The 144,179-nt window shown below is 45.4% G+C and overlaps 2 protein-coding genes across 4 annotated transcripts in view; both read left to right on the top strand.

Annotated features, from left to right (window-relative positions):
* The window catches only part of LOC137524122 (uncharacterized), an 88,375-nt gene extending 70,229 nt beyond the window's left edge, over positions 1–18,146 (top strand). Inside the window, exons 16-17 of one of the 2 annotated variants that reach the window (XR_011022635.1) lie at positions 4,081–4,394; positions 14,150–14,229. Coding sequence is in view for 1 of the 2 variants with exons in the window: in XM_068243657.1 (XP_068099758.1) it covers positions 14,150–14,908; positions 17,997–18,079 (842 nt within the window). In the remaining variant the exon portion in view is untranslated. Of the gene's footprint in view, positions 1–4,080; positions 4,395–14,149; positions 14,909–17,996 lie in introns of those variants that run through there. The other variant, XM_068243657.1, reaches the window with a different exon arrangement.
* Positions 18,147–52,987: 34,841 nt separating this feature from the next.
* On the top strand, positions 52,988–137,360 carry LOC137525408 (uncharacterized). 2 transcript variants are annotated; one of them, XM_068246484.1, is made up of 10 exons: positions 52,988–53,071; positions 86,906–87,238; positions 88,637–88,939; positions 89,050–89,160; positions 94,043–94,402; positions 99,730–100,041; positions 118,303–118,815; positions 124,541–124,846; positions 131,640–131,980; positions 136,684–137,360. In XM_068246484.1, the coding sequence occupies exons 1-10, from the start codon at positions 53,026–53,028 to the stop codon at positions 137,071–137,073; spliced, it is 3,015 nt and encodes a 1,004-aa protein (XP_068102585.1). In that variant the 5' UTR covers positions 52,988–53,025; the 3' UTR covers positions 137,074–137,360. The 2 variants fall into 2 exon arrangements, with proteins under 2 accessions (XP_068102585.1, XP_068102586.1); XM_068246485.1 differs by lacking the exon at positions 52,988–53,071 and adding an exon at positions 67,539–67,604.
* The last annotated feature ends 6,819 nt before the right edge of the window (positions 137,361–144,179 follow it).

Here is a 144,179-nt window from a genome sequence, read left to right as displayed (position 1 = left end):
TGTGTGTGCCTCAGATCGGACCAAAGCCATCTGTTCGCTCTGCCAACAAAAATTGAGCCGTGGAAAGGCCAACACTCACGTAGGGACAAGTGCCTTACGAAGGCACCTGGAGAAAAGGCACAAACAGCAATGGGATGGCCACCTGAGCAAAAGCAGCAGCAGCACACAAAAGAAAAGTCACCCTCCTTCTCCTCTTCCTCCTTCAGGTGCATCATCTGCTTCTGCCGCTTTCTCCCTTGCACCTTCACAGGCACCCTCCTCCACTCCGCCTCTGCCCTTGAGCGGTTCCTGCTCCTCTGCCCACAGCAGCAGTCAGGTGTCCGTGAAGGAAATGTTTGAGCGGAAGAAGCCACTTTTGGCCAGTCACCCCCTTGCCCGGCGTCTGACAGCTGGCGTGGCGGAACTGTTAGCTCGCCAGCTGTTACCATACCGGCTGGTGGACTCTGAGGCCTTCCGTAAATTTGTGGCCATCGGAACACCGCAGTGGAAGATGCCAGGCCGCACTTATTTTTCGAGAAAGGCCATACCCCAACTGCACCGTGAAGTTGAGAGGCAAGTGGTGTCATCTCTTGCGAAGAGCGTTGGGTCAAGGGTACACCTGACCACGGATGGCTGGTCTGCCAAGCATGGGCAGGGCCGCTACATTACCTACACAGCCCATTGGGTGAACCTGGTGGTGAACGATGGCAAGCAGAAAGCGGCGGACCAAATTGTGACACCTCCACGGCTTGCAGGCAGGCCTCCTGCCACCTCCTCTCCTCCTGCTACATGCTCTTCGCTGTCCTCCTCCTCCTCCTTGGCTGAGTGGCAGTTCTCCTCTCCAGCTACACAGCCCCAGCTCCGCAGGGCCTATGCTGCATGCCAGGTACGACGGTGTCACGCCATCTTAGACATGGCTTGTCTCAAAGCGGAGAGTCACACTGGAGCAGCTCTCCTGGCTGCTCTTAAGAAACAGGTGGATGAGTGGCTGACCCCGCACCACCTGGAGATAGGCAACGTGGTGTGCGACAACGGCAGCAATCTGCTTGCCGCTTTGCATATGGGGAAGCTGACACACATACCCTGCATGGCACATGTCATGAATCTAGTGGTTCAAAGATTTGTGGCAAAGTACCCTGGCTTAGCGGATGTCCTGAAGCAGGCCAGGAAGTTCTGTGGGCATTTGAGGCGCTCTTACACAGCCATGGCACGATTTGCAGAAATTCAGCGTAAAAACAACATGCCGGTGAGACGCCTCATTTGCGATAGCCCCACTCGCTGGAACTCGACCCTGCTCATGTTCTCCCGCCTGCTAGAACAGAAGAAAGCCGTCACCCAGTACCTCTACAACTGGAGTAGAACGAAACAGTCTGGGAAGATGGGGATGTTCTGGCCCGACAACTGGACACTGATGAAAAATGCATGCAGGCTCATGCGGCCGTTTGAGGAGGTGACCAACCTGGTGAGCCGCAGTGAGGGCACCATCAGCGACTTAATTCCCTACGCGTACTTCTTGGAGCGTGCTGTGCGTAGAGTGGCGGATGAAGCTGCGAATGAGCGTGACCAGGAACCGTTACGGCAGGAACAGGCATGGGACCAATTTTCATCAGACCCAGCTGTTTCCTCAACACCTGCGGCAGCACAGAGGGGGGAGGAGGAGGAAGAAGAGAGGTCGTGTGCAGAAGACGAGTCAGACTCAGAGGATGATGAGCAAGGTGTTTCTTTGGGGGAGGAGGAGGAGGAGGAGGAGGGGACAGTGGCAGGAGAACAACCGCAGCAGGCGTCGCAGGGGGCTTGTGCTGCTCAACCTTCCCGTGGTATTGTTCGCGGCTGGGGGGAGGAGGTTGACTTACCTGACGTCACTGAGGAAGAGCAAGAGGAGATGGAGGGTACTGGATCCGACTTTGTGCAGATGTCGTCTTTTATGCTGTCCTGCCTGTTGAGGGACCCCCGTATAAAAAATCTCAAGGGGAATGAGCTGTACTGGGTGGCCACACTACTAGACCCTCGGTACAGGCACAAAGTGGCGGACCTGTTACCAACTCACCGGAAGGTGGAAAGGATGCAGCACATGCAGAACCAGCTGTCAACTATGCTTTACAATGCCTTTAAGGGTGATGTGACAGCACAACGCCAGCAAGGTACCACTGCCACTAATCCTCCTCCCGTGTCCACGCAGTCAAAGACAGGACGCTCCAGCGATCTCATGGTGATGTCGGACATGCGGACGTTCTTTAGTCCAACGCCTCGCCGTAGCCCTTCCGGATCCACCCTCCACCAACGCCTCGACCGGCAGGTAGCCGACTACCTGGCCTTAAGTGTGGATGTAGACACTGCTGTGAACAGCGATGAGGAACCCTTGAACTACTGGGTGCGCAGGCTTGACCTGTGGCCAGAGCTGTCCCAATTTGCCATCCAACTTCTCTCCTGCCCTGCCGCAAGCGTCCTCTCAGAAAGGACCTTCAGCGCAGCTGGAGGCATTGTCACAGAGAAGAGAAGTCGCCTAAGTCACAAAAGTGTTAAGTACCTCACCTTTATCAAAATGAATGAGGCATGGATCCCGGAGGGCTGCTGCCCGCCCCAAGACTAAGTCAGTCCCCGCACACACAGCATCTCTGCCTGCACGCCGTGTGACTGGCTGCCTGGCCTGCCCTAAAAAGACTAAGTCGCTCCCAGTCCCTCCACACAGCATGTCTGCCTGCAGGCCGCTTCACTACCTTCTCCGCCACCACCAACAGGGTCCGGGACTCCAGGCGGATTGCTGAATTTTTTAGGCCGCTGCTAGCAGCGGCCGCTGTAATAATTTTTATGGTGCGTGTACATGACTGCCTAATTTTTCTGGCTGCACTGAGGGCAGCTGCAACAACAAAAGAAAAGGCATGTACATGCGCCCATTCCCCTTCGTGATCATTACCTTGCCGTGGTGAAGGGGCTTGCGTATCACAATGAAGCAATGACCGGCGCCTAGACGAGTGTCTCGGGGGGCACACAAAAGATAATAAGGTCGTTGCTTCATTGTGGTCAGACCAAATTTGATCAGCTGGACAGTCACTGTTCTGTCATTCAGCTACATCAGCCAGGCCGACCATATGGGCTGTAAAGCCACCAAAACCTGCACTCTCGCCATGGTGCGCACCAGTCCAGCACGGCCGTCACTAGTACAAACAGCTGTTTGCGGTGCGTTACACGGTGAGTTTGGTGTGTCAGTGTGAAGCAGTACCTTAATTACACTCCCTGTTTGATGTATACACATGCAAGATGTTTTAAAGCACTTTAGGCCTGTCATTTAGCATTCAATGTGATTTCTGCCCTTAAAACGCTGCTTTGCGTCAAATCCAGATTTTTCCCGGGGACTTTTGGCGTGTATCCCACTCCGCCATGCCCCCCTCCAGGTGTTAGACCCCTTGAAACAACCCGGTTCGCGAACCTAAAATCGGAGGTTCGGCCCAACTCTAATGGCTACAAATGCTCCCTTTTACTCTCTCATCATCATATGAAGGTCATCTTGCTGTGACAGGCAGCTCATATTAGGCCTTATTTACTAAGGACACCAATGCATTTCTTTAGTTTACGGATATCTGATCGGTTCGATCGAATCTGGCTCAGATGGATGCCGCAATAAGTCTGATGGTAGCGGCACTCAATTTTAAAACTATCGATATACCCTGGGCCAATCCCCCCCCCCCCACCCCCCACAAAAATGTGCACTCCTTCTCCCCAAACCTTTGATGTATGTTTCAGGCTCACCAGTCTACTAGTGCTCCTCCTCCTGTGTCCTGTGTCTCTCTAAGGCCACCAGGACAGCTGTACCAGTTGACCCAGCTGCATGTACTGGCAGCCATGAAAAGAAACTCAAGACACAGGAGGAGGTGCACCAGTGAGCAGGTGAGCCTACAAATACTCTGCACAGACTGGGGGCTACACATAGACACATACAAACATCTTTAGTTCTAGTTTAAAATGTAAAGGGCTGAAAAAATGATCCCACATCATGTCCACCCGGAGTTCCCATCGCAAACGCCATAAGCTGCTGTGACTCCTATAGCAACAGAGATAAGACACAAAACAAATAAAAACCTTTCTTTACACCCCTGTTTAAAGTGTACCCGAGGTGAACCTATCTGAGAGTCAAAAAGTGTCTACTTACCTAAAAAGAAGAAAGGAAGCCTGTGGATTCTGTAGAAGAAGAGCTTGTTGGATCTCAGATCCGGGCCATGGTATTCTTCAGTAAGAAAGAGGCTCTCATGCATGAGCGGCTCCGTGCTGCTGCGTAGGTGCAGCCATGGTTGTATGGCTTCAGCGTGGCCACACTCGTACAAGAAGAGAATCTTCCAGAGGGTCCCAGTGAGTGTCAGTAGAGGCAAGGTCAGTAGAGGCAAGAAGGACAGTGGAAGCCTCAGGAGGATCCCTCTTAGGTAAGTATGTGATTTTTGACCTGAGGTACACCTCGGATTCACTATATGGTTCTTATTCACAATCTGTCCTTTAATGTAATCCATTAGGTCTCTTTGCAAAGTCTTGATTGCTCATCACCCATTTGTTTACATCCAATGTCAGTTTCGGCCTGCCACCATTTCCCCATGGTTGTTAACAATGCACAAATGAGCAAAAATGAGCTGACATGTATATAAGAAATCACAAAGGAACTTAAAGTATACCTGTATGGAAAAAAGTAAGTACACATTAAAGTGATCCTTAAAGGGACACTTAAGTCAAACAAAAAAAATGAGTTTTACTCACCTAGGGCTTCCAATAGCCCCCTGCAGCTGTCCGGTGCCCTCGCCGTCTCCCTCCGATCCTCCTGGCCCCACCAGCAGCCACTTCCTGTTTCGGTGACAGGAGCTGACAGGCTGGGGGCGCGAGTGAATCTTCGCGTTCCCAGACAAATTAGCACCCTCTATGCTGCTATATGGTATATGATATATGCTATAGCAGCATAGATGGCGCTATTGTGGCCAGGAACGTGAAGAATCACTCGCGTCCCCAGCCTGTCAGCTCCCGTCACCGAAACAGGAAGTGGCTGCTGGTGGGGCCAGGAGGATCGGAGGGAGATGGCGAGGACACCGGACAGCTGCAGGGGGCTATTGGAAGCCCCGGGTGAGTAAAACTCATTTTTTTTGTTTGACTTAAGTGTCCCTTTAAGTCTCTAAAAAAAAAAAGAGATTTACTCACCTGGGGCTTCCCTCAGCCCCCTGCAGCCGATCGGTGCCCTCGCAGCCCCGCTCAGATGCTCCTGCACCCGCCGGCGAACACTTCTGGTTTGGCCGACAGGCATGGGGAACGCGAGTGATTCTCCGCGTTCCCAGCCATAATATCGCCCCCTATGCTGCTATTGCGGCCAAGAGGGCCATGTGACACATCAAACTTATTGGGAATTTCACAAGAAAAACAATGGTTTCTCGCCACCAGCCCAATCCAACATTGGCAGCCTGGAGCAGAAGCTGACATTAATTTTTACATCTGTCTGCCTGCGCAGTAACGTCACTCCTTTTGGGCTCCCGGTGAAAAAGTTGAGCCCAATGGTTCCACTCTACTGGGTAGGCACAGATGCTTTGCATCTGTGCAATAGAGAGGTCAACCGGTCGTGCTTGGCGATTTCCATCGGAGCCTGACCGGAGAACCGCTACTGCACATGTACAAGGAGATCTTTGGGGTGTCCCAGTGCTAGATCCCCTCTGCTGCAGAGGATGGTGAAGCCTCTTTAGGACCCTCCCGAGGTAAGTATCCCACAGGGGCACTTTTTCCCCCCCTACAGGTACCAGTGCCAGATTTACCATAAGGCATGTGCCTACAGGCACCTGATGATGGAAAGGCGGCTCACTCCCCTCCTATAGTGCCTCCCTCCTTTCCTATGCATAGACCCAAGCAGAGTGTAAATGAGAGGTTACTTACCCAGCTCTCAGCATTCCACTGACGAGATCCCCCTTCAGTTGTTGGCATCACTAGCTACTTAAAGTGAGCCTTAAGCCAGAAAAAAAAAAGAGTTTTACTCATCCGGGGCTTCTACCAGCCCCCTGCAGCAGTCCTGTGCCCTCACAGCCACTCACTAATCCTCTGGTCCCCCGCTGTCAGCTAGTTTCGTTTTTGCCAACAGGCCCATCAGGACTGGCGCCGCGTAGCTTTTTCCGCATTCCCGACTGTAATTAGCGTAGCGCTATTGCGGGCTGCAACGCATACAAAATACGCGTTGCCGCATATCTATGCGTTCGTAATACGGCAACGCGTATTTTTGTACACGCAATAGCGCTAATTACAGTCGGGAATGCGGAAAAAGCTACGCGTGGCCAGTCCTGACGGGCCTGTCGGCAAAAACGAAACTAGCTGGCAGCGGGGGACCAGAGGATTAGTGAGTGGCTGTGAGGGCACAGGACTGCTGCAGGGGGCTGGTAGAAGCCCCAGATGAGTAAAACTCATGTTTTTTTTCTGGCTTAAGTGTCCCTTTAATACTGAGGGTACCTCTGTGTAATGAATAGCGGAGATACCGCCGCACGGGCAACCGGCGGGGCGGCTATCTCCGCGTTCCAGCCGGCGGCCTCTTCCGCGCAGCAACATGTCACTGGTTCACCTGGTCCTTCTAGTGCACACAGATGGAGAGCTATGCGCGCGCCAGGCGACAGGACCTTTATGCCAGCAGAAGGGGAATCAGCTGATCAGGCCGATCAGCTGATCCCAGCTGGACTCCGGATTGGCTGAGTGGCTGGGGCGGCGCTGCGGAGCGCTGCAAGTATATATAGGACTTGCTTGTCAGTTGCAGGTTGTCTGCCGTTGCGAATACTCACGTGTGAGTCAGATCTTACAGTGTGTTAGAACCAGCTGGAGCTGGGAATTCACACTTAGTCAGATTCCGCTTTAGCCTCTATTGTATTATTGCTGTGTTACTACTGTTATACTCTAGACTAGTTCCCAGGTGCTGAGACCAAGGACCTCACACCTAAGACTAGGATATTGCTGTGTTACTACTGTTATACTCTAGACTAGTTCCCAGGTGTTGAGACCAAGGACCTCACACCTAAGACTAGGATATTGCTGTGTTGCTACTGTTATACTCTAGAATAGTTCCCAGGTGTTGAGACCAAGGACCTCACACCTAAGACTAGGATATTGCTGTGTTACTACTGTTATACTCTAGACTAGTTCCCAGGTGTTAAGACCAAGGACCTCACACCTAAGACTAGGATATTGCTGTGTTACTACTGTTATACTCTAGACTAGTTCCCAGGTGTTGAGACCACGGACCTCACACCTCAGACTAGGATTGTGCTATACTATTACCTGTTATGATCTCTGCCTTTCCTGACCACTCTCCTGCTTACTGATTCGGTACCTTGCCTATCTGTCTACCCGTTGCCAACCTTGCCTGTACCCGGATACCGTATCAGTCTTCTGTCTCTGTACTTTATCTACTCGTGTGTTGCCGACCTGGCCTGTCTGACCCTTCTGGCTGTCACTCATCCCTTGGGTGAGCAGCCTCACTGTACTCCTTGCGACACCAGCTCTCTAGGTGTCCATTAGCTGTAAAGGCTACCTGCTCCACAGGAAGACCTCCCTACAGTCCAGTCAGTGGACTCTACCCCATAGGAGTCCACGGGCTGCAGTACAGTCTGATTCCCAGCCCATCAGGGAATCCTTGGCTGCAGTACAGTCTGATTCCCAATCCTTCAGGGAATCCCTGGCTGCAGTACAGTCTTCATCTCTTCCTCTTAAAGAGGTTAGTTTCTACACAGTCAGAGGCTACCTGCACCTTAGGGGTCCACTGGCTGCAGTGCAGTCCAATTCCCTGCTCTTCAGGGAATCCTTGGCTGCAGTAATGTCCTGAGGGGGCTGAGCTGAGGGGGCTGTCAGCTCTGTGTGGGGCTGAGGGGGCTGTCAGCTCTGTGTGGGGCTGAGGGGGATGTCAGCTCTGTGTGGGGCTGAGGAGGCTGTCAGCTCTGTGTGGGGCTGAGGGGGCTGTCAGCTCTGTGTGGGGCTGAGGGGGCTGTCAGCTCTGTGTGGGGCTGAGGGGGCTGTCAGCTCTGTGTGGGGCTGTGGGAACTGTCAGCTCTGTGTGGGGCTGAGGGGGCTGTCAGCTCTGTGTGAGGCTGAGGGGGCTGTCAGCTCTGTGTGGGGCTGGAGGGGGCTGCCTGCTCTGTGTGGGGCTGAGGAGGCTGCCCGCGGTGTCCTGCGGAGGAGGAGAGGATCGGGTGGTATTGCGTAGTTATAGTATCGGCTTAGTCCCGTGCATACACCAGCGTGTGCTCCGTATTCATTGGTTACTGCAGGAACCTTCCTTCAATAGGAATCAGGTTGATTCCTATTGGAGGAAGGCTCCTGCAGTAACCAATGAGCGAGGCTTTCTAACTATCCCAGCGCTACCCGGGGCTGAACACGGAGCACACGCTGGTGTATGCTAGGGACTACGCCGATACTATAACTACGCAATACCACCCGATCCTCTCCCCCTCCGCAGGACACCGCCGCGCGGGCCACAGAAACTGGCCTCACGGGCCACAAATGGCCTGCGGACCGTAGGCTGGGCACAGCTGCTCTAGACTAGTTGCCAGGTGTTGAGACCACGGACCTCACACCTCAGACTAGGATTGTGCTATACTATTACCTGTTATGATCTTTGGCTTTCCTGACCACTCTCCTGCTTACTGATTCGGTACCTTGCCTATCTGTCTACCGGTTGCTAACCTTGAGTGTACCCGGATACCGTATCAGTCTTCTGTCCAGTGGCGTAGCTAAGGAGCTGTGGGCCCCGATGCAAGTTTTACAATGGGGCCCCCCAAACACTCTATACATAACAATTGATATGGCGCATCAAGACCTGCTAAGGACAACTACAGTGTCAGAGGTACAAGAAGGGGATGGGGAGCAGCTTGTTAATGATTACCACTATTCAAAGTATCTATAGAAGTGATTATTATGAGCACAGGACCAATAGAAAGCTAATACTGTGGTTGAGGGAGGGCCCTTCGGGGCCCCTCTAGCCCAAGGGCCCCGATGCGGTCGCAACCTCTGCAACCCCTATTGCTACGCCCCTGCTTCTGTCTCTGTACTTTATCTACTTGTGTGTTGCTGACCTGGCCTGTCTGACCCTTCTGACTATATGTATATATTTAATGGGATACTGTCCTTTTTAAAGTGAAGGGTCAGAAAAACACAGTCCTCTTAAATGGCAATCCACCTTGCCCACATAGACCTTAATAACTTTACGGAAAAGGACTTAAGTACAAAAAGACGAGGAACTAGAGTACTGTAGTATCAAAATTTTGTAGAAAAACTTTATTAACACATGTTGCAAAGACCTTAAAAAATGGGTTTCTTCAATTCCACATCACTGGTTTCCATACAGTAAATGGTACATCAAAATGCATCCAGAGAGCTGAATCTGATGGAACTGATAAGAATTGTATTCTGGCTTGGCTTAGTTGTAACCTTAAATGAGCATTGTGTCTATAAAGGCAACGACACATGTTCGTTTCGGGCTTTTAATATGAAATCTATGCCCTTCATCAGGCCGTAACACATAATTCTGTATTGCTCAGTCAGAAGGTATAAACACCAGAAACAAATGGAAGAGGCATCTGACACACTAGATGCACAGTATGGCTTTCCAAGGCGTAATATACAAAGAACGCTGCTATAATGGGCTTCCATTATAGCAGCGTTCTTTGTATATTACGCCTTGGAAAGCCAGTTCCATCAGATTCAGCTCTCTGGATGTATTTTGATGTACCATTTACTGTATGGAAACCAGTGATGTGGAATTGAAGAAACCCCCTTTTTAATGTTTTTGCAACATGTGTTAATAAAGTTTTTCTACGAAATTTTGATACTACAGTACTCTAGTTCCTCGTCTTTTTGGCCCTTCTGGCTGTCACTCGTCCCTTGGGTGAGCAGCCTCACTGTACTCCTTGCGACACCAGCTCTCTAGGTGTCCATTAGCTGTAAAGGCTACCTGCTCCGCAGGAAGACCTCCCTACAGTCCAGTCAGTGGACTCTACCCCATAGGAGTCCACTGGCTGCAGTACAGTCTGATTCCCAGCCCATCAGGGAATACCTGGCTGCAGTACAGTCTTCATCTCCTGCTCTTAAAAAGGTTAGTTTCTACAGAGTCAGCGGCCACCTGCACCTCAGGGGTCCACTGGCTGCGGTGCAGTCCAATTCCCTGCTCTTCAGGGAATCCTTGGCTGCAGTAGTGTCTGTATCTCCCGCTCCTCGGGAGATAACCGTTCTTACTGTTGCACCAAACACTCACACTACATTAGGTGTCCTGTGTCAAGCTATACTTGTATTATTGGTGATTCTGCAGATCACCATATAATCAGGTATAACATCTGTATTATTGGTGATACTGCAGATCATCAATAATCAGATATACTCTGTGTGCTGACACCATTCGTTGCACTCTGGCTACCTAATACTAAGGGGCACCTGTAGCTACCTATGCCGAACAAGGGAAGTAAGGGGGTTTGTAGGTTCATGAGGTTGTCTAGTCTAGTGTGCCAGGACATCTGTGCCTATAGTTTCCTGTGATGTAAAACCGGGCCTGAAAAGTACACTTTAAAACCCTATAGAGTTGCAGATCTATTAGACAGCAATGCAGCACTGGTACCTGACAACATAGGATTGCTCATGAGATGCTTTGTTCCATGCTTAAAGTGTACCCGAGGTGAAAAATATAAAAAAAACAAATACTTACCTAGGAAGAGGGAAGCCTCTGGATCCTTCACATATCCTCCTCACCCCTACTGTTTCTGTTCTTAGACCCCCGAAACAAGAGCTTATCAGATATATAACATGCCCTTGCTCCTCTTCATGCACAAGTACGGCTGTACTGCGCCTGCATGAGTTAGGCCACGCCTGCGTAATAAGTTGTAACAGCTCGTCCATAAGCAACTCTGCGCTGCAGCGCAAGTGTGGCTATACTCATGTGGTTGCAGCATGGCCACATTCATGCATGAAATGGAACATGTTCGCTATCTTCAAATGGGTCCCAGGGATCGGAGATGGCATCCAGGAGGACATGAGAAGCGTCTGGATGATCCAGAGGCTTTCTAATTAATAGGTAATTACCTATTTTTTCCTCTGCTTACCTCTATTTTTCCTCTAAGGTGCACCTCTGGTTTTCTTTAAAGTTGAGTATCTGAAATCTAACCAAACAAAAGGGAAGGTGAGGGTGTGATGTTAAAGGGTCAATTTGTGCTTTGCCCTCATGGACTTCTATGAACATGGGAAGTTCTTAATGAAAATGTGGGTACAAATAACTTGTCATCTCTTTGATATACAAGGTTAATATAAGCGCACGTGTTTTCCTCTCCGGGAGCATCTATAGAATCCCCCCCCCCCCCCCCCGGCAAATAGAGAGACCACTTATCTTGTCAACAGATGGACTTTATATCATGTAAAATAACAAAAAAATAGTTGAGAAAGGTAGATTTTTGTTGTGGCAGAAGGCAGAGAGGTGCAAAAAACTGTACAGAAATCATCTTAAAGGGTCTTCAAGAAATAGAAGCCAAATGTGAGAAGGTTGTAGCATTAACCCAGACAGATAAGACAGAAATATTTTAGTGATGTGAAACAATAGCCGGGCATAATTTTAAAATAACTATGAAGACTGTTGTGTACAGTATGTCCCATTCAGATATAAGGAAAAAAATAAATACGTCATACAAGATGGTAATGAGCCATGTCAAGGCAGAATATTTCAGCTGCTGCACAGATACGGGCCTAATCCAGTTCAGCTTTTCTCCTAGGTAACACTTCACCAGCAAGCAAGAAAATACTCAGAATAATTTTGGCAGTACTTTTTACCTACTTGTTGGTCCTTTTTCAATTGCAGAGTGCTAAAAAGTTATTTTAACCGTTTAAGCCTCCTGGACGTAGAAGCTACGTCCAGAAGGCCATGTGCGCTCCCGCGGCCGATTGCGCACGTGCACGCGCACTTCTGGCCATGGATCGTTAGCCCAGGAATCAATCAATCGGGACATGGTGCCCGATGATTGATTCCTCTCCCCTGCAGAAAAAGCAACCGCTTCTTTCGGAAGCCTCGCTTTTTCTGCCACTTGCGTCCCCCTACATCCCTCTAAGCGTACATGTTACGCTTAGAGTGACGTCATGTAAAGAAACTCATGGCTGCCATCTTGTGGCCAAGAAGTAAAACTACATCTACATGTAAAAAATAATAAAAATACACACATATTTACATAAAAAAAATTACTATTTACATCCCACCCTCCCAAAAATACCCGAATAAAATGTTTAATAAAAAAAACAAAAAACATTAAAATAAAAAAAAAACCACAAATATTTACCTAAGGGTCTAAACTTTTTAAATATCAATGTAAAGATAAAATATTTCTATTTTTTTGAATTATAAGCATGTAAATAGTGATGGATGCAAAATGGAAAAAATGCACTTGTATTTCTAAATAAAATATTGTTGCCATACATTGCAATAGGGACATAATTTAAACGATGTAATACCCGGGACTATTAGGCAAATACAATACGTGAGTTTTAATTATGTAGGCATGTATTATTTTGAAACTATAACGGCCGAAAACTGAGAAATAATGAATTTTTTCAGTTTTTTTTCTTATTCTTCCTGTTAAAATGCAATTACAGTAAAGTTGCTCTTAGCAAAATGTACCACCCAAAGAAAGCCTAATTGGTGGCGGAAAAAACAAGATATAGATCAGTTCATTGTGATAAGTAGTGATAAAGTTATAGGCTAATGAATGGGAGGTGAACATTGCTCGGATGCATATGTAACGATTGCTGAATTATTTCCGTGGTTAGCGCACAAGATGTGTTATGCACCTGTAGAGGGAAATTCCCACCGGCAGATGGAGCTGTGGAGTGCAGAGGAACACAGCCTCTGCCCTGCCACAGTTGCCAGAAAGGAATTGCACGAGTCGAAGCAATGCAGGGCAAGATAGCCCTTAAAAAGAGAGAGCACAGAAACAGAATGTATGTGTGTCCACCAATCTAGTCGCCACCCAGCGATGGTGAACACACAACAGCGGAAATAAAGTGGGAACGCAGTCGCAGGAGTGGCGATTGCCAATAGTGACACAAGACCGAATCAGACAGAGCACATGTGTAGCAAGAAAGACATAGCAAATAACAATGATCAGAACATCAAAGAAAATAACAAACGCTAGCTAAACTCGAACTCCGCACTCATTCGCAACAGCGAACGCGTTAAAGACACAATCACCGCGCGTTCAGCACCCAGTGATAAGCGTGCCACCCTAACTAACCAATGTAACACAAACACGAAAATAGAGAACGCGAACGCTTGCTAAACAGTTTCCACACCGAGCCTACAGCAAGCGTTCATACCAGACAAGACAGAGAGAAGGAGTAGCCAGCAGCAACCGCAGCTCTGGCCTACACTCCCAGACAGAGTACAGAAGGAACCACCGCCACTACCGCTAGGGCGAATGCGATCCAGACAGACAGAGGGGGCTACCAGTAGCAACCGCTGCTCTGGTTAGCACCCCTAAGGCAGAATACAGAAGGAACCACCGCCACTACCGCTAGGGGGAATACGATCGCAACAGACAGAACGATTTCCTGTCGACCGCCGCTGGTGACAAGACAATCGCAACAGATAGACAGTAGAAGGCAAACAGATAATACAACCTGACTACGCTAGAAGGAATGCCTAGTGCACTCCCAAAGAGTTACTCTAAGATAATCTTAACAAACGATTAGCAAAGGCTGAGACTCCAGGTAAGTCAGCAGGAACAAACCATCATGACCAGCAAGGAATTCTGGGAAGAAATGTTTTTTATACTGCATGCCATCAGAGGAAGCAGCTAAGCAATTTGCATGACAAGTGGATGCAAATTGCTCCCCAGAACAGCAACTCTGCAGCTTGCAGAGTGGAGACAGGTCTCTTTTCCAGGGACCTGCCGCACTCAGATTTACAAAATGGTCAAACAGCTGTCTGCCTGTGTAGACAGCAGAGCCAATCATTACAGCATAAAGTGAAAATGACTGAAGGCAGGAGTGGTTAAACAAAAGGTGAAAAATGATCTCCCAGGGGATAACTTTGGAGAAAAAAGTGAATTGCATATGGGCGATAGTGTTTATAATGCACACCTATGCACACTGTAGGTAACTTGCCCACAGTTTTTCAGATAACTTTCATTGATATGTGGTTGTGTTGTTATTTCAGCATCAGAGCAGCATCCTCCAGCTGTACAGAATGAGTATTATGCGATGAATTGCCAAGATTTGCCAGTTATTCAGGCCCCAGAATCTCACCATTATCGTCCACAAGATATACATAATGTGATGGGTCATCAGCATCCTTCTGATACAGCACCAGAGCATTTCCATCTACCTTCTCAAGAGGTGAATAACATGGTAGATCTCCAACAACATTGTACCAATGTTCCAGCACCTGAGTTTCACCATTTATCTCCACAAGTGGTGGTTAACCTGGAAGATCTCCAACAACATCATCCCAGTGTTCCAGCACCAGAGTTTCACCATCCATCTCCACAAGTGGTGGTTAACCTGGAAGATCTCCAACAACATCGTCCTAGTGTTCCAGCACCAGAGTTTCACCATCCATCTCCACAAGTGGTGGTTAACCTGGAAGATCTCCAACAACATCGTCCTAGTGTTCCAGCACCAGAGTTTCACCATCCATCTCCACAAGTGGGATTTAACCTGGAAGATGTCCAACTTCATAATTCCAGTGTCCCAGCACCAGAGTTTCCCCATCTGCATCCACATGGTATACAACCTCATTATGAAGTTCCAGAACCACAGCTTCACCACCCCACTCCCCAATATATCCCTAATTGCATGAATCATCAACAGCACCCAACACAAGAGACTCTCCATTTGTTACAACAATATATTATGGAGCAGCACCCACATCACTTCAATAATCCAGCAGAGGAGTCTCCTCATTCCTCTCCACAAGGTATGTACATTATAGTGGCAGTGCAGCATTATGCTATATATTCTGGTGTAGATGATAAGACTGGAGAGTATGGTAAGGGTTGTGATGAGGTTGTGATGAGGGATTGTCCATATATTCTGCTTAGCCCATATTAATAAAGCTATACGGGTCTGGACTTTTCCCTGATTTTAGTTGATCCAGAAATGTTTTTATTTCTTTGTCAAAGGTCCCTTAAGTTCCATAACTACTGTATCTATCCTACATATTGATTGTTGGGACATTTGACTTAAATACTGTATTAGTTTATTTTTGTTGCTGGAAAAATTAGCTTGTTCTGAACTGGTAGTTTTGAGGCCATAGAGCTACCTATAGCATTTCTTAAATTGTGGTACTTACAGTAGTGGAACTCTGGATGACGCAGACAGTTAGTAAACCACTATATGATACAAGTACTAAATGGACGACTACAGGGTTGGACAAAAAAATGGAAACACCTCATTTTTTGACATCATAATCTTTGAACATGTTTTAAGCAATCAAAACTTGACATAATATGCTGCAAATACTTGTCAAGCATTGCATAAAAACCAATACTTATTCAACCATTGAAGGAGACAGATATTTTGTAGACCAGAGCATGATGCAGATACTTAGTGGAGACTAAAGTGAAGGTAGATCCGCAAAATGTCAAATGGAAATATCTTGGTCTTTATTAAATCCAGCAAAAGTCAAAACATAAAAACTCTAAACACCATCATGCTGACATGTTTTTCGGACAAGAATTGTCCTTATGCTGTCTAGCATAGGTGTGGTCCTTAAATGGTAAGTAACCACACCCCATGATAGAAAGCTCATGGTTCCACCCACAAAAGAGGGAGTGAACCTAAAAAGAGAACAGGCTTATAGATAAAATCAACATATGGAAATCGCATATGAAAATAGAAATCAGTAAATTACGCAGCAGTACATACAAGAATAGCAGCAAAATAGGTAGACTGTAGTGTATTATATACAAGAAGAGAAAAGAAGAAAAACAAAGGGACACAATGACACAAAAAAAGGCACTGAAAATACAAAGAAAGGATATTGTACCAATGGCATACTATTTAACCTTATTTAGGCCCCATCTGGCATTAAGGCCAGTGGTAGGTTGTGTCCCCAATTGAAAGATCTAATAGGCCTCACGGGTGAGAAGACATTTGTACATGTCTCCTACCCTTGTAGGCCTAAGGACGCGCTCAATACCTTGAAATGAAAATGCAGACATGTCCATGCATGAGTATAGCAGAAGTGCTTGGACACATTAGAGATCTCTTTAGTAAACCAACCTGCTCCTCTCTAATGTTCTCCTATACGTTGCCTAAGTTTACGAGTGGTGGGTCCAACATACTGCAGACAGAGCATGAAATTAACTAGACAAAAAAACTTAGTGGGACAATTAAGGTACTGTTTAAAAACTGAGATGATATGTCATGTGAGGTGATATGTCATGTCTGCCGATGTACAGCTCAATACTTACAAGTTGGAAAACCACATCTATAGGATCCTATAGAAGAAAGCCAAAATGGCTGATATACACGTGTAGAAAACAGGCTAGGAGACAGGAGGCTACCCAAAGTGGGAGCCTTCCTGGTGGGAAATGTAACCCCTTGTTTAAGAAGTTTACTGTCAAGATGTTCATCTGTCTGTAAAATGGGTAAAAACCACTTAACAATTTGAACTATATGACCATATTCCTGGCTATATGGTATGACAAAAGTCACAAGACAAAAGTCACAACTGTATGCTGCAGATATTTAGTGACCACTGTGTGATGCAGCGGATACTCGGTGGACCAATGTGTAATGCAGGCAGTTATTGAACCACTTCATAGAGCAGATTCTTATTGGACAAATGTGTGAAGTGCATACTTCCTGGCCAAGTGCATGCAATACTACAGGACAACCGAGGTGACATGTGACATGATGACATAGACATATGTATGTACAGTGCCAAGCACACAAATAACTAGGCCGTGTTCCATTTTTTTCTTTCTCTGCCTGAAAGAGTTAAACATCACTTATGCAAGTGCCTGGGTCAGGACTGGGTCGGACTGGGTCAGACTATAGCATAACTATCACTGATAAGTAATTACAGCCATAAAATACTTTCCTTTCAGTAAATGGCTTCTGAGAGCAGGAAAGAGTTAAAAGGGGTCAATAATTCATAGATTTGAGCTCTGGTATATTTCAGTGAAGGTGTCACTGAGAAGAGACAATGAAACAGTAAAAACTTAAGGGTCATTGGAGAACTGGGGGGGGGGGGGGGGGGGGGCAACCTGGTGTATACCAAGCTTCCAGATGTAGGTAGGGCAGGTTTTGTGCACAGATTTATAGGCCAGGCATAGAATCCTGACTTGGATAGAGAGACGAAAGGAGTCTTGCAGCTGCGTTCATAACTGATTGAAGGGGGGCAATGTGTTTCAAGGGCAGGCCAGACAGAAGGGAGTTGTAGTAATCAAAGCAGGAGATGGTGATAGCATGGATGAGCAGCTTGGTAGTGTCCGGGGTCAAGAAGGGGCAGATCTTGTAGATATTACTGAGGTGGAAATTGCAGACTCTGGTGAGGTTTTGGATGTGGGGGATGAAAGAGAGGGCAGACTCCAGGGTGACGCCCAGACAACGGGCCTGGGAGGTAAGGAGAATGGTTGTGTTGTTGATTGTGAGGTGGAAGTTTGGGAGGGGTTCAACAGCATGGGGTGGAAAGCTCAGGAGCTCAGATTTGTCTAGGTTAAGATTCAGGAACCTAGCTGACATTCAGGAGGAAAGAGTTGAAAGACAAGAGGAGATCTTGTCCATGGTGGTAGAGGAGAGATCAGGGGTATGGAGGTAAATCTGAGTGTGGTTGGCATAAACGTGGTATTTGAAGCCCAGGGAGAAGATGAGTTTGCCAATTGAGGAACTGAATACTGAGAACAGATAGGGCACCCAGAACAGAGCCCTGGGGGACCCCGACGGAGAGGGGTGTTATATTGTTGTTGTTTACTATTTATATGAATGTATGCTGTTTGCAACTCTCTTATCTTGTGTAATTTGTAATTTGTGTTATCTTGTGTAATTTGTTTTTGCAGATCACGAAATGATAGATTGTTCTGAGGCTCCGCAGACTCACTTTGTGGATTCAGCTGATGGTGATTCGATGGATACTTCGTAATCATTCTCGTGAAAATAGCACAAAAAGCCTGGATGTTACGTCATTTAGTAAAACATAGATGCAAAAAGATGGACGGAAGATTTATTCCTGTTTTAAGAGAGGGCAGAACACTTAAGAAGCGATGGTGAAGACTATCGAGTAGCATGTAGATAACACACACCTCCAATGCCTGAAATGGTGTATGAAATCAAGGCATCAACCCTCAAACTATGATTCTTCCATGGTATGGAATGGGTTTTAGAATTACCCAACCTCACTCCATTATGCTTTGGATTCTTGTTACTGATCTCAGCCTTAAGATTAGCTTCTCTCAAGTCTGTCACCAACCAGTAGACACGCCTTCTACAATGCCAGCCAAAATCTATGCAGAATGTTCCAGGCATGTGTGTAAGGTTTTGCAGGAAGTGCATGTATGAATGTAATGTGATGTGGCACACATATGAAGTTCTTGTGGCAGAGGGAAAAACTTCACGAAGGAAACGTTGAGATGTGAATAAGGGAGGGCATTTCAAGCAATGGCTCACTTCCCATATCTTAGACTAAAGTGAAGCCTAGAAAAAGTATGTTTAATAAGACACATTTAAACTGTGAACAGTAGATTAAGAAATACACATTTTACCAAGTCATAATAATAACATAAAGATTTCAGGGAATTAGAAGGCAGACCAAGGGCCTCGGAGATCATGAACTTGGAGGCCCTTGATCATCTACTTTCTAATTCCCCCAAAATAGTTTTTTTGTTATTATTATGACTTGGTAAAATGTGTAATTTTTTGGGTGCTCCAGAAGCACTGCCAATACCACCTTCTTCAGATGTAGGGCAGAGGTAGTTTAGGGAGCAGAATAAGTGGCTGAAAAGTCAGCCAAAGCTAGCCATACACTTAAAGGATACCCGAGGGGACATGTGACATGATGAGATAGGCATGTGTATGTACAGTGCCTAGCACACAAATAACTATCCTGTGTTCCTTTTTTTCTTTCTCTGCCTGAAATAGTTAAATATCAGGTATGTAAGTGGCTGACTCAGTCCTGACAGGAAGTGACTACAGTGTGACCCTTACTCCCCTTTTTACCTCTTTCTTGGTTTTAGAAGCCATTTTCTGCAAGGTAAGTGTTTTCTAGTTGGAATTTCTTATCAGTGAGGGTCACACTGTAGTCACTTCCTGTCTGAGTCAGGACTGAGTCAGTCCCTTACATACCTGATATTTAACTCTTTCAGGCAGAGAAAGAAAAGAAGGAACACCGCATTGTGTGCTAGGCACTGTACATACACATGTCTATATCATCATGTCACATGTCACTTCAGGTATCCTTTAACAATTTTCTTGTTCCATAGGCCTTTAGATTCAATTCGTATATCAAATTGAGACTAAATCAAATACACATTTTGACTGTTTGATAAATGAAAATTTATAAATATCTACCGGGTAGCTGAAAATTAAAATGTTGTTGATCTAGCACTTTATTATTAGGTTATTTTATTTGGCTGCTAAGGGGTTGAAAGGTTGAAAAATTTCAAGCCCTTAAAGTTTTGACTGCCTAAGGTGGATAATAAAGTTTAACTTTTCCCATACAGACAAATTTTGGCCTATTGAACCATTTATGTGTTTCCTGCACTCAAAAATGTTGTCTCAGCCACCCAGGACCTCCTATTAATTATCAGTGAGAGTTACACAGTTCTGATTGTATTCGACTGCAAAGAAACTGTAATTTAGTGTCCTGAATTCTTAACCCTTACAGTGAGAAATAAGAAAGACAACACAGGCTAGGTCTGTATAGGATTGGGACTCTACATACACATGTTTATCTTATCATATTATATGTCACTTCAGGTGCCTTTTTTAAATTGGTTTCCCAAAACCTTATCAAACTGAGCCGGGCGAGTACACAGAGTATGTACTATATTATTTTTTAACCTGATACTATATCATATATTCATCTCTCTCTTTCCCGCCCACCTTCTTATCTTGGAGTCTTACCTTTGGAGCACCTACAGTAAGTTATGGAAGGGCTGAAGCTCCTTATATAGGGTCTGATCCAATTCTCTTTTTCTTCTAAATGTTCTCCCACAAGATTATTTTTCATCTTCTGTTTAAAATAACTTTTCAGCACTCTGCAATTAAAAAAGTACCAAACAGTAGGTGAAAAAGTAATGTTACGATTATTCAGAATATTTTCTCACTTGCTGGTGGCTTAAAATGTATTTTATTGGTAAGATGTGAAAATATCACCTAGGTGAAAACTTGGAGAAATTGGGTCAGGCCCATAGTGTTTTCCTAGTAATGTCGAGTCTCACCTTTGGATCATCCTATAGTAAGATATGGAGGTTCTAAAGCTCCACATAAAGGACAGTATTTTCTCAGTATTGTGGAGTCTTACCCTCGGGATCATCCTGTAGTAAGATATGGAGGGTGTGAAGCTCTTCGTATTGCATTTTCCCAGTAACGTCGAGTCTTACCTTTGGATCATCCTGTAGTAAGATATGGAGGGTATGAAGCTTCTCATGTAGCATTTTCCCAGTAATGTCAAGTCTTACCTTTGGATCATCCTGTAGTAAGATATGGAGGGTATGAAACTTCACACGTAGCATTTTCCTAGTAATGTCGAGTCTTACCTTTGGATCATCCTTTAGTAAGATATGGAGGTTGTGAAGCTTCTCGTGTAGCGTTTTCCCAGTAACGTCGAGTCTTACCTTTGGATCATCCTGTAGTAAGATATGGAGGGTGTTCCTGTAGTAAGATATGGAGGGTGTGAACCTCCTTATGTAACATTTTCCCAGTAATGTCAAGTCTTACCTTTGGATCATCCTGTAGTAAGATATGGAGGGTATGAAGCTTCTCACGTAGCATTTTCCTAGTAATGTCGAGTCTTACCTTTGGATCATCCTTTAGTAAGATATGGAGGTTGTGAAGCTTCTCGTGTAGCGTTTTCCCAGTAACGTCGAGTCTTACCTTTGGATCATCCTGTAGTAAGATATGGAGGGTGTTCCTGTAGTAAGATATGGAGGGTGTGAACCTCCTTATGTAACATTTTCCCAGTAATGTTGAGTCTTACCTTTGGATCATCCTGTAGTACGTTATAAAGGTTTTAAAGTTCCTCAAAAAGTACAGTATTTTCCCAGTAATGTGAAGTTATGGTCTGTGAAGGATACCCAGGGTACTATAAATGCCACAAAATAAATCTTTCTAAGGCGTACGTATGAATTCGCCACCGGGAGACTTGGGCGCAGGATACAGCCGGTATATGGCTTATCCTGCTGCTGCACAAGTCCTGGCGGCGTTATTACTATTCCCCCTCCAGGTCCAAGTGGATGGTGGGGAACGATGTAATTTGACTTCCAGCTTTTGCTGGCGGCCGAATTATAGTTTCTTAAAATTAACTTCAGCTCATTGTGCGCCGCTATAGCTGTAATTCCTATTACGGTCTATGGTGGCGCCAAATCTCCTGCGCTGGATACAATGTGTTCGCTTTCTAAATGCTGTTTGGTACAATATTTACTATTCTTACAACTATGTGTACCCTTATATAGCAATGTATGTATTCCAGATATACCTTTTATTATTCAGCATAACAGTCCTTCTAGAATATTGTTAATTTTGTTTATGATACATTTATGGAGTATATATCAAAAACTAAACTATTTATCAAGACACTCACCAGTAAAATGAGCAAATGCAGTCATCAGAACAATTGTGCAAAGAACAGAAAGTTTCTTCTCTCCTTGCCCATGGTTGTCAGTCTATCAGGATGGGCCCCCTGTGACTTTTGGGCCCCCCTGCAGCTGCATCCCTTGCAGGGTCTATTGTTACGCCACCTGGATTGTACGGTTCTGATCCAGTTCTGTGTAATGCTAGAAGAAGAAACTTAACATTTCAAAAGCTTGCAATAAACTAGTTAGTCAACGTTTGTTGGTTAGATGTCTGCATTTCTGCTCTATTTCAGTAGCTGAGTCCTGATTGGTTCCTTGAACTTGTGGGGAAATAGTTCCTTCAGTTTTTGGACATATACCAGTTTTTAGTTTTTGTACTTTAGTTTTTGCTGTGAAAAACAAAACAAAACGCAGTACATGCAGTTCAGCTCTATAGATATTGTAGATATTAACTGCAAACATCACTTCAATGTGCTAACTTTGTTCTCATGTATTATTATTAATGAATTGTATTTATAAAGAGCATATTATACATCCTTTGAGAGACATTACAGCATTAAACAACGATGCACAGGGGCATTCATCTCAAATCACAATCATTCCACAGTATTTCTGAAAGAGTCTGGCAGGTTGGAGTGTCGAAGTCTGGTGGGCGGAGCCACATACTTCTGTCAGGTGCAGCTGGCGACACTGTCATAGGAGAGGAGGGGAGGCGCGCGGAATATGCATTGTGGTGAGATCCATCTGAATTATTTCCTTATTGGATTGCAAAAGTCCTATGCCTTTATATGGAACATTCCTTCTGCTTGCTAATTGATCGGAACGGATTGGAACCATCCATTTGGAGTTCCCTTTGATATCATTCAAATCAATGCAGGACTTCTTAAAGGGGCCCCCAGGAGAAGGAGGAGTCGCAACATTCAGTGGAATAGATATAAGCTGGTGTACTTTAGTGGAAAACCACATACAACGACATGAAAAAAACACAGGAACAACTGACGCGTGTCGGGCTCAGAATTCACCCTTAGTCATAGTTATATTGGACCTGTAGAGAGGTAGGATCTTTATAGCTGGAAGGGGGAAAAGACTCCGCCCTTGCTACCCAGCAAAGAACCCACCCCTCTTACAGGGGCCCCCATTGTGTTATAACATTTACTATGACACCGGTGTGACTATGCGGATGTGTGTTGATGTAAGGTATAGTGCGATCTCTCAACACAGGTTAATGCTCCATAATTATGAGACAACTGTCTTTTATGGCTAAATTATCCGCTTTCATGTGTCATTTTTAATGTGTGAATTAATGTTGTAATGTCCCATTAACATTGATTGTACTGATATTATTGTGTCTAACTTTTGTATTAATAAAGTACTATCTTTCTGTATACTAAGGCAGCTGGTAACCCATGTATATTTGGCCCCCTTTTTTGATGGCGTGTCGAAGTCTGCCGCCAAACAGCAGATCAATGCAGGCGGGTGAAAAGGAACAAATAAGGTGCCGCTGATTATTTGTGATGCAAAGTGGTGTTCCCTGGATTCTTTGCACTCCAAACACCGCACTGTTGCCATGGTTTCAAAAGAAGTGCAGTTTGAGTTTATTGCCAATTCTTAGAACTAAGAATTTTGTCTGTTTTTGCTTAAAGGATAACTGAAGTGACATGTGACATGATGAGATAGACATATGTATGCACAGTGCCTAGCACACAAATAACTAGGCTGTGTTCCTTTTTTATTTCTCTTCCTTTCAATGCCTGAAAGAGTTAAATATCAGGTATGTAAGTGGCTGACTCAGTCCTGACTCAGACAGGAAGAAACTACAGTGTGACCCTCACTGATAAGAAATTCCCCTTTTTACCTCTTCCTTGAAGCCATTTTCTGCTAGGAAAGTGTTTTATAGTTGGAATTTCTTATCAGTGAGGGTCACACTGTAGTCACTTCCTGTCTGAGTCAGGACTGAGTCAGCCACTTACATACCTGATATTTAACTCTTTCAGGCAGAGAAAGAAAAAAAGGAACACAGCATAGTTATTAGTGTGCTAGGCACTGTACATACACATGTCTATCTCATAATGTCACATGTCACTTCGGGTATCCGTTAAAAAAATAAAAATACACAAATGTTCCTCAGTCCCTCTCCTGTGAACTTCTAACCTTACTGGTCTTTTTATAGCTTCACCCAGGCAGAGTAAGTTATTTGCTTTGGTGCTCTCTCTCAGCCTCCATCTATGTGAAGGACAAGCAAAGCCCTCACTTCTGCCCTCTCTGGGTTGCACACTTCTCTTCTCAATCATTTCTGTTTTGGCCCTGCATAGGTGTACGCATGGCAGCTCACCCTGCTGCCGCTGAAATTCTAGGTGTTGTAAAAAAATATTCCCCCTCTGAGTCGTAGCAACTCGGAGGAAAAAGTCATTTAGGTTCCGCCAATCCCCGGAACCCTGAATTACCGGTGCGTGGGCAGCAGACTATAGCAGTAGTGCTTTAGCACCACCCAACTTATGCGCTACATGGCTGGCGCTGAATGAACATGCTTTCGCTGCATAGAACTGTAAATCCCACAATGCTGTGGGCCGCATCTCTTCCGGTGCAATGGCAACAGCAGTGCTCTGCAGTGCAAAGAACCAGGGATCTCATATGGAAAGAAAGACATCCAAAACTACCTACCAAAGATGTCTGTAAACAGAGCTCTTGCCACTAAGGTCTAATGTCTCCTTCCCACCTTCCCCAACAGTTAAAAATAATAGCGATGTAATCTCCTGCCTACCCAAAAAAAGCTAAGGAGCTGGGGGGAAGGGGGTGGGGGGGATTTGTCAAATCAGGGAGGGGCATCCAACAACACACCCATACACTGCCATCACCTTGCCATTATGTGCCCCACCCCTTTTGCCATACAGCTTCTTCAGACAGGAAGTGACATCACTATAGTTTTAAACTGCTAGTGTGGATTTAAGTGGCAGTAGGCTGCAGTGGCTGGCCAGATCTCTGTATTCAGTCATCACAAATGGGAGATCTAGTTTGGGGATATGCAGATAACTGTACATATGTATCAAGTTACACTTTAACTGTAAGCCTGTTATGTTATGTATCAGTCAGTAGACATCTTTACACCAAAATCACTTTTTGTAGTACATGTGTTTCTACTATGTTTTATTGGAAGTGTAACTTGATATTTTGTATTTTTTTGTCAAAATAACTTTTTATTTTAATGCTGTATTTAAAAATAAAGAATGTGATCCATAAAAATAAATATTTCACTTCAAAAATATGTTCCAAAACATGAATTTTGTTGGAAGATGGTTGGAGGAACAGTGTCCTGGGCACTGAGCGAATGGCGGCCATCTGTTAGATCTTTCAAACCATTCATCTAACTATTCAATGAAAACGAAAAGTTTGATGTAAAGCATATAAAATCACAAGTCAAACAATTGTTTGAGTGTTTGTAAAGGACCATTAACAACAAAAACTGAAACATTTAACCACTTCACCTCCAAGGGGTTTTCCCCTTAAAAAAACGGAGCAATTTTCACCTGTCAGCGCTCCTATTATCCATTCGCCTATAACTTTATTACTACTTATCACCAGAGATGGGCTTTCGAGTAGAAATCCGCTTGAATTCAAAATTGTAATGAAGGTTGATTAAGGCAGGTGTGAGAATGGGAGAGGAGGGGTTACTTACCCAGAAGTCTGTCGGCTCCTATGCTTATCACTCCACCTATGGGACGCGTCCCATGACTCACCACCGCGCTTCCTCCTTCCAGCTTGAGTGTGCCAAGCACAGGACCACTTGACTGCTCAAGGGTGTGCTCGCACGTGCGTGCGTTCCCTGCAGTACACAGAGTGGGCCGCTGCGATCAGCCTGCCAGCCGTGATCCGAGCTGGCAGGCTAAAATAAAAATAAAAAAAGCAAATAAACATGTGTACAGCACTGCAATCTAGAGCAGGGCTGTACAGGGGACAGCCTTGCCACTTATCTGTCCCTAGCAATGGCTCACAATCTAATCCCACACATAGGCTGATGCTTATGTATGGTAATGTAGTGTATATATCGCAGTCTGGGGCTAAAATGGGAGGGGGGAGGCAATGAAATACAGATTTTTTTATTGAAAAAAAAATCATCTTTTCTTAATACAAAAAATAATAAAGATTGCAGAAGCAATCAGAGACCACCAAAAGAAAGCCCTATTAGTGGCAAGAAATGGAGGTAAAATTCATTTGGGTGCTAAGTTGTATGGCCGAGCAATAAAGCTGGAGGGTGCTGAATTGTAAAAAAAAATGGCTTGGTCACTAGGGAGGTGTAAGCCTGTGGCCCTCAAGAGGTTAAATCAATTTAATTTAATTTGCTTTCTAAATATATGAACTAAATTGTGGGTCTGGCATGCTAGAAAACTATGGTTGGGTAGGTATATAACAAATAATGACAAAACTATACATAATTGAAATAGATTTTTAGAAGTGCAAATGCCTAGCGTGATATAGAAAAAAGTGGTGGATAAACTCCATAGAGTAAATACTAAGCATCCCCAAGCAAAGGTATTATTATTACTATTTATTGTTTTTATAAAGCACCAACATATAACGCAATGTTGTATATTAGTTAAAGTGGATCCGAGGTGAACTTTTACTCATTGCATAATTGTGTTCCTTTCCTATTGCTTATAGGGCATTCCTCAAGCCAAATACTTTTTTGTTTTTGTTTTAACACTCTAATTCTCTATAAACGAAATAAACCACGCCCACAGGTTTTCAGAGAGCCTTGGCAGTAGCAAGGGCTCATGGGAGCTCATTCTGGGCAGGAGGAGGGGGAGGTGTTAATAGCCATTGATTTCAGAGGCAGAGGGGAGGAGGAGGGGGATTAGGTTTTTTTTCACAGGCTGAGTGCTCAAGATACAGATAAGCCTGCCTCTGTGTAATGTTTACAAACAACATGGCTGCTGTCATTGTGTCACAGGAAGACACAATCATATTCTATTAAAGCTGTTTGTAGATAAATTTGCTGTGTAAACTATCTAAACTTTAGATAAGATCAGGGGCGTCGCTAGCCCTGTTTTAGGGGGGCACGTGCCCCCAATCTTTCCTGGGGTGCCACGGATCTCCGCCCGGCCACCCCCTCTGTCAAGACTCAGCGGCTCCCTCCAGCCGCCGCGTCACTGACAGTCTCAGACCTCAGGATCAGGCGGCGAGCCGGCGACCAATCGTGCGGGCGCTAGGACCCAGCGCCCGCACTGATATGCGGAAGTGACATCTGGTCGGGTCGCCGCTGATCCTGAGGTCTGCTGAGAGGTAGGGGGGGAGCGGCGGCGGCGGCTAGAGGGGGGGGCCTCCCTGTCACTCACTCACTCACTCACTCACTCACTCACCAAAGGGGCTCCCTGGCACACACTCACTCACCAAAGGGGCTCCCTGGCACGCACTCACTCCCTAAAGGGGCTCCCTGGCACGCACTCACTCCCTAAAGGGGCTCCCTGTCACTCACTCACTGCCTAAAGGGGCTCCCTGTCACTCACTCACTGCCTAAAGGGGCTCCCTGTCACTCACTCACTCCCTAAAGGGGCCCCCTGTCACTCACTCACTCCCTAAAGGGGCTCCCTGTCACTCACTCACTACCTAAAGGGGCTCCCTGTCACTCACTCACTCCCTAAAGGGGCTCCCCTGGCACTCACTCCCTAAAGGGGCTCCCTGGCACTCACTCCCTAAAGGGGCTCCCTGGCACGCACTCACTCCCTAAAGGGGCTCCCTGTCACTCACTCACTCCCTAAAGGGGCTCCCTGGCACGCACCCACTCCCTTAATGGGCTCCCTGGCACGCACCCACTCCCTAAAGGGGCTCTCTGGCACGCACCCACTCCCTAAAGGGGCTCCCTGTCACTCACTCCCTAAAGGGGCTCCCTGGCACGCACTCACTCCCTAAAGGGGCTCCCTGGCACGCACTCACTCCCTAAAGGGGCTCCCTGGCACGCACTCACTTCCTAAAGGGGCTCCCTGGCACTCACTCACTTCCTAAAGGGGCTCCCTGGCACTCACTCACTCCCTAAAGGGCCTCCCTGTCACTCACTCACTCCCTAAAGGGCCTTCCTGTCACTCACTCACTCCCTAAAGGGCCTTCCTGTCACTCACTCACTCCCTAAAGGGGCTCCCTGTCACTCACTCACTGCCTAAAGGGGCTCCCTGTCACTCACTCACTGCCTAAAGGGGCTTCCTGTCACTCACTCACTGCCTAAAGGGGCTCCCTGGCACTCACTCACTGCCTAAAGGGGCTTCCTGTCACTCACCCACTGCCTAAAGGGGCTCCCTGGCACGCACTCACTCCCTAAAGGGGCTCCCTGGCACGCACCCACTCCCTAAAGGGGCTCCCTGGCACGCACCCACTCCCTAAAGGGGCTCCCTGGCACGCACCCACTCCCTAAAGGGGCTCTCTGGCACGCACCCACTCCCTAAAGGGGCTCCCTGTCACTCACTCCCTAAAGGGGCTCCCTGGCACGCACTCACTCCCTAAAGGGGCTCCCTGGCACGCACTCACTCCCTAAAGGGGCTCCCTGGCACGCACTCACTCCCTAAAGGGGCTCCCTGGCACGCACTCACTTCCTAAAGGGGCTCCCTGGCACTCACTCACTTCCTAAAGGGGCTCCCTGGCACTCACTCCCTAAAGGGCCTCCCTGTCACTCACTCACTCCCTAAAGGGCCTTCCTGTCACTCACTCACTCACTCCCTAAAGGGGCTCCCTGTCACTCACTCACTGCCTAAAGGGGCTCCCTGTCACTCACTCACTGCCTAAAGGGGCTTCCTGTCACTCACTCACTCCCTAAAGGGCCTCCCTGTCACTCACTCACTCCCTAAAGGGCCTTCCTGTCACTCACTCACTCCCTAAAGGGGCTCCCTGTCACTCACTCACTGCCTAAAGGGGCTCCCTGTCACTCACACACTGCCTAAAGGGGCTTCCTGTCACTCACTCACTCCCTAAAGGGCCTCCCTGTCACTCACTCACTCCCTAAAGGGCCTTCCTGTCACTCACTCACTCCCTAAAGGGGCTCCCTGGCACTCACTCACTACCTAAAGGTGCTCCCTGTCACTCACTATCGGGGTCCCTGTCACTCACTACCTAACTGGAGGCGCCTGTCACTCACTAGCTAACCTGGGGGTCCCTGTCACTCACTACCTAACTTGGGGGGGCTACCATATTAAGGGGGCATTCTGCCTATTTATGTGAAATGCTGTCTATTTATGTGCCTCATGACTGCTGAATGTGTCTTGTTGGGAGCCTTATGATTTGTTGGGGGCCTCATGATTGCTGAATTTGTCTTGTTGGGGGCCTCATGATTTGTTGGGGGCCTCATCAATGCGGAATTTGTCTTGTTGGGGGCCTCATGATTGCTGAATTTGTCTTGTTGGGGGCCTCATGATTTGTTGGAGGCCTCATGATTGCTGAATTTGTCTTGTTGGGGGCCTCCTGATTTGTTGGGGGCCTCATGATTGCTGAATATGTCTTGTTGGGGGCCTCATGATTTGTTGGAGGCCTCATGATTGCTGAATTTGTCTTGTTGGGGGCCTCCTGATTTGTTGGGGGCCTCATGATTGCTGAATATGTCTTGTTGGGGGTCACATGATTGCTTACTGCGAGACTATGGGAAAAGCTGAATCCTTATCATATGAGACAATAGCATTAAACCTACTTTTTTAGCGTTTTAAAACAGAAAATAAAACTGGGAGGTTCTAAAAAATTGAATACATTTTTCAGGAGTAGGATGGATGAAATTGTTTATCTTCACAGTTTATTTTCAACTTGGAATTTCCATAATGTTCATGTATGAGTTAAAACGTTTGTACAGTATTTAGTTTAAATTGCTGTTGCCACTTTGCGATAGATAAGTGACTTTTGGGTTGCAGTTTGGGCCCTCGGCCTCCAAAAGGTTCGCCACCACTGTCCTAATCTGATGTCCCACCATTGCTAGGTTCATGTAAATTTGTCTCCACCCGTTACCACACCTATATTCTGGTCCATGGCCCACCCATTTTTTGGTGCGGAGCGATAAGCACGCCGCACAACGTGATCGTCATATTTTTGGCACGCTAGCTGCAGTGTGCTGAATTCTGCTGCCTACAGTATGTACAGTATACGCTGTTCTCTAGTGCCTGCACTGTGTGCTGATTTACCTCCAGTGTGTACAGTGCAAGGTGTTACTCTGTGCCTTTATTGATTGTAAACCAGCTGTATTGTATGCTGATCCCTGCTACTTTCAGTATGTACAGTATTAGCTGTAAAGCCTGGTACACACATACAATTTTGATTAGCCAATTTTAGCTCTGTTCATAAAATTCATTGTCTGTTGGCCCACTTACTGCACGGGGGTGGGAAATTGGGGGTCAGTGATTGACCAATCAAAATTGTATGTGCGTATACATCTTTGATCTATGCCTATACTGATTGTAAATGATCGAAATAAAGGACAGGGGGCTCCGTCCAATATTTTGATGGGCAGGCCCGTTATCCGTAGCTTACACCGCTGCTAAGTTCATGTACATTTGGCCCCACCCATGGCCACGCCCACTCACCACATGGCCACGCCCGCATGTACCTCCCCGCCTGGTGCCCACAGGTGCCACTGATCTCTAAGGACCCTAGAAACGCCCCTGGATAAGATATATAGACAAGTTACTTGTTATAGTTAGGTTTTCATCTCGGATCCGCTTTAAGGTTACAGACAATATTTAGGGGTGACATACAGCAATAAGAGAATACAGAAAAACAAGAAAGACCAGATCACACAGCATAGTATGAGTGCAAGGTAATGCTTAGTCAGTCACTGGATGGAGCATGGAGATTAGGCAAGTTAGGTTCACTCAGATCGATAGGATGTGTGCACAGTAATGGAGGTGCATGATCAGGTAGGACACAAAAGGAGGAGGACTCTGCCCAAAGGCTTACAATCTAGAGGGAGAGGTGGGGACACGAAAGGTAGGGGACCCGAGTTCAACTGTGGGTTTAGAGCACTAGTAGCAGAAAGGTATCAGAAAGGTAGAAAAACTGGTTTTGTGCATTTGTCTTTCGCATGCCGCAAGCAATCCTAATTCTTCTGCAATTTATGAAATAGCATGAAATCCTGTTTCTAACAGTAAAAAATCGATTGCAGAGAACATTAACTAAACAATCCCAGTGAGGCGCAAAAAGAAAAAAAAAAAAAGATAAGAAAAATGGCTGTGATATCAGAATCAAAATCAGCATTATTTCACCAAGCATGACTAGGATGTGCTCAGAATTGGTTTTGGCGACAGCAGAGCAAAACGACAAAGAAACAAAAAGTTACAGCAGATTTGCAGACAGACAGACAACAGTTGCAATAAACAAAACAGAACAGTAGTTACAGATACAATTACAGCAGTAGCAGTGGCCCGGAGGAAAAGGAGCAGGGATGACTACAGAGGAGAGGGGGACATGGAGTTCAAGAGTTTTACAGCTGAGGGGAAGAAGGTGTTCCTATGCCTGAAGTACTGGTGGAGATGGCCCGGAACCTCTGGCCTGATGAAAGCTGACTGAAGAAACAATATCTTAGGTGTGAGGAATCGTTGGCAATCCTCGTTGTTCTGAAGCGCAGTCTGGCATCATGAATGAGGTCTGGTGGGATAGGGGTTTCCCAATTATACTTTCCGCTGATCTGATGACCCTTTGAATTTTTTTTGTTTCTCTCACTGGCAGAGGAGACAGCGTACCAGACCAGGATGGATGAACAGAGGACAGATTTGATGGTTGCAGAGTATAATGATCTTAAGAGTCCCTGTGCCATTGCCAAATGTCTTAAAGTGGTCTGAAACTCTGACATAACAGTCAATAAAAATGTGTTTTCCTACTTTGTATTACTCATACAGTTATCATATTTGCTTTTGTGTACAAGTAATATCGTCTGTCAACAAATTACAAGTTTCCAAAGTGTAGTTATTCTTGCCCTGAAAGCTGGCATTGCATTTTATTATTTTTCTATTATAACTGCTTTTTATTATATATTAAAATCTTCTAATGAGCTATTCTGAACACTGTGTGTGCCTGAAGCAGAACCAGTTTCTCGGAGAGTGTTTGTTTACATTCCAGTGTTGATACATTTGTGTTCAACAAGTGAAAAAGATACTGTTATCTCCAGTTTGGATGCAGATTTGAAGCTGAATAGCAGGAGAAAGTGCTTTGTTTAACCATTTCAATGATGTTTTACTAGCATTTCTTTTTCTGGGATAGTAGCTTTCAAGCTGTGAGGAATCTTTTAGAGCAAAGTAGAAATGCTGGCTTTCAGACCACTTTAAAGGGAAGGTTCAGGGTAGCTGTTAAAAAAATAAAAATGCCCATCCACTTACCTGGGGCTTCCTCCAGCCCGTGGCAGCCAGGACGTGCCCTCGGCGCCGCTCCGCAGGCTCCCGGTCCCCTCCGGTGGCCGACCCGACCTGGCCAGGCCTGCTGCCAGGTCGGGCTCTTCTGCGCTCCAAATCCCGGCACTTCTGCGTCCCACGCGGGCGCGCTGACGTCATCGGACGTCCGCCGGGCTGTACTGCGCAGGCGCAGTAGTTCTTGTGTAGGCTTGTGTAGTTTACAGGGAATTAGATTATTAAAACAAAAACAAAAAAGTATTTGGCTTGAGGAATGCCCTATAAACAATAGGAAAAGAACACAATTATGCAATGAGTAAAACTTCATCTCGGATCCACTTTAATTACCGATGCGAATTTTGCTGCTACAACACGAATTCGTAATTTCGTAATTGCCATAAAAACTGTAATTTGGAATTCCGTAAGATAAATTTCAGTTTCGTAATTTCGCGTTTCACTGCAAATTTGTGTTTAACGCGAAATTTCGTAATTTCATGTTTTCTATAGTAACAAAGTTATTTTAGTTATGAAAATGAACGTAATTTTGTTTCTAATAGTAATTATGCACATTTAGGTAATTACTAAACTCAGGAAAGGTTGAAAACTCATTGATTGCAATTACTGATTGCAATTACTGATAATGCAAAGGCCCCTGCACACGCTGTCGGAGGCTCTATCTGCTCCCAGTGCCAAAACCACTGGTAAATGGTTTACTGACCATGGTATTACTGTGCTCAATTGGCCTGCCAACTCTCCTGACCTGAACCCCATAGAGAATCTGTGGGATATTGTAAAGAGAAAGTTGAGAGATGCAAGACCCAACACTCTGGATGAGGTTAAGGCCGCTATCGAAGCATCCTGGGCCTCCATAACACCTGATCAGTGCCACAGGCTGATTGCCTCCATGCCACGCCGCATTGAAGCAGTCATTTCTGCAAAAGGATTCCCGACCAAGTATTGAGTGCATAACTGAACATAATTATTTGAAGGTTGACTTTTTTTTTGTTTTAAAAACACTTTTCTTTTATTGGTCGGATGAAATATGCTATTTTTTTGAGATAGGAAATTTGGGTTTTCATGAGCTGTATGCCAAAATCATCAATAAGAAAAACAATAAAAGGCTTGAACTACTTCAGTTGTGTGTAATGATTCTAAAATATATGAAAGTCTAATGTTTATCAGTACATTACAGAAAATAATGAACTTTATCACAATATGCTCATTTTTTGAGAAGATCCTGTAGATAAAACCGTTGGATCCGAGATGAACTTTTACTCATTGCATAATTGTGTTCCTTTCCTATTGTTTATAGGGCATTCCTCAAGCCAAATACTTTTTTCTTTTTGTTTTAATACTGTAATTCCCTATAAACGAAACAAGCCACGCCCACAGGTTTTCAGAGAGCCAAGGCACTTTCAGACAGTAGCAAGGGCTCATGGGAGCTCAGTCTGGGCAGGAGGAGGGGGAGGTTTTGTTCAGAGGCAGAGGGGAGGAGGGAGGAGGAGGGGGGATTAGGTTTTTTTGCTCAAGATGCAGATAAGCCTGCCTCTGTGTAATTTTTACAAACAACATGGCTGCTGTCATTGTATCACAGGAAGAAATAATCATATTCTATTGAAGCTGTTTGCAGCTAGATTTGCTGTGTAAACTATCTAAACTTTAGATAAGATATATAGACAAGTTACTTGTTATAGTTAGTTTTTCATCTCGGATCCGCTTTAACGCCTACATAGACTCAGGCTGAAGTTGAGAGTTTTGTTTACAGACCCTATCCTGTTCACTGTATGCTGATAGAGCCTGGAAACATTTAACTATATGTTACTGAGCAGGGGGGCACTCGGGGGGGGGGGGGGGGGGGATGATTCCCAGGGGGGAGGGAATGCCCCAGCATGCCCCAGTCGCCCATGCCAAATAGTGTAGTATGGGAGAATATAGTCAGCAGGCAACTGGTAATGCTTAAAAGGAAATAAATATGGCAGCCTCCATGTCCTTCTCACTTCAAGTGCCCTTTAAAGAGCAACTCTAGTGAAAATAATGTAATAATTCAATTGCTTATTTTTGTTCTTTTACAATATTAATTTATAGATTATTTTGTCAGTGTTTGCCCATTGAAATATCTTTTTGCTCCCTGATTTACATTCTGAAATTCATTACAGGCAGCAACAGCTTTAGTCCTGCCAGGTGATCTCTGCGGATTGTTCGGTTATTGAGAGTCCCATACGTAAAGGGAGATATTACCTGCTTGACAGTTGGAAAAAGTTGTTATTTCCCACAATGCAACGAGGTTCACAGACAGGAAACTGTCAGAGCCATTGCCCTGACATCACACTGTGGGAGGGGTTTCACCACAATATCAGCCATACAGAAGTCCCTGATGATCTATATGAGATCTATATGAGAAAAGGTAAAGATTTCTTGAAGGAAAGGGGGTATCAGCTACTGATTGGGATGGAATTCAATCCTGGTTTAAAGTTCCTCCTTAAAGGACAACTACTGTATCAATAAAACAACTTTTTAAACACTGTATATTAGGGCACACATTACCACTAGGGACACTTACAATTCATTTATTCACACAGTTCTCCCCATCTGCTTTCCACGCCAATGGGTGTGACCGCGGCGGCAGCCCCAGGACCGCCTAACGCCAATTGGCGTCAAGTCCTGGAGCCGGCTACTGAAGGAGATCGTGTGCAGGCTGCGCGCGCATCTCCTTCTCGGGGGGCGGAGCTCCGCCCCGCCTTCAGTCTCCGGCGGCAATCACTGCTCGGGAGACTGTTAGACGGCGTAATCGCCGTCTTTTTCCATGTACAGCGCTGCGCTCGGCAGCAGCGCTGTACTGGGGACAGCCGTGTGGCATGGCTGTCTCCTCCATAGGTTGGGTAGTGATCGGTTGTCATAGGCTGAAGCCCTTGACAGCTGATCACCATGATTGGCTGGCGGGGGGAGGGAGGGAGAGAGGGAGCAGGGGAACAAAAATAAAAAGAAATGTAATTTTTATTCAAAAATGAATGCAATAAATATTTATATATGAAAAAAAAAAATCAACATTGGAGCGATTAGACCCCAACAACAGAGAGCTCTGTTGGTGGGGGGAAAAGGGGGGGGGGGGTCACTTGTGTGCTGAGTTGTGCAGCCCTGCAGCTTGGCCTTAAAGCTGCAGTGGCCAATTAGAGAAAAAAATAGCCTAGTCTTTAGGGGGGTTTAACACTGCGGTCCTCAAGTGGTTAAAATAATCTGTCACTCCTCACACAGCTGACAGAGGCCCTTTATCAGTGTGACAGAACTATTTCCTGCACGGGGTGGGGGGTGAAATACTATAAATATTTTGGCAGAACTGAAATATATCATTTGCTACCAGTTATATATCAGTTGCTGTCAGTTATATATCAGTTGCTGTCAATTGTAACTGAAAGGACAACCGATGGGCAAGGTAATGCCCATGTTTCCCTATGGCTCAAGTGGGCGATGTTACAGTTTATCAGTGTGCTGACCAGGAAGCTGTTATGGGGTAGTGGCCATTTTCAAAATGGAGGACGGAGAAATCCATTGATTACAGTGAACAAACAGGATGCAGGAGAGGGGAAAGAGATTGATCAATAGACTATGTATGGTGTATGTATGTTTATTTTTAATTTTCTGTTCAGTTTGCTTTAAGGTGACTATACAATAATAGATTGCCAACATATTGGACCACCTGATAGATTCCTGTCAGATCAAATTTGGTAGGAATCTATCTGATGTGTACCACACACTAGGAACAGATTTTCAATAGACTTCAGTATTAAAACTCTTAAAAATCTATCGATCTTCAGTATTGCAGTGTTGGATGCAGTGAAACCCTATGGGCTGTCAATCTGCTGCCGCTCTCGCCCCACTCTCGATTGAGCTATTCAACCAATTTTGGCCAGGAATTAATTGATTGGTCAATCGGTTACGCTGCTTGCTGAATCGATTTCTGATCGATTTAAATCAGAGCGAGTGAATTGCAACCTTAAAGGACACCCGAAGCGAAAATAAACTAATTAAATAAATGATTGTATCTATCTTCCTTCTCCTAAAAATGACTTTTTAAGATATTCCACAATTTTATTTTATATTTAAATCTACTTTTTAAGTTTTAACAGTTTTATTGTTTTCACTCAATGACACATTCATTGAATTATGCCTGAGCTAAAATCTTTGAACTATTGACCCATTTTTATCTCTTTCCTGCTCTCAAAAGCCATTTTTTGGTAGGAAAGTGTTTTATAGTTGGAATTTCTTATCAGTGAGGGTCACATTGTAGTCACTTCCTGTCTGAGTCAGGACTGAGTCAGCCACTTACATACCTGATATTTAACCACCTGAGCGGTTTGGACGTGCTCAGCTCGTCCATGACCGCCGCGGTGGATTGCTCAGCCCCTGGTGGGTCTTTTTTTATAATTTTTTTAAAAAACACGCAGCTAGCACTTTACTAGCTGCGTGTTTTGTTCGTTCGCCGCCGATCCGCCGCTACCCGCCGCAAAAGAGGGCCCCCCCCCCCCGACCCTCTGCGCAGCCTGGCCAAACACTGCCAGGCTGCGCTATGGGGTGGATCAAGACTCCCCCTGACGTCATGACGTTGATGACGTCAATCCGATCGAAGCCCTAACAGGAAATCCCGTTCAGAGCGAGATTTCCTGTTGGGTATGAACGCCTGCGGCGATCAGAGGGGTGGGAGGGATGCTGCAGGGAGGGGGAATCGTGCAGCCAGCCACTATCCCCCGCTACGCCGTGCTAACAGCCTTGTATCTACAGGGATCTGGCAAAGGGGGCCCCCAATGAACTTAACCTACACTCCCCCTCAACTCACCAGTATCTATAGGCAGCGCTGCGGAATTCTGAAGTCATATTGGTGAGATCTATCTAATGTTATTGTGCTGTGCATGCTTGTATGGTGATTGCTGAAATTTGCTATCAGCTGAAGTCTGCTTCATGAACTTTCGTATGGATGATGACTAACCATCTATGACCTACTAATAGTGAATATATACCAGAAGTTCAATGGACTCTGCTTTATGCTATCTTGTGAAATCTATCTCAGCGCTGAATCCTGCTAGGCTGTATGGGGGGAAATCTGTATGCTTGGAGTAAGTGGACTGATGTGATTTGATTGTCGGCCATTTATGTTACATATGTTGACTCCGCAACATCCCTTCCTAAGTTTTTAAATTGACCCTTATATTTTATTCCCATTTTTGATATAATAAAGTATTTGCATTTTGATTACACTTGATACCAAATCTTTCGTATTTATGAGGGGGGAATCATGTAGCTAGCGCTAGGCTGACACATAGGTCAGATGTCAGTCGTATTGTAAGGATTAGGCAATAAAGAAGTCAGGGACAGGCTGAGTCAGTAACGAGTATCAGATGGCAGCGGTACAGAAGGACTAGACAGGAGCGAGGTCAAAAGGCAGGCAAAAGGTCGGTACACAGATAATATACAATAGATGTTACTTCAATAATTTTACAAGAATATTACGAATAAATTACAAGTATAACTACAAGAACAATACTGACTGACTAGATTACATATATAATTTGTGTCTACACAATATATTAATGTAGCTCAAAATACTGCTTGCTAGGCCAAGAACCAGCGAACTGATTAGTATCAAGGCCAGTGAGTGACTGAGAGCTCTGGCCTTAAAGCAGTAGGATCAGCCATACTATTTTAGGGAAAAAAAACACATATATAAGTAGATAAATACTTGATCTACTTACATAACACATGTATTATACTGTCCACGTTTTGATTTCAGTGAATGTTATATAGTAAATGACGAGAATTCTGTTCCTGGTGGGGGCCATGTCTTTTGCCCACAGTTAAGGCTAACTCGTGATGTCATTTGTGCCCTTTACTTTTTTTCTTGTCTCCTCCAATCGCCTTGCTTGTAAGTGATTAGGGGATCAGGTTTCAGATAAGCAGCAGGCAGGGAAATAAAGGGAAGAGGAGGAATAGATTATAGATAAAAAGAACCCCCAGCATGCAATTCTTTGGCACGACTACTAAAGAGCCAGTGCTCCTAAGGTATGTGATAACTCCAAATCATAACAGCAGAAAACGTTTTGAAAGTTTTGAATGCAGGATTAGCATCTTTATCACTTAATACACTCAGACCAGTTGCTGTTGAAATTTGATTTTTATGGTGACGATATCGCTTTAAGTACAGACCGCAATTCCCCAGAAACCACTCCCATAGTGATGTCAGTTCAGTGACATCACTGCTGACCTCAGCTAGATCCTCCTCCTAAGCCTATAAGGCTTATCGGTAGTTGCGCGCGTGCGTTTGTTCGCACTGCGCCCGCCGGAGCTCACTGCCAGAGGGAAGCTGGGGAAGCCGCCAGAGGATGTCGGCAGCGAAGTCCCGCCGCTCGCCCGGACCACGCCGGAGATGTCGCGGGACCTGCCGCTGGAAGGCAAGGATGTTACAAACAAAGAAAAAACCGGCACCAGCTGGAGAAGTGGATGGTCGAATAAACCCTTTCTCTAGGTTTTCTTTAATGTATTCCTTCATTGACAGTTTTTCAGGCCCAGTGAGGTTGTAGAGGTGACCTTGCGGGGGCATGATACCAGGCAATAAATCAATGGGACAATCCTACGATCTGTGTGGTGGTAATTTGTCAGATGATTTGGAAGAAAACACATCCGCGTAATCCTAAGGTGATGGTAATGTTACTGGTTTGACCTCTAGACTGAGGAGAGGGATACTCCTTAAACATACATCCTGACAATGTTGTGACCAACCCGTAAGTTGTCCAGAACACCAGTCAATATCGGGATTATAACTCTGCAACCACGGCAAGCCCAACACGAGTGGACTAGAAGGCATTCTGAACACATACAACTGGATTTATCTCATAATGTAAGGAGCAGAGCTCCGACATTTAAGTGGAGATGTGCGCGCATCGGCTCGTGCAAACTCCTGTAAAACCCCGTGTCAGGACTTTATGTCAATTGGCATTGAGGGGCCCCGGGGCTATCGCCGCGTTTACGCCAATTGGCATGGAGCGGTTGGCAAATGGCTAAGCCACGCCCCTTTCAGGTCTCATGATGTCCCAACACAACCTAATGCTGGATACACACAATGCCATTTTTGTGTCAGACAGACTGATCGTTGGATAATTGGATAAATTCTAGCATATCCTGTCTGTTTCCAATCGAGAATATGGATTGATTTTCCTTTTCTCGACTGGAAGCAGATCAGAAATGCATGAAATTATCGAGCAATCAGTTTCTCTGATGTAAAAATTGCATACTGACATCGCGTGTACCTGCCCGCAGGAAGATGGATCGGGGAACGCTCGTCATCGGGGATTGCTTGTCGTCGAGGAACGCAGCTCAGATCCATTTTCCTGGGTCCTCAGGTGAGTACTAAGCTTAAGACACACACACAATTAGGCACTGTCATTAAGCCTCAACGCGCATTATTAGGTCTGTAAGTTACCCTCAAACAAGGAGTTCTGAGTCACCATGAGCTTGCTGGGTAATCTGTAACTCTGGGTGTTTCAAGTCCTACCCCATAGAGCCAAATTAATCCATGCCATGCACTGATGAGGAGAAAACAATCTGAAACAGTCTGTATGTATGTTGGATTATTATGGCTCAGTACTAATTAACAAGCTGACACATCATTGCATTCCAGCGGATCTGGAGGTGTGGCTAGCTTCAAGGGACAACAATGCATAATTTGCATATTTCAGCAGTGATGCATTGTGGGAGACATCTCGGCGCTCACTCCAACCTGAATTATTGCAAATACCTTATGTTTGAAGAAAGCAAACTTTTGTTTTCCATAGCATTTTAGTAAGAGGGCTTTTTGGTCCTTTGTTGCCCCTTACATACTCCTAGGAGTTCTGATTCACCATGAACTTGCTGGGTAATCTGTAACTCAAACAAGTACACAACGCACACACAAACATCAGTATAGTAGCCTTTGTAATACAGTGCACACACTATTACAGCAGGCTGCAGCTGGCTGGACAGCACACGGTTAACAGCTCTGCACTGTGTCACATGTCACACATGCCTCCCAGCTGCTGCTCCCTCACTGATTAACTGGCTCAATGTCCATCCTAGCATGGGCCTCATTTCCTGCAGGCTGGACGCATTCCTTAGTGCCGAGATTTCAACAGTGTTCTTTAATCTTATCCCATAAAAGTGCCATAATTCTGGCTCCATAAACATTCACATTAAAATCACCATTATGCAATAGGGACTCAATTAAAACTTAACTTTTTGTAAGTAGACACATGAAATAGTTGGCAGCGGAGAGGTGGCAGTGCTTCCTCCAGACAGGCTGCCTCTGAGTGGCTACCTGCATAGGTGGGCAGAGCCTAATTATAGGCAGGATACACATCTTGCATTCAAAACAGATGCACCAAATCAACATTAATGGAGGATGTTAGCTTCCACGGACAGTTTCCACGCAGAGTGTTCCGTACTGGACCCTTCCACCGCAATGAGGCCATCCTTCTGGAAGGGACCCTAACCTCTAACTAATTACTAAATAAGCATAGTGTGAACCTGGGAGTGGCTGGTCATAAAAAAGGATTAATACATTTCTTTTAAACAACAGAGGAAAGATGGCAGCGCATCCTAAAACCAGGCAGCATCTGAAATGACTACCAACAGAGATGCGCAGAGTGTCTCCCCCCCCCCCCCCTACTCCTCAGAGGGAGCCCCCCAAATAAAATAGTTGGATTCTAAGTGCTAAAGCTGTAGAGCGACGAACTACAAAACAACTAACAGAGGGGAAGGGGTACAAATGACTAATGGAGGGGTCCTTTGAGTTTTGGGTGGTAATGCAACAGAAACAGGCTGCTAGGGACCCCTTTATTTGGCACTTCTTCACCTCTGCTATTTATTTATTTATTTTTTTGGCCAGTAGTACTTTACAGCTTTAGCACTTTCCTAGAAGCCAAGTATTTTATTAATCTGTTTATTGAAACTTAAAGTTTAAAGTGAACATAAACGTTTGAGATAATGAATTGTATGTGCAGTATGATTGATAAATAGAACATTGTTAGCAAATCAGAATCTCTTACTTGTTGTGTGTGAATTTGTCATTTATTTTTTTTCATCTGTATTTGTTTACGTTTGTTTGCATGTGTTTTTGGTAACGTGTGTAAAGGAGCTTTCGACTGAGTGCGCAATAATGGGCTGAGTGCAAAACAAGCAAAAATGTCAGTCTTATCTTTGTTATCCTTCCGTGCAGTGGCGTAACAGTAGGGGCTGCAGCCACGGGGGAAGGGGAGAGGGGTCCCACTGGGGCACACCATTTTGGGTGGTAGGAGGGGTAGGAGGGGGCACAGTGCATGAGGGGAGAGCATTGGCCACCCACATCTGCAGGGGGGGGGGGGGGGGGTAGGGACAGGCACTCACTCACCTCGGGCTCACCTCTCAGCGGTCCCCCCACCAGCATTGATCGGCAATGGTTGAAGGAGGATGTTCCGCTGCACTACATGGCTGGGTTGCAATAAAAAACTTTATTCAGACACAGGTAAAAGCTGATAAGCAGGAAGTAGCATCAGGCGCTTAGAGGTTCAAAGTTTGAACCCAGATGGTAGATTATACAGTTTACAGGGTTATTGACTTTATCTTTGGAGGTGAGGCATTCATGACTAAATTGTTTTCCCTACATATGTGTTGTGGAGGTTGTTTGTGTTCTATGCGTGCTGTTTTAAATGTTTTTAATATTGTGTCATAACATCCAATACACTTTTGTATTGATTCATATTGGTAGTGCAGCTCATACTTTGACAGGATTTCTGTTTTTCCATTGTTGTGAGCCGGAGTAATGTGGGCATGCGTGTGATGTCACACACGTGGCGTAACTAGAAATCACTGGCCCCCCCTGCAAAACTTTGGATGGGGCCCCCTCCCCTCGCTTTCTGCACAGGTGAACTGAGAATGAATGTTATTCTCAATTGGCTAGTGCACACTTGAATGTGTTTTACCCATGCAGTTAAAACAGACAGTAGTGAAGCACTGCACACATTTTTTCTATCAATTACTTTAGCTTCTGTGATAAAACGTGCATGTTTTCACGCATACAGACACACATGGTGTGCAGAAAACGCATACAGAAAACCGAAAGACGAGTGTGCTCCCAGCCTCAGCTTATTACACTCACTCTGTCCATCTCTGATAGAGTAGAACTGGCTCTGCAGACTTCTCCAGTATCACTAGTACACAGCACTTGGGGAGGGGGTGCAGAGGCTGGGGGCAGGACGATGTACACAAGACCATGCTGCACACTGAATAGGGACTGTCTACAAATCTTTGTCAACAAATCTTTGTATGATTCCTTATCAGTGGCTGAGCAGATGCAGTCATTAGAACAATTATGCAGAGAGCAGAAAGTTTTTCTCTCCGTGCCCTTAGTTGTCAGTCTCTCAGGACAGGGAAAAGAAACTACTCCACCCACAGGGCCCTCTGCGGCTCCTGGGCCCCCCTGTGACTGCATCCCTTGCAGGGTCTATTGTTACGCCCCTACCCACATGCATGGCAGCAACCACGTGGGGCGTGTGTATGAATGAAGAATGGATCACGGACCCAGCGGCAGATAAGCAACATGTGCAGAAAGCTAATGTATAGTGCACTGGGAAGGGGGAGGGGCAAATTGACCATTAGGAGGGGCAGCGTTGGGACAGCGAGGAAGCGGATGCGGCATCACAAGGCCGATTCCGGATCAATTTCAGCGTGAAATTATTCGGGTTTCGACCTTTGGTGTATGGGTAAGCAACAGATTTCTCTCTGATCAGATGACAGCGCAGGCACTGCCTGGTGACGAGCATCCTTGATCGCGCGTCCGTGGCTAGGAGTACTCTGTGCAAGCGCATTACATTGTTGTGACGTAGTGTCCCTGGCCACGGGATCAAGGACGAGCGTACCGGCAGCACCTGTGCAGTCCACACCAACCATACCGACCAGAGAGTGAGTTCGGGGGGTTGGTATAGAGTAACGGAGGGGGATGGAGGAGAACAGTGGGGGTGGGGCAGGGGGGAGGCTACTACACATGCCTGCTCCCCCTGTTTTTAAATGCATATTTGCACTGAGTTATCCTTTAATTGAAACCCCTCGCCAAATACAGTTGGGGGTCTAGTTTTGAAGATGGGGTCATTCTGGAGATATCCAGGGCTCTTGGTCCCTGAAGCTTAGTGAAAAAATTCTGCTTCAGATTTTCAGTCCATGGAAATGCAATGTCAAATTGTGGGCCCCCCAGTTCTCTAACAATGCGAATGAAGCATTGGTATTTGGAATCCCCATTCACGGGATTCGTCAAGTTGACGAATAGGTTTTAGGGTGTATTTTGTGGCATCCAAACAGTATGTGTATGCCATGTGCTTTCAAATTAGCATGTTTGCCCTCCAAAAATGAAATTTTACATTTTACCCCATTTTTCTAAGATTTGAGAATTCATTGAAAATTGAGAAAAGACTAGAGGGTTAAATCTCTAATCATACCCCTTCTAGTTCTAGGGTCTAGTTTTCTAGGTGGGGTCATTTTGGGGGATATTCTGGGAAATTGATCCTTCTGCACCGCTATAAATGAAGCATGGTGCTAAAAATTATGCTTTGAATTTTCAGTCCATAAAAATGCAAAATGCACTCATTTGATTCTGGGCCCCCCAGTTCTCTAACAATATGGCCACGGCATAGGTATTTGGTATCCCCATGCACAGGAGAAGTAGATGCATATGATTTAGGATGTACTTTGTGGCCTGGAATTAGCATGTGGGCATTATGTGCTTTCAAATAAGCATATTTGCTGGAAAACATTTTTTTTTATCCCATTCTTATGATCAAAATTTAAAAAAGATCAGACGGTCAAATCCCTAATTTTACCATTTAACGGATACATTAGGGGGTCTAGTTTTCTAGATGGGGTAATTTTTGGGGGTATTCAGGGGTCTTGGTTCTTTTGCACCGCTATAAATGAAGAATGATGCTAAAAAATTCTGCTTTGGATTTTAAGTTCTTAGAAATGCAAAATGCATTCAGTTGATTCGGTTTCCCCCAGTTCTCTAGCAGTGTGACTGAGGCATTAGTATTTGGTATCTCCATGCATGGCAGAAGTTGAGGAGTAGGTTTTAGGATGTCTTTTGTGGTTACCATTTTGTGTGTGCATTATGTGCTTTCAAAGTAGCATGTTTGAAGAAAAAAATGAATTTTTAAATTTTACTCAATTTTTCAAATCAAAATTGAGAAAAGACTAGAGGGTAAAATCCTTAATTATACTCCTTGTCGAATACGTTGGGGGGTGTAGTTTTCTATATGGGGTCATTTTGGGGGATATTTGCTGGTCTTGTACCTCTAGCCCTGCTATAAATGAAGTATGGTGTTGAAAGAAACTTGCTTTACATTGTTAGTCTTCCGAAAGCCAAACACATACGATTTTTCCTGTGACATCCAATAATACCAAATTAGAACTAAATACACAAATTGTGTGTCTCTACACTAGTGTTGGGCGAACAGTGTTCGCCACTGTTCGGGTTCTGCAGAACATCACCCTGTTCGGGTGATGTTCGAGTTCGGCCGAACACCTAATGGTGTTCGGCCAAACTGTTCGGGTTCGCCTGAACTGCTCAATGGCCGGCCGAACAGGGCCCTTGTTCGGCCGAACAGGGCCCTGTTCGGCCGAATACGGCCCCCCTAAGGGGTCGCAGGCATAAGGGGGGAGCATGCCCCCCCACCCCCTCCGCTAGTGCTCCCCCCTCTGCCCGCTTCCCCATAAAAAAAGTTTAATGCAAGTTAAATAGTACCGGTGGCTGGCAGTGGAGTGAGGAGGAGGAGTCCGAGTAGGAGAGTGACGCGTTGAGGCCGGGCAGCGGGCGGTTCAGCGGTAGTACCCTTGTGGTACTTCCGCCCTTTCTCTGACCTCACATCCTCTACGTGATGACGCATACGAGGGTACGCGTGACGCGTACCCTCGTATGCAGAGGACGTGAGGTCAGAGAAAGGGTGGAAGTACCACAAGGGAACTACCGCTGAACCGCCCGCTGCCCGGCCTCAACGCGTCACTCTCCTACTCGGACTCCTCCTCCTCGGCCCGAACCCGAACATCCAGGTGTTCGCCCAACACTACTCTACACTCAAGAGACATTGAAAAAATAGTTTTACGGGAAAAAAAAATTCCATTTTAACTCCAGTTTTAAAATATATTTTTGTTGCGTCAAAGTGAAAAAAAACATTTTGTTTTCAAAATTTGGTGTGGTTTTTATGAATTTATTGTTTGTTTTTTTTCACTATTAAATTTTTATTAGCAGAACCAAGCTAATATACAAACGTTTAAGACAATGCATAGGATATCTGAGAATGTAAAGTATACAAGGTAGGATAAAGTTTAGCACTCTAGTACACTTTTATAGTCCATTGAAACAAGGCAAGAAGGTGACAATAGAACACTATACCATCAAAATTTCAGCTCACAATGGAGCTATAACAGGAATAAAAGTATACCAAAATCCTTGCTATGCTGAAAATACCTAAGTAGTATACAGTGCTCTGTTTATCTATGCATTTGTCTCCCATGTGCCATCATGCAAGCTAGGGGATAAGGAGTAAAGATGGGGGAACGAAAAGAAGGAGAAAGGAACAGGAGTGAGGGATAGGATCGAAGAAAGTTATTAAGCTATCAGCTTCTTGTAGTCATCTGAGCATTGGAACTCTGTCCACACCGACCAAGTAATAGCATATTGATCTGACCGATCTGTTGAGAGAAGGATCAATCTTTCCATGATCTCAGTTGTGTCAACCTTCTGTAACCATGCTTTAATTGATGGGGGGTTTTGGGATTTCCAATGTAGAGGGATGAGGGCTCTCGCTGCATTTACCAGGTGTATCGTCAGGGATTTCTTATATCTTTTTACTGGGGTATGTGTATCATGCAGAAGAAAGAAGCTTGGACTAAAGACCAGAGTCGAGCAAGTGATCTTTTCTATTAGTTTATGGACAGATTTCCAGAAGTCGATCAAGGAGGGACAGGACCAGAACACATGGAGTATATCTGCATTTTGATTTCCACATCTCCAGCACAAATCTGAAACAGATGGAAAGAACCTGTGCAGGAGATTAGGGGTCCTGTACCACCTGGTCAAAATCTTGTATCCTGTCTCTTGTGTCGAGACATTCAGGGACCATTTGTGATTGAGGATAAGGATGTTTTGCCATTGTTTCTTGCCAAGGTTTAGACCTAAGTCCCTCTCCCACTTCTCTTGAAAGCTCAACTGCTCAGGACAGGATGACATCAGCAAAATTTGGTATAATCGTGAAATCAGATGGTTATGTGGGGCTGAAGATAAAATCAAGTTTTCGAAGGGCGTTAAGGATTTTACCCAATCAAACCTACCCTTTATCGAATTAATGTATGAACGTATATGAAAGAACTGCCAAAAGGTAAGTTTCTTGTCTTCCCTAAGGGTTTGCATTTCAGCCATGTTTTTCACCTGTCCGTTTACGATAAAGTCTAGAACCCTCGGGCAACTGTCTTTCGGCCATCTCTGTAAAAATGGTATATCAGCTTCTGATAGAAAATTAGGATTAGCTAAGAGTGGAGTTAGTTTGCTAGGGAAGGCCGACAGCCCCAGCGCTGGAAGGTACTTCCGCATACTTTTAATTGTAGTGGAAAGCAAAGGATTGTTCCACGATTTAATCATCTGGCTTGGGGTGTCAGCCCACCCCAGAGTGGAGGCCGAGCAGCTAGCAATTTCCTGTTCAATGAGGACCCATTTTTTAGGGGACGTAGCGTTTGCCCATTCAACCACTCTTGACAGTATAGAGGCGAGATGATACTTAAATAAATCTGGGATACCCATTCCACCTGAGTCTTTGGGGAGAGACAAGGTAGTGCGCTTGATGCGGGGTGGTTTGTGGCCCCAAATGAATCTGTCAATTTGGGTTTGTAGCGTGCGCAAGAAAAAAGCGGGGAGCGTAATTGGTAAACACTGGCTGATGTATAGGAACCGGGGTAGTATATTCATCTTGACTGATGCCATCCTGCCAAACCAAGACAGATGAGGCTTCTGGCCCCAAGACAGAATATCTGCCCTAAGAACCTCTCCAATCCGTGTGAAGTTCGCTTCAAATAGTTTGTGGAGGTCATTTGTAATGTCTATCCCTAAATATCGTAATGATTTCTCGGCCCAGAGGAAGGCAAATGAGGAACGGCATTTTTGGACTATCCCGGTATCTAAGGATACATTGAGGGCCTGGGATTTATGAAAGTTTATACGTAAGTTAGAGATTGCCCCAAATTCTTCAAATCTCGTGATCAAACGAGGCAAAGAGATAAGCGGGTCCTTAAGATAGAAAAGTAAGTCATCCGCAAAAGCTGCTACGACATGGTAAGTATTACCAATCCACAGCCCATTAATTGTCTTATCCTCTATGATTGCATTCAGGAAGGGCTCTAAGGTGAGTATATAAATCAAGGGGGAGAGGGGGCACCCCTGTCTAGTACCATTGGTGATCGTTAGTGGAGCGGATAGTACCCCATTTACCTTCACTCTGGCCAAGGGATTTGAATACAGTAGGCCAATCCAACCCTCCATTGCCGAACCTATGTTAAGGCGTGACAGGGTGGCGTGGATATAATCCCATGCCACCCTGTCAAAGGCCTTCTCTGCGTCTGTGGACAATATGAAGGTCCCTTTGACTGATTTTTTAGCATGTGAAATAACATCTATTGTCCTCATGACGTTGTCTTTGGATTCTCGGCCTGGGACGAAGCCAGCTTGATCTAGGTTAATGTGCTTAGGAATGTGTGGTAGTAATCTATTCGCCAAGATCTTTGCTAAGAGTTTGGCGTCTAGATTTAAGAGTGAGATCGGGCGATAATTAGAGCAATTTTGAATGTCTTTACCTTGTTTGGGAATCACGGCAATGTGAGCTTCCAGGAATTGTCTGGACGGATGCATACCTGGCGAGAGATTGTTAAAGGCTGCAACAAAAGCAGGGGCGAGGAGGATGCTACTAAAAGACTTGTAATATTGGGAAGTGAAGCCGTCCGGCCCGGGGGCCTTCCCTGGTTTGAGGGCTTTAATTGCAACCAGGAATTCGTCTGTTGATAATGGCGCTTCTAGGTCTTCTCTGTCTGAATTTGTTAGTTCTAAAGGTTTGGAGTATTTAGTAAGAAACTCTAAAATTAAATTTTGCCTTCTGGTTTGTTGGTTTGGATCTGGTTCCCCAGAATGCAGGTTATATAAAGAATTGTAGTAAAGACGAAACTCTTCAGCTATCTCATCAGATCTTACCAACTTGCGTTGTTGTTTATTGATAACTGATGGAATTTGGGAAGAAATCAGTTGCTTTCTCAGAGCTCTCGCCAGGTATTTTCCAGATTTATTGCCGGATTCGTAAAATATGCGTCTACCATTCAATATCTTTCTCCTGGCTTCGGAGAATAGTAGATGGTGGAGTTTAGTCCTAGTAGAGTTGAGTTCCTCAAGGGTCTGAACAGCTAGTGATCGTTTGTGTAATGACTCTAGTCTCGTTACCTCAGATGTTAATTGGAGGATACCCTCTTCTCGTTCTCTTTTTAGCTTTGCGCCCAGTCTAATTAGATTCCCCCTCACCACGGCCTTATGGGCCTCCCAGACCGTGAGGGGCGACACCTCAGGACCCGAGTTGGTAGAAAAATAATTGGAGAGCGTGTTGGAGATTGCTTCTTTTCTGCCGCTATCAGAGAGCAGATTTGGATTCAGCCTCCAACACCAGGTTTTGGATGTTTTGTTAGGGAAGCGGAGATTAAGAAATACTGGAGCATGATCCAAAATAATTTTGGTGCCTATGGAGGCGTCAGATATCATAGGTAAGTCTCTCTGTGACATAAAGATGTAATCAATTCTGGTATGTTTGTTATGTAGAGGGGAGAAGCAAGTGAAGTCTTTCTCTGTTGGATGTGAGATCCTCCACGTGTCCTGAAGAGTCAGCCCCCGTAAGATCGCCCTGATGGCATTCAAGGCTCTGTAGGAGATGGAGGAAGAGCCATTAGAACAATCGAGCAGAGGATTAAGTGGGACATTCAGGTCTCCACCTAGAATCAAAATGCCTCCATAAAAAGTTAAAAGTTCTGAAAGCACTGACTTCATAAACTTAGGTTGGTGTTGATTAGGGGCATAAAGAGCCACAAAAGTGAACTGTCTCTCTCCGATCATGCCCTTAACAAATAAATATCTACCCTCTGGATCCCGTCTGACATCTTGCATCACAAACGGGATACGCTTGTGTATGAGGATGGAGACTCCTTTTGTTTTTGTAGTAGGAGAGGTGGAGTGGAATGCTATAGGAAAGGTAGCATGAAGTTTTGTGGGAATATGATGTGCTCTCAGATGAGTCTCCTGGAGGAGTACAACATCTACTTTTTCTTTTTTTAAGTAATTAAACACCACCGTCCTTTTTTCAGGTGTATTGATCCCATTTACGTTAATGGAAGCAAGTTTTAGGAGTTCCCACCCTGAGTTGTGGGTGTCATTATGCGATTGTCTTGCCATTTCTGGCAGACAGCTAATACTGTCAGACAGGATCCAATGGGGACCAATTGAAGATGTTCTGGGACAGTAAAGGTTAAAGAGAGTATAGAAAAGAAAAGGAAGTATGAGAAAGGCAAGGATCGTCTGGCACATGGGAGAGTTTGAGTATTTTACTGGAAGAAACAGCAAAACTGAAAATTAACCCGCTCAGGAACGATTTGGGGGGTCGCTCCTGGACTTCAATGGGAGATCAAAAGGTCAGCGTGCAAATCAATACACACTGGGCGGGAGGGTGACACTTGACGGTCTATAAGCAGAAAAACAGCAATTTAACCAAGTAACCCGCATAACCCGTCTATATAAACAGAAGGTGATCGTTAGGCCCTGATAATACTAATGTTAAATATATCATAACCTGTATATTTTAGCTATAGTTGTCATGTTAATAACCAAACCAGATTTCAAATTTAGCTAGACACATTGCTATGCTATTGCATTAAATCTAACAAGTAACATACTGAGAAGGTATTCTAGTAGCAGGTAAGAAGCGTCACACACAGGCCTGAGTAAAATGGGGAGCTGTGAAATTACTGTGTATTAAACAGAGGAGACATTATCAAAACTTTTGGCAGAGGGTGTACCCAAGTTACTACCTAGTGCCGACCCGGGTAAAAAATGTGGGTCGTCAAGAGGATTGTGCTGGGTGATGACCCATGATGGTTTAATACAGTTCAGTCCTCATCAGATTGGTCCTGACTCTGCTCACTGGCTGGAGTTTGTTCGGGCCTGGAGTCCTCCTCCTGGCCTGTTTGGGATTGCGTCATCTCGGAACTGTAACTCTGGGTGGTGGTAATTGAATCCAGTCCCGGGATCAGGCAAATACTCTCCCATGGAGGGATCTTTAGAGTAGGTAGGCCCAGATCTGCACAGAAGTCCCCAAGCTCAGCCGAGTTGCGGAGTAGAAACAGCTTGCCATTAGTAAAAACTGACAGAGCAAACGGGAATCTCCAGCGGTAAGTTAGGCCTTTATCTTTCAGAGCTTTCAGCAGCGGTTGGAGAGATCGCCTTTTAGACAGAGTGATAGGAGACAAGTCCTGATATAAATGAATAGGGTGTTCATTAAACAGAATCTCCTCTTGAGTTCTGGAAGCCTGCATAATTTCCTCTTTAAGAGGGAAAGACTCCAGGCAGCAGATAATGTCTCTTGGTTTCTCTGAGTCGATATTGCGGGGTTTCAGGGCTCTGTGGGCTCTGACAAAGTTTATCTCAGTTTCAGAAGATCTGTCAAGCAAATCATTAAAAATGGCCGACAGCGTTTTTTTTAGTGTTCTCCGCCGTTACAGATTCCGGCACTCCTCTCACCCTAATGTTGTTTCTTCTGCCTCTATTATCGAGGTCTTCGAGATGTGTAGAGTGGGCAGCTAGCAGAGTATTATGCAAGACCGCTGTCTGGTGAAGCACGGAAATCCGTGCATCTCTTTTAGTGCCCGCAGCTTCTAATGCGTTCATGGCGGCCACTTCAGCGCGTACTCCCGCAATGGCGGCATGTAACGAGGTTTTAATGTCCTCTGCCATCGCCCGTATGTCGGCGAGGGTAGAGGGTCGTTCACCCACCTTTGAGCTGTGAGGAGGAGAGGACTCTGAAGGAGAGGAGGAGGAAGCGGCCTTGGTGTCTTTCTCCTTCGCCAGCGCCATCTTAGCCGGCAGGGCTGTGCTTCTCTGGGTTCTGAAGATCTCCGGAACAATTCTCCCTTGTTGTGATGGAGGGAGTTTGGGGTCTGTGAGGGTGCTTTGGGAGCTTCTAGTGCTTCTCATATCAGTTGGGAGCCAAAACGAAGCTTAGAAATGCAGCTTTAGACGGGTTCTGCGCGGGAGCTCTGGTTTAGGCAGCCATCTCCTTACGGCGCAGGGGAGGACTGGGACCTTTTGGCCTGGAGGGAAAACACAAACTAGAGGCCCATTTTCACGGCAGCCCGTGCTCAAATTACATCACACACGTGCCCCACGTGCTATATGCCAAAAGTCACATGGGAAATACAGTGAGGACACATGAGGTACAGCGTGACAGGTAAAGTATAATGCACTGGCAATGGGGGGAAGGGGGGGGGGGAGGGCACATAAAACATTTGAGTTACAATGGCCGGGGTATCCATCGCGTTCATTGTATAGCACTGGATCGACCACATCAGCCCGAGATTTCCCAGCATCTCAGATCAATACTATCAAACAATTTTCACCCGAAAACAGACAGATATTTTCCCACGGACCCTGCAGGAAAGCCTCTGCTCTGCATCATGCTGTTTATATTTACCAACTTGCCCACCCTCTAATTACTCTGTCATTAGGCATTGATTTCCCTCGGCCAGTCTAGTGGTTCACATTGCCTTATACAAAAACATGTACCAGGCACTGTACTAGCCCTAAAACATTAAATGAGAGGCAGCCTGGGGGGAAATTTCCCCCCTTCCCCCCTGGCCAGTCCTCCCCTGTTACGGCGTCAAGCCACGCCCCCCATGAATTTATTGTTTTGTTGTAATGCGCAGGATTAAATGTTTAACATTCGAATCAAGCCCTATCTGTTCTGGAAAAAAAAAAACAGTACCAAAATTGTCTATTTCGGAAAAAGTGCAGAAGAATTATAAGCTGTGGAAATGTAACACTCCCAAAGGCAAAACAAATGCTCCGGTACTGAGAGCTGCTTTCACTGAAGGTAGTGAAGTGGTTAAGTAAAAGGGGTATGGAGGCTGCCATATTTATCTCCTTTTAAGCAATACCAGTTGCCTGGCTGTCCTGCTGATCCTTCCCACATCAGTAATGTCTGAATCCCACACCTAAAATAATCATGTGACTAATCACAGTCAGAGCACCTGATCTGCATATTTGTTCAGGGGCTGTGACTAAAAATATAAGAGGCAGAGGATCAGCAGGACTGCCAGACAATGTGCATTGTTTAAAAGGAAATCAATATGTCATATTTCTCTCACTTCAGGTGTGCCTCCTTTACACTGGTAATCTCAAAACGCTCGCAAACTCACTAGCATTTTGCAAAGCGATTTTCCAGCGATTTTGGAGTGATTGCATTTTGCGATTCTATAACATTGAAAAGCAATCGATTCAAAAGTGCTAAATGCTTCTATGATTTCAGCAAATCGCTGGCAATCGCTAAGTGTGAACACTGCCCGGCCCCTACACATTGCAGTAGAACTTTTTCGAAACGTTAGCGATCGCCAGCTGCTGAAATCTCTAGTAAAACTCTCCAGTGTGAATGAGGCTTAGAGATTTCCCCTGTCTTCCCCTGTCCTGTGAAACAAGAAACTTTGGAGTTTTTGGGGAAAACACATTACTGGCTATTCTTCCTTATGATGTAGTAGTAAATGAAAGTGAAACAGATTTGGACTGGGAAGTTCTCCTGTGTAGTGTTGTACGATTGGGGTAAAGTTCACAGCCCAGAGACAGAGTGGCCATGGCTGCTGTCAGAGGTCTCCTGCTTCTGTCACTGTTCCAGGCTTGTAAGTATTCATCTTTTATTACTTTTATGTGACATACTGGGTGGAGGGGAGATTACCGGTGACATGTCACCGAATAGCACAATATTCCTCTCTGCTGCTGCTCTGTGCTGTCACAAGTCTGGGAGTGTAACACTGACTGCCACATCATGTGACTCTCATACAGATCTACAGAGTTCTTTATAACATGCAGCCATACGGGACAAAATCTGTCCTACAGTGCAGAGTTTCTCACTACCGTTCCCTAGAGATGGTGGTTGCCCACCTCTTATTGGGAATGCCATCATCTCAAGTACCCCTTGACACATATTTGCTAGGAGAACTCCCTAATTATGTTTTTTTTTTTTTTGAAAGCAAGTCAAGTTTATTGATCAAAGTAAAACATACATAGTCCGAGTTTACATAAGATATATATGGGAACAGTGTCAGTGAGGCTTATGAAGGAGTACAGTAATACAATCAGGATAATTGCTTAACCAGATCTGCTTTCAGAACTTAAATCCCAACAAAAAAAAAAAAAAACATTAACAGCAATAACATTAACATAGCCTGTTACTTGAGAATAGGTATCAAGATCTTAGAAGGGTAATAATTGAACCAGTGTGGGGGGGGGGGGGGAGAGGGGGGGGGAGCAGGGAGAGGACCCAGAAGGAAGGAGACCTTTCTGTGGAGGCCATATATTACTGTATGAAAAAGGATTGATCATGGAAGGTGTATTTATATTGTAATAACCAAGTAGTTTACCTGCGGGTGCGAGGGGAGTCTATCCATATTCTCCAGATGTTATTGAATTTGGTTAGAGTGCCACTTTTTTCATAAATGGCCTTTCGAAGTGGAATAACTTTATTAACACAGCTGATCCATTCAGAACGGGTAGGAATTGTAGGGAGTATCCAATATCGGGTAAGGAGTTTTCGGGCTATATGTAGAACTTCTAAAGTAAAGCGTTGGGTGTTTTTATCCGAAATTGTATTTGGAAAAATATGAAGTAGGCAAATCTTTGGATCACATGTAATCGGACAGCCCATGTAATCATTTAAGAATTTGACAATTTGAGCCCAATATGTATTTACTTCTGGACAGGACCAGACCATATGAAAAAAGGTGCCTCTGTCTATCGTACATTTGGGGCAGTTTGGAGAGACTCCAGGTTTAAATTTGGAGAGGCGGACTGGGGTAAGAAAAGCTCTGTGCAGGACATACAGATAAATTAACCTGTCAGGGGCATGCGGGGATACCAGCAAAACCCTATCAAGAGAGTCTTCCCATTCCTGATTATCTATCGTGCCAACATCTACTTCCCATAGTAGCTTGCGTGAGTTAGCTTTGACGCTAGCCTCAGGGGAAATAATTGCATTGTATAACATGGTTATTAGATGCTTAGAGATGCTATCCCCCAGTATGTCATAAATAATTGTGTCTTTCAATTAAGTTGGGAGAAGGTCGAATTTTTTGTAGAGGGTGTGAGTTAGTTGCATATATTTATAAAAGGCAGTGCTTTGCAACTGAAATTCCTCAGCCACCTGAGCAAACGATTCAACCATATTTCCCTGCATCAATTGAAAGAGAAACTTTATCCCTTTACTTATCCAAAAGGTATTGTCAGTTAGCTTGCATAATTCCTTTAGGCTTTGATTTTCCCACAGTGGGAGATGTTTGATCGTGTTGGTGTGAAGTGACTTTTGGTGAGCCTTATCCCAGACAATAAACATTTGCTTGAGTGTTGGAGGGAGCCTTCGGAAGTGTGGGACACCCCTTCTGCCCTTTAGTAAATTGTACAGTGGATCAGTGTATCGCACCCCCAGTTCGTCAAAAAGAAGAGACTGTAGAGTCTCCCTGCCTTCCCTAAATCCATCATAAAGTAGAGACAACTGAGCTGCTAAGTAATACGAGTGACAATCAGGTAGTGCTATTCCGCCCATATCCTTGGGACGTTGCAGTATCGATAAGGATAATCTATGTCTATGGTTAGACCAAATGAATTGTGTGAGTTGTGCGTTCAGTTTCTCAAATTTAGCTGGTGGGAGGTATTCAGGAGAATGCCAGGTAACATACAATATCTTGGGGAGCAGAATCATTTTAAATATATTGGCACGGCCCAGAGTTGACAATGGTAATTTTTCCCATGACCGAAGTCTTGTAATCATAAACTGCAGTAGGGGAGTCAAGTTAAGGCTATCATATTCTGTTATTGATCTTGATATATTTATACCGAGGTAGCGGAACACACTAACCCACTGCAAAGGGGATTCCAGCTGGTCTTTCGTTGGAGCAAATGTATCTACTGGTAGGATGGAGGATTTGGACCAATTTATACGTAGCCCTGAGAAAAGACCAAATGTAGAGATGGCAGCGAGAGCCACCCTCAGGGAACCACCCGGGTCTGACAGATATAGGAGCATATCATCCGCATATAAGCTGACTTTTTCCACAATATCACCTTTTTCCCATCCCCCAATTCTACCTTCATTTCTGATTAATGCTGCCAGTGGCTCTATGGCCAGGTCAAAGAGCAGGGGGGATAAGGGACATCCTTGGCGTGTTCCACGTTGTAGTAGAAAAGAGGGTGACAGCCAACCATTCACTTTGACCCTGGCCACAGGGCCACTGTAGAGCAGGCGGACCCAAGAAGAGAATTTATTTCCAAATCCAAATTTATTTAAAACTGCAAAGAGGAAGTCCCATTCTATTGTATCAAAAGCTTTTTCTGTGTCTAATGACACTAGAACACGAGTGCCAACATTGCTATGTTTAGCTTGCAAATTGATATATAAACGACGCAGATTCAAAGCCGTGGATCTATTAGAGATAAATCCAGACTGATTTCTATGAACGAGATCCACTATCACAGTATTTAGTCTACTTGCTACTACTTTAGCTAGAATTTTAATATCTGTCTGCAGTAATGATATTGGACGATATGAGCTGCATTCTTGAGGATTTTTCCCAGGTTTTAAAATGAGGGAGATAATTGCTTCTCGCATTGAGTAGGGTAGTTCACCTTGTTCCAGTGCTACGTTATATAATTTTAGCAAAATAGGGCTGAGTGTAGTTGCCAGCTCTTTATATAGTTCTGCCGGAAGGCCGTCAGAGCCAGGGGACTTAGAGGAGGGAAGAGACGCTATGGCGTCATTGATCTCTGTCATAGTGATGGGTCTGTCTAATAATAGAGTCTGAGATTCCGTAAGGGTAGGTAAATTTATCTGTGCAAGGTATTCATTAATTTCGGTAGGTGATTTGGATGTCTGTTTAGCATATAGGGTAGTATAGTAGAGTTCAAATCGTTTTAGTATTGCAGCAGGTTCTGTTAGGATTTGGCCACTCGCTTCAGCAATATGGGTGATCACCTGTGGTGTCTCCCGCTGCCTGGATATCTTGGCTAACAGAGCACCGCATTGGTCACCTGATTCGTACCATCCCTGCTTTGCAAAAAGTAATTTACGATTGGCCTTTTCCACCAATATGTGTTCGTATGCAGTTAATTTAGATTTATAATTCTGTTCCGTGATTAGAGTAGGTAAAAAAGAGAGGAGCGCTCTGAGATTTCCAGCAATGATAGATCAATTAACACTAGGAAAGGTCTCACCTAGTATTAGTGTGGCCGGTACAGCGTACTCAGCCGCGATTCGCATGCGTCCCTATTAGGCAGCCGGGGACCGGGCTCTCCGTGGCAGCAAGGCAGAGACAGGGCGGAGGCGACGTCACCAGCTCCAGACCTCCTTGCGATGGTAGCGAGGACGTCTGTTCAAACACACGCTGAAAGGCGTGGTGAGCAGCGTCCAATTGTCCGTGAATGGTAAAAATAGAGGCAGGGGAATAGACTGGCCACAGTGTTACAATATGGCACAAAATACATATGGGACTATAAAATAAAGGTTTATTAAAATGACAACGCGTTTCCCGGAGGAACATCCTCCGCTTTCTCAAGTCTTACATTTACAATTGACAAGCACAATCCTTTATACAGCATACATCCTACATGATAGCCAATCAGCTTAGCCTGGGAAATGACCTCAAGGGATCCTAATGATCCTAATAGATCCGAAACTACCTTAGTACCCTTAGTAGAAAGGAAAGGAAAGTCTATTAGTTACTATGCATGCACTAAGATAGTAAGGCAGGTAATCAGTCACCCAGTGCATAGTGGAGGAAATCTAGCAAGGACCAGAAGTAAAACATAAAAGTTCCCACTGCAGTTTGAACTCCCACATTCTCCAAAGTATAACGTGACAATACAGAGCCATCAAAAACCCCTAATAAGGACTCATGGGTTCGAACTAGGACCCAAAGGGACAATTATCAATTTATAACATACATACACACATCAAGGTGCGCATGTACAGTTAACCTATATGAACATACATATGAGTCTGGGGGCCCGGTTCACAAAAGAGCGCCCACCCCCAGCGCGGCCGTCCCCGCGCGAATCCCCGGCGTCCCCGCGCGAATCTCCGCGCCCGCGCGCAACCAGACGCCCTGCTGTATAAAGGATTGTGCTTGTCAATTGTAAATGTAAGACTTGAGAAAGCGGAGGATGTTCCTCCGGGAAACGCGTTGTCATTTTAATAAACCTTTATTTTATAGTCCCATATGTATTTTGTGCCATATTGTAACACTGTGGCCAGTCTATTCCCCTGCCTCTATTTTTACCATTCACGGACAATTGGACGCTGCTCACCACGCCTTCCAGCGTGTGTTTGAACAGACGTCCTCGCTACCATCGCAAGGAGGTCTGGAGCTGGTGACGTCGCCTCCGCCCTGTCTCTGCCTTGCTGCCACGGAGAGCCCGGTCCCCGGCTGCCTAAGAGGGACGCATGCGAATCGCGACTGAGTACGCTGTACCGGCCACACTAATACTAGGTGAGACCTTTCCTAGTGTTAATTGATCTATCATTGCTGGAAATCTCAGAGCGCTCCTCTCTTTTTTACATATTCCTCTAGTGATTAACATGGGAGCAGCCGAGTGATTGTCGGGTGGCCAGATCGCACCTTGAGGGGCTCACTACCCCAGAACTTTTTACGTGATTAGAGTAGGGGAAGCAGTATATGTCTGTTCTGCATTAGCTAGATCAGTTTTGGCAGACTGTTCCTGCTGTGCAGATGCTGCTTTGCATTTTTTAATTTCTTTACAAAAGATATACTTAATATGCAATTTTAACACGCTCCAAATTGAAGCATAGGAGGCTTCCTCTCCCTGGGCATCCACATACTCCCGTATGAGTCGTTCCATAGATATCGTGGGCAAAATTTTAGTTATCCAAAATGAGTTTAACTTCCATAGATCAGCTCGTGGCGGAAAGACCCAAGAAAAAACTGCTTTACATGGAGAGTGGTCTGACAACACTGCAGGTAAATACTCTATAGACTTACAATTTGGTAAAAGTGAATCACTAGTAAGAATATAATCAATGCGTGAACGTGAATGATGGGACGCTGAGTAACAGGAGTATGATGATGCCCCAGGAAAGAACTTATGCCATACATCAGTTACGGATACAATCTGTAGCATTTGCAGCAACTTAGTAGGTGCAGTGGAGGTGCTAGCATTGGGGTATTTATCAAGAGACGGGAACAGTACATAATTGAAATCCCCTAGCCATACAGCGGGCAAGTGTGGAAATTTAGCCATATAGGATAATGCTTTTTTAATTACATCGTATTGAAAAGGTGGGGGTATGTATATTGCAATTATGAGAATTGGCACGTTATAGAGAGTGCAGTTCAAAAAGATAAATCTGCCATCACTGTCAATTTTACTATCGCAGTGTTGAAAGTAGGCTCTGCGTGTGATTAAGATAGAGACTCCACGGGAGTGAGAGGTGTGTAGAGAGTGGTAGCTCCACCCTATCCAGGGCCTAGATACTGCTCTGGTTAATGAATCATCTAAGTGAGTCTCTTGTATAGCTATCACGTCCACCGCATATTTCCTTAAAGTGTTCAAAATCACAGATCTTTTGATTTTATCTCTTATACCCCGCACATTCCAGGTTATAAAAGAAACTTTAGCCTCCATGAGATAGTATTAACATTTGGTCCTCCCGTCCACCCCCATTCCCCGCGACCCCCACACAAACAGCATAGTATACAGGCTTAAAACAGAAAACTAGATAAACTCCCAGCTCCTTGCCATTAAAACGTGACCGGAGCATTACTCCCAATACAACATAGTCTCTGAGGTGATGACTCTTCCTTAACCAATCTGCAGGGTGCAGGGCTTCATAACAGAAGTATGGCCTTATACTAGTAAAGTCAGTCACCCCAGGGGGGGTAAGAACAAGTTCCAACGCAGACATGTAATGAGCAGGGCGGCCCAATCTCGCCCCGGCAATAAGAAAAGATAAAGCGTAGCATCAGTGGCATCCTACCATGCTGCGTAGTAGATGTAAAAAATAATATTGAACGGAATATAGTTTACTTCACGATAACTGAACTGTGAGGTAGTACTTACAGCATAGAGGGATGTTTGTAGGATCACTCAGAGGAAACAAGATAGTCCTTGTAGACATAGCAGGCATAGGTCCTAGGAATCTCGCAGCGGAGATGCTGCTGTTGTTGGGCGTTTATCAAGCCAGGAGAAGACTTCAGAGGCTGTGGTAAAGAAGTGTGTTTCCCCATCAGCGATTACCCATAGGCGGGCAGGGAATAGCATGGCATACTGTATCCCACGTTGTCGGAGCTTTCGTTTCGCCTCGATGAAGCTAGCGCGCATTTTTTGCATCTCCACACCGAAATCAGGAAAAATAGAGATGGTGACATTCTCCATTTGTATATCTCCCTTCTCTCGAGACAGACGCAGCACCGTGTCGCGATCTCTGAAGTGGAGTAACCGCCCGATGAAGGTGCGGGGTTTGGCGCCAACAGGTTGAGGCCTAGAGGGGATCCGATGGGCCCGTTCCACAGAAAAGCACGTAGTGAAGGCATCACGGCCGAAGTGCTCAGTGAGAAACCGCTCTAAGAATTCCTCGGCGTTATCTCCCTCTGCTTTCTCCGGCAGGCCTATAAGGCGGATGTTATTCCGTCGAAGACGGTTTTCCATGTCTTCTTGCCGGAGAAGCATGGTTCTCACCTGAGATTGTGTAGAACACAGTTCACGTGGAAGATGTCTCGTGTCGTCCTCCAGGGCGGAGATACGCCTCTCCGTTTCCCTTACTCTCTCCCGTAGGTTCCCCATGTCAGCACGGATTAACTGGATATCAGCCTTAACCTCGTCTACCTTCGTTGTGAAGGTATCTGTTAGCGAGGCATGCATCGTGTTGATAGCTTCCAATATTTGTGCAGTGTCCGGCGGGGAGACGTCCTCAGTCTCTGGAGGGGGATCCGGCACCACGCCATCTTGGATCGGCTGCCTGTATTTGTCAAGCGGGCCTACTGTCTTCTCTTTGTCCTTATCTCTGTTTGTTGGAGGCATAGTTACGCTGCGGATTCCCTGGCGTTCTACCCAGGTAGTATAAAGTGTTTTCTCCCTCAATAATGAGCAGGATGGAGAAGGATTAAGGTTGCCGGAGAGCAGAGCTCAGGAACACACGTCTGCTCACATGCCCGTGCTAGCCACACCCCCCCCTAATTATGTTTAAAGGACAACTGTAGTGAGTTTTATGGAGGCTGCCATTTTTTTTTAACTTGTGAATAATACCAGTTGCCTGGCAGTACTGCTGGTGTATTTGGCTTCCGTAGTGTCTAAATCACACCAGAAACAAGCATGCAGCTAATCTTGTCAGATCTGACAATAATGCCAGAAACATCTGATCTGCTGCATGCTTGTTATGGGTCTATGGCTGAAAGTATTAGAGGCAGAGGATCAGCAGGGTTGCCAGGAAACTGGCATTGCTTAAAAGGAAATAAATATGGCCGCCTCCACATCCCTCTCATTTCCGTTGTCCTTTAAATGTTTTTTTAAAACATTTCTTTGAGTACTTACTCAACTACAAATACTTACTCAGGCTAGCTTTATATGTGATTTGTTTTTTTCATCTATTCATCCATTTATTCTCAAACCCCTATAATGGTTTCCCCTACTTACAAGGAGGTTGTTTGTAAGTTGAATTTGTAGGTTTTCTGTGTTAACCAAGTAAAACCTGGATAAATGATTTACTCTGGATTTGGTCATATAGTATAAACCTTTTTTCAGTTGTTTTCAATGCACCTTTAAAGTATTTATAACAGTTTATACAATACTGTAAACAATAAACAAGAAAAATATGTCATAAAAAGCAGTATTGTATATTTTGTACATGAAGACAACTTTGTTTGTATCTCTAAAATGTTGTAACTTGAGTTTTTGTAAGTAGAGAACTGCTTGTAATAGACTGACTATAAAAATTCCAAATACCTTTAAAACCAAGTCCCCCCGGCAGTTATGTAACAATGGCCCACTGGACCCCCACCGCAACTGCCTGATCCTCCCTTCCGCCATGCCACTTTATCTGCTTTCTCCAGCGATGGGCTGTCCTCTCCTCTCTATGCAGCAATGCAATGTGCCACAGATACCTCAGCTCTTTGCCAGGCCCCTGAAGCGAGTCACGTGACATGCAGTGGAGTTATGCTGCACAGCATGTGACTGTAAAGAGGAGTGAGGAGGATTTGTTGGGAAGAGGCAGGGCTGTATTTAGGGTTTGGGCTCCCCTAGGCACCCCAAACCTATGGCGCCCTCCCCCCCCAGGAGAACAATGGCGCGCCGCTGCGAAAAAATGGGCGGGGTCACAGAATGCAGTGGGCGTGGCCATAACACAGTGGATGTGGCCAATTAAAATATCCTAGTAAGAGTGCAGCCCAAAGTCAGTGGGGCCACGGTTTCTCCCTGGGTATGAGTAAAGTGACCTTAAAAAAGCAAGTAGGAAATGTTCCCCCCCCAACCCCCCCCCCCCCCCCCACACACACACACATTAGCCAGTGTTCTCTCGCACAAAATAGTGGTAGGTATTAAAGTGTGAGCTCCTCTGAGAAAAGTCAGTAACATGACTGTTCTCTGCAAAGTGCTGCAGAAGATGCCAGTGCTATATAAATACATAATAATATGGTAGGGCATTAGACTATGGGAGAATTAGATTGTAAGCTCCTCAGAGGATAGTCAGTGACATGACTACGTACTCCGTGAAGTACTGCTGAAGATGTAAGTACAATATAGTACAGTGGTATGGCAGCATGATGGCGTAGTGGTTAGCACTCTCGCCTTGCAGCGCTGGGTTCCTGGTTCGAATCCTAGCCAGGTCAACATCTGCAAGGAGTTTGTATGTTCTCCCTGTGTCTGTGTGGGTTTTCTTAAGACACTCTGGTTTCCTCACACATCCCAACAACATACGATACAGATAAGTATAATGTTAATTGGCTTCCCCTAAAAATTGGCCCTAGACTACGATACATATATAGACATATGACTATGGTAGGGATTAGATTGTGAGCCCCTCTGTGGGACAGTTATGTGACAAAACAATACATACTCTGTACAGCGCTGCGTAATATGTTGGCGCTATATAAATAATTAGTATAAGTACAGTAGCCAGGTCTATAGGTGTCCAAATGTAGACATACTATAGGTGTTTTTACGCACGCAACGCCATTAAACCCTATGCGACGTTTCATGCGCACCGCACTAAACTCTGCTTTCCCTCAAAGCAGTGCTAACCTATTTAGTGCAATGCTTATCACGCCCAAAAGTCTTTAGGCGTGCTAACTAGGTTAGCACCGCTTTGTGAATCAAGCCCCATGACTATAATATTGGATACTCCAATTCTCAAATAAATTTGAGGCAAGGAACCTGCTAATAGTTTTCCATATACATAGAGATGGCCCGAACCTCCGATTTTAGGTTTGTGAACCGGGTACACGAATTTCCGCAAAAGGTTCAGTTCGCGCAAACTTTTGCGATCCGCAATAGACTTCAATGGGGATGCGAACTTTGAAAACTAGAAACACTTATGCTGGCTACAAAAGTGATGGAAAAGATGTTTCAAGGGGTCTAACACCTGGAGGGGGGCATGGCGGAGTGGGATACATGCCCAAAGTCCCGGGGAAAAATCTGGATTTGACGCAGAGTAGTGTTTTAAGGGCAGAAGTCACATTGCATGCTACAGTGGAGGCATAAAGTGCTTTAAAACATCTTGCATGTGTATGCATCAATCAGGGAGTGTAATTAGAGTACTGATTCACACTGACACACCAAACTCACTGTATAACGCACTGCAAACAGCTGTTTGCGTAGTAATGGCCGTGCTGGACTGGTGCGCACCATGGAGTGCAGGCTGTGACGGTGTTCAAGCCCATATGGTCGCCGGGCTGTGGTAGCTCAATGATACAACAACAATGACTGTCCAGCTGATCAAATTTGGTCTGTCCACAATGAAGCAACGACCTTATTATCTTCTTGTACGTAGGTAGGCATAGGTAGGTGCCCCAGTATAGGTAGGTAGGCATAGGTAGGTGCCCCAGTATAGGTAGGTAGGCATAGGTAGGTGCCCCAGTATAGGTAGGTAGGCATAGGTAGGAGTCCCAGTATAAGTAGGTAGGCATAGGTAGGTGCCCCAGTATAGGTAGGTAGGCATAGGTAGGTGCCCCAGTATAGGTAGGTAGGCATAGGTAGGAGTCCCAGTATAGGTAGGTAGGCATAGGTAGGTGCCCCAGTATAGGTAGGTAGGCATAGGTAGGTGCCCCAGTATAGGTAGGTAGGCATAGGTAGGTGCCCCAGTATAGGTAGGTAGGCATAGGTAGGAGTCCCATTATAGGTAGGTAGGCATAGATAGGTGTCCCAGTATAAATAGATAGGCATATGTAGGTGCCCCAGTAGTTAGCTAGGCATAGGTAGGAGACCCAGTATAGGTAGGTAGGCATAGGTAGGTGCCCCAGTAGTTAGCTAGGCATAGGTAGGGGTCCCAGTATAGGTAAGTAGGCATAGGTAGGTGTCCCAATATAGGTAGATAGGCATAGGTAGGTGTTCCAGTATAGGTAGGTAGGCATAGGTAGGTGCCCCAGTAGTTAGCTAGGCATAGGTAGGAGTCCCAGTATAAGTAGATAGGCATAGGTAGGTGCCCTACAGCCCTAGTATAGGTAGGTAGGTAGGCATAGGTAGGTGTCCCCGTATAGGTAATTAGGTACCCCAGTAGTTAGGTAGGCATAGGTAGGTGTCCCAGTATAGACAGTTAGGCAGGGCCTGGCTGGCACAGTAATAGCAAAGTCCAGCTGCAACAGATAGGGCTGTATAATGCAGTGTCAGTGGGTGTATTGCTGTAGAAAAGTGACACCACTTAAACAAACAGCAATTACAAGTTCTTTATGATCCCTCCAATCATCAGACACAATCAACAAGGTTAACACGTTTATTGATACAAGAAGATATAAAATACAAACTACAAAGTTATCTTAAAGAAGGCAAAGCTTAAGAGTATAATAAAATATAGTATTATAAACACATCACATCACCTTGTGTTTCTAGGTGTCCGCTCAAGGTTGCAGCTAACTTCTATCCGTCCTACGTGAGTGAGTGACTCTTTCTCCGTGACGGCTAAGAAGTTCCTCGGGCAGAGCAGGCAGTCAAGTCAATGCTGGATGGCCAGTCCAGCAAGAGTCAAGAGAATTCCATCCTCTCGAAATAGCAGCTGGGTTGTATAGCTTTTCCTCCCATAGACCATCATGGAGCCCCATGTTAGCCTATGGAGTATGGAAAAACACCTCTTAGACAATCAACAACTCACAACTGATAATGGCTGGAACCACACCAGGATTCATCTCTCGGCCATCCTGGATTGACAGATTTACTTCCTTCTTATAAGTGATTCTTCTGTTATCAACACAATTAGGTAGTCATACTTGAATATAATCACTATAATTATAGCCTTACACGGCCGCTTTCAGACCATTCTACTCTCGTACATTTAATCTACAATATCTCTATTTTCATACTTAAAAGCGTATTATCAGTTAAACAAGGGCAATACACACTGAGCTATATTAGTACTCATCCCATATCAGTAGTTATAATTGTACTTTGCGCTAATGTGACCTAAAGAACACATCTGGTATTAAGTTCTAGTAAACAAGTGTTAAGGGGGGGGGGCGTGGCCAAGATGGCGCTCTGAGCAGACGGCCTTCACAGGAGCTCCGCTACCCAGCTGCACATATCTGCTGGATATTGTTGGAACACGGACTTAAACTACTCTGCAGTGCGCTTCTGGACTCCTACTAGCACCCTGGAGGACTGGTATACCCCACCAACGCCTTCGGCGGACCCAGACGGAGAGATACCGAGCACCTCTGGTCTTATAGGCCCGGCTCGCTCTCAAAGAGCAAACTACCGCTCTGCGCCATACGACCTCATGGGAGGCAAGCGGGGAGATAAGAAAGATAAGGCTGAGGGACCTCACCCTCCAAACCCTCCCAAAACCCCACCAGAAAAACAGATACCCACCCAGGCGGGTGACCCCAGCCCAGCGAAGGATCAGAATGGGAATGGCAGGTTGGAGGAGGAACACGTGGCGGAGACTACAGCGCTGCCCAACACGGCTGAACTGATGGACGCCATTAGAACCTGCCAGACTGCACTCACTCTTAAAATAGACCACATCGAGACCAAGTTTGGGCTGCTTCGCCAGGACCTGGCGGACGTCAGGGCCCGTACCACCGAACTTGAGCGCCGCACATCTGATGTAGAGGACACGGTAAACAACCACCGAGCTGCTATCCCTGAGACCAACAAACGTCTGTCACAGCTGGAGGCCCGCGCTAACGATGCCGAAAACAGGAATAGGAGGAATAACTTGAGGCTGCTGGGGCTGCCAGAGGGCGAGGAGGACCAAGATGTACCAGCCTATACTGAAAACCTACTCAGAGACCTCCTTCCATCCTCTACCTTCTCCGCTCATTTTGTTATAGAGAGGGCCCACAGGATCCCGGCACGCCCAGGCCCCCCAGGAGGTTATCCTAGACCACTTATTTTTCGCCTACTAAACTATAGAGACCGGGACGCGATCTTGACGGCCACTAGAAAGATCAACGACCTCAAGCTGGGAAATGCCCGTTTAATGATCTTTCCGGACTATACTACGGAAACACAAAAACGCCGACGCACCTTCCAGCAAGTCAAAGAAAAACTGCGGGAGCGCAAAATCAAATACTCCATGATGTTCCCAGCTAAATTGAGAGTGGAGGATGGGGAATCAGTTCTTTTCTTTGATACGCCGGCAGACGCTACGAAATGGCTGGAAACTTTACCGGTGCCCAGAGATGAATAAGATAACCTGACCAGCTCTTATTTCTTCTACTTGTTCACGGCCGAGTGGGTGAGTTTTGACCTTGTTAATAATTATATCCTCCTAGCTCTTATAAGCCCCACAACTAAAGATGGCACCCCTTCAGCAGCCTGACAAAACATGCTGCTTAGAACTTAAATCCATAGTTATGCTATTTTGATATGGCCACGTACTTGATTGACCCTGGTGTTCTCCGGGCCACGACTCCCCGTCTGGACAGGAGCCTCTAGGACCTGATAACATTTTATATATCTGGGCACAGACGCTAATAAAACTAAGTGAACTATACCTGCACTAATAAACAGTCATCTAGAAGCATGCCATGTGTTACGCTCGACCTAATGCCCGTTTATAAGTCACTTCTCGCTGAACTGTACTTTATATAACTGTGGCTATAACACATGAGAAGTGACTCCATCGTAAATAGATCCCCTTTTCTCTGACCGTTTGGATGGTAATGACTTTTGAACTCTGTATGTTGCCGGGGTGAAAACACAGACACTGGCGGGAAAACTCCCCGCGCATCGGATGAGCTGAGTGCCATTAGACTCTATGGAGGCACTATCGCTGTAGGAGCGAGTTAACTGTTTAATTGCGAAGGATTCCGTGAATATGTATCCACATAGGCCTAAGCTACAGTCCAAGACTATATGTCCGAGTTATTAAGGATAGATGTCGGATCTCACGGTGTGTGTGGCAGATGGGGGAAGGAATGCCGGCTCAATGATAGTCAATTTATAATAATTATAAATGCATGTTACTTGATATACATATGCTGACACCGGGGCTCTGCTGACTACCTGCTGTCAATACCCACTAGATTCTATACCCCCCCCCTCCCTTTCCTTTCCTCCTCCCCCTCTCTCCCCCCCCCCCCCCCCCTCTCTCCCTTCCCTCCCTCTCTCCACACTCCCCCCTTCTCTCCCTAACGAAGGTATCAGTCCGGTCAGAGGGGGTCTTCTACCCCACCCTATCACACCATTTTATAGCCCAATGAACTTGGGATAAAAACCCTTTAATCAATACTTCTTGGATATATTTGCCTAACAGCACGTTTCTCTGTGGCATCCCTGGGAAGCCCTGTTTCTGCTAAAAGTGTGAATGATTTTATAACTCTGCTGGTCTTCCTTAAGGTGACCACTGGAGGGCAGTATAGGATAACAAATAGAACAATTGAATCTCTCTGTACTATTAACGGGCATACCCGGGGCTGCCATATGAATATGAACAAAACAACTCACAGGACACTCCTTTTGGGGGGATGAGAGGAGAAGGAAATATGATGGACCTTTGCCATGGTATCGTATACACGGTGATTAATATACAATACTGACATGAATAGTTGATGTTTCCTTCCCTCCTAAGCTCCAACAAAACTACTCCTATAGATCACTCCCGCAACAGGGAGAGACAGGCTAAGGTGAAACTAACTGAAAGTAACTGGAATCTTGCTTCGCCCCCAGGAGCGATACCTGGCCAGGATTTATACCCCCTCCCATTATTCCTCTACCTCCCTTTACTCCCTCCCCCCCCACCCTAGGTCCCCCTTTTACTAAGTAAAAGAAAACCCTCCACTGTCAGCATAGACAGTAGAATACGATTTTCGGTCAAGGAGGTGTTATTATAGGAAGAATACCCACTTCCTTTACAGACATGACAATATTATATACTATGTATATGTATGATCTAACTCCAGCCGTTAGGGCATCGAAGTATATGATAATATATACTGTGTATTGTGAGGAAGCGTGGAAGAGCCGCCGCCATGAGCCAGCGGTCGGCGGCTCTTCCCGCGTGCAGTGCCCGCTCACACGGGGAGGCAGCCGCCTCCTCCCAGCGTGAGGCGGCTGTCCCCGTGGAGAGGCGGACGGAACGCGAAGAAGCCGCCGCGTTAGACGCGGCGGCTGGTGCACATCTCTCCGCTGCACCACAGAGCAGGGCTGGGACTCGTAGTCCCTCAGTGTTTAGAGTGACGCGCGCGCGCGCACTCAAGGAAGATTTATGATAGTCTGAGGGGAGTCAGCTGACCAGGCTGGTCAGCTGACCCTGATTCCGCTCCCCATTGGTCCAGCAATCAGGGAGGTGCTGGGGGTCACGATTGAGTATATATACTGCCGGCAGTTCACTTCTCTGGTGTCTGGCGTTGCGTTCACATACGTGGGAGCACCCAGATCCGTTAGTCAGATCCGTTAGTGTGCCGGGACCAGCTGGAGCTGTAATCCTACACTAAAGCTAGATTTGTTGATAGCTTAAAGTACTAGTTTGATTGTGATTATTTGTTATGACTTCTTGCCTGCCTTGACTACTCTTCTGAACTTTGATCTTGTACCTCGTTATTTCTGATACACCGTTGCCGAACCCCGGCTCGCTCCTAGACTCTGTTTCTGCCTCCTGATTCTGTACCCCGATATATCTGATACCCCGTTGCCGAACCCTGCCTGTACTTTGACTCCGCCTCTGCCTCTCGATCTTGTACTTTATCTGTCTGTGTGTGTACGACCTGGCTTGTCCGACCTCGAGAACCGACCTCATCATTGGAGGAGGTTCTTCGTTCTGTTGGTAACCCTTCCGCCTGAGGGTGACTTTCAGAAGATACTTCCTGTTTGCAGTCTGACTCCTCCCGTCTTGGAGAGCTCAGGGTTGCGGAAGTAATCTGTACAGTACGTCTTACTGTACTGAGGCCTAGTCCTCTAAGTGTTACTGTTACACCTAAACACTACACTCTACTCCGGTGAACAGAGGTTAGCTGGTATATTGGATTATCGGTGATACTGCAGATCACATATAATCTGGTATACGTCTGTATTCCCCGTGACGCTGCAGGTCACCGGTAATCAGATCTCTCTGTGCTTCACCGAGCGTTACAGAACGCCAGACCAAAAATACTGATGGAACGCACTGATCCTCTGACTGCGCTTGCCACTTCGGTGGATAGCATTCATCAAGCATTAGGCCAGCACAAAGCCTTAATTGATGCTTTATCAGGCTCTGTGAGAACCCTCCAGACATCAGTTGATTCAGTGCGATCCCCTCCTAGTGACGACATCCGCATGCCTGTCCCTGATAAATTTTCCGGCCACAAGTCTGACTTCCGGAATTTCAGGAGTAGAGTGTTGTCATATTTTGAATTAAGGCCCCGATCCTCGGGGACTGAGACCCAACGGGTCATTTTCATTAAAACTTTGTTGACTGGAGACTCCCAGTCGTGGGCTTACAACCTGCCCACTACCGATATTGCTTTGACCTCAGTGGAGGAATTTTTTAAGGCCATGGCCATAATCTACGACGACCCTGACCTTGCCGCATCCTCAGAGCGGAAACTCAAACTCTTACGGCAAGGCAGAGGGTCAGTCGAGGATTATGCGGCAGAGTTCCGTAGGTGGTCAGTCACCTCAAGATTTGATAATTTTGCCCTCATGGACTACTTCCTGTCTGGGTTGTCGGAAGAGGTTTCCGATCTAATGTTGACGGTACCCGAGCCCAAGACAGTTGATGAGGCCATATCATCGGCCATTCGAGTGGACCGCAGGTTGCGCCATCAGAGGCAGGCTAGAGGCAGTCACCGTGTCAGGGTGACATCGTATGCGGCACCGTCCGCTACACCTCTAGTAACACCTTCTCCGCCTGTCTCACCCTCCCCGGCTTTACCGCCGCCCGAACCAATGCAGATTGGTCGGTCGAGACTGACCCAGGTGGAGCGAAGGCGGAGAATGACAGAACAGCTGTGCCTGTACTGTGCAGCAGCAGGGCATAGGGTACGAAACTGCCCTAACAGGTCGGGAAACGAGTTTGCCTAGGAGTAGTGGGGGGTGACACCCTAGGTACACAAATTGCACCCCTTAAGGAAAAGAAATTTTTGCTCCCTTGTACGGTTACATGGGAAAATAAGTCTATGGCCACTGAGGCATTTATTGACTCAGGCTCAGCGGCCAATTTTATGAATTTTGAGTTCGCACAAGAGTTGGGTATTCCCCTCACTCCTGTGAGTCCCCCCATTCAGGTCACGGCAGTAGACGATTCCCCGCTACAACGGAATCATGCACTGTCTCAGACTCCGGAGGTGAAGGTCACCATCGGGGTACTACATGGGGAACAATTATCATTTTTTGTATTGCACATGTCAACCTCCACTATCATCCTAGGCATGCCATGGTTGCAACTACACTCACCTCAAATAGACTGGGCCACAGGTCAGCTAACCACTTGGTCACCTCGTTGTTTTCAACAGTGTTTGGGAAAATTGACCCTGGGACAAACCAAAGTTCAGGTAGAAGGGGTACCCGACCAGTACTCCGAGTATTCCGACGTGTTCTGTCCCAAAGCAGCAGACAAGTTGCCCCCACATCGCCCTTTCGATTGTCCCATTGACCTCCGTTCGGGATGTGTACCTCCCCGGGGTCATTTGTACAATCTGTCGGGACCCGAAAAGGTAGCCATGCAGGATTATATCCGTGAAAACTTGGCCAAAGGTTTCATTCGGCCGTCCCGGTCACCTGCTGGAGCTGGTTTCTTTTTTGTTAAGAAAAAAGACGGAGGCCTGCGACCCTGCATCGATTATCGCGGCCTTAACAAGATTACAGTCAAAAATCGCTATCCCTTGCCACTGATAGACGATTTATTCACACAAATTACAGACGCTAAAATCTTTTCTAAATTAGATTTGCGGGGCGCGTATAACCTGATACGCATAAGAAAGGGCGATGAGTGGAAGACGGCCTTTAATACACCAGACGGGCATTATGAGTACCTGGTGATGCCCTTCGGGCTGTGTAATGCCCCGGCCGTCTTTCAGGAACTCATTAACGAGGTATTCAGAGAGGTGTTGGGGAAGTTTGTTTTGGTCTATCTTGATGATATTCTCATCTTCTCCAACAACCTCTCTGAACATAGAGACCATGTGAGGTTTGTTTTGAATCTGTTAAGGCAGAACTCTTTATATGCAAAACTTGAAAAATGCATCTTTGAAGTAACATCTGTCGCCTTCTTGGGGTATATAATTTCCACCACAGGCCTGTCGATGGATCCTGCCAAGGTCTCGGCTGTGCTGGAGTGGCCACAGCCGGTGGGGTTGAAATCTCTTCAGCGCTTTCTTGGCTTTGCCAATTATTATAGACGATTTATAAAGGGGTACTCCACGGTCATTTCTCCCCTTACGAGTCTCACCAAGAAAGGGGCAGATACAACTCACTGGTCTCCTGAGGCTTTACATGCTTTTTCCACTCTGAAGGGCCTATTCTGTTCAGCACCCATCCTCAGACATGTGGATACATCCTTCCCGTTCATTGTGGAGGTGGATGCTTCGGAGGTAGGGGTGGGGGCTGTGCTGTCTCAGCGGTCAGGCTTGCAGGGTAGAATGCACCCATGCGCTTACTTCTCTCGCAGGTTTTCCCCTGCAGAGAGGAATTATGATATTGGTAATAGGGAGCTCCTAGCCATCAAATTAGCTTTCGAGGAATGGCGACACTGGTTAGAAGGAGCTGAGCATACCATCACGGTTTACACCGATCATAAGAACTTAGAATACATCGAGGGGGCTAAGAGATTGAGCCCTCGTCAGGCTCGATGGTCGCTATTCTTCTCCAGGTTCACGTTTATCATTACATACACCCCGGGAAGCAAGAATGTTAAGGCAGATGCCTTGTCCAGATGCTTTGAGTCAGAGACAGCACAGCCCTCCGTTCCAGAGACCATTATTCCTCAGAGGTTGATACTGGCAGCCACTGGAACCTGGGAGGATTGGGCGGAGACGCTGATTCCCTTTCAACAGGACATCCCGGAAGGGAAGCCCGCAGGGGTTCTGTTCGTTCCTCTGCCGTTTCGCCTTCAGGTTCTAGAGATGTTCCATACACATAAGAATGCGGGACATCCTGGGGCATCCAGAACACAGGATTTAGTAGCCAGATGCGCCTGGTGGCCTTCCTTGGCAGCAGATTGCAAGGAATATGTGAAGGAGTGTGTGACATGTGCCAGGAGTAAACCCTCCCGACTGGCACCTGTCGGTACCTTGCAGTCATTGCCCACCCCGACTGAACCGTGGACCCACCTGTCCATGGATTTTGTGGGCGAGCTTCCCAGATCTGAGGGGATGACGGTCATTTGGGTCGTGGTCGACCGATTTAGCAAGATGGCCCATTTTGTACCTTTGAAAGGACTCCCCTCCGCTCGAGAACTGGCCGAGTTGTTTATCACGCATGTTTTTCGTTTGCACGGTATTCCCGAAGACATAGTCTCAGACAGGGGAGTCCAATTCGTCTCACGTTTTTGGAAAGCTTTTTGCCAGCTCATGGACATAAAATTGTCTTTCTCGTCTGGCTATCACCCACAGACCAACGGCCAGACTGAGAGAATAAATCAATCGTTAGAACAGTTCTTAAGGTGTTATGTAGCTGAAGCACAGGACGATTGGGTCAGATTTCTGCCGTTTGCAGAATTTGCCCAAAATAATTTAAAAAACTCGTCCTCCGGTTTTTCTCCTTTTCAAGTAGTGACGGGAAGATCACCCAAATTTTCCCCATTGCCTATAGCTTCCACTCCATTCCCAGCCCTGGAGGTCTGGCAAAGGTCATTCAAGGACCTGTGGGGGACAGTAAGAAATAACCTGGAGAAGGCTTTTTTGAGTCAGAAGGGTCAAGCCGACAAGAGACGGTCGGTGGAGTGGAGATTCCGACCAGGAGACCCGGTCTGGGTGTCCACACGTCACTTGGCCCTAAAACAACCTTCTAGTAAGCTTGGTCCCAGGTTTGTGGGTCCATTCCCAATAACCAAAAAGATCAACAATGTCACTTATACTGTCGAACTTCCCACTAGCATGCGGGGGGTAAGGTCTTTCCATGTTTCCCTTCTTAAACCAGCGGTCCAGGTGGGTCCCACTCCTCCCCCTCCTGTGTTGGTAGATGCCCAACCTGAATACGAGGTGGAGAAGATAATTGATTCACGTACTGTACAGAACTCGGTACAGTATCTCGTACACTGGAAAGGGTATGGCATTGAGGAGAGGCAATGGGTACCTGGGAACCGCATGCATGCGGACGAGTTAAGGAGGGAGTTTCATGCCTTACATCCCGAGAAACCTGGTGGGAGCTGTCCGGAGTCCACTCCTTGGGGGGGGGGTACTGTGAGGAAGCGTGGAAGAGCCGCCGCCATGAGCCAGCGGTCGGCGGCTCTTCCCGCGTGCAGTGCCCGCTCACACGGGGAGGCAGCCGCCTCCTCCCAGCGTGAGGCGGCTGTCCCCGTGGAGAGGCGGACGGAACGCGAAGAAGCCGCCGCGTTAGACGCGGCGGCTGGTGCACATCTCTCCGCTGCACCACAGAGCAGGGCTGGGACTCGTAGTCCCTCAGTGTTTAGAGTGACGCGCGCGCGCGCACTCAAGGAAGATTTATGATAGTCTGAGGGGAGTCAGCTGACCAGGCTGGTCAGCTGACCCTGATTCCGCTCCCCATTGGTCCAGCAATCAGGGAGGTGCTGGGGGTCACGATTGAGTATATATACTGCCGGCAGTTCACTTCTCTGGTGTCTGGCGTTGCGTTCACATACGTGGGAGCACCCAGATCCGTTAGTCAGATCCGTTAGTGTGCCGGGACCAGCTGGAGCTGTAATCCTACACTAAAGCTAGATTTGTTGATAGCTTAAAGTACTAGTTTGATTGTGATTATTTGTTATGACTTCTTGCCTGCCTTGACTACTCTTCTGAACTTTGATCTTGTACCTCGTTATTTCTGATACACCGTTGCCGAACCCCGGCTCGCTCCTAGACTCTGTTTCTGCCTCCTGATTCTGTACCCCGATATATCTGATACCCCGTTGCCGAACCCTGCCTGTACTTTGACTCCGCCTCTGCCTCTCGATCTTGTACTTTATCTGTCTGTGTGTGTACGACCTGGCTTGTCCGACCTCGAGAACCGACCTCATCATTGGAGGAGGTTCTTCGTTCTGTTGGTAACCCTTCCGCCTGAGGGTGACTTTCAGAAGATACTTCCTGTTTGCAGTCTGACTCCTCCCGTCTTGGAGAGCTCAGGGTTGCGGAAGTAATCTGTACAGTACGTCTTACTGTACTGAGGCCTAGTCCTCTAAGTGTTACTGTTACACCTAAACACTACACTCTACTCCGGTGAACAGAGGTTAGCTGGTATATTGGATTATCGGTGATACTGCAGATCACATATAATCTGGTATACGTCTGTATTCCCCGTGACGCTGCAGGTCACCGGTAATCAGATCTCTCTGTGCTTCACCGAGCGTTACATGCATAGACTGACTCCTATGTATATTACACTTATGCTTACCTCCTGCTCTCTATTAATGCCGGTGGAGACTATTGTCCATAGGTAACACTTCGGTGATGAATATATAGGCAGGGAATGAATCCAATCTGCTCCTTGCTCTGCGGTGGCACAATGATGTCAGAAAACTATACATTAAACCACACATATATCTCATGCTGTGGATACTCTGGTGGATCCTAGCTGAGACATAACCTATCTACTCCCCTCCTCTTTTAAGGGGTAATAATGGATAAAATTATTCTTTTTGGCCTCGCTGGATTGCCGATAGAGCGGGGAAACACAGGTATAGAAGTTAGATCGTCCCACCCTTGCCTATGTAATGATGTGATATCTCTATTACATTGCACTGGAGTAATGGCCCTCACGCTACTAATTGAAAGGAAGATAGGATCAGAGAAGATATGACACCTAAGCACTTGCATAGGGCAAGCCACTGATGTATAAATAAATAACAATTCGATAGGCATTGAACCACAGACAGGCTTACCTATGAAAAGACCTCTTCTCTCTGATGATCTGAAGGAGCATGACATCCAAGGGTGCTTTGGGGTGTGGATCTATGTCCTGGGGTCGGCACACTCTAGACACCTGAAACATATTGCCTGGGGTTATTTCCCCCCTCTAATTCCCCCCCCCCCCCCCTGCTCGCCTTACGCACTGATGGTCTGATATGTCCTACGTCTAAATACAAGCTGGACTGGTTGGGCCCCCAGGAAACTGGGAATCCTCCTACCAAAGGTTATTGAAACAAATAATACGTTATTGTTCTAATTGTAAGTTGTACCCCCAGCGTTTGCTGGGAGAAGCTGGGTAGCGGACCTCTAGATAGGCCTACCACAGCCCCCTACTCTTCCTTTAAGTTGTAGATAGGTTAGTTTAGGTTTCTGTTTTAGTGTTTTTACTTTAAAGGGAACCTTAACTGCTGCGGAAAAATAAATTCACTTACCTGGGGGCTTTCCCAAGCCTCCTGCAGCCGTCCTGTGCCCGCGCCGGTCCTTCGGTGCCCTCCGGTCTCCCTCCGCCGCTGAGTTTCGATTTCGGACGACTGTCAGTCGTCCTGGGGCCTCTTCCGCATTCCTTGTCGTAAACTGCAGTAAAGCGCGTCCGCATGACGCCAAACGCGTCATCGCATGACGTCAAACGCGTCATGCGGACGCGCTTTACTGCAGTTTACGACCAGGAATGCGGAAGAGGCCCCAGGACGACTGGCAGTCGTCCGAAATCGAAACTTAGCGGCGGAGGGAGACCGGAGGGCACCGAAGGACCGGAGCGGGCACAGGACGGCTGCAGGAGGCTTGGGAAAGCCCCCAGGTAAGTGAATTTATTTTTCCGCAGCAGTTAAGGTTCCCTTTAAGTCTACCCACTAGGCGAGCACTAGTGGTCTCTCCCCCAGCCCTTTTCAGGGCTGAAGGTTCTATAAGCTATAACTCTTATTCGGGGGTATAAGACGTCCTGACGGTTGGGATAATGTTCCAGGATGTGGGGTGGGTGTTGGGTTGGGTTTGTTGGTTAGTACTGCATAATATAACCATATATCTTGCAGCAGTCTGTCTTTTTCTCTTTCTTCTTCTTGGCTGTCCGCCTCTGTTCCGGGCTCTTCCTCCCCCATGGAGCTGGGTAAGTTGCTTCAATATAATATTCTTAATACTTATTCTAAACACTAGATGTTATAATATATATACCCAATGGCATCTCTTAAACTAATAACGTGGAATGTTAGAGGACTGGGCTCTAAGATTAAGCGCTCCCTTGTTACTAACTTTCTCAAACAACACTCTCCGCATATTTGCATGCTCCAAGAGACACACTTGGTCGGGGGGAAGATTTTAGCCCTTAAAAAGCCCTGGGTGGCGCAGGCCTATCATGCCACCTACTCGTCCTATTCCAGAGGGGTGACAATTCTGGTAAACAAGAACCTACCATTCCAATTTCATGATGTTACACTAGACCCAAATGGAAGATATATAATACTATTAGCTACAATACACAATGTCAAAATGACCTTGGTCAATGTGTATCTGCCTCCCCCCGGTGATCTAACAATATTAGACAAAATAATTTCGCTTACTGCCCAAACAGCCTCCCAGAAATTGCTCATCTGTGGGGACTTTAATTTAGTACTGGATCCAAGCAGGGACAGACTTAAGCCAACTAGCAAGGACACTCTAGACTTTAGTAGGTGGAGAGATGCTTGCAACCTTGTAGATATTTGGAGATGGAAGCATCCTACCGCACAGGAATTTTCTTGTCATTCAGCCTCTCATGGCACATTATCTAGGATAGACTTAGGTCTAGTATCCAATGATGTCCTCCCTGACGTTAGAAGTGCCCGCTTCTTGGCAAGAGGGATATCAGACCACGCACCCTTAGAGCTAATCTTGCAACTAGGCTCCCGGCGCTCAGATATGGTCTGGAGGCTCTCTAGACATTGGATCTCAGATCCGACTATAGATGACATAATTAAGCAAAAACTTAGACTATATTGGCAAACCAATAGAGGCACAACCGCGCCACAAATGGTGTGGGACGCAGGGAAAGCATTCCTACGGGGACATTATATAGAAGCTATAAAAATAGCCAGAACGCAAGTCTATGCTTCACTACAGTGGAGGGAGAAAATAGCTGCCGAAAAGGAAGCTGAATTTATTCGTACAAATACACAAGAGGCATACGCACAATGGCAACTAGCTCTCCAAAACTTAGAACTATACAGAGTAGATGCCACAAAAAAAGGACTATTAGACCAGAAACAACGAATTTTTGAGCAAGGAGACAGATGCGGAAGCATGCTGGCTTGGCTCTCCAGAGACACCCAGACCAAAACAGCTATCCCACAGTTACAAATAGATCCTCAAACAATAAGTGACGACCCTGAGAAAATAAACGAGGCATTTTATAAATTTTATTCTAAACTATATACAAGTAGCCTTTTGGTCTCAGATGAGGAGTTACAGACCTATCTGGCAGGCATCCACTTACCCACCTTGCAGGCAGACGACATTGCACTACTTGATGCCCCGCTGACGGTAGACGAAATATCAGGGGCTATAAAAGACATGCAAGCGGGTAAAACCCCGGGCTTGGACGGATTCCCGACTGAATTTTATAAGCAATATTCCAAACAAATTTCCTTACAATTAAAAGACTCCCTTCAATTATCTTTCATTAGGGGCGCCCTCCCGCCCTCCATGTTGGAAGCCTTGGTAGTAGTGATACCCAAAGTGATAAGGATCCGTTGCTCTGCTCATCATATAGACCAATATCTCTCCTAAACACTGACGCAAAAATCTTAGCTAAGGCTTTGGCCAATAGATTGAACCAAGTGATATTAAAATTAATACATCCTGATCAGTCAGGATTTATGCCAGGCAAAGGCACAGATATTAATATACGAAGACTGTTAACCAACATAGCTGCCTCGCATTCTAATGCCGGAAAAAGAGTGATTGCCTCTCTAGATGCCGAAAAGGCATTTGACTCGGTAGAATGGAGATATCTATGGGCGGTACTTAAAAAACTGGGGTTCGGGGAAGTCTTTATTAAATGGATCCAATTACTATATGACTCACCAAAAGCCAAAATTAGAACGGGAAACGTGATCTCACCCTGTATAAAATTAGAAAGGGGGACTAGACAAGGGTGTCCACTCTCACCTAGCTTATTTGCGCTGGCAATGGAACCCATCGCAGCATATATTAGGCAAACTAACTTAGTTGAGGGTCTTAAACTAGGCAATCTCCAGGAGAAGATCTCGTTATATGCCGACGATGTATTGTTATATCTCAGCGATTCTGATCGCTCTCTTACAAATGCTTTACACCTGTTTGATCAATTCGGCAAAATGTCTGGTATAAAAATTAACTGGTCCAAATCACTACTATTCCCCTTAGACCTGCCAGCACAAGCACTTCCTAGTCCATCCTGCCCTCTTAGGATGGTATCTCAGTTCAAATATCTGGGTATCCAAGTGACTACGAACCCACAGACTTATAGATCTCTTAATCTGGACCCGGTAGTCCGCCAATTAGAAACGAAATGTGCAGTATGGAATAGATTACCGCTCACACTAATTGGTAGAATTAACCTTTTAAAAATGATTTTTCTCCCTAAATTTATATACTTATTCCGTCAATGTCCAATCTGGCTTCCACTATCATTTTTTAAGAAATTAGATACAATAATGCTGAGCTTCATATGGGCGGGGAAACAACCGCGCATCGCTCTAGACATACTGCAGCTCCCCAAACATAGAGGAGGATTGGCTATGCCACATCTTCAGAAATATTACTGGGCATCCCTCCTGGTCAACGTGCGATGGTGGTTCTCACAGGATAGCTTTAATCCGGCCATTAATGTGGAGGCAGCTGTGTTGGGATCGTACGAGCAACTGACAAACCTCCCATACAGAGGTCCGAAATCGCATACCAATGCTACGGTAGCTATGGCGACCGCCTGGAGGGCGTGGAGGGCGGCCAGAGCTCCTCTCCTAAACTCGAATAATCTTTCTCCTCACACACCACTATGGGGAAACCCACAAATGAGACACTTTTCCACTATCCCAGACCCGGTTATTTGGGCCAGGTACGGCATCAAGACCATCGCAAATATACAAAGCAATAAGTCCTTACTTACATTTACCGACCTGAAAAACCAATATAATCTCCCAAACAAGTATTTATTCAGATACTTACAGTTACGGCATGCCCATCGATCCCAGTTTGGATCACAACCCCCAGACTTAAAAACAGACAGTCTAGAACATCTCCTGATGACCAAAGACCTTCCTAAACCTTTATCAGCTATTTACACAGAATTAATAAGTATAAATAACCTTAGACTGGATAGGTGCTATCGGAAATGGTCGGTAGCTGTCCCGGAAATGGACACTAAGGACTGGGATACGATACTAATGGACATTCCTACTGCAGTAATCTCAGCCAGGGATCAGTTAATACAAACAAAGTTTTTGCATCAAGTTTACTACACCCCAGATAGATTGAATAGAATGAATAGAATCAACTCTGATAGATGCTGGAGATGTTCGACCGAATTAGGGGACTTTTTGCACATATTTTGGACATGCCCCAAAATTGCCCCATTTTGGAAAAATGTACTAGCGCTGATTAACGAGCTACTACAACTGTCTCTACCTTTCACAATATCGGTGATGCTATTGGGTCATTTTAAAGATATCACTCTCTCAAGGAACAGGCAGACCCTGATCAGGATACTATGCTTTCAGGCAAAAAAAGAAATACTAAAGCTATGGAAGCAGCCTTCTGTTCCAACTATGGGTATCTGGGCCAAAGCAATTAATACTCAGCTACCTCTATACAGGATTACGTATCTGAATAGACGCAGCCCTAAGAAATTTACCAAAGTATGGGGCGTCTGGGAATCTAAAATAATGGATCCTACTGATCCTAACTTTATCCCTATCTTGGAGTAAAACCAGGCTATTGTATAACTGGGGGGGGGGGGAGGGGAGTGGGGGGCCCGGGGAGGGGGACGGACAGCTTTCTTTTCTTATCTTCTACCCTCTTTGACCGGTTGGTCACTACCTTTTCTTTCTCTTACCTACTTCTATTAAGCACAATGAAGAAATGAAGCGTCACCAGGAAATTTGTGATGTACCGAATCCCTAGACCTCTGACTACTATTGATTAAATGCAGTGTTATGATTAACCATGATACATGAAATACTGGTATGTGAAAATGTATAAACTTGTGATCTATTGGATGAACAAGCTATTGTGCAAATTGTACCTATCTCTCTTTTTGTGTCTTGTACAAAATCAATAAAGTTTAACTGTTAAAAACAAGTGTTAAGGAAATCCTCCAGACCCAAATGAACCAATGTACAGATCCGAATGAAAAGATTCACATACAAGAGGGGTTGCTACAGCACCATTAATACAATATGGCGCATAAAATATATAGCACTACATTGGGCAACACAAAAAAAACATCAGAAGAACATTAGCTCTCAAAAGAGCTGTTGAGGGGTGCTATTTTAGCAATAACAATCAGCCAGGAGCAAGCTAACAATCCTATAACAGCTTAACTAATCTTTCCCTATGAGAGTCTGCCAGCAGATGTCCCTTCACTAATTACTGCAGGTGCACGAGTGAATGTAATAGCCAGTGCTGCCTGCCTTTTATAAGGGGGGGGGGGGGGAGTGGCTCCAGGAGAGAGTGTAGCCTAATTGGCTACACCGTGCCTGCTGACTGTGATGTAGAGGGTCAAAGTTGACCCTCTACATCACATTAATGGCGCACTATGGGGACGAACTGAACTTCCGCAAAAGTTCGCCTTTGCTGGCGAACGCGAACCACCGAAAGTTCGCCTGGAACCGTTCGCCGGCGAACTGTTGGGGCCATCTCTACATATACATCCTTGTGAGACAATTGTGTCTTAATTTATTGCTTTTTAATAGAGGTATTTTTGGTCTCTATTAGACCTTTATACCTACCCTAGTGGTTCTAGGTCACCATGAGCTCTCTGGGTATTCTGTAGTACTGATCCAACCCTGCTACCATAGAGCCATATCAATCCATGCCATGCGGACCACAAAGTCTGAAACAAGTTAGTTGGATTGATATTACTCCAAATAAAATATATTAGCTACGGCCTCACTATACATCAGTTGTTCTGGATGTGCAGCCTTGCTTTTAAAGGCATAAAGAGATGATTTGCATATTTGAGAGCAATGCATCATGGGAAACCATTGTTGGTCACCTAAAGAGGAACTTTAGTGAAAAGGGAAAATAAATAAATCAATACTTTGCAAAGTGAGAAGTTAAAAAATAGAAGACACATCAAGAAATGATTGATATTTGCGATTTTATTTGTTCATATTGTTTGATCCACAATTCAATCTTTACTACTGGTAGACATCAAAAAATCCGGACAGCACCACCTGCCATTATCTAAAACCACACCCCCTAAGAATGTGATAGGCTAAAAGGTTGGATTTTCTATAGATATACATATGCACAGAAGGAGATACTGGTTGCTTGGCAATTGGAAGCAGCTGTTATTTCCCACAATACAATAAGACTCACAGACAGGAAATGGTCAGGACCATGGTCATGACATCACACTGTGGGAGGGGTTTCACCACAATATCAGTAATACAGACCCCCTTGATGATCTATTAGAGAAAAGGTAAAGATTTCTCATGGGAAAGGGAGTATCAGCTACTGATTGGGATGAAGTTCAATTCTTGGTTACAGTTCCTATTTAAAGCTAAATTATCACAACAACCTTGATGTTTAAAGCGGAATATAACCCTGCATTTCAACTTTGCTCTAAAACATTATTTACAGTATATTATATGCAACCAGCATTTTTTTTTTACTAGACCAGCATTGGAAGGGTTACACAGTGCTTTAAAGTTCCTGGAGATTTCTGCAGACACATCCGCAGCTGAAATAGATACATTTTGTTTACATAAATGTATCTAAGTGTTGAATGTGACTCATCTCTCTCACTGAGAAGGAGTTGGAGGACAGCCAAAGAGTGTGTAACATTTCTCAATAGATACATATAACTAAATAGAATGTATCTATCTGAACTTCTGCATATCTCTCCACGGAACTTTAAACCTCTGTGTTTAACCCTTCCAATGCTGGTCTAGTAAAAAAAAAATGCTTTTTGCATATAATATGCTGTAAATAATGTTTTAGAGCAAAGTTGAAATGCAAGGTTATATTCCGCTTTAAGAAGATAAAATTACATTTGGCATAGCTCTGCAAAGACTTGTGAGTTGTTCTTTGTTCGCTATTCAAGTCAGGAGGAGTCACGAATGTAACCAGCAGGGCCAGCGCTACCATTGAGGCAAAGGGGGCAATTGCCCTAGGCCCCCAGAGCTTGTAGGGGCCCCCCAAAGTATCTCCCCCATCCTCTCCAGCTCTGGTGAACAGCTGCAGGGAACAGGGAAGAGAGGCAACGATAGGGAAAAGAAGTCCAAAGCTGCCTCCTGTGTCCTGCATTATGTAAGACTCCACTGTGTGTACACTCTGCATCTGTAAGGTAAAGGAGGAGGGGAATATTGAGGGCTCCCAACAATGCAATGGGGACATATGATGGACACCAATAATATTGTAACTGTGGTTGGGGGGGGGGGGGGGGCGCTAAATAGGGCCTAGCAGCAATTCGTGGGCCCTAGATGGTAAATTTTCTCCCGTGTGGTGCTAGCTCAAGTTACTTTTGCCCCGGGGCCCCATTGTAGCTAGAACCGGCCCTGATAACCAGTTTTCACTAGGTTTCACAGTTTCTTGATCTCCATTGTAACATTTTTAATGAATAGATCTGTGACCGGATGGCTTAGGGGAATACATGTCTTTCTGTTTATGAGCCCTGTACTTCTTAAAGAGAACCGGAACTGAGAATAAAAAGTCAAAATAACCATACACAGGTCATACTTACCTCCTGTGTAGTCTACTACTCAATCTCTTTCTCCTTTCCTGCGTTCCATCTGTCCACTGTGATCAATGGAATTCTCCATCCTCCATATTAAAAATGGCCATTACCCCCAACAGCTTCCTTAGTCAGCACACTGTTAAACTGTATTATCACCCACTTAAACCATAGGGAAACATGAACATTACCTTTCACATTCAGTTTTAACTGACAGCTGCTGATATATAACTGACAGCAACTTGTATATATCAGTTCTGACACAATCTTGTCAGAACTGGAAGTAATCCTTGTAAGAAGAAAATGGTGAGCTTCTGAGAGGAACTGACGGTGAGGTAAGTATGTAATATTCATTTGCAGCTACATCATGTGTTTATTTTAAATAATTTTACTCGCTTCAGGTTCCCTTTAAAGGCAACCTAAACTGATGAATAAAAAAAGAGTTTAACTTACCTGGGGCTTCTACGAGCCTCCTTTAGCCGCCCTGTGCCCACGCCCTCATTAAACGATACTCCAGTCTCCCCCTCTTCTGGTCAGCCAACTGGCGAATTGACGGCCACTGCACATGCACGGCCGTGAGCATCCTCGATCACGCCCCCTTTGTCAGGAGCGTTCTGTGCATGGGCAGTAGAGATTTGTACATACTGTGCATGCACAGAGCACTCCCTTGCACGGGAGCATGATCAGGAGACGTGCGGATCGGGCCATGCTTCAAAATGATAGAAGGGTGCTGTGGGGAACCAGAGGATCGCTTTTTGACAGCACGTACACAGGGCAGCTGTAGGAGGATAGTAGAAGCCTCGGGTAAGTTAAACTCTTTTTTTATTAAACAGTTTAGGATCCCTTCAATGTACAATTCCCATTATCTTTCTCTAAAGATTCATCAAGTGTTGGAAGAGTACCCAAAAATATTTAAATTTAATTGTACTGAGAAACTGATTTAACTCGGTATTCAATAGGGAAAAGCCGGGCAGTTGGTACGTAGTACAAAAGAAAGGTAGAAAAGGGAGGAGCGCTCCGTAGTGTATTAAACCTTTTAATTAGATACCACGCAAGGGTTAAAAGCACTTACAAAAGTGTAAAAGACATCAAGCATATCAAAGAGCTTGACAAAGGCGTGGAGACGCCGAAACGCGTTGCGAAGTTACTGCATCCAACAACCAGAGGATAGGCTTCCGTTGTCCATGAACACCCAGGACTACCCCCGCTGCTGGCCACAGAGGAGGAACAGGTTGCCATCCAAGGTTTTCCTTTGGGGTTTTCACCCTTGATATGCTTGATGTCTTTTACACTTTTGTAAGTGCTTTTAACCCTTGCGGGGTATCTAATTAAAAGGTTTAATACACTACGGAGCGCTCCTCCCTTTTCTACCTTTCTTTTGTACTACAGTTATACCCTTCAGCCGGGGTCGAGGAGCAGCCAGTGGTTGTATTAAGAGAAACCAGAAGTGGTGGTCGTTTAGCGCAAGATTGCACATCGTTTCTCTTTTAGTTGGTACGTAGTGATGTTCATGTCTAGGAGAACTCACGGATAAGCATGTGATCAGTGTGATCAGCTGATAGATATGTAAGTCTTTGATTTGCTAGTCATGAGCATGCTAAAGCAGGGTGTGATCACAGCAAATCAGAGCTTTGCAAATCTATCAGCTGATCAAACAAACCACATGCTTCTCCATGAGTTCTTCTAGACATAACATACTTATTGGTGGGGTAAAAAGATAACCCAAAGTCAAAATCCGTTTTCCGTTTCTGAATATATTCACATTAATCACTAAGTGACAAATGTTCTCCTTCCTCTGTTGAATTTGTCATTTGATTTTTGGCAGATCATTTGTTTATGCTAGTAGTCTTGCCTCCCAAGGGCTTGATTCACAAAGCGGTGCTAACCTTCTTAGCACGTCTAAAGTCTTTAGACATGCTAACCAGGGTGCTAAGTAGGTTAGCAGCGGATTTCTCAATCAGATCGCGCGCTAACTTTGCGTGCGTAAAGTTTTGCGCGCGCAAAGTCCTATGCACGCTAAGTCCCATAGACTTTAATGGGCACTTCGCGCGGAGCGCCCTGCGCTCTGTGCAGTGCGCGCGTAAAGTTTTATGCGCGTAAAGTTTTGCGCGCGAAAAGCTCGTTTAGACGTGCTAAGGGGGTTTTCACAGGCGTGCTAACAGTTAGCACCGCTTTGTGAATCAAGCCCCAAGTGTTATATCGCAGGGGAAGAGGTGCCCCAATGTAATTAACTATATTAAATACAACTAAAATGAATGAGGATGAGGCTTACCATTGAGATGACCCAAAAAAGGTATTTTAGGTGAACTTTTTGTGCACTATAAATCAACTATAAAGAAAAGTAATGCACTTCTGGAAAGGGGAAAGAAAGGGTAAATCATGTTGCTTTCATGCTGAAATCTATTTAAATTTATGACTATTGCGTGGAGGGATTTGATCCCTCTCCGATTAGATTTGATCTGAGAGCATCGGTGGTGGAGCCTTTTGGCCATCTATAAGTATATGACCTTTGGAGTACGTAGCCAGTGGCGTCACTAGGGCGGTGCGGTAGGTGGGTACCACATCAGGTGTCACCAGCAGAGGGGGTGACACCAAGCTTTGAGCTAGGGGAAAATGTAGTGAGGCTATGTGAATATAAACCAGGCTAGTGCCTGACTGACGTACTTCTCTAATGGAGACCAGAGGCCATTAGGGCCATGTGGTTATCACCTTAATGAGCCCTTATTCACCACCCACAGCAAACATAGGCAGACCCCTTCCCCAGCATAACAACCATTAATTCAACTTCCCATTGCAAGGGTATCCCATATAATCCCTTCCAACCAACAATGACAAGTGTATCTAGTGTGGTAGTGCTCCCTCACCCCGATAGCAAGCATGGCCATTGGCCACACACGTGGACACACACACACACTATAGCAAAGTGTGGCCAGTATAACAATACCTAACTCCTCTCTCCCCCTGTAGAAAATGGGTTCAGTGTAACCCCTTTACAACCCCATTCTTAACAAATGACATTATCAAGTAACGTTCATAAAAAATTATTTTTGGATTTGTTTAGCCTGGTGAGGTTGGAGGTCCATGGGGTAAGAGAGGGGTGACACCATGAGTTTCTGCACCGGGTGACACCAACCCTAGTGATGCCTCGGTGCAGAATCTTCTTTACATTTACTTTCTAATAAGAGTGTAAGTATCCTTGATCAGGGCTGCTCGGATAGTACTTTTTAAAATCCGAATTGATCTGGATCCGGATATCCAGATATCCGGATCCGGTTCTGATATCCAAATTTGACCTTTTAGATATCCTTGTTAACGTGGATATCCGAACGCATTATCCGCGGATATCCGACCTATTTGGACATTTGGATAGGAAAACCGGAAGTGCCCTTTAAAATGCTTCCAAAACGTTTTGGAAGGTAAAAACACCTCCTTCCTCCCTCCAAAAGACACACATACATTCGCTGTGTGGTAGTATAGTGATGAGCATAGCTGCCTTCCAAGCATATGACCTGGGTTTGATTCCTGGCCAATGTATGTGAGCTTGCTTTTGACATCCTACAAATTCTTGGAAGACAAGATCCATGAATGAGGAGAAGGAGGAGGGAGGAGAGATGTTATCTCTGTAACTGGTTTCAGATCCGGATATCTGTAATATCTGCGGATATCCATGTCATGCGTCCAAATATCGCAGATAGCTATCCAGATTTTTAAAAAAATCCAGAATCCGAATCCGATTCGGATATCTTAAAAAGTTTAGACATCCGGGTTGCCCGGATATCCGGAATCCGGATGAGCATCCCTGTCCTTGATGCAATTTTCAATGTCTTTTTCAAGTGTTTCTGCCTTAAATATCATTTATCTCCTTCTTTCCTTCTAATTTATCTTGATCTTGACAGGTGCGTCTTTGGTTGTCTTGGCCCCTTCACCGCAAAGGGCACTTATTACAGAAGACAAGACACTTAACTGCACCTTCTCAGTGGAGAAGCAGCTCCTGAATCTTAATTTCCTTGCAGTACGGTGGACTTTCCAGGGAAGGGTCATCCTCAGATATGACAAAACTGGGGTCTCCTCTAAAGATCCCAGAATATATTTCAGCAAGGAAGCCCTGGGGCATGGAGATGCCTCCATACGTGTGTCCAACGTGACCATCTCTGATGGGGGCATCTACAAGTGTCTGGTGACTTATACCCCCGATGAGAAGGAAACAGAAATCTCATTGGAAGTGCAAGGTAAGCTCAGACATTTAAATGTTGTTTCAAAGACAAATTCTAATATGCAATAGATAGAAATATTGCTCAAATTATATCAATGTCTGCAATTTACAAATAAACTCTTTTTCACTTGCATATTGTCAATTTTTAAAGAGATTTTAGGCTATCCCACTGGTCAGTACTCCTATACCCATCGCACGTGTGTGTGTGTGGGGGGGGGGGGGGGGGGGAGTCGTATCTGTGGGTCCCTTTGTTAAATATGTTTTTCTTGATCTTGAATCGTCTTGAGCTTCCATTCCTGTACACATGCACCAAGGCATCAAAAGCAATATTCCATGCAGGTTTCTGCTGATGATGCGATCAGCAGAAGCTGGAACTAGGGTAACAGTGAAAAATAGCAGAGGTTTCCGATTGCCATGAGCTCTGGTGGATTAGGCGAGATGTGCTGCAGCTGCTTTCATTTTTTCAGGGGGAGCAGAGGAGGACAAAGGGAGACAGAGGAGACGTGGGGGATAGAAGGGGAGACATGGGGAACAGATGGGGTACAGAAGGACACATTAATTGGGAGAGAACATATACAAGACAAGACACAGAACATACCATGCTTTTCTCCTGGCGGACTCAAAGCACCAGAGCTGCAGCCACTAGGACACGCTCTATAGGCAGTAGCAGTGTTAGGGAGACTTGCCCAGGGTCTCCTACTGAATAGGTGCTGGCTTACTGAAGAGCCGAGATTGGAACCCTGGTCTCCTGTGTCAGAGGCAGAGCCGTTAAATGGAACCTGAACTGAGTAAAATTATTTAAAATAAACACATGATGTAGCTGCAACTGAATATTACATACTTACCTCCCCGTCACTTCCTCTCAGAAGCTTACCATTTTCTTCTTACAGGGATCCCTTCCAGTTCTGACAATATTTTGTCAGAACTGAAATATACCAGTTGCTGTCAGTTATATATCAACTGCTGTCAGTTACAACTGAATGTGCAAGGTAATGCCCATGTTTCCCTATGGCTCAACTGGGCGATATAACAGTGTAACAGTGTGCTGACCAGAAAGCTGTTATGGGGTAATGGCCATTTTCAAAAAGGAGGACGGAGAATTTAATTGATCACAGTGGACAAACAGGACACCGGAGAGGAGAAAGAGATTGATGAGTAGACTACACGGGAGGTAAGTATAACATGTTAATGTTTATTTTCAGTTCAGGTTCTCTTTAACCATTACACTAACAAGCCACTACATGAGGCAAGATGCTCCTGGACCATGGACACACCAGATTTATTATAAACCTAGGTGCATCTTACAGTCGGGAGCATCTTATAATCTATAAAATACGGTATTTCTTTCCCTATTATTGGTTGCTGAATAAATATAAATCAGCCATGTAATAAGATGTATCTGTATTTTCTGCAGCCAAACCATCAGCCCCCATACCTAAGACAAGTGTTAAGGAGAATACAGAGAACACCCTGACCTGTATGGCGACTGGATTCTTTCCCCCGGATATTGGGATAACATGGCTCAGAGAAGGGGAGGTCCTGGCCAATCAGCTAATGGGAAAGCCAGAGAAGAATAGTGATGGAACCTATCAGGTGACCAGCACTGTGACCATCACACCTAATGGTGATGAGGAGCAGAATAGGATATATTCCTGCCGAATCCAACATGCCTCTCTACAGCATCCAATGCAGGAGGACTTCAAGCTATCCTATGAAGGTATACATAACAGTCATCAACCATGGATGCCAGGATGCTTTATCATGCTTTAAACCCAACTATTGAGCCTGGAGGATGTGTCTAATCATTACCTTTTTTCATTTCCATAGAAGAGTCATCTACAGTGCCCATTGTTGCCGGTATAGTGGTGGTGGCATTTATAGGGATTGTAGCAGCCGTAATCTTCATTATCATGCAGAAGCGATTAAAGAGTAAAAAAGGTAACAAAATCTTATTAAATGTCCTACAGCACAATTTCGGTACAATTTTCACACTAGTGTTGGATATTGTGATATGGGTTTGAATTTATTGCTGCTCTGCACTCCATCAGAGAAAATTGTAATTGTTTCCTGTCCAGACAGGAAATGGGGAAACTTCACCAAGAGCAATGGAGACACTCTAGGAAGGATAGATGAATACTATACAAAAATGGACAACAAGCGATTGGCAGCACTCACAGGCTACAAATGAAATGAAATCTACAGAAATGTGCAGATCCCCTCTGGGGCTAAAACACACACCTTGAATAAAAATCAGATGCAAATTATGTACCAATCACTATTGTAAGAATATGAATAAAAGCTGAAGCACATGGATGCAGCTAACCTGAAGTATACTTATGTTTTTTTATTTTTTTATATGGCAGAAGGTAATGGCAGTGCTTCCAAACAGACGCTGCACCTGATTGACTACCTGCATAAATGTGCAGAGCTAGAATAATGGGCAGATTACACACTTTGCATTAAAAACAGGTACAGTAAAAGGAGGGCATTAGCTTCAGCATAATATGTGCACAAATTATTCCCTACTAGACTCTCCCATGACAATGATGGGCCCCCATGGGAGAGACCTAACCACTATTCTAACAGTGAAGCATAATTCAATCACTAATCCAACAGTTAAAAACATAATACCTGGTGCTGCTAGCCATGAGATGTGCAGATTCCCCCTGGGGCTAAAATACACACCTTGAATACAAATCAGATGCAAATTATGTACCAATCGCTATTCTCTTCTGCCTCCATGGGAGAGACCTAACTACTAGTCTACCAGTGAAGCATAATTCAATAGCTAATCTAACAGTCAGAGATGCTCAAATCCAAATTCGGGTAAAAGCCGGATAAATGCTATCTGGATTTCACCCAGCTAATTACAATCACCTGTGCGGGCTGGGTGGGGGGTGTCAATCTTACCTAGCTGACGTCTTCTTTGGTCCGTCCACACGGTGGTCACGTGACTACAAACACTTCCTCCTTCCAGGTTGAAGGAGGAAGTGTTTGTAGTCACGTGACACGCGTGGGACGCATCGTGGGAGGCGCCGAGGGACGGACCAAAGAAGACGTCAGCTAGGTAAGATTGAAACCCCCTACCCCCCTGCCCAGCCCGCACAGGTGATTGCAATTAACAGGGTGAAATCCGAATAGCAACTATCCGGCGTTCACCTGAATTTGGATTTGAGCAACTCTGCTAACAGTTATAGCCTGTCTTTTGAACAAATGTGAATACCACTTTATGGCTAGCATCGCCAGGTAAAAATTAAGTTTTTAACTGTTAGATTAGTGATTGAATTATGCTTCATTGTAAGACTAGTGGTTAGGTCTCTCCCATGGGGGCACGTCATCGTCGTGGGAGAGTCTAGTAGGGAATAATTTGTGCACATATTATTTATGCTGAAGCTAACGCCCTCCTTTACTGTACCTGTTTTTAATGCAAAGTGTGTAATCTGCCCGTTATTCAAGCTCTGCACATTTATGCCGGTAGTCAATCAGGTGCAGCGTCTGTTTGGAAACGCTACCATTACCTTCTGCTGTATAAAAAAAAAAAAAAAAACAACTATACAATAATAAATACAATACAATACCATTTGTGAAATGCGTTTCTCCCATAAGACTCAAAGCGCATAGATATGTCTCAAGTGAATAGAGGGTTTCAGGCTCAACTGTGTTACAGAGGAAATAGTCAGGTGTTTATAAATACCAGGCTAAACAGGTGGCTTTTTGCTTTCAGGGATGAAGATGTTCTGATTGGGTGTGGCAGGGAGTTCCAAAGGGAATGGGCAGCATGACAGAAGGCTCTGTCTCCAAAGGTTTTGAGGTGGACTCTTGATTTATCAGTTGAATCCAAAATAGTAGGCTAAGAGCTCCGAGAGCAAAGCAGGTAATTTGGGTGCGTGCTCACTGCCTGACATGGGCGCCGCCATAGACCTAATATTATTATGTCTATAGTGGCGCAGCGGGTTTTAGAGCGTAATTCATGTCCCACTGAACGCCAGACCCAGTATTACTTCTCCCTTCAAGGTGCTGTTACTTGGAGGGTGAATAGTATTTAAAGCCGCCCAGAATGTCAGCGACAGCAGGGCGAACCATCATTCCACTCACCCTGCACCCAACTGATCGGGTGGTGAGTACATACGCACTCTCAGAGAGAGCTATATTACAAAGCAATTACTTTACTTACCCTATTGATGTTTATATGCCATTGACTGGCCACTTTAGTACAAGCGAATGGATCTATAATCCACTTACAAATTGGTTAGTAAGGTGTAATGGCCAGGATAGGATGTGTGACATAACTTGGTGTCTTGATCAAACTGCTTGTGGAGATTCTGAAGAAGTGGCTTTTGTTGTGAAACGTGCATCAGCCACCACTTATGTTATACAATTCAGTTCCCATAGAAGAGTTTTGTTGCTGGTAATTAAATGTTATTATATTGTCAGTGGCCTCATCACTATACACCCAAAAGGGCTAGCGGGTGGCATGAGATTGTACTCCGTTCAGAGGTTTGAGGGTGACTCAATGTTATTGTTTTTGACTTCTACACCTATTACAGATTGGGCTGAACCAATTTCCTTTATCTCCTGATTCCCCCACTTAAAAATCATGGAGGGGTCTGAAATTAACATTGTAGGTGCGTTCCCACTGTGAGAGACAGCATTTAAAAAAAAATCAGGAAATCACACTGTATGATTTTTAAAGAATGTATTTGTATTGCACTGCTGCACATAAGTATTTGAACACCTGAGAAAACTGGTGTTAATATTTGGTATAGAAGCCTTTGTTTGCAATTATAGAGGTTTAATGTTCCCTGTAGTTCTTGACCAGGTTTGCAAACACTGCAACAGGGATTTTGGCCCACTCCTTCACACAGATCTCCTCTGGATCTGTCAGGTTTCAGGGCTGTTGCTGAGCAACACAGCGTTTCAGCTCCCTCTAATAATTTTCTATTGGATTTAGGTCTGGAAACTGGCTAGGTCACTCCAGGACCTTGATATGCTTCATATGGAGCAACTCCCTGGTTATCCTGGCTGTTTGCTTCGGACAGAGCAGGATCATCCACTAGGCTGCCTAGGCAGGCACTTGGATTCAAGTGGGTGTCAAGGGGTCCACCCGCCATCTACTTTGCCCTCTCTCCACTTCAGAATACCAAAAGGACCACAAGCAGGCCTCAAATCTATTACCTTGCCTAGGGCCCCATTACATTTTAATCCATCTCTGGCTTTGGGCCATTGTCATGTTGGAGGTTCCAGCCACAACTCATCTTCAATGCTCTTTCTGAGGGATGGAGGTTGTTCCTCTCCTCTCAATGCAGTGTGGTCGTCCCATCCCCTTCACAAAAAAGCACCCCCAAAGCATGGTGTTACCACCCCCATGCTTCACAGTAGAGATGGTGTTCTTGGGATTCAACTCATCCTTCTTTTTCCTCCAAACACAGCAAGTGATCTTTAGACCAAACAGTTCTACTTTTACCTCATCTGACCACATAACATTCTCCCTTCCTCCTCTGGGTCATCCAGATGGTCATTGGCAAGCTTCAGATGGGCCTGGACATGTGATGGCTTGGGCAGAGGAACCTTCCATGCAATGCATGATTTGAAACCATGACAGTATAGTGTTCGACTGGCAGTGACCTTTGAAACTGTCACCAGCTCTCTTCATGTCAAATACCAGCTCGTCCCTTATAGCTCTGGGCTGATTCCTCACCTTTCCTTTCTTATCATCAGTGATACCCCACGAGGTGAGATCTTGCATGGAGCCCCAGTCTGAGGGAGACTGATGGTCGTCTTTAGCCTCTTCCATTTTCTAACAATTGCTCCAACAGTTGATCTATTTTCCTCAAGCTGCTTGGCAATTGCCCCGTAGCCCTTTCCAGCCTTGTGGATGGCCACAATTTTGTCTCTGGTCTCTCTTGGCAGCTGAGCGGATCGCTCAGAAACAGTGTTATCAGTCTGCCGACAGACTGTACACACGCTCTACTATCACTGGAACGCCCGATTAGCGGGAGGGTCTAACGGACCCGTCGTTCCTTATGGTAGTGCGTGTGTACGCACCTTAAAGGAGTTATCAGGCTTTTATAAGTAAAATAAGGGCTACTTACCCGGGGCTTCGTCCAGCCCCAAGCTCCCAGCATGTCCCTTTCCACAGCTCTGCACGCAGCCGTTCGCTGTCTCTGTCTCCCGGTCCGCGGAGATGACGTCAGGCCAACCTCAAGGTCGGCCTGTACTGTGCCTGCACGAGTGGCGCTTTCAGTCATCGCCACATGGACCAGAGCGTACTGCGCACGTGGCAGTGATTGACAGCGCCGTTCGCACAGGCGCAGTACAGGCCGACCTCCAGGTCAGCCTGACGTTATCACCGTGGACCGGGAGGCAGAGGCGGCGAACGGCTGTGTGCAGAGCTGCGGCAAGAGAGATGCTGGGAGCTTGGGGCTGGACGAAGCCCCGGGTAAGTAGCCCGTATTTTACTTATAAAAGCCTGATAACTCCTTTAAGAGTTAAAATTACAGGCAGTATTCCCCTTTCTCCGGCCCAGCCTCCGTCACCAGCAACAGAAAATGGAAGGCTGATAAGGACTGTAAATGACTTAACTGACCACAAGCTAGAATTCAAACAAACCAATTAAGCATTGGGGGGGGGGGGGGGAGACTGTACTTCAAAGAGATAAGTGACTTGTTGAACTTCACACCAAGGCTGGTGAAAAGTGAAAAGGAAGCAGGGGGAGTTAGCTTCTCACACATGGCAGCACTTTCAGCTATTTGAAAGCAGGAGCTGCTCAGATCCCTTTAATAGAGAATGTGATTGAATGTATTTATTTCTTGCCTTTCAGCTATGAAGACTTTGATAGTAAATGACATTGAAGGTCCCTCTAAGCTGATTGCTGGAAAGGAAGTTGTCCTGTCCTGCACAGCACCCAACTTCACAGAGACCCCCAGTGTGACTTGGCTGGAGAAGAGAGGTGGAGACACCAAGGAGATCCCAGAGTCACCTGGAGGAGATATGGAGGAGGAGGAGAGATTGCTGGAGACACAACAGTATGTGGTCACATCCGAACAAGATGGACTAAAGTATAAATCTTCATTAAAGTTCACACCTGATATAGCAAAGCACAAAGGTGTGACCCTCATCTGTAGATATACCTGTGGAAAAGAGAAAATAGAGAAAACCTTTCCCTGTACACCTCTGTATGGTAAGTAGTCTCCATTAATTAACCACTTGCCTACCCTGGTCATTTCCATAGTTCAGCTCAGCTCTGATTACTTTGGCAAAAACGTTATCAATAATTATCACAACTAAGTGATCTATATATTGTTTTTTTCAGGGCAAATTAGGTTTTTGTGGCTGATATTTGTTTTTAGTAATTACCTTATTTTCTATGCATTTTAAAGGGAAAATAAAGAAAAAGTGAAACAAAAAAAAAAACACACTTTATCCACTATCATACATTATAGCTTTAATGTACACAGGTCTATTGTACATTAAACCAGACCTGGATTTACATCACAGGAGCCTATAGGCACGGATGTCTTGGTACCCCAGACTTCACCCTTCACGAACTTACAAAACCCCCGAACCACATAGAAAATGTGCTGCCTGGCCCAGTTGTCACTTCTACCTTACTTCCTTTGAGTGTCAGAGGTAGCTACAGGTGTCCCTTAGTATTAGGTAGCCAGAGGTACACTCAATATTAAATGCCCCCGACTGAAGGGCGGCCTCGTCAGTGGAATCCCAAAAGCTGGATGAGTAACCTCGCATTTGCACACTCATCAGGATTCTGTGTAGGGAAAAGGGAGGGAGGCACTTGGAGACAGTAGTGAGCCGCCTTTCCATCAACAGGCACGTGCCTACAGTGTATGTAATACAATGTATTAGTAACAGATTGTATACCTAACCCTACTCACTTTATCTACATCTGTCTTCTCCTGAAATTTTTATTTTATACTTTAATTTTTATTTTACACTTCTTTACTAATTAGCCCTGTCATTACATATCCTGGGGGAGGAAAGGGGTTGGCTGTCATTCCTTTTCAACTCTATAGCGTTTTTATCAGCTCAGAGATAAATAAACAATGTTTTCTAGGATTTTATAGGGAAGAGAGTGCAGTGCCTTATTTTCGTGTCATGGGACAGGAAGTGGTTAATTCATTACTTTTATTTTCCATACTGCTTTGTCCATGAACTCCAGACAGACAATTTACAGCCCAACTAAGATCTTAAAATATAAAAATTCAGATTGCAGAAAATAACTGGAGATTAACAGATCTGCATGGCTTCCACATTTTGCTGATCGCATTCAATAATTCCAATAAGGCTGCAGGATATGTGAACATTCCGGATAATGGACACTGATGAATAACTGATGAATAACTGGAATTTCCAATTAGCAGATGTCTGCTGCGCAGTGAGCACTCTGTGATCTGATACCCACCTCCACTCTATGTGATCCATGTAGCAGTTGCACTTCTCTTAAAGGGATACTGTAGGGGGGTCGGGGGAAAATGAGTTGAAGTTACCCGGGGCTTCTAATGGTCCCCCGCAGACATCCTGTGCCGCGCAGCCACTCACCGATGCTCCGGCCCCGCCTCCAGTTCACTTCTGGAATTTCTGACTTTAAAGTCAGAAAACCACTGCGCCTGCATTGCCGTGTCCTAGCTCCCGCTGATATCACCAGGAGCATACTGCGCAGGCACAGACCATACTGGGCTTCTGCTATACACTCCTGGTGACATCGGCGGGAGCGAGGACACGGCAATGCAGGCGCAGTGGTTTTCTGACTTTAAAGTCAGAAATTCCAGAAGTGAACTGGAGGCGGGGCCGGAGCATCGGTGAGTGGCTGCGCGGGCACAGGATGTCTGCGGGGGACCATTAGAAGCCCCGGGTAAGTTCAACTCATTTTCCCCCGACCCCCCTACAGTATCCCTTTAAGTACCTACCTTTAACTACTTCACCACTAACAGGTTTTTCCCCTTATGGACCAGAGCAATTTTCAAATTTAGCACTCCTCCCATTCATTTGTCAATAACGTTATTACTACTTATCACACCAAAGGGATCTATAATTTTTTTTTTTTTTTTTTTGGCCACAAATTAGGCTTTCTTTGGTAGGCATTCTTTGCTAAGAATTTTTTTTATTTCATATGCATTTCAAAGAAATACAAAAATTGAAAAAAAAAATCCATTATTCCTCAGTTTTCAGACATTATAATGTTAAATAAAATATGTGACTGTAAATAAAATCCACACATTTTATTTGCCCATTTGTCCTGGTTATATCACAACATTTAAATTATGTCCCTAGTACAATGTATAACAACAATATTTTATTTAGAAATAAAGGTGCATTTTTTTCCATTTTGTATTTAGTCCCTAACGTAACAATGTATGTATTCTGTCCATTTTTCAACGAATAATCTCTGCTTTTCATTATAAAACCAGCATTTAGATTGGTGAATGGGAACATATTCCCATTCACCAATCTGTCCTGTAAGTGCTAGTCTCGGGGGCGAGCACGGGTGCGCACGCCGCACATCAAAAGCCACAGACAATTAGCTATGTCTCTGGGATGGGAAGAGTACTCCCGCAGGGCTTAGATATACTGCCATGATGATGGCCACTGGTTAAACTACCCTGACCTGCCTCAAAAATAGCAAGCAAATATTAAGTTCACCTTCAGCCATGGCTTTACTTCAAAAAGATTTATACTGTAAGCAACAAACATTTATTTGCGTTTCAACATAAAATGGAGGGGTGTCTGCACTCAGGCTGTTTCATGATTTTTTTTTTTTGCTGTGATGAACTGTAAAAAACAAAATAGGGAAACCAGTCAATACCCAACTGTTAAATAGTGCTAAAGTCTCAGGGAAATAAACAATTATAATAAACAAGATGACGTAAAAACAGTAACTCCCTGCATTCTCACTAACCCAGAAAACTATATAAAATGCTAAAGCATAAAGTTTATTATCTTATACCAAATTATTATTATTATTATTTATTGTATATATAAAGCGCCAGCATATTATGCAGTGCTAAATAATACATACAATGGTACAAAGGGTGACAGATGTATTGTAACAAGCTTATACAACATAGGACAAAGCTATACAAGGCAAACAGAGTACAAAATACATGATCATGTGATTTGGGCTGGTTAGGTAGGCCCAGTAATACAAGTACGAGGCTGTCATAGGAAAGGAGCACACAATCATGTAGAATACACTAGGTAAGGGAGAGGGTACAAGATACATGAGCATGTGATTTGGGCTGGTTAGGTAGGCCCAGTAATACAAGTACGAGGCTGTCATAGGAGCCCACAATCATGTAGAGTACACTAGGGAACAGGGCTGGCCCGCCCATGAGGCGGGGTGAAACTTTTGCCTCAGGCGGCACTTCTGGGGGGGCGGCACCCGCCCGTCCGTGGGTGTGGGGGGCCGCCCGAGCTGGAGGGGATAGCGGGCAGGAAGGGGGTATTGGGCCTAGCGGCGGGGAGGGGGGTCGGAGCCCCCCTCCCTCGCCTGGGTCCCCCGTCCTCCGCTCCCCTCCAGGTTTAAAAAGTTCCGTGCTGGCTGCAGCTATTTGTAAGAGGCAACGGGCGGGGATTACTCACCTCTTCCTCGTTCCAGGCCAGCGTGCGCTCCACTGACGTCACTTCCTGCTACGCCGCAGGAAGTGACGTCAGTGGAGCGCACGCTGGCCTGGAACGAGGAAGAGGTGAGTAATCCCCGCCCGTTGCCTCTTACAAATAGCTGCAGCCAGCACGGAACTTTTTAAACCTGGAGGGGAGCGGAGGACGGGGGACCCAGGCGAGGGAGGGGGGCTCCGACCCCCCTCCCCGCCGCTAGGCCCAATACCCCCTTCCTGCCCGCTATCCCCTCCAGCTCGGGCGGCCCCCCCACACCCACGGCTTGGGGGGGGGGCGGCGATTTCTTTGAAGATTGCCTCAGGCGGCAAAAAGTCTAGGGCCGGGCCTGCTAGGGACAGCAGAGGGTACAAGATACATGATCATGTGATTTGGGCTGGTTAGGTAGGTCCAGTAATACAAGTACAAGGCTGTCATAGGAAAGGAGCACACAATCATGTAGAATACACTAGAGAAGGGAGAGGGTACAAGATACAGGATCATCTGGTTTGGGCTGGTTAGATAGGCCCAGTAATACAAGTACGAAGCTGTCATAGGAAAGGAGCCCACGATCATGTAGAATACACTAGGGAAGGGAGAGGGTACAGGATTCATGATCATGTGATTTGGGCTGGTTAGGTAGGTCCAGTAATATAAGTACAAGGATGTCATAGGAAAGGAGCACACAATCATGTAGAATACACTAGGGAAGGGAGAGGGTAAAAGATACACGATCATGTGATTTGGGCTGGTTAGGTAGGCCCAGTAATACAAGTATGAGGTGGTCACAGGAAAAGAGCACAGGATAATGTAGAATAGACAAGGAAAGTGAGGACCCTGCCAAAGGCTTACAATCCAAGGGTAGGGGAAATAGGTAGGGCTGTAGAATAAGTATTCAATAGAAAGTTACTGTGTGGTAGGGGGGGGTTAGGCCATCTTGAAGAGGTGGGTTTTGAGGGCTTGCTTATATGTGTTGAAGTCGGGGGCAAGTCGTCTGATGGGAAGTGGAAGGGAGTTCTAGAGGGTGGAGGTGGCTCTTGAGAAATCCATCAAGCACGCATGGGAGTGGCCGGGAAATGCTTGGGGAAGTTAGGCGAAGGTTGTTGGAGTACTGGAGGGGATGTTTACCTGTAAACAAGCTCTGAGATGTAGGTAGGGCAGGTTTTGTGCACAGATTTATGGGCCAGGATCAAACCATAAAGATATAACAAATGTTAAATACTATATGAGTGGCACAACCTACCTATTAAAACCTCCTCCCAAAATGTCAATTTTAAATGTATGCTTATATAGTACAATTATTATTGTTATAGAATCTGTACATGATTGCCTTAACAAGACTTATGACTTACACCAGAACTTGAATGTCATGGCAGATTATTGTTTAATGTTATTTTGTTAGTTATTCAGATCTACTTGATATATTAAAACAATATATACTGTTATGTCTTAATTGGCATTTATTTGACCATATTCAGTATGATATAATAAGAGATCAAATGTCTGCGTTAGAAGTATGAATCTAAAATGGACCCACATGACAAAGGTTTTTATGACAGAGGTTACGTGACACATTTAATATGTCTTTATTGCTTTGCATTCTTTTGTATGATTTATTTATGATTTCTTCTTTTGTATGATTTTGTATAATATCATGTTTTAGCATGTTATATGGTTCCCTGGCTCACTGAGAATGTAGAAGGTTTCCTTTTCTTATTTACTCTTTATTATAAGATCCCACATTAGTGACTGGCTTATCTAATTAATTTACTGGATTGAGTAGAGTTGCCCTTTTATTTTGAAGTTTGCTATTTTCACAATTGGACTATTTATACTGTATACCGTATTAGTAATATTTTTTATTTGATCTACAATATTTGCTTATTTTTCCCTTTCCAGCCACGCCCCAACTATTGCAGCCGATAACAAGAAGCTTATTTGTATCCGGAGAGCTGCGGTACTCTGTGACTCTGGAGAGATTTTACCCCAGAGATATCGCTGTCAGATGGACTTCTGTGCTGGGAGAGTCAGAAAAAGGCTTAACATCCACAGCAATACTTACAGATTGTCTTGATGGGACACACAGTGCCTGCAGTGAGGTCGAAATTCCTGAGGATCTCCTGAAGGACCCAAAGTTCAGAGTACGAGTGAGCTGGGAACATGGATCTCAGGACACACCTGAATACAAAGACCTCTCCATCCGGGACAAAGGTGAGAGGAGAGTAACATAAAGAGTTGTTATGTGTACAGTTGAAGAGAACTATGCCCAAAGTGCACATATATTGAAACTTTTAAAGTAAATGTTGTTTCTCTGAGCTTAATCGTAGGTTGTGCACTTTCTAATTCAAGAGAACTTTTTTCTCCCAGAAGCCAATAGAGCCAATCATGCATTGCTTCTGTAGCTTCTGGGTGACCTTCTAACCATTAAACAACATGCAGACTATACAATCATGGAATTCTTTTAGGTCTTGGCTTCATTGCATAGTTCACAGCTCACAAGAGCACATATGCTGATAACATTTCCATTTGACTCGCCCTTCCCTCCCTGTAACCAACAGTGCCCTGCGTTGTCCCATTATAGTAATTCCGTCCAACCAATTTATCCTGTAGTGTCCAGAGATACCATTTTTAGTGCCCTCTGTAGTGATATCCATCACCTCATAATGACATTTTTTACCTGCTCCCTTCCCCAAATATTACCCTCCATTGCCACTTGTAGTTGTTGTGCCCTCCATTGGCTCATTCTAGTGCTCTTTATTGCCCCTTGTATTACCCTTTATAGTCTCTGGGAGTGCCTTCCAGATAAGCCTATACATCACAGGAGCCTATAGGCACAGATGTCCTGGCACCTTAGACTTCCCCCTCCATGAGCCTACAAACCCCCAAACTGCACCGCAAGTGTGCCCCAGCTGTCACTTCTCCCTTACTTCCCTTGCCTGTCATAGGTAGCTACAGTTGTCCCTTAGTATTAGGTAGCCTGAGGTACCCTCAATATTAAGTAGCTAGAGGCGCCCCTGACTGAAGGGAAATCTCATCAGTAGAATCCCAAGAGCTGGGTGAGTTTCCTATCATTTACACTCTGCTTGGGACTCTGCAAAGGGAAGGAGGGATGAAGGCACTTGGGGAGGAGAGTGAGCTGCCTTTCAATCAACAGGCGACTGTAGGCACGAGCCTACGGTGGCTTATGTTAAATCTGGCCCTGCCCAGAGCTCCCTCCCTATACTGCTGTCTATAGCTAGTGTTGGGCGAACATCTAGATGTTCGGGTTCGGGCCGAACAGGCCGAACATGGCCGCGATGTTCGGGTGTTCGACCCGAACTCCGAACATAATGGAAGTCAATGGGGACCCGAACTTTTGTGGTTTGTAAAGCCTCCTTACATGCTACATACCCCAAATTTACAGGGTATGTGCACCTTGGGAGTGGGTACAAGAGGAAAAAAAAAATTAGCAAAAAGAGCTTATAGTTTTTGAGAAAATCGATTTTAAAGTTTCAAAGGGAAAACTGTCTTTTAAATGCGGGAAATGTCTGTTTTCTTTGCACAGGTAACATGTTTTTTGTCGGCATGCAGTCATAAATGTAATACATATAAGAGGTTCCAGGAAAAGGGACCGGTAACGCTAACCCAGCAGCAGCACACGTGATGGAACAGGAGGAGGGTGGCGCAGGAGGAGAAGAAGGCCACGCTTTGTGAGACACAACAACCCCGGCCTTGCATGAGGGCAAGAAGCGTGCGGATAGCAGGCTTTGTACCGCCATGCAGTCATAAATGTAATAAAGATAAGTGGTTCAATAAACAGGGACCACGCGGCAACGCTAACCCAGCAGCAGCAGACGTGATGGAACAGGAGCAGGCGCAGGAGGAGAAGGCCACGCTTTGTGAGACACAACAACCCAGGCCTTGCATGAGGGCAAGAAGCGTGCGGATAGCATGCTTTGTACCGCCATGCAGTCATAAATGTAATAAAGATAAGTGGTTCAATAAACAGGGACCACGCGGCAACGCTAACCCAGCAGCAGCAGACGTGATGGAACAGGAGCAGGCGCAGGAGGAGAAGGCCACGCTTTGTGAGACACAACAACCCAGGCCTTGCATGTGGACAAAAAGCGTGCGGATATAGCAGCAATGCTTTTTGCCGCCATGCAGTCATAAATGTAATACAGATGAGAGGTTCAATAAACAGGGCCCGGAAACGCAACACCATCCCAGATGTTCATTGGTCATGTTACTTGGTTGGGGTCCTGGAGTGTTGCGTAGTCATTTCCAATCCAGGATTGATTCATTTTAATTTGAGTCAGACGGTCTGCATTTTCTGTAGAGAGGCGGATACGCCGATCTGTGACGATGCCTCCGGCAGCACTGAAACAGCGTTCCGACATAACGCTGGCTGCCGGGCAAGCCAGCACCTCTATTGCGTACATTGCCAGTTCGTGCCAGGTGTCTAGCTTCGATACCCAATAGTTGAAGGGTGCAGATGGATGGTTCGACACAGCTACGCCATCTGACATGTAGTCCTTGACCATCTTCTCCAGGCGATCGGTGTTGGAGGTGGATCTGCACGCTTGCTGTTCAGTGGGCTGCGGCTGCATGGGTGTCAGAAAATTTTCCCACTCCAAGGACACTGCCGATACCATTCCCTTTTGGGTACTAGCTGCGGCTTGCGTTGTTTGCTGCCCTCCTGGTCGTCCTGGGTTTGCGAAAGTCAGTCTGTCTGCGTACAACTGGCTAGAGGAGGGGGAGGATGTCAATCTCCTCTCTAAAGTCTCCACAAGGGCCTGCTGGTATTCTTCCATTTTGACCTGTCTGACTCTTTCTTCAAGCAGTTTTGGAACATTGTGTTTGTACCGTGGATCCAGAAGGGTATAAACCCAGTAATTGGTGTTGTCCAGAATGCGCACAATGCGTGGGTCACGTTCAATGCAGTCTAGCATGAATTGAGCCATGTGTGCCAGAGTCCTACCAGAATCCTCATCATCCTCTTGTGAGCGTTGTGATAGTTGTTGTGATGCATCATAGTCGTCACCTTCCTCCTGGTCTGCTTCTGCTGACCATTCGCGTTGAATTGTGGAAGTCCAACGTGCACCGCTCTGGCCCTCGTCAGTGGTGGCATGAAATTCCTGCTCCAACTCCAGCTGTTCCTCCTCCTCTTCTTCGTCATAGCTGCTGGGGCCAGCGTTCCCTGAGGCGGATGGCCTGATGTTGGTACCATCACGCTGATCGTTTTCTCCTTCAGATTCCCCCAGTTGCATCATGACAGCTGTTTCCTTGATTTTTAACATCGACCTCTTCAGTAAACACAGCAGTGGTATGGTAATGCTGACTGAAGAGTTGTCACTGCTCACAAGCAACGTGGATTGCTCAAAATTTTGGAGGACTTGGCAGAGGTCCAACATGTTGGCCCAATCGGATCCACAGAAGCTTGGCAGCTGGCCGGATGCGCCTCGGTACTGCGCCGTCATGTACTGGACCACTGCACTCTTCTGCTCGCAAAAGCGGGCTAGCATGTGCAGCGTAGAATTCCAGCGCGTAGGGACATCACACAGCAAGCGATGGTGGGGGAGATTGAAGCGCTCCTGCATCTTGGCGAGTGCCCCCGAAGCAGTACTGGAATTTCTACAATGTTTGGACACTCGACGCACCTTCAACAGCAGATCGGGCACGCCTGGGTATGTCCTCAGGAACCGCTGAACTACTAGGTTCATCACGTGCGCCAGGCAAGGGATGTGTGTCAGCTTAGCCAACCTTAAAGCGCGAATGAGATTACTCCCATTATCACACACAACCATGCCCGGTTTCAGGTCCAGCGGTGCCAGCCACAAATCCGTCTGTTCCTTTATTCCCCTCCAAATTTCCTCCCCTGTGTGCTGCTTATCCCCAAGGCAGATTAGCTTCAGCAACGCTTGCTGACGCATGCCAACAGCTGTGCTGCACTGCTTCCACGATCCTACTGCTGCTGGGTTAGCGTTTCCGGATGAGGTACAGCTTTGAGATGCGTTGGAGGAGAAGGAGTCAGAGAGGTAGGTGCTGCTGTTATCCAGTGGGAGGGACGGCGGTGCAGCTGTTTGTGGCGTGGGCAACACCCGTGCCGTAGCAGGTGAGGAATCGCTGCCAGGCTCCACAAGGTTCACCCAGTGCGCGGTAAGGGAGATGTATCGACCCTGGCCGAACGCACTCGTCCAGGTGTCAGTGGTGAGGTGAACCTTGCAGGCAACGGCATTCTTCAAGCTTCGGGTTATTTTGCTGACCACGTGCTCATGCAACTCAGGCACTGCAGAGCGTGCAAAGTGGTAGCGGCTGGGAACCACGTAACGTGGGATGGCCACTGACATCATGCCCTTGAAGCTGTTTGTCTCCACCAATCGATATGGCAGCATTTCGCAGGCCAGAAGCTTGGCTATGCTGGCTGTTACTGCCACGGCCCGGGGGTCATTTGCTGGCAATTTCCTCTTGCGCTCAAACATCTCCGACACAGACAACTGAACCGTAGCGCTGCACACGGAAGGGCTGTTGGTTGTTGTGTTTGATGAACACTGGGAGACCTCAAGAGCACTACTCCGGAAAGTGACAGTGTCAGCGTCGTCTGATGTTTGTGAATGTTGTGAACCACGCAATGGCTGGGCTACTGCTGCTGCTGAGGCGGGTCTGGTGAACCCAAGGGAGGCAGTGTTGTTTCTGGTACCCTGTCCTGACGCGTTTGCCCAAAGAGTGGGATGTTTGGATAGCATGTGACGGCTCATGCTGGTGGTGGAGAGGTTGTTAATATTTTTCCCCCTGCTCAGGCGGGTCTTGCACACCTTGCAAATCGCCATGGTAACATCCTCAGTGCAGTCTTCAAAGAAAGCCCAGACTTTGGAGCACCTGCCTCCTTGCTGGCGATTTCTGTTTGCTCCTCTTTTGCCTCTCACTTGAACTTCCACGCTTGTGGTGCCTGAAATTGCGCGCCGCCTACCTTGTGGCACAAGGCGAACTCGTGCAGCAGTGTGTTCTTCAACAGACTCATCTGTGCTGCTGCTACGACGGCGATGTTCTCATTCACAAACAAAATCTGGGTCTCTGTCCACATTGTCCATACCCTCCTCTTCCATCTCCTCAAACTCGTCATATGTCATTGTGGGCCACCGCCGTGGAGTAGAGCTCCCCACAACAACCTCTGCGCAGCACACTCCAACGTCGTCTTCCAGATCTTGTCGGCCGACCTCCTGCAATTGCAACCCCTCCTGCCCAAATTGCTCTGGGATTTGGGTTTCCGAGTCCTCTTCGGACTCGCCTTGTATTTCAGTGCGCGGTGCATTTCCCACAGTTAACGGTTGTGAATCCAGGCACAACATTTCTGGCTGTTCCTCCATTGACCTTTGAAAGGTGGAAGTTTGTTGGGCTGGGAATAGCTCCTGCGAATACCCCATTGTGTCCTGAGGTAATTCATCGGACTGGTTATCTGGCAGTTGTGTGCGTGGTGTCGCTGCCGGTTGTGTCAGCTTTGTGCCCACTGGCTCCTTGTAACTGGCTGAGGACTCGGACCTCGTGCGTGATGTGCTGGTGCTGCTTAACCCACTGCTGGACGCTTGAGAGGTCATCCAAGTAATTATCTGGTCCTGTTCTTTTGGATTTGTGAGGGTTGTTGTCCTGGACAACATGGGCGGTATTGAGTGGGTTTTCTTGGGTGCTCCCCTGTGGCCTGTACGTGAACCGTCAGGGGAAACACCTCTTCCCTTGCCCCTCCCTCTTTCACCGGATTTCTTCCTCATTTCACTTATCCTTACAGTACACGCTGACTGGCAGCAGTACAGTGGCAGTACAGAAATGCTATACAGTACCACTATTCCCAGCAGCGACACAGAGCACAATGCTATACAGTGACGGGTGAGCGGTGTACCACTATTCCCAGCAGCGACACAGAGCACAATGCTATACAGTGACGGGTGAGCGGTGTACCACTATTCCCAGCAGCGACACAGAGCACAATGCTATACAGTGACGGGTGAGCGGTGTACCACTATTCCCAGCAGCGACACAGAGCACAATGCTATACAGTGGCGAACGAGCGGTGTACCACTATTCCCAGCAGACACAGAACAGTACACAGAATGCTATATAGTGTGGCTGAACGAGCGGTGTACCACTATTCCCAGCAGACACAGAACAGTACACAGAATGCTGTATAGTGTGGCTGAACGAGCGGTGTACTACTGTTCCCAGCAGACACAGAACAGTACACAGAATGCTATATAGTGTGGCTGAACGAGCGGTGTACTACTGTTCCCAGCAGACACAGAACAGTACACAGAATGCTATATAGTGTGGCTGAACGAGCGGTGTACCACTATTCCCAGCAGACACAGAACAGTACACAGAATGCTATATAGTGTGGCTGAACGAGCGGTGTACTACTGTTCCCAGCAGACACAGAACAGTACACAGAATGCTATATAGTGTGGCTGAACGAGCGGTGTACTACTGTTCCCAGCAGACACAGAACAGTACACAGAATGCTATATAGTGTGGCTGAACGAGCGGTGTACTACTGTTCCCAGCAGACACAGAACAGTACACAGAATGCTATATAGTGTGGCTGAACGAGCGGTGTACCACTGTTCCCAGCAGACACAGAACAGTACACAGAATGCTATATAGTGTGGCTGAACGAGCGGTGTACCACTATTCCCAGCAGACACAGAACAGTACACAGAATGCTATATAGTGTGGCTGAACGAGCGGTGTACTACTGTTCCCAGCAGACACAGAACAGTACACAGAATGCTATATAGTGTGGCTGAACGAGCGGTGTACTACTGTTCCCAGCAGACACAGAACAGTACACAGAATGCTATATAGTGTGGCTGAACGAGCGGTGTACTACTGTTCCCAGCAGACACAGAACAGTACACAGAATGCTATATAGTGTGGCTGAACGAGCGGTGTACCACTATTCCCAGCAGACACAGAACAGTACACAGAATGCTATATAGTGTGGCTGAACGAGCGGTGTACTACTGTTCCCAGCAGACACAGAACAGTACACAGAATGCTATATAGTGTGGCTGAACGAGCGGTGTACCACTGTTCCCAGCAGACACAGAACAGTACACAGAATGCTATATAGTGTGGCTGAACGAGCGGTGTACTACTGTTCCCAGCAGACACAGAACAGTACACAGAATGCTATATAGTGTGGCTGAACGAGCGGTGTACCACTATTCCCAGCAGACACAGAACAGTACACAGAATGCTATATAGTGTGGCTGAACGAGCGGTGTACTACTGTTCCCAGCAGACACAGAACAGTACACAGAATGCTATATAGTGTGGCTGAACGAGCGGTGTACTACTGTTCCCAGCAGACACAGAACAGTACACAGAATGCTATATAGTGTGGCTGAGCGAGGTACACAGTGGCAGTAAACAATGCTATATATAGTGTGGCTGAGCGAGCGGTGTACTACTGTTCCCAGCTGCGACACACAATGACTGGGGGGGACCCTGGCTAGCGTGGCTGGAGCGCGAACTACCCTGCCTGCCTACCCAAAGCTAAACCCACAGACAAATGGCGGAGATATGACGTGGTTCGGGTATTTATTTACCCGAACCACGTGACAGTTCGGCCAATCAGAGCGCGTTCGGGTCCGAACCACGTGACCCGTTCGGCCAATCACAGCGCTAGCCGAACGTTCGGGGAACGTTCGGCCATGCGCTCTTAGTTCGGCCATGTGGCCGAACGGTTTGGCCGAGCACCGTCAGGTGTTCGGCCGAACTTGAACATCACCCGAACAGGGTGATGTTCTGCAGAACCCGAACAGTGGCGAACACTGTTCGCCCAACACTATCTATAGCCACTTGTACTGCAGGGCCCACAGATGCACCGTTTTGTATTCTATATCATCTTGTAGTTTCCTCCATAGCTCCATATAGTGCCAGCGTTTTCCACTTTATAGTGTTTTCTTAGACCTATTGTAGCTTTAGTTCCTGCATTGTCCTCCTGCTCTGCCCCCATTGCCCACTGTAATGCTCTAACTGTCCACTAGTACTGCTTTCCAATGTCCCATCTCCCAGTACAGAGTAACTATTTACGTGTCCTGCCTGATTTCTCCCTTCCCTGCAATCACTGCACATGCCTCCTCGTGATCCCAGCTGAGCCGCCTCACTCTCTTGTCTCACCCAGTGATCATGACGAGTCACCAATCTATTCTGCGGGGCTGTACAGAGTAAGAAACAAGCATGGGGTACATAATGATATAGACAATGGTACCCACAGAATGCCAACATTGGTAGATAATACAGAACTGGTAGACGTAGTAATTACAGTCTCAGAATATGGTACGGTGGCCTCAACCGAACACCCAATACATAACAGATCAAGGAAAAGCAAAGGGATAACGTTCACAATGATAGCAGTACTTCCCACGGCATAGCATAAAATATACTTTTTATTTCAATACATATAAAATAAGTACAACAATAAAACTTCCACAAAGAGGAAAGTAGCCTCCTCCTATACACTTTAATATATTTAAAGAGACACTGAAGCAAGAATAAATCTTGCTTCAGTGCTTATATTCAGCAGGGGCATGTGTGTCGCTAAAATGGGGGTACCTTACCCCCCAAACCCACCCCTGCAAAATCTATGACCAACTTGGTCGTAGATTTTGCTGCTGTTGAGGCAGGGCTAACGGCTGCAGCCCTGCCTCTCAGCGCCATCTATCAGCGGCGCATCGCCGCCTCTCCCCCGCCCCTCTCAGCGAAGGAAGACTGAGAGGGGCGGGGGAGAGGCGGAGATACGCGCTGACAGCATTGTTGCCAACCTCGGAAATACATTTTTACTGACAAAGCACAAAAAATTTACTGACAGAACACTTTTTTTTACTGACATCTAATATTATTGAAATTCAATGAAAGATATCACACATGCGCCCTTACGTGCAATACCACGTGGGGCGTGAATGAGGAAGAGTGCAGTGGCGGACACCGGACAGGTGAAACATTAATGCACGGCATCTGGGGGGGGGGAAACTTTGTTACATTTACATTTGGGGGATGCGACCAGGGGGTTTCCGTCACATTTGTTCTCCATTATCGCAGCCCTTACTGTTGCACACCTTATCGAGCATGCCAACCTGAGAATTTCCAGCATGTCCGATTGCTACATGCAATCGATACATGCAACCGAATTTGGCCCGAAATTGGTTTGATTGTGAACTAGGCATGCTCTTGGTGGCACCGGTTTTTATAATATCAATAATAAATGTCTTATCTGATGGTTGATCGGCCGCCAAGTCTAAAGATGTATGGCCACCTTTAGCTAGAGCAGTCTACATTCCAGAGTGATACGTGAACTGATAAGCAGTAAGTGCTGCGATCTTCTGAGAGACAGAGAGAGGGTTTTTTTACTGACACCACAAATTGTTTCATGGACTTTACTGACAGCCCAGATTTGTTGACTTTTTTACTGACTGTCAGTAAATTTACTGACGGTTGGCAAAACTGGCTGACAGACGCGCGTGAGGCAGGGCTGCGGCCATTAGCTCTGCCTCAATGCGGAAGAGATCCCTGGCGAGGACAGAGGGGATTTGGGGGGTAAGGGACCCCCGTTTAGCCGCGGGATAGCGGCGTTTTAGCAGGGGCATACATGCCCCTGCTGAATATAAGCACTGAAGCGAGAGTTATTCTCGCTTCAGTGTCTCTTTAAGCTTGAGCAATCAATTCAAAATTGGTCAGTCTCTGAAAAAATCGTGGGTAGTTCAAACAAACATATGGTACCAGATAAATAGTTATTGTGAAGTAAGGTTGCAACCATAAGTTCAATCCCAAATCTAGATTGACCTTGATTGTCATATGATGTAAAGAACAATATCCACACGATTGGTAGCTGTATATATGGTCAAATTAAAAAGGAACAACGACCTGACCAAAGTAATAGTAGCCATCTTCAATGAGCTCAAAGTGTATTGCACCTTAACTGCAAGGGAATGTTTGTAGGCCAAATACGTCCCCCCTCCTGACGAAGCCGGAAGATGGCGAAACTGAGCCGCTCTCCTTCATGGGCCGCCCCGCCGCCACATAGCAGTGCACCACGGAGGTGCTAACCGATCCAACTACCACCCTTTTCGATGGCCCAGACAGACGAATTTACCACCATATCTGTCCCAGCGCCTTCCGGGTTCCAAGCTGATGCATCCACACATCATGGGCAATAATACATCACGCTTCAGGATGAGGAACGTCACGCTTCTGTCAGACTTGGTATGCCTATGAATATGCTCTGTGGACTGGTCACATCGTGGATTGGGTGAGATACCAGTTTACAAACCCTCATCTGCTTGCTACATGCTTTGAGCACGGCTGAATTAACACACCAGAAACAAGGTACAGGGAGATCCTGTCTGCCATTTATTGTTTGGAAGCTGCTTTGCTGGAACTAAGGTGGCAATCTGGCTTGTGCTTACTGTGAACTTTCATGCTTCTTATGCATTCAGGGGCTTACGCTGCTACAAGCATGAGATGTGCACTGCTGCATATGCTATACAGTATATCGTGTGAATTGGTTGTTTCTCACCCAGATTGCTGCTCTATATTAGGCATTGAAGCGAATTGAAGAAAAGTTTACTTGTTGACAACTTTCTGCCCAATCAGGGACACTATCTAGTTCTCATTAACCCCATGAGTGCGTGTATGGTGCACCCTTGTTTGGACTGTGCTCTGTGTATGTGTGGCGGGGTGGCCATCCCATGCGCTTTTAATATATATTTTTTCTAGAAATTTTGTAGTAGCAATAAAGGAACAGTTTGTAATTTCATAAATTCTAGTTACGGTTGTGATTTTTTCAATATATGACATGTATGTGAGCCCTATTGAACCACTTCAATGATTGAGTAAACAAATAGTCTATTGTGAAGCAACAACCAGGATCAATTGCTGTATATACATTGCAGTATAAACAGAATTATCTCACCCAGCTTGATTGTAAATCAATAGTCCCCCTGTCCGTCAGACTCTGGGTCAAGGATATCAGACCTGATGTCCAGATAGCAAAGGGGGAGACCAGCCTCTGCGTGCATGGTGAAAAAGCCAGCATACCCGGTGAAACCGGTCGGCTTAGTAGCTCCCCCGTGCAGCACTTGTTTACTGGAACCGTGTAGAACCCATACACTGGCGGTACCGCAAGAGACCTTTGAGGATACAGGCAGCGGCTTCTGCAATATACTCCATCAATCCATGCTGACAATGCCAGGTATATCAAACTACACGTATCACCGCCGAGCTGAGCAGAGGCTAGTCTCCACATGCTATCTGAAAAGCAGGTCTGATATCCTACAAAGCAGAAAACCGAGAGCCCAATATAGTGTAGTATGTATTAGAAGAGGGGGGAAAAAATGAAACGTAAGTATTATACTTACAAACCAGGTTTACCGCAAAGGCAACCACTGAAGATGCAGGTGGGGAGATTAGGCCTGTCCCCACTCAGGGTTAAGATGTCGCTCTCTGTGGATAGAAGAATAGGAGGGTGCATCACCCTTCCACCAAGGGTGGATAACTTACTTTGTAGAGGTGTACTCTGTGTCACAGAGGTGCCAAGCATAGATTGGACCCCTAGCTGTGTGTTACTCCTGTTGTTTTATTGCCTGATGAAGCGGGATTGTGCCCGTGAAACGCGTTGCCAGTTGTCACTAGGAGTATGTGAATAAATTGTATTAACCATATCGTCAGCATCGTGTTTGTTTGGAGTGGCTGGTCCACCACCACCTCCTGAACGTTTTTAGATGATTTTAGCGTATTTTACTCTTTTGGCGCCTCTGTACGCGTACGTTAAAAAGGGGCGCTGGGAAAAAAGGGCGCCGGGTTTTAAACGATAAACATGGATAACGTTTAAAAAGTATAATGTAGTATATTTCGTTTAAAAATAATGTTTTAAAAAGTTATAAATCATTAAATAATGTGCATGAAATTGGCAATTGTGAAAACGTTAATCTTCCGTTTAAAAAGTGAAACGTATAATAACGTTAAAAAAAAAAATAGTAAGTAACCCTCCCTGTACCTACCCCTAACCCCTAGACCCCCGTGTTGGTGCCTAAACCTAAGACCCCCCTGGTGGTGCCTAAACCTAAGACTCCCCTGATGGTGCCTAAACCTAAGACTCCCCTGGTGGTGCCTAAACCTAAGACTCCCCTGTTGGTGCCTAAACCTAAGACCCCCCTGTTGATGCCTAAACCTAAGACCCCCCTGTTGATGCCTAAACCTAAGACCCCCCCTGTGATAAGCATTAATAACGTGTGAAAAAAATATTGTGCTGTTTTTCGTTTAAAAATAATGTTTTAAAAAAGATTGTACTGTTTTTCGTTTAAAAATAATGTTTAAAAAATTTTAAATCATAAAATAATGTGTAATCATGAGAAGCAGTTATAAAACAGTAAAAGTCTCCGGGCGCCGCTTATTAAACGTTATTTTTCTCCGGCGCCCTTTTTTCCTGTCGGGCGCCCATTAAACGATATTTATTATGGGAGTGAATGGCGGCGCCCGATTTGTCCACTTGCCTCAGGCGCCCGAATTTACTGTTCCCCCTCTGTACACCTCTACAAGGTCTGATATCCTGACCTTGATACTCTGAGCTCATTGAAGATGGCTACTATTACTTTGGTCAGGTCGTTGTTCCTTTGATTTGATCATATATACAGCTACCATTCATATGGATATCATTTTTTGTATCATATGGCAATCTATCTTTGGGATTAGACTTATGGTTGCACCCTTACTTCACAATAGCTATTTATCTGGTACCAGATGTTTGTTTGAACTACCCACATTTTTTTTCAGAGTCTGGCCAATTTTCGATTGATTGCTCGAGCTTAAATATATTAAAGTTTACATGGAGGAGGCTACTTTCCTCTTTGTAGAAGTTTTATTATTGTACTTCTTTTATAAGGTAAATTTTATGCTATGCCATGGGAAGAACTACTATCATTCTGAACTTTATCACTTTGCTTTTCTTTCATTTACAGTATTACAGCAACAAATGTAACATAATGATCAAAATATATAGCAAATTCCGTTCCTGCGCAGAGTAAGTTTGCTGAGCAAAGAGCACATTTAAATATTAGCAATATAGTTCCCCATCAGGTCCGCCTGAAGTGTGATAAGGGGATTGGTCGCCATAGGCGTAATTTGAATGTGATTGGATATTCTCCAAGGTATGTTAAGTATATAAAGCTGTTGTGATTTTGTATGATCAGACACTGACATTGGCTTGAGAAAGGAGGGGGTCCCCTCCGAAACGTCGCTGTTTTACATGTCAATGTGTCTTTCTGAAAAATAAAAGAGCATATACAAATTGATGGTGCTGGTCTCTACACTTTGGATTGCAATTTTGCTATGCAATGTATTGCATATCAAAATCGCAGTAAATTGCACTTTTGTAAAAAATGAATCGCGGTAGTGGAAAACACCTACTGTGATTCCCATGTTATTTAGCAAACCTTAGCAATTTAAAATTCGCTAGCGATTTGAGTTTTTGCGATTCAGCATCGCAAGAGCTGATAGTGGAAAAGGGCCCTAAAGGAATAGTGAGGAAACAAGAGGTGGAGAAGTATACCATACTAGCCGACCCGCAGCATAGCATACGCCGCATAAGGGGGTAGAGGGCAGGAAGGGGGTATTGGGCACAGCGGCGGGGAGGGGAGTCGGACCCCCCCTCAACTGGGTCCCTCATGTGTGCTCCCCCTCCAGCTTAAGCTCAGCAGGAACCCACCCCCCCTCACCTGGGTCCCCCATGTGTGCTCGCCCTCCAGCTTAAGCTCAGCAGGAACCCCCCCTCACCTGGGTCCCCCATGTGCGCTCCCCCTCCTGCTTAAGCACAGGAGCAGCCGCCACTATTAGTAAGAGGCAGCGGGCCTCCGTTTTCCAGCGTGTGTTCCACTGTTGTCACTTCCTGCAATGCCACCCACTGTATTGGTGTAATTTGCCTTCTTAAAACAGAAAGAAATCTGCAATAATTCAGCTATAAATGAACATTTGTGGTTACCCACAATGCACTGCTACTAAATATGCCAATTATTCTTTTTCACCCTTAGTAACCCAAGCAAGCATCCAGATCCACTGGTGTATAGCAAGCCTTTAGCTTTAAATTTTAAACAGCCATATCAAACCCACATGTGACAGCCTGTTTCAGATTTTTGGTCCTCATCTGTACATGGCAAGGATTGATATGGCTGTATGAGATAGGGCTTGGACCAGTACAACAGAGTAACCAAGTAGCTCAGGGTGACCCAAACTACTAAGAATGTATATAGGAGGATAAAAGAGACCAAAAAGACCTTCTACTAAAAAAAGCAAAGCTTGGTGTAATTTGGCTTCTTAAAACAGAAGCAAATCTGCAATAATTCAGCTATAAGTGAACATTTGTGGTTACCCACAATGCACTGCTACTAAATATGCAAATTATTCCTTTTCACCCTTGGAAAGTCAAGCAAGCCTATGGGCCTGATTCGCAAAGCGGTGCAAACTGTTTAGCACGGGTGTGCTAAACAGTTAGCACGTGAAGTGCCGTTCGTGGACTTTTGCACGCGCAAAGTGCCGCGATTTGCGCGATAGCGGTCTTTTGCGCGCGCAATTTGCCGCGAATCGCAGCACTTTGCGCGCACAAAACTCCGCAATCGTGCGACTCGTGGCAAATTGCGCACGCAAAAGACAGCGATTGCATGAATCGCGGCACTTCACGTGCTAATTGTTTAGCACACCCATGCTAAATAGTTTGCACTGCTTTGTGAATCAGGCCCTACAGTTTTTCATTTTATACAGTCATATCAAACCCACATGTGACAGCCTGTTTCAGACTTTCAGTCCTCATCAGTACATGGCAGGGATTGATATGGCTGTATGAGATAGGGCTTGGACCAGTACAACAGAGTAACCAAGCAGCTCAGGGTGACCCAAACCACTCAGAATGTATAGGAGGATAAAAGAGACCAAAAAGCCCTCCTACTAAAAAAAGCAAAGCTTGGTGTAATTTGCCTTCTTAAAACAGAAGCAAATCTGCAATAATTCAGCTATAAGTGAACATTTGTGGTTACCCACAATGCACCGCTACTAAATATGCAAATTATTCCTTTTCACCCTTGGTAAGTCAAGCAAGCCTATGGGCCTGATTCACAAAGCGGTGCAAACTGCTAAACAGTTAGCACGTGAAGTGCCGTTCGCAGACTTTTGCGCGCGCAAAGTGCCACGATTTGCGCGATCGTGGTCTTTTGCGCGCGCAAAAGTCCACGATCGCACAAATCGCGCACGCAAAAGACCACAATAGCACAAATCACGGCACTTCACGTGCTAAACAGTTTGCACCGCTTTGTGAATCAAGCTCTATAGCTTTAAATTTTACATAGTCATATCAAACCCACATGTGACAGCCTGTTTCAGACTTTTGGTCCTCATCAGTACATAGCAGGGATTGATATGGCTGTATGAGATAGGGCTTGGACCAGTACAACAGAGTAACCAAGCAGCTCAGGGTGACCCAAACCACTCAGAATGTATAGGAGGATAAAAGAGACCAAAAAGCCCTCCTACTAAAAAAAAAAGCAAAGCTTGGTGTAATTTTCCTTCTTAAAACAGAAGCAAATCTGCAATAATTCAGCTATAAGTGAACATTTGTGGTTACCCACAATGCACTGCTACTGCATATGCAAATTATCCCTCTTTGCCCTTGGTTTGATATGACACTACTTCTTCTTCTTGCTTGGACCAGCCCCTTCTTCTTGCTTGGACCGGCCCTGGGGGCGGGGCGCTACTTCTTCTTCTTGCTTGGACCAGCCCCTTCTTCTTGCTTGGACCGGCCCTGGGGGCAGGGCGCTACTTCTTCTTCTTGTTTGAAGGTTGAGGCACTTAGTCTATTATATATATAGATGTATAGGTAGAGACAGTGGCAATTCCTGTACACTTTTTCTCCTGAGTTTTCTCCTAAGTGATATTTTCACAACTTGTTATAAAATGCCTTTTAAGCCACCGGCAAGCAAGAAAATACTGAAAATAATTGTGACTGTACTTTTTCACCAATTTTTGGGTACTTTATCAATTGTAAAATGCAGGAGAGTTATTTTAAAGAGAATATGAAAATTATCTCCAAGGTGATAACTCAGGAGAAAAAATGAATTGCATATGGGCCTGTGTGTTTTAGGTTACCTTTAGTACCTTTTTAGGAATATATATTATATTTAGTAAGCACATCTTGGCCAGAGGTTGAGGGGGGGGGGGGGGGTGGCCTAAGTGAAAGCATCTGAAAAAAATTGTTTAGATGGAGGACTTAAAGGGAATCTGAAGTGAGGAAAATTATTTAAAATAAACACGTGATGTACCTGTAAATGAATATTACATACTTACCTCACCGTCAGTTCCTCTCAGAAGCTCACCATTTTCTTCTTACAGTGATCCCTTCCAGTTCTGACAAGATTGTGTCAGAACTGAAATATACCAGTTGCTGTCAGTTATATATCAGCAGCTGTCAGTTACAACTGAGTGTGCAAGGTAATGTCCATGTTTCCCTATTGCTCAAGTGGGTGATCTTAAAGTTTAACAGTGTGCTGACCAGGAAGCTGTTATGGGGTAATGGCCATTTTCAAAATGGAGGACAGAGAAATCCCGTGATCACAGTGGACAAATGGGATGCAGGAGAGGAGAAAGAGATTGAGTAGTAGACTACACAGGAGGTAAGTATGACCTGTGTATGGTTATTTTGACTTTTTATTTTCAGTTCAGGTTCTCTTTAAAGATTTCAAAGACTGGAGAATGGCGGATTTGTTTTGGAAGGCGATTCCAGAGGAGAGTTAAGACTTGTGTGGAATCTTGTATACATGAATGCGAGTAGTTAATTCTAGAGGAGGACAGAGGAAGGTCATGTGCAAATCTGAGATTGCGGTTGGGTTGATATCTGGAAACTAGTGAGGAGATGTACAGAGAAGTGAGATTGTGGAGAGCTTTGTAGGTAAATGTTAAGAATTTGAAATGGATCCTCTGGTTAATTGGTAGCCAATAAAGAACTTGACAGAGAGAAGCAGCAGAGGAGCAGCAAGAAGAAAGATGAGTCGAGCAGCTGAACTGAGTACAGATTGAAGCAGTGCCAGTCTGTTGCTAGTCCACAAAGTAGTATGTCCCTGAAAATCAGTAAAAATAAATATATATCTCATTAATATTATAAATGCGAAAGTTTGGATGTTTGGATGTTTGTTACTCAATCACGCAACAACAATGGCTGAACGGATTTGAATGAAATTTGGCACACATATAGTACATTACCTGGAATAAAGTATAGGATATTTTTTTTTCACCATAACCAAAAAGTGGGCGGAGACAAATACAAATTAGCTGGGAAAATATAAACAGCAGCCATTCTTACACTGTTAATGGTAGGGTTCTCAAACTTTGCACAGTTGGTCACTGGGTGACTGGGATTAATATTCAGAAAGGTGGGTGGAGTCTACAAAAGCCAATCATAATTCACCTATTGCTTTTCAGGGGAAATATTTAATTGCTGCCATTCTTGCACCGTTAATGGCACAAGCCTCAAACCTGGTACAGTTGGTCATTGGGTGACTGGGGCTCAAATTCAGACAAGGGGGTGGAGCCACAAACAGCCAATCAGATTTGTTTCATTTTATTGCAAATTATTGATGCCAAAGACCACAAAGCTCACAAACTAGGTCATTGAGTAATTAAAGAGGCACTTAAGTCATGAAAAAAAAGAGTTTTACTCACTTGGGGCTTCCCTCAGCCCCCTGCAGCTGTCCGGTGCCCTCGCCGTGTCTCTCTGATCCTCCCATCCCCACCGGCGACCACTTCCGGTTTCGCCGTTTGGACCCGACAGGCATGGGAACGCGAGTGATTCTTCGCATTCCTGCTGCTATTGCGGCCTCCTGGCCGCAATAGCAGCATAGGGGGCGATATTGTGGCTGGGAACGCGAAGAATCACTCGCGTTCCCATGCCTGTTGGGTCCTGACGACGAAACCGGAAGTGGTCGTCGGCGGGGACAGGAGGATCAGAGAGGCACGGCGAGGGCACCGGACAGCTGCAGGGGGCTGAGGGAAGCCCCAGGTGAGTAAAACTCTTTTTTTTTCATGACTTAAGGTTCACTTTAAGTAATTGTGTGTTAGGGTTAGAAAAAGTGGAAAAGTGGGTGGAGCCAACACCAGCCAAATACATACCCGGGCAACGCCAGGCCATCAGCTAGTATAATATATATATATATATATATATATATATATATATATATATATATATATATTATACAAGAACCCTGCAAACTCAGTTTTGTGTACGTATATAAAAACCACAGCACTGTATAACAGGATAGCATCAGGATTTCAGACTTAAGCAAGAATATTTTAATAAATCAACACTGGACAGGTCTCGGCCAAGTACAATATTACTGTAGTGTTTTATAGAGATATTGGAGACTGGTTTGTATACATATATACATATATATATCATATTTTTTACAGAATATCTATGGACACCAGTTGTGGAACAGATACAGACGCCCCAATTATTCCACAACACCCCGGCCACCCTGACGTGTGATATCTCTGAGTATTTCCCTGACAATATCACTGTGACCTGGCTGAGAAGAAACAAGGACAGCGAGAAGATCAGCAAGAAGGACAGTGAGGAGATCAGCAAGAAGAACAGGAAGAAGAGCAGTGGGGAGATCATCAAACAGGATAGCAAGAAAAAGAGTGAGAAGATCAGCGAGAAGGACAGCAAGAAGAACAACAAGAATGGCAATGAGGAGATCAGCAAGGGGGACAGTGGGGAGGTCATCTTGGAGGCTGAATATCTAATTAGTAAATCAGTAACACAGAGCAAACACACAGATAACACATACAGGAGTACAGCTACCCTGACTATCACTCCAAAACTCAGTGTACACCAGGAGGCACAATACATATGTTGGGTGGAGCATCCCTCCCTGGATAAACCCATAGAGAGATGGACTGGAGAGCTTGTTGTTAAGGGTGAGTATTTATTTTATGTACAGTGTGTCATTTATGTGTCATTTGGCAGAACTGTGAAGTCTGGTGGAGGTCTCTTAGTGATGGGGCCACTGAGAAATGTAAGAGTTGAGTAAGTTAATTCTTCTAATAAGCTAATTATAAATTTGATGTATCAGATTGTTTGCAATCTGCACCAGAATCCATGTGAAGACAGGCACACTTCTGTCTGTTGAGCTTTATTTACCATCCTCTGGCAATGGAAAGGGGGAGAGGAACAGGAAGCTTTCCACAGTACCATAGTAATCAGTTGAGAAAGTATAACATCCATTCTGGGTGGTGTGTATCTGAAGTCTGCATGAGATAAAGTACACATGGTCCAATCAGGGGCGTAGCAATAGGGGGTGCAGAGGTAGCGACCGCATCGGGGCCCTTTGGCCAGAGGGGCCCCGAAGGGCCCTCCCTCAACGACAGTATTAGCTCTCTATTGGTCCTGTGCTCATAATAATCACTTCTATAGATGCTTTGAATAGTGGTAATCATTAACAAACTGTCCCCTATCCCCTTCTTGCACCTTTTGACACTGTAGTTGCCATTGGCAGGTTTTGGTGCGCTGTATTAGTTATGTATAGAGTGCTTGGGGGGCCCCATTGTGAAACATGCATCGGGGCCCACAGCTCCTTAGCTACGCCACTGGGTCCAATATTCACTTCTGAACAAATCGGTGAGCTGAACATATAATTAGATTGAGAATTGGAAGTAAACATTACTGCAATACACTCTCAAATAACTAATACCTAAGTTATTATTTCATTGGGTGTTTAGCGACCAAACATGAAGATGAACATTGCTCCATAGTACACATGTCCAGTGTTGCTTGCAAATTTTCACCAAAGTTATTTTCACATTGAAAATACAATTTTCGATTTCGAAAAAATGTTTGTGAAAATGCAAAAAAACAATATTTTTACCACAAAAAAAATCACAAAAAGCACTACAACGCAGAAAAAACATATTTTTACCGTAACAATTTTTACCACGAAAACATGAAAAATCTATATTTTTACTGCGAAAATTCACATAAAATAACTGAATGAATTTTCGATGGAATTTAGCATTATTTTAAAAAAAATGAATGCGAATATATTGGCATTTTCGCTCATCACTGCATATGTCGTAATGTGCGCATGTGTGAATGACAGATTGGCACAGTGTGATGTGAATGGGTTTGGCAATAAGAGACACAACAGTGTGTACATTGATTTGGCATTCCTGCCTAAGGGATTAAAAATTAGGCGTGTGACGTGGTTATTGAAGTTTACTTTATCATGGTTAAATGTTTTAAATGAGGCCCAAAGCAGTAATGCAACATAACCGGTACATGGTGCAGTACAAGGCTGCCTGGAGTGCGGGCATGGGAGCACCTCTCATCGCTAAAACAGGCAAAGGTGAGAACATATTTACTCAAATCTTGCATGTGGTGGTGGTGGTGGTGGTGTTGGGGGGGGGGGGGGGGGGGATGGCATTAGATTACTAGGGAAAGTACATAAGTGGGAGGAAAGAAACTAGACCTGCTTGGCAATTATATAAGGGAGAAGAGGGGGCCTAAGTCCACCAGGGAAATTTATATAAGGGAGGGGAGATCACTAGACTACCAGGGTAATCCAAAAGGAAGAAGGGGTGGGGGGCACCAGAGAAAACTATAGGTTGGCAGGCACAAGACAACAGGGAATACAGTAAGATGTCCCATTTACTGGGATATTTGAACTAATCACTCAAGTAAAACTCTAGTAAAAATGATCTTGTAGTTGATTTATATCAGCACTTCAAGATAATTATTTGATTCAAATGGCAACCAAACCAACCCGGGGATATGCTTTGTTTGATTTGGTAATTTCAGATAGACCAGATATCAATGTATATCTAATGGACAGGTTCAAGATCATTTGTGAAATAGTGACCATATTACGGTAACATTTGCTCTACAACCGAATTGTAAGCAAGGGGGCAACTAAAGCTATGAATTTTAAAAAGACTTAAGCTGGCCACTAACGGTCCAATTTCTAGCGAAAAATCATTTGAGCGATCAGAAATTCTGATCGGACGAAAAATCGTTCACTACACCATCAACTAACCAATCATTGCTTCCTATCTATCATGACCACCAAGAAAATCCAAATTTTCGTTCGACGAAAATTCATTCGGGCGACATTTTTTTCACTCATTCATAATCGATTGTGTCCACCAATGGAGATTATTTACAACCAATCCGATCAGAATTTCTGATCGCTCAAACGATTTTTCGCTAGAAATTGGACAGTTAGTGGCCAGCTTTACTTTAAAAAGCTCAGGGACTAGCTAAGACTGGTAGACTGGGAGAGTCAGTTACAGGGTAAGGACACTGAAAGTAAATGGCAAACTTTCAAATATATTCTGAATGACTATTTATTTAGAATGTACATACCTTATGGGAATAAAAAAATATATTTAAAAAAAGGCCAGTATGGATAAGTAACACTGTTTTGGACATAATTAAGGGTAAAAAGAATGACTTTAGTGTCCTAAAGCAGGACTTCCAAACCCTGTCCTCAGGTACGACCCACAGTATATTTTGCAAAACAACACAAACATTCACAGGTGGGGTAATTAGTGTCTCAGTAGAGCTAATTAGCTACTTCTATGGATTTCAACAAAACATGGACTTGTAGGTGGGACTTGAGGAGAGGGTTGAAAAGCTCTGCCCTAAAGAATGAGGGGACCACATCTGTATTAAGGAATTATAAGGAACTAGCTGACCCGCGGCGTAGCATACGCCGCATAAGAGGGTAGAGGGCAGGAAGGGGGTATTGGGCACAGCGGCGGGGAGGGGGCTTGGACCCCCCCTCAACTGTGTCCCCCATGTGTGCTCTACCTCCAGCTTAAGCTCAGCAGGAACCCACCCCTCCTCACCTGGGTCCCCATGTGTGCTCTACCTCCAGCTTAAGCTCAGCAGGAACCCGCCCCCCCCTCACCTGGGTCCCCCATGTGCGCTCCCCCTCCTGCTTAAGCACAGTAGCAGCCGCCACTATTAGTAAGGGGCAGCGGGCGGGGATGACTCACCTCTTCTGTGTTCCATCATGCGTTCCACTGTTGTCACTTCCTGCAATGCCGCCCACTGTATTGGTGTAATGTGCCTTTTTAAAACAGAAGGATATCTGCAATAATTCAGCTATAAGTGAACATTTGTGGTTACCCACAATACACTGCTACTAAGTATGCAAATTACCCCTTTTCCCCCTTGGTAAGCCAAGCAAGCATCCAAAGCTGCTGGTGTATAGCAAGCACATAGCTTTAAATTTTACACAGTCATATCAAACTCACGTGTAGATAGCCTGTTTCAGACTTTTGGTCCTCATCAGTACATGGCAGGAACTGATATGGCTGTATGAGATAGGGCTTGGACCAGTACAACAGAGTAACCAAGCAGCTCAGGGTGACCCAAACCACTCGGAATGTATAGGGGGATAAAAGGGACCAAAAAGACCTCCTACTAAAAAAAGCAAAGCTTGGTGTAATTTGCCTTCCTAAAACAGAAGAAAATATGCAATAATTCAGCTATAAGTGAACATTTGTGGTTACCCACAATGCATTGCTACTAAATATGCAAATAATTCCTTTTCACCCTTAATAAGCCAAGCAAGCATCCAGATCCACTGGTGTATAGCAAGCCTATAGCTTTAAATTTTACACAGCCATATCAAACCCACATGTGACAGCCTGTTTCAGACTTTTGGTCCTCATCTGTACATGGCAAGGATTGATACAGCTGTATGAGATAGGGCTTGGACCAGCACAACAGAGTAACCCAAACCACTCAGAATATATAGGTGGAAAAAAGGGACCAAAAAGACCTTCTAACAAAAAAAATCAAAGCTTGGTGTAATTTGCCTTCTTAAAACAGAAGAAAATCTGCAATAAGTCAGCTATAAGTGAACATTTGTGATTACCCACAATGCACTGCTACTAAATATGCAAATTATTCCTTTTCACCCTTGGTAAGTCAAACATGCCTATAGCTTTAAGTTTTACACAGTCATATCAACCCCACATGTGACAGCCTGTTTCAGACATTTGGTCCTCATCAGTACATAGCAGGGATTGATAAGGCTGTATGAGATAGGGCTTGGACCAGTACAACAGAGTAACCAAGCAGCTCAGGGTGACCCAAACTACTAAGAGAATGTATAGGAGGATAAAAAAAAGAGTCCAAAAAGTCCTCCTACTAAAAAAAAAAGCAAATCTTGGTGTAATTTTCCTTCTTAAAACAGAAACAAATCTGCAATAATTCAGCTATAAGTGAACATTTGTGGTTACCCACAATGCACTGCTACTGAATATGCAAATTATCCCTCTTTGCCCTTGGTTTGATATGACTCTACTTCTTCTTCTTGCTTGGACCAGCCCCTTCTTCTTGCTTGGACCGGCCCTGGGGGCAGGGCGCTACTTCTTCTTCTTGCTTGAAGGTTGAGGCACTTACTCTATTATATATATAGATGTAACAAAAACTGCAGGTAATAAGACTTGAAAAACTGGGAGCCAGAAAACAAATGGCTAATGTTATAAATTACAAATATATAAATTCAAAAAGAAAGAAGGCAGATAATACAGAGCTTTTACAAGTTTAGGCAGGGGACATGATTGTGGAGAACCAAGCTAAAGTAGAAATTTCTGTAATGCACTTATCTCAAAATATGTCTTTTGGACCATAAGATGTGTGTAGGTTTAGAGGACAAAAATACTAAACCCGTTGCGACTTTGGTGCAAGGGCGTCTTGTGGACCTAAGAGACCGCCCCCCCAGATATCTATATCTAATCTACACTGTCCAGCTAAATTAGCCCCTTTGCTGCACCACCAGCTAGACTAACCTCCCTACACTAACCCCTGCTGCCCCAACAGCTACACAAACTAACCCCTAACCTATCGGATCTCAGTGGGCATCACTCCTTAAAGGGCACCTAAACTGAGAAGGATATGGATTTTTCCTTTTAAAATAATACCAGTTGCCTGACTCTCCTGCTTATCCTGTGTCTCTAATACTTTTAGCCACAGCCCCTGAACAAGCATGCAGATCAAGTGCTCAGCCACTACTGTAGCCAAAGAGATCAGCAGGATTGTCAGGCAACTGGCATTGTTTAAAAGGAAACATCCATATCTCTCTCAGTTAAGGTGTACTTTAAACAAGAAGGAATTATGCCCACTGACATCTGATAGGTCACTGCTACTGAGTGAGTGCAGTGATTGGCTCAGTGACTGAGCCATAGTCCTGTCTGCAAGACACGAGTTAACAAACAGAGCACCGGGCGCCCGTGATTGGCGGGTCTGGTAGCTTCACCCCCCACCTGATTGGCTACACAGCATATGAAGGCTCTCTACAAATGCCACTCCCAATTGGCTGGAACCATGGTGTATACTGTAGCATGTAAGCATGGAGCAGCAGGCCGCTGTGATTGGACAGTCTGGTATGAACTTTCGGGGGGACACGTGGGACACCTGGTGTCGGTCCAAAATTGTATTATTTGGACCATAAGTTACACTAACCTTTTCCTTTCACTTTTAGAGGAGAAAAAGTGCATTGTATGGTCTGACAAATATGGTAATTTAGTTACATAAACTCTTCTCATCTCTGACCAAAACATATATCACAATTTTGGCTGGAACGCTTATTTCTTGTTTACATATGTTGTATTCTTCATCGTTTGTTTTCTCCAGCTAAACCTCAGATGGTGGATCCCATAGAGATCAGTAAGGGGAGATTTTCTCGGGTTAACTTCACCCTCCGTCTGCAGATGTTTTACCCTCAACATGTTAACATAACAATGACATATCAAGATAAAGATGGAAACAGCACCATTCCATATGACAGCACACTCACAAGACGTGAGGACCTCACTTGGGATGTCACCTGTGTTGGCCACACTTCTATCAATGCATTTAAGGTTGCTGAGTTCAAAGTCTACATAACATGGAAACACGAGTCTATGGAGGAGCCGGGGACCAGAACACTGACTGCAAAAGGTAAGGTCATAAGAAAAAATGTAAACCATCCCAAATTCCTCACTGTAGAAAATATATGTGATGCAATTAACTAAGAAAACTGAATTCTAGGAATGAAAAGTAAGGGTCTATTTCCACTAGTATATTTATTTATTTATTTAAGTACTAGCTGATTGCCCGGCGTTGCCTGGGTATGTATTTGGCTGGTGTCGGCTCCACCCAATTTTTCTAACCCTAACACACAATTACTCAATGACCAAGTTTGTGAGCTTTGTAGTCTTTGGCATCAATAATTTGCATTGAAATGAAAAAATCCGATGGGTTGTTTGTGACTCCACCCCTTTTCTGAATTTGAACCCCAGTCACCCAATGACCAACTGTAGCAGGTTTGAGGCCTGTGCCATTAACAGTGCAAGAATGGTAGCAATTAAATATTCCCTTGAAAAGCAATAAGTGAAGCTTAATACACTTTTGTAGGCTTCACCCACTTTTCTAAATATTAATCCCATTCACTGAGTGACCAACTGTTCAAAGTTTAAGAACTCTGCCATTAATAGTGTAAGAATGGCTGCAGTTTACATTTTCCCTGTGAAATTTGTATTTGTCTCCACCCACTGATTGCCCGGCGTTGCCCGGGTATGTATTTGACTTGTGTTGGTTCCGCCCACTTCTTCTAACCCTAACACACAAACACTCAATGACCAAGTTTGTGAGCTTTGGTGTCTTTAGCATCAATAATTTGTATATTCCCATAGAAATTAAACAAATCAGATTGGCTGTTTGTGGCTCTGCCCCTCTCCAGCATTTGAACCCCAGTCACCCAATGACCAACTGTAGCAGGTTTGAGGCATCTGCTATTACCAGTATAAAAATGGCAGCAATTTAAATATTCCCCTTGAAAATCAACAGGTGAATTTTGATTGGCTATTATAGGCTCCACCCACTTCCCTGAATATTAATCTCGGTCACCCAGTGACCATCTGGGCAAAGTTTGGGAACCCTGCCATTAACAGTGTAAGAAGGCCCGCAGTCTACATTTTCCCAGTGAAATTTGGTTTTTGCTCCGCCTACTTTTTGTAACCTGGACATACAGTCACTCAATGACCAAGTTTGTGAGCTTTGGGGTCCTTGGCATCAATAATTTGTATTTTCCCAAGAAATGAAACTGTTTGTGGCTCTGTCCCCTTTTCTAAATTTGAACCCCAATGACTAACTGTACCAGGTTTGAGGCTTGTGCCATTAACAGTGCAATGAATGGTAGCATTTTTAATATTCCCCTTGAAAATCAACAGGTGATTTTGATTGGCTTTTTTTTGGCTCCACCCACTTTTCTGAATATTAATCCCAGTCACCCAGTAACCAGCTGTGCAAAGTTTGAGAACCCTGCCATTAACAGCGAAGAAGGGCTGCAGTTTACAATTTCCCAGAAAAATCTGTTTTTGACTCCACCCACTTTTTGTAACCTTGACACACAGTCACTACTCAATGACCAATTTTGTGAGCTTTTGGGTTCCTGGCATCAAAATTGTGTGAATGGAGCAGTTTATCCAAAAAAAGCAAATCTGATTGGCTGTTTGTGGCTCCACCCCTTTAGTGAATTTGAACCCCAGTCACTTGATGACTGACTGTAGCAGGTTTGAGGCCTCTGCCATTAACAGTGTAAGAATGACAGCAGTTTCAATATTCCCCTTGAAAATCAATAGGTGAATTTTGATTGGCTCTTGTAGGCTCCACCTACTTTTCCGAATATTAATCCTAGTCCCCCAGTGACCAACTGTGTCAAGTTTGAGAACCCTGCCATTAACAGTGTAAGAATCGCTGCAATTTATATTTTCCCATGTAAAAAGTTAGTTGTTTTTGGCTCTGCCCACTATTTCTAACCTTGACATACAGTCACTTAATGACCAAGTTTATGAGCTGTGGGGTCTTTGGCATCAATAAGTTGCATTTTACCATTGAAATTAAACAAATCTGATTGGCTGTTTTTGCTCACTCCCTTTTCAGAATTTAAACCCCAGTCTCCCAGTGACTGACTGTACCAGATTTGAGGCCTCTGCCATTAAGAGTGTATGAATAGGAGCAATGTAAATATTCCCCTTGAAAATCAAAAGGTTAATTTTGATTGGCTGCTGTAGGCTCCACCCACTTTCCTGAATATTAGTCCCAGTTACCCAGTGGCCAACTGTGTCAAGTTTGAGAACCCTGCCAATAACAGAATGGCTGAAATCAATCTAAAAAATTAGATTGGCTGTTTGTGGCTCCACCCACTTTAGTGAATTCGGACCCCAGTCACCCAATAACTGACTGTATCAGGTTTGAGAACTCTGCCATTAACAGTGTAAGAATGGTAGCAATGTAAATGTTCCCCCTTGAAAATCAATAGGTCAATTTTGATTGGCTGTTTTTAGGCTCCACCCACATTTCTGAATATTAATCCCAGTCACCCAGTGGCCAATTGTGTCAAGTTTGGGAACCCTGCCATGAAAAAAATTATGTTGTTGGCGCCGCACACTTTTTCTAACCTTGACATACAGTCACTCAATGATCAAGTTTATCAGCTTTGGGGTCCTTGGTATCAATACTTTGTATATTCCCATTGAAAAATAAACAAATCTGATTGGCTGTTTGTGGCTCCGCCCCCTTTCTGAATTTGAACCCTAATCACCCAGTGACCAACTGTACCAGGTTTGAGGCATCTGCTATTAACAGTATAAGAATGGTAGCAGCTTAAATATTCCCTTTGAAAACCGAAAGGTGAATTTTTATTGGCTGTTGTAGGCTCCACCTACCTTCCAAATTCTTAATCTCATTCACCCAGTGACCAACTGTGCAAAGTTTGAGAACCCTGCCATTAACGGTGTAAGAATGGCTACAGTTTATATTTTCCTAGTAAAATTTCTTTTTGGCTCCACCCACTTTTTGTTACCTTGACACACAGTCACCCAGTGACCAAGTTTGTGAGCTTTCAGGTTCCTGGCATCAAAAATGTGTGAATGGAAGCAGTTTATCCACCAAGGAAATCTGATTGGCTGTATGTGGCCCCGCCCCTTTTGTGAATTTTGACACCAGTCACCCAATGACTGACTGTAGCAAGTTTGAAGCCTCTGCCATTAACAGTTGTAAGAATGGCAGCAGTTTAAATATTCCCCTTGAAAATCAATAGGTGAATTTTGATTGGCTGTTGTAGGCTCCACCCACTTTCTTGAATCTTAATCGCATTCACCCAGTGACCAACTGTGTCAAGTTTGAGAACCCTGCGATTAACAGTGTAAGAATGGCTGCAGTTTACATTTTCCCATTTAAAATGAATGGCTGAAATTTGATTGGCTGTTTTATGCTCCGCCCACTTTTCCTGGCTTTGTAACCTCGATCACCAAGTGACCAACTGTGCCAAGTGTGGGGACTCTGGCTTGTTCACTGTGAGAATGGCAGCCTTTTCCATTTTTTCCATTGACTTGAATGGGTGAAATCTGATTGGCTGTTTGTAGCTCCGCCCACGTGTGTAGGGGGGTTGCGAGACCCCAGAACATATCATCCCAGGTAGTCAGGGATCTGCATACCAAGTTTCGTTCAAATCAGTCAAGCCGTTTTCGCGTGATCGCGGCACACACACACACACACACACACACACACACACACACACACACACACACACACACACACACACACACACACACACACACACACACACACACGATTTTATATATATAACACACACACACACACACACACACACACACACACGATTTTATATATATAACACACACACACACACACACATACACACACACACACACGATTTTATATATATAACACACACACACACACACACACGATTTTATATATATAACACACACACACACACACACACGCACACACACACACACGATTTTATATATAACACACACACACACACACACACACACACACACACACACACACACACACACACACACACACACACACACGATTTTATATATATAACACACACACACACACACACACACACACACACACACACGATTTTATATATATAACACACACACACACACACACACACACACACACACGATTTTATATATATAACACACACACACACACACACACACACACACACGATTTTATATATATAACACACACACACACACACACACACACACACACACACACACACACACACACACACACACACACACACACACACACACGATTTTATATATATAACACACACACACACACACACGATTTTATATATATAACACACACACACACACGATTTTATATATATATAGATTTATATAGCGATGTACAGAGTATATTGTCTTGTCACTAGCTGTCCCTCAGAGGGGCTTTAAATCTAATCCCTCCCATAGTTGTATGTCTATGTCTATGTATGTATCGTGTAATGAATGTATCATAGTCTAGGGCTAATTTAGGAGAAAGTCAATTAACTTATCTATGTTTTTGGGATGTGGGAGGAAACCTGGAGGAAACCCACACAGACACGGGGAGAACCTACAAACTCCTTGCAAATGTTGACCTGGCTGGGATAGTGTATGGGTATATGGGATAGTATGTGGTGTATTTTGCATTCAAAATTGCATATTTCCACTAGTATATGGTGTATTTTGCATACAAATTCACATATGCAAATTAAATGTTATTTGAAATACACATGCGCCTATATGTGCATTTTTAATGCAAATTTTTGTATCCAATTTTAAAACTCCATAGCAACATTACATTACTGTGACAACATGGGAAACAAGAAAAAGCATGTTAGATGGGAAAACAGATGGGAAAATTTGCATGTGGGACCACTGACTGATTAATCGAGGCAGTACGTGTTACAGAAATCTGCAGCATGCAATCCATATTTTTTCTGTAGTGGAAACGCATTTGGAAAATGGAAACAACTCCATTAAACTGCATAGGTTTCAGTGTAAAAGGCAGAAGTTTAGGGCTATCATTGGATAGAACAATAGGAATTCTACCTAGCAACAAGGAGAACTCTCATTGGTCCACCATTCATCTTTTTTAAAGTCCAATGATAGTCCTGTGTTTCTGCCAGGGCTCTGGGCTATATACTATGCTGGTAATGTGGTGGGAGTTTGGCTATAGTATAGCCGAGCTCAGTGCTATGCAGAGGATCCAAAAGGGGTGGTGCTCAAGTAAAAAAAAAAGAAAAAAAAGAACCCCCCATCAGCAGTAATTAGACTCTCCCTGCCCCCCCCAGCAGCAATGGATAGGCTCTCCCTGCAACCCCCCCCCCCCCATCCCCCGCTGCAATAGGTAGACTCTACCTGCTCCAACCTCCCCCACCTCCACACATCAGCAAACGGTGACCTGTCCCTACCCCTCCCAAGCAACAATAGGTGGCCCCTCTCTGCTTTTTCCCCACCCCAGACAGAGCAGTGATGCATGGACCTTGCCTCCTAGCACCAGGATTGCCCCATCCCTCACAAGATGGAGGACACAGCCTGGACTCCGGAGAGTGTGGTGTAGTCACTTGTCACTGCTATCTGCGCTCTCCCTCCTCACTTCTCCAGTCCAGCAGTGTGTGTGTGAACAGAGCGCCTCTACTCCACACTCTCTGTCAGCCACACCTATTCTGATGGCAAGCTTCCAGATTCTATTTCACACTTCGGAGTTCAGATTACTTCTCTGAACTCCCACTCTCCATCGGCTGTGATAGCTCCCCAGTGAGTGGAGGAGGAAGTCTTGGAGGAAAGGGGTCTGTATTTCGCCAGCAAGCCCCCTGTGCATGTGCTTGACTGAGCATCGAGAATTCAGGATATTTGCAGAGGCAGCAGTGGGGGTAAGTAACTGTACATCCAGGGTTAGGCTTTAACCACTTATTGAAATGAAAACAGTATATGTACGACCCACAGGAGGATTGTACCCGTTCCAGGGGCGTAGATACACATCTCCCACCGCATGTTCTTGTCACGCCCGTTAGTACACACAGTTCTCATTCACCAATCTAAGTGCGTGTGATCGATGATCACCGGCATAAATGAGATGCCGGTGATAATTGATTAAAGTGAAAGTAAAACAAACACCGGTTACTTCCTGTAATGCATATTTGTAGTAAACATTGCACAATAGGAATAAAGTGTGTGGGGGGACATCTAGTGGCCAAATAGTAAAATTACTTAGGGCCTCAACTTTTTTAATATGCATGTCATGCGGGTATATTGCTGTTATTTTTGCAAATAAGGACTTGTAACTAGTGACGGGGAAAAAAATCTGAAAAAATACACTTTAATTTCCAAGTCAAATCTTGTCGCCATACATTGCAATAGGGACATAATTTTGAACTGTGTAATAACCAGGACAAATGGACAAATAAATTATGTGGATTTTAATTACAGTAGCATGTATTATTTTAAAACTACATTGGCTACATTTTATTATTCCCATTAAAATGCTTTTAGAATACAAGCATTCTTAGCAAAGAAAGACAAATTGGTGGTGAAAAAAAACAAGATATAGATCCTTCTGTTGTGATAAGTAATGATAAAGGTATTGGTGAATGAAAGGGAGGAGCGAGGGATGAAAGGTAAAAATTGCTCTGATTAAGTTAGCCAGACCCCACTTCAGATGAAGGTTAGTGTAAATTAGGTAAGGGGAAGGTTAGTGCTAAGGGTAGGTGGGGGGAGATTATAGTGAGTTAGGTCAGATTAGGTGATGAAAGAAAATCAGTAACATTAGGGATTTCTGGTGCCCAAATTCTCATGTGCCGTTATTCTATGTACGTGACTAAGTCTATAAAACAGCAAGGTATGGCTGGTAAATGTCTTGTATGTTGCAGATCTGCCCTGGAAGCCACAAGTCGGGGAGATCACCATTCCCACAATGCATTATGGTAATCCAGCCACTCTGACCTGTGATATCTCCGGTTACCTCTTCCCGGATCACCTCACCGTGACGTGGCTCAAGAAGGAGCCTGGAAAGGATCCCATCCTAATATCGTCTGATGGCGCTTACCAGAAGTCTCATGGGAAGCCAAAGGAGAAAGATAAGACATTCTCCTGTCGATCATCTCTGACCTTCACTCCATCAGTCAGCAAAGACCAGGGGTCAGAGTTCATCTGTAGAGTGGATCATCCAAGCCTGAAGCGACCCATAGAGAGGAGCACAGGACCTATAAATGTAGGCTATCAACAATAATAATGTGTCCACTTTACTCATGGAAATGACAATACATAAATCCTGATTCTGAATAATATTTTTTGTCAACATAAAATTAACAATCTAAAGTATTAGTACTTATTGATCAGGGCCTCATTGTAACACTTCAACATTTTGTGGAGTGGAATGAGCAATGTTAAAGGGAACCCGAGGTGATAGTGATCTAGAGGCTGCCATACTTATTTCCTTGTAAACAATGCCAGTTGATCTTCTGGCATAAGTAGTGTCTGAGTCAAAACCCTGGAACAAGCATATTGCTAATCCAGTGAAACCTGAGTTAGCTGAGTCAGAGCACCTGATCTGCTGCATGCCTGTTTAGGGTCTATGTCTAAAACGGTTAGAGACACAGGAGAAATCTCACCTTCAATTATTACTTAGTTTTAGGGTTGCCAGGTGTCCGGTTTTACACCGGACAGTCCGGTTTTTGTGCGCTGTGTCCGGTTCAAAAAGGCATGCTAAACCGGACAATTAAGTTGTCCGGTTTAGAGCCCCCCCGCAGCGCAGGAGGAGAACAGCGCAGCAGAGAGAGAGCTGGGAGCAGCGGTGGAGAAGGGGGGCAATCCGCCCGCAGCCACCCGCCAGCCTGCACATCATATTGGTGGAGACAGCGGGGGAGAGAGAGCACCCTAAGGTGAGGGAAGAAGGGGGGGGGAGATTGCCCCCCTTCTCCACCGCTGCTCCCAGCTCTCTCTCTGCTGCACTGTTCTCCTCCTGCGGGAGGGGGGGGGGGGCACCTGGCTACCTGTTCTGGGCACATATAGCCCCTGGCTACCTATTCCGGGCACATATACCCCCTGGCTACCTATTCTGGGCACATATAGCCCCTGGCTACCTATTCTGGGCACATATACCCCCTGGCTACCTATTCTGGGCACATATAGCCCCTGGCTACCTATTCCGGGCACATATACCCCCTGGCTACCTATTCTGGGCACATATAGCCCCTGGCTACCTATTCTGGGCACATATACCCCCTGGCTACCTATTCCAGGCACATATAGCCCCTGGCTACCTATTCCGGGCACATATACCCCCTGGCTACCTATTCTGGGCACATATAGCCCCTGGCTACCTATTCTGGGCACATATACCCCCTGGCTACCTATTCCGGGCACATATAGCCCCTGGCTACCTATTCCGGGCACATATAGCCCCTGGCTACCTATTCTGGGCACATATAGCCCCTGGCTACCTATTCTGGGCACATATAGCCCCTGGCTACCTATTCTGGGCACATATAGCTCCTGGCTACCTATTCTGGGCACATATGCCCCCTGGCTACCTATTCTGGGCACATATATCCCCTGGCTACATATACTGGGACATATATACCCCTGCCTACGTATACTGGGACATTTACACCCCTGCCTACATATACTGGGACATATATACCCCCTGGCTACATATACTGGGCACATATATCCCTGGCTACATATACTGGGAACACTGGCTGTTTGTCATTATGTGCATTTAGTGGTGAAAAGCTGTCTCTTTTGTGCATTTACTGGTGAAAAGCTGTGTCTTATTATGTGCATTTACTGGTGAAAAGCTGTCTCTTGTGCATTTACTGGGGAAAAGCTGTCTCTTATTATGTGCATTTACGGGCGAAAAGGTGTCTCTTATAATGTGCATTTACTGGTGAAAAGCTGTCTCTTATGTGCAGTTACTGGTGAAAAACTGTCTCTTATGTGCACTGGACCAGTACTACTGGTGAGGACAGTTAGTGACATGGCTATGTACTCTGTAATGTGCTGCAGAAGATGTCAGTGCGATATAAATACTATAAATTTTTTAAAAAAAAGCCCATTGCTTAGCCCCACTCTACATAAAAGTGTGCTTCTGACTCTGCCCCTAACTCCACCCCTAACTCCACCCCCTGTCCGGTTTTCTCCATCAGCCGACCTGGCAACCCTACTTAGTTTCCACATCCTTCAGAGGTTGTTTATTAAAGAAAAGTTCAAGTTATAGTTTCCCAGCGTGAAGGAGATCTGTGCGCCGCTACTCCGTTCTAGTGATGTCACCAGAGCAGCGGCGCAGAGATCTGCTTTGCACCAGGAATAGGAAGTGTTCTGCCGCCGCCCTATGCCATCCACTTAGATCTGGAGGGGGGAGCCCCAGGTGAGGGAAGGGGGGGAGATGGCCCCCCTCCCCTCCACTGTGCCCGCTGCTCCCCCTCACTGTGCTGAGTAGGGGGGGACTAAAAAAAAAAAAGACACCTCACGGCTGGGCCCCCTTAGGCACATGTCCTACCAAGCCCCCCCAAGCTACGCCCCTGGTACAGATCTGTGTAAATATGTGTATTTTGCTACTGGAAAATGTGTTTAATACATTATTTATTCCCATCCTTTAAATCGATATACAGTATTTCTTATTTTCAAATGTTAATATGAAGGAAAATGAACCAGGATAGAAAGGACCAGTGTGGTTTGAATTATAAAACAACATATTTTTCTTATGAAATCTTTATGGTATGCGTGACTAGGGGGCTTGGCGGGGGCGTCATTAGGGTTGTGTCAGGGGTGCGGTTTAAGTGTCCCTCTTGGTTATCTCAAAAAGTTGGGAAGTATGTGGTTAGTGTTAGGCACCAGGTGAGTTCTTAGGGTTAGGCATAGGTAGAGAGATGGTTCAGTGTGAGAGTAGGCAGGGGTGTAGTTTGCAGGTGTGCTGCAGCCAGCCAATCACCAGGCGGCTTCAGTCCCAACATGGTGATTGGCTGGCTGCAGGACATCTGCAAACTAACCAAGAAGTGGAGGAGACACGATTGCCGGAACCAGGTAATGTATAATAATGCTTGATGCCATTAATGACTTCTTGTAACTAACACTATTTAACATTTTAGAATGGCCTAAAAAATTAAATAACGTTAGTAACAGGATGTCATTATCGGCATCACTCTGCGCCATTTTTGTTTGTGGTGCTATTTTTCGTTCCAAGGGTTTTTATTAAGTATATGAAAAAATACACAAATAACATAAACAAAATAACCCCACACATGGGGCATTGCAAATGATAACATCAGTAATAATTCCATAAAACATTGTGGACATTACATATAAATTCACAGTTCACAAGTATATGAACATGACCACACATCTATTATATCTGAATTGGGAAAGGAAATTTGGGGAGGAGAGACCAGGAAAGAGGGAGGAAAGAGAAGGGGGGGCTGGATAAGGGAATTTGACAGGGTAAAGGAAGATCCATGGGTGGAATAACCACATCATGCCGATGGATCAATCCTAAGGGAATGGCAAGGGTAACCAAGGAAAGAGGGGCAAGGGAAATGAACGGTGAGAATATGCTTAAATTCCTACTGTACCACTATTTTACGCTCCTATACGGAGAGGAGACCACACCTAACCCAGAACACCAGACTTCATCCACTACATATATAAAGCTTTCTATGTCAGGGGAGTTAAAATGTATGGAGTGTATATCTTAGGCCTTGATTGTCCTGATATAGGATCCATGGGTCCCATATTTTAAAGAAATTTTCAAGCCTATCAGAAAGGCTTGAAGACCTTAGCTCTGATATGTTCTGAGAGCATTGTGTTATTTAAGTCTCTAAACATATCGTTTACGGACAGAAGGGGTTGTTTCCAGTGAGAAGCAAGATGTCTTTTGGCTTGTGCCATCACGAATTGGATAAGTTTATGAGTCGGATGTATGACTGACTCAGGCCTATTCCCAAGTAACGCTACAGATGGGTCCATAGGGAGCTGCCTACCCAGCATTAGAGACAGCCTGTTCCAAATTGCCTTCCAGTATTGTTGTGCAATTGGGCATCCCCACCAGATGTGCCATAAGTCACCTTTTTGCTGACAATTTCTAAAGCAGAGATCAGATACATCAGGATAAAATGTACTCAATCTAGCAGGTGTATAGTATGTTCTGTGGAACAATCTCAAAGAAGTTTCTATTGTGTGGTGCTATTTTTAAATGTAACTATGGGAAGGTGTGAGAAAACACACTGGGAAGGTGTGAGAAGAGTTCATTACACACTGAGGAGGGAGGAATTGCAGATCTGCAGTGTTCCGGTCATGCATTGGGAGGAGGTGGGCTGGGTCATGTGATCTGCCTTGTGCTGGGAGGCAACACCCACTGTGCAGGTAAGAAAGAGCTATTGGCTGTTGCCAGACAAGAGCTTACAATATATATTCATTGCAGACAAGTACAGACAAGCAATGCAGAAAACATTCTTCATTGCTTAACAGTGCAAATTTACTGTAAAAAAAAGTGGGACTTCAAAATGTTAAGGTGGCACCAGAAAACTAACATTACCAATCACCAGATGCCAATAATCCAACAATTTGCATGTCACATGAACCGTTTCTTGATTAAAATGTTATCAGTGTAAACTGAAAAAATAAATAAATCCTGTCAAAATGCATAATTTGGCCTTGTTCAGAAAGCAGACTGATCCTACAAAGCACATATGCTGTAAAATATAGTTTTCCTTTTTTAGTAAATTTCTTTAATTTTTGTTGTAAATACCATCCTCACAGGATGGGTAATGGAGCTAAGTGAAGCTCCTGCAGATTCAGTCATGGAGTTGTAGTTCATTCCAAGTTTACATATTTTCCTGTTTATCTAAATCTACAAATAACACACTAAGAAATGGAGAATATATGAAATATGTCTGGTAAATAACTTGTATCTTGCAGATATGGAGACCAAAAGTTGGGGAGATCGTCGTTCCCAAGATGGATGATGGTAAACCGGCCACACTGATCTGTTATATCTCTGACTACTTCCAGAAAGATCCCACTGTGACCTGGATCAGGAAAGATCCTGGGAAGGATTCCACTCCCTACAGAATAGTTCCTAGTGACTCTTACCGTGTGTCTCTCACTGCCAAGCAGGAGAAAAATAAGCTGTACTCCTGCCAATCATGCCTGACTTTCACTCCATCATTCAGTAGAGACCAGGGAGCCGAGTTCAGATGTGTTGTGCAATATTCCAACCTGGAGGAAGTCATAGAGAAGAGCACAGGTCCTATAGACATTACACCAAACTCTACTAGTGGGACAGTCAACACATCAACATCTCAGTAAACTCTAACTTTTACACAAAAGTATACTGAAAGTACAGAGCTGCTGTAGAATGACCGAATAAACTCATTGCCCAAATGTGTGCAAGGGAGTTGGCAATGTTAAAAAAACAACACCCAGATAATCCTAGAGCCACTGTTATTGGTCATCTGAGGTTCCCTCGTCTTGTATCCATTCAAGTTGGTGCAGTCTTACATATACATTTCTACTGGTAGCTGGACAATTTTTACTTCAAGTTACATACAATCTAAGTTGACATTTTGGACAAGAAAGACTTACCTACATCCTCTTTAGCATAAACAATTAACTGCTTAAGTGATTTTTTTGTATTATCATTTTTAGCGAAGTATTAATGTAACCAATTTATAATTTGGTAAAGTTCAGGAAATATCATCTCCTTGTTTGTTAACAACATAGTTCACAGGCCTAGGGGAGGTGACCTGCCAGTGTCTTGGAACCATAGACAACCACTTTAAGCCTTCGTCACAGATCAGGTGTAGTGTTGGGCGAACAGTGTTCGCCACTGTTCGGGTTCTGCAGAACATCACCCTGTTCGGGTGATGTTCGAGTTCGGCCGAACACCTGACGGTGCTCGGCCAAACCGTTCGGCCGAACACCTGACGGTGCTCGGCCAAACCGTTCGGCCGCATGGCCGAACTAAGAGCGCATGGCCGAACGTTCCCCGAACGTTCGGCTAGCGCTGTGATTGGCCGAACGGGTCACGTGGTTCGGACCCGAACGCGCTCTGATTGACCGAACGGTCACGTGGTTCGGGTAAATAAATACCCGAACCACGTCATATCTCCGCCATTTGTCTGTGGGTTTAGCTTTGGGTAGGCAGGCAGGGTAGTTCACGCTCCAGCCACGCTAGCCAGGGTCCCCTCCCCCCAGTCATGGTCCCCCCCCCCCCCCCAGTCATTGTGTGTCGCTGCTGGGAACAGTAGTACACCGCTCGCTCAGCCAGACTATATATAGCATTGTTTACTGCCACTGCACCTCGCTCAGCCACGCTATATATAGCATTGTGTTTTCTGACACTCTGTGTACACGGCTTAGCCTGACTATATAGCATTGTGTGTACTGCCACTGCACTGTGCACCTCGCTCAGCCACGCTATATATAGCATTGTGTTTTCTGACACTCTGTGTACACGGCTTAGCCTGACTATATAGCATTGTGTGTACTGCCACTGTGCAGCTCGCTCAGCCACGCTATATATAGCATTGTGTTTACTGACACTCTGTGTACACCGCTCAGCCAGACTATATACCATTGTTTACTGACACTCTGTGTACACGGCTCAGCCAGACTATATACCATTGTTTACTGACACTCTGTGTACACGGCTCAGCCAGACTATATATCATTGTTTACTGACACTCTGTGTACACCGCTCAGCCAGACTATATACCATTGTTTACTGACACTCTGTGTACACCGCTCAGCCTGACTATATAGCATTGTGTGTACTGCCACTGTGCACCTCGCTCAGCCACGCTATATATAGCATTGTGTTTACTGACACTCTGTGTACACCGCTCAGCCAGACTATATACCATTGTTTACTGACACTCTGTGTACACGGCTCAGCCAGACTATATATCATTGTTTACTGACACTCTGTGTACACCGCTCAGCCAGACTATATACCATTGTTTACTGACACTCTGTGTACACCGCTCAGCCAGACTATATACCATTGTTTACTGACACTCTGTGTACACGGCTCAGCCAGACTATATATCATTGTTTACTGACACTCTGTGTACACCGCTCAGCCAGACTATATACCATTGTTTACTGACACTCTGTGTACACCGCTCAGCCATACTATATACCATTGTTTACTGACACTCTGTGTACACGGCTCAGCCAGACTATATATCATTGTTTACTGACACTCTGTGTACACCGCTCAGCCAGACTATATACCATTGTTTACTGCCACTCTGATTCTGCTGGGAACAGTAGTGCACCGCTCGCTCAGCCAGACTATATAGCATTGTGTTTACTGCCACTCTGTGTACACCGCTCAGCCACACTATATAGCATTGCGTACTCTGCCAGTCAGTGTGTATATTGCTGGGATCAGTAATACTCCACTCACCGTCAACCACTATATGAGCTCAACATGAGTTCCCCAGAGACCTCCGCTGTGAGCAGCACTCCCAACAACAGCAACAGCCAACGCCCCACGCAAGCTATAACATCCACCCCAGCAGCCAGTGGTCAGCAGCAGCCCTCCCCGGAGGAGAACGTTGTGTCCATCGGTCCGTCGCCAGAGCGATTAATGAGGGCTGCCATTGAGGAGATGATGGGGCCTGATGTGGAGGAGGAGGTCTGGCTCAGGCCAGCAGCATCCCAAGTTAATGTTGAGGACGATGAGGGGTCTGTGTCTGGGGATGTTGGGGTGGCAGAGGTGGTGGGTGGGTCAGACTCAGGAGAAGAGTTGTATGATGAGGATGATGATCGGGACCATCTGTATGTGCCTCAGAGTCCGACCCCGGAAAACATGTTGTATCGTGTGTTTAGGTACTAAAATCTGCGTTCCCAGTAGTGTTGGGCGAACAGTGTTTGCCACTGTTCTGGTTCTGCAGAACATCACCCCATTCGGGGTGACTATATAGCAGACTATATAGCATTGTGTTTAATGCCACTCTGTGTACACGGCTCAGCCACACTATATAGCATTGCGTTTACTGCCACTCTGTGTCTGCTGGGAACAGTAGTACACCGCTCACCCGCCACTGTATAGCATTGTGCTCTGTGTCGCTGCTGGCAATAGTGGTACACCGCTTACCCACCACTGTATAGCATTTCTGTACTGCCACTGTACTGCTGCCAGTCAGCGTGTACTTTAAGGATAAGTGAAATGAGGGAGAAATCGGTGAAAGAGGGAGGGGCAAGGGAAGAGGTGTTTCCCCTGACGGTTCACGTACAGGCCACAGGGGAGCACCCAAGAAAACCCACTCAATACCGCCCATGTTGTCCAGGACAACCACTCTCACAGATCCAAAAGAACAGGACCAGATAATTACTTGGATGACCTCTCAAGCGTCCAGCAGTGGGTTAAGCAGCACCAGCACATCACGCACGAGGTCCGAGTCCTCAGCCAGTTACAAGGAGCCAGTGGGCACAAAGCTGACACAACCGGCAGCGACACCACGCACACAACTGCCAGATAACCAGACGACGTTGGAGTGAGCTGCGCAGAGGTTGTTCTGGGGAGCTCTACTCCACGGCGGCGGCCCCCCACAATGACATATGACGAGTTTGAGGAGATGGAAGAGGAGGGTATGGACAATGTGGACATAGACCCAGATTTTGTTTGTGAACGAGAACATCGCCGTCGTAGCAGCAGCACAGATGAGTCTGTTGAGGAACCCACTGCTGCACGAGTTCGCCTTGTGCCACAAGGTAGGCGGCGCGCAATTTCAGGCACCGCAAGCGTGTAAGTTCAAGTGAGAGGCAAAAGAGGCGCAAACAGAAATCGCCAGCAAGGCAGGTGCTCCAAAGTCTGGGCTTTCTTTGAAGACTGCACTGAGGATGTTACCATGGCGATTTGCAAGGTGTGCAAGACCCGCCTGAGCAGGGGGAAAAGTATTAACAACCTCTCCACCACCAGCATGAGCCGCCACATTCTATCCAAACATCCCACTCTGTGGGCAAACGCGGCAGGACAGGGTACCACCAGCAACACTGCCTCCCTTGGGTTCACCAGACTCACCACCAGACCCGCCTCAGCAGCAGCAGTAGCCCAGCCATTGCGTGGTTCACAACATTCACAAACATCAGACGACGCTGACACTGTCACTTTCCGGACTAGTGCTCTTGAGGTCTCCCAGTGTTCATCAAACACAACAACCAACAGCCCTTCGGTGTGCAGCCCTACGGTTGAGTTGTCTGTCTCGGAGATGTTTGAGCGCAAGAGGAAATTGCCAGCAAATGACCCCCGGGCCGTGGCAGTAACAGGCAGCCAGCATAGCCAATCTTCTGGCCTGCGAAATGCTGCCATATCGAGTGGTGGAGACAAACAGCTTCAAGGGCATGATGTCAGTGGCCATCCCACGTTACGTGGTTCCCAGCCGCTACCACTTTGCGCGCTCTGCAGTGCCTGAGTTGCATGAGCACGTGGTCAGCTAAATAACCCGAAGCTTGAAGAATGCCGTTGCCTGCAAGGTTCACCTCACCACTGACACCTGGACGAGTGTGTTCGGCCAGGGTCGATACATCTCCCTTACCGCGCACTGGGTGAATCTTGTGGAGCCTGGCAGCGATTCCTCACCTGCTACGGCGCGGGTGTTGCCCACGCCGCAAACAGCTGCACCGCCGCCCCTCCCACTGGATAACAACAGCAGCACCTACCTCTCTGACTCCTTCTCCTCCATCGCATCTCAAAGCTGTACCTCATCCGGAAACGCTAACCCAGCAGCAGTAGGATCGTGGAAGCAGTGCAGCACAGCTGTTGGCATGCGTCAGCAAGCGTTGCTGAAGCTGATCTGCCTTGGGGATAAGCAGCACACAGGGGAGGAAATTTGGAGGGGAATAAAGGAACAGACGGATTTGTGGCCGGCACCGCTGGACCTGAAACCGGGCATGAAGCTAGACACCTGGCACGAACTGGCAATGTACGCAATAGAGGTGCTGGCTTGCCCGGCAGCCAGCGTTATGTCGGAACGCTGTTTCAGTGCTGCCGGAGGCATCGTCACAGATCGGCGTATCCGCCTCTCCACAGAAAATGCAGACCGTCTTACTCAAATTAAAATGAATCAATCCTGGATTGGAAACGACTACGCAACACTCCAGGACCCCAACCAAGTAACATGACCAATGAACATCTGGGATGGTTTAGCGTTTCCGGTCCCTGTTTATTGAACCTCTCATCTTTATTACATTTATGACTGCATGGCGACAAAAAGCATTGCTGCTATATCCGCACGCCTGGGTTGCTGTGTCTCACAAAGCGTGGCCTTCTCCTCCTGCGCCTCCTCCTGTTCCATCACGTGTGCTGCTGCTGCTGCTGCTGCTGGCTGGGTTAGCGTGCCGCCCTGTCCCTGTTTATTGAACCTCTTATCTTTATTACATTTATGACTGCATGCATGGCGGTAAAAAGCATGCTATCCGCACGCTTCTTGTCCTCATGCAAGGCCTGGGTTGTTGTGTCTCACAAAGCGTGGCCTTCTCCTCCTGCGCCTCCTCCTGTTCCATCACGTGTGCTGGTGCTGCTGCTGCTGCTGGGTTAGCGTGCCGCCCTGTCCCTGTTTATTGAACCTCTTATCTTTATTACATTTATGACTGCATGCATGGCGGTAAAAAGCATGCTATCCGCACGCTTCTTGTCCTCATGCAAGGCCTGGGTTGTTGTGTCTCACAAAGCGTGGCCTTCTCCTCCTGCGCCTCCTCCTGTTCCATCACGTGTGCTGGTGCTGCTGCTGGGTTAGCGTGCCGCCCTGTCCCTGTTTATTGAACCTCTTATCTTTATTACATTTATGACTGCATGCATGGCGGTACAAAGCATGCGATCCGCACGCTTCTTGTCCTCATGCAAGGCCTGGGTTGTTGTGTCTCAAAGCGTGGCCTTCTCCTCCTGCGCCTCCTCCTGTTCCATCACGTGTGCTGCTGCTGGTGCTGGGTTAGCGTTACCGGTCCCTTTTCCTAGAACCTCTTCTCTGTATTACACTTATGACTGCATGGCGACAAAAAGCATGTTACCTGTGCAAAGAAACATGACATTCTCCACATTTAAAAGACAGTTTTTCCTTTGAAACTTTACAATCAATTTTCTCAAAAACTATAAGCTCTTTTTCAAATATTTTTTTTCCCCTTGTACCCACTCCCAAGGTGCACATACCCTGCTAATTTGGGGTATGTAGCATGTAAGGAATCTTTACAAAGCACGAAAGTTCGGGTCCCCATTGACTTCCATTATGTTCGGAGTTCGGCGCGAACACCCGAACATCGCGGCGATGTTCGGCGAACGTTCGCGAACCCGAACATCTCGGTGTTCGCCCAACACTAGTCAGGTGAGCTCAATACAGACTGAGTCCTGAATTGTTCACACATCAAATTCATTGGGCTCAATCCAATTCATTTATCTTCTAACTTTTCATCTGGGTGATATTTTTACATTTTTTCAAAAATCCCTTTTAAGCCTTCACCAAGCAAGAAATATCTATCTATCTATCTATCTATCTATCTATCTATCTATCTATCTATCTATCTACATTTTCTTTATTTATGATATTTGCATATCAAGGATCAATAATAACATGATGAATGTTATTGCATCCAATAACTTGAAGCATGTTATTGGATGCAATACATTTAAAACCGATAGCATAGCTCTCACAGCAGGAATATGGAACTACCCCAGAACTCAGCCAGCAGAGGGCATGACCACAAAATATGTAAAAATTAGCCAATGGCACTTTGATCATCCTAATTTGGTAAAATTCAATGTAATTTGAGGGGGGTAAGGTACCACTGTGACATTTTAAAATGAATCGCCTGTATCCTGGATGACAGGGGTTTTGTACGTGTATATACATATTCGTCCCTGTTGAGCAGACTAGAAAGACTTCCCTAGCTCTGGTTCCCATTTAAGAAGGATAGTCTCGATTCTGACTACATAATCAGTAATAAATATATCTTCAATAGGGTTTTCCTGAGGGGTTCCTTCCCTCCAAGCACAAATGTTCAAAATCTGTTTGCTGGCGTACCTGGGGGGGGTGAGATATATCTCAGAAGGCACCTTGTTTAGAAATAACCCCACCAATCCAACCACTGCCTCCCATGCCTACACTTAAGTTCTGTCAGAGATAGCCATTCACCTTGATTGGATAGGTCAGCCAGGTTCAGGTTTTTAAGATCCCACCAATCTCTGTGAGCCTGAGCACCACTGAGCAAAGGCAGGTCTGGATTGTCAATGGCAAAAAAGGTGACGGCTGTGGTGATATATCTGGGAGTCATCTGATTTTAGCAAATAACCATAAGGTGTGGCTGTACAGAGGTGGGAGGTCTCCTTTCAGTGAGGGGTTGTTTGCTAACCGCAGCAAATTAGTTAATCGGCATGGGAAAAATCCTCCTACAGAATATGGAGTGTTGGTGTG

Source organism: Hyperolius riggenbachi, chromosome 7 (genome assembly GCF_040937935.1).
Source record: "Hyperolius riggenbachi isolate aHypRig1 chromosome 7, aHypRig1.pri, whole genome shotgun sequence".
Classification (NCBI taxonomy): Eukaryota; Metazoa; Chordata; class Amphibia; order Anura; family Hyperoliidae; genus Hyperolius; species Hyperolius riggenbachi.
This window is presented reverse-complemented; position numbering and strand designations above follow the sequence as displayed.

Bases quoted from the DNA above. Each gene is read 5' to 3' on its own strand.
- LOC137525408 (XM_068246484.1), top strand. From the start codon at position 53,026: ATGGCTGCTGTCAGAGGTCTCCTGCTTCTGTCACTGTTCCAGGCTT. The intron at 53,072-86,905 runs GTAAGTATTCAT...TGATCTTGACAG, and splicing joins TCTGTCACTGTTCCAGGCTT to GTGCGTCTTTGGTTGTCTTG. The intron at 87,239-88,636 runs GTAAGCTCAGAC...TATTTTCTGCAG, and splicing joins AATCTCATTGGAAGTGCAAG to CCAAACCATCAGCCCCCATA.